The 136,363-nt window shown below is 50.3% G+C and overlaps 2 protein-coding genes across 2 annotated transcripts; one reads left to right on the top strand and one right to left on the bottom strand.

The window, feature by feature from the left end:
- Window positions 1-20,184: 20,184 nt before the first annotated feature.
- Window positions 20,185-22,714, top strand: CCL25 (C-C motif chemokine ligand 25). The gene is made up of 4 exons (XM_068534932.1): window positions 20,185-20,257; window positions 21,853-21,970; window positions 22,046-22,182; window positions 22,516-22,714. The coding sequence occupies exons 1-4, from the start codon at window positions 20,185-20,187 to the stop codon at window positions 22,647-22,649; spliced, it is 462 nt and encodes a 153-aa protein (XP_068391033.1). The 3' UTR covers window positions 22,650-22,714.
- A 2,691-nt stretch (window positions 22,715-25,405) lies between these two features.
- On the bottom strand, window positions 25,406-132,261 carry FBN3 (fibrillin 3). The gene is made up of 68 exons (XM_068534988.1): window positions 131,920-132,261; window positions 113,971-114,064; window positions 86,772-87,132; window positions 86,380-86,651; window positions 85,803-85,838; window positions 84,895-85,108; window positions 84,678-84,760; window positions 83,995-84,093; window positions 83,535-83,630; window positions 83,193-83,288; window positions 81,196-81,393; window positions 80,961-81,086; window positions 78,036-78,188; window positions 77,739-77,924; window positions 77,209-77,352; window positions 77,007-77,126; window positions 76,761-76,886; window positions 73,768-73,890; window positions 73,376-73,651; window positions 73,047-73,100; window positions 71,381-71,506; window positions 71,167-71,292; window positions 69,885-70,004; window positions 69,633-69,770; window positions 69,473-69,523; window positions 69,077-69,202; window positions 67,046-67,270; window positions 66,742-66,867; window positions 66,259-66,387; window positions 65,098-65,223; window positions 64,021-64,146; window positions 63,433-63,555; window positions 63,138-63,263; window positions 62,027-62,152; window positions 60,540-60,662; window positions 60,222-60,344; window positions 59,621-59,746; window positions 59,382-59,504; window positions 58,520-58,642; window positions 57,992-58,153; window positions 56,949-57,017; window positions 55,656-55,781; window positions 51,652-51,777; window positions 51,121-51,270; window positions 48,671-48,742; window positions 46,653-46,778; window positions 46,244-46,369; window positions 45,671-45,796; window positions 45,200-45,316; window positions 43,753-43,881; window positions 43,135-43,254; window positions 42,289-42,414; window positions 41,495-41,647; window positions 41,285-41,350; window positions 40,941-41,066; window positions 40,413-40,532; window positions 40,171-40,293; window positions 39,212-39,346; window positions 38,923-39,048; window positions 37,805-38,011; window positions 36,831-36,956; window positions 36,152-36,274; window positions 35,859-35,975; window positions 31,010-31,138; window positions 30,802-30,921; window positions 29,123-29,357; window positions 28,214-28,364; window positions 25,406-25,738 (listed from the first exon to the last, which is right to left on the bottom strand). The coding sequence occupies exons 1-68, from the start codon at window positions 132,259-132,261 to the stop codon at window positions 25,406-25,408; spliced, it is 9,576 nt and encodes a 3,191-aa protein (XP_068391089.1).
- Between the last annotated feature and the right edge of the window lie 4,102 nt (window positions 132,262-136,363).

The raw sequence follows: 136,363 nt of genomic DNA, 5'->3' as shown, positions 1-136,363 counted from the left end.
TCATGCCTTTGAAATCTGGTATGTCTTTTACACTCACAGCCCATCTGAAGTTAGACTGGCTACGTTTCAAGGGCTCAGCAGCCACAACTGATAGCGGCTACCGCATCGGACCATGCAGAGCTAGATGGGGAGGCAGGAAAGAAATCAAGTGGATTCCACACCAAGTGGTGAAAAGTGGTAAGACTGAAAAGTAAATTGGACATAGGGCAAGGGTGGGGGGCATGGAGGTTGCACTTTGAAAGAGGGCTGTCAGGAAGGTTGAGAAGATAGGATTTGCAGAAGGACCCCAAGGAGTCAAGAACACTGAACCAGTAATTATGCCATTTATTGTTTTGTGCAGTGTTTGTCCAATAGAACTCTCTGTGATGATGGGCATGTTTTTTTGTTTGTTTTTTTGTTTTTTGTTTTGTTTTGTTTTATCAGCACTGCCTAATTTAATAGCCACTAGCTCCATGTGGCTTTTGGGCCCTTGACATGTGGCTGGTGGCACTGAAGAACTGAGTTTTTAATGTACTTAACTTTTGCTTAATTTAAATTTGGTCACCTAGAGCTCGTGGCTCCCAGAGTGGATGGCATAGATTTAGTAGAATGTCGACGAGTCCAGTGCTCTGAGTTGAGCTTGTACTGTGTGCTAAATGCTTTATGTGGGTTCTATGGAGTCCTTACAATAGCTCTGTGAGAGGGCAGCTATAGTCACTGTCACCATGATGAATAATGTAGTCTTTCATTCATTCATCTGTGCTTTATCCTTGCTATCATTAATAGACTTTATTTCTTAGAAGAATTTCAGATTTGCAGAAATATTGCATAGAAGATACAGGGTTGCCATTTTCCCCATACCCAGTTTCCCCTATTTGTAACATCTTTCATTAGTATGATACATGTGTTACACTTAATGAACCAATATCGATACATTATTGTCAACCACAGTTCATGTTTGTTTAGATTTCCTTTGTTTTTACCTAATGTCCTTTTTCTCTTCCAGAATCTCATCTAGGATACCACATTACATTTAGTTGTCTTCTCTCTCTAAAAAGAGATATAATTGACATACAACATTGCATTAGTTTTATGTATACAACATAATGATTTGATACATGTATATATTGCAAAATGATCACAATAAGTTTGGTTAATGATTAACCTCCATCACCACACATAGTTACAATTTTTTTTTCCCTTGTGATGAGAACTTTTTAAGATCTATTCTTGGGACTTCCCTGGAGGTCCAGTGGTTAAGAATCCGGGCTTCCACTGCAGGGGGCATGGGTTTGATCCCTGGTCGGGGAACTAAAACCCCACATACCGCATGGTGCGGCCAAAAAAAAAAAAAAAAAATCCCCTTTTTTTAAAAAAAAATATTTATTTTTCTGGCTGCACTGGGTCTGAGTTGCGGCACGTGGGATCTTTGTTGCAGCTTGCAGCATGCGGGATCTAGTTCCCTGACCAGGGATTGAACCCAGACCGCCTGCATTGGGAGTGCGGAGTCTTAACTGCTGGACCACCAGGGAAGTCCCAAAATCTGTTCTCTTAGTTGTCCTGTCTCTTTAAGCTCCTCTTGGCTTTGGCAGGTTCTCCAACTTTCCTTGTTTTTGATGGTCTTGATGGTTCTGAGAAGGGCTGGTCAAATATTTGGTAGGATGTCCCTATATTGGCATTTGTCTGGTATTTTTCTCATGGTAATACTGGGATGATGGGTTTGGGGGAGGAAGACCAAAGAGGTAAAGTACCATCCTTCTTACATCATATCAAGGATACATACTATCAACTTTATTTATGCATGTTGATATTGGCTTTCATCACCTGGCAGAGTTAGTATTTGTCAGGTTTCTCCACTATAAAGTCACTTTTCCCCTCTTTCCTTTGGAAGGTAGTCACTATGTGCAGCCCACACGGAGAGTGGAGATGTCTGTTCCCCTCCTCAAGGGTGGATATCTACTTAAGTTATATGGAATTCTTCTGCATGAAAGACTTAGCTCTTCTTCCCCCCATTTATTAGTTTAATCAATCTTTTTTTTTTTTCTTTTGCCGCGCTGTGCAGCTTGTGGGATCCTAGTTCCCCAACCAGGGAACGAATTCCAGCCCTTGGCAGTAAAAGCACTGAGTGCCGAGTCCTAACCACCGGACTTCCAAGGAAGTCCCCAGGTTATCCTTGTTTTCTCTCTAAGCACATGCTCTGAGGGTCCGTGAGATCAGGAGACAGAAAGATGACTCAGCTTGGGTTCCTGCTCTTGAGCACATCACTGCTGCAAGGGAGAAGAGGACATGTAGACACATAAACCCAGTTAGTGTGACTAGGGCCAGGCACAGAGCACCACCTCTCATGAGGGCAGCGTCTGGGCCAGAGGACAGCAGGAGCAAGGGTCTACCAGCCAGAGGATGTGGGAAGTGGGGCTTCCAGATAGAGGGACCAGCCAGAGAAGAGGCACAGCTTTTGTTCCCGAGCGTGGTTCGGGAGCAGGGAGCGGTGGGACACGCGAAGTGCAGGTTATGAGGAAGGAGGACGGTGAGATGGGACTGGAGAGGTGTCTGTCTCCAGCTGCAAAGGGCCCTAGAGAGTCAGGCATGGAAGGTGGGATTTTATCCATCAGACCAGGAGCCGGCAGACTACAGCCCGATTCCACCCACGCCTTTTTTTTTGTACAGCCTGTGAGCTACAAACGATTTTTACATTTTTTTTAATTATTATTTTTTAAATAAATTTGTTTATTTTATTTATTTATTTTTGGCTGCGTTGGGTCTTTGTTGCCGCACCCAGGCTTTCTCTAGATGCGGAGAGCAGGGGCTACTCTTTGTTGTGGTGGGCGTGTTTCTCATTGCGGTGGCTTCTCTTGTTGCAGAGCACGGGCTCTAGGCGTGCGGGCTTCAGTAGTTGTGGCATGAGGGCTCAGTAGTTGTGGCTCACAGGCTCTAGACCACAGGCTCAGTAGTTGTGGTGCAGGGGCTTAGTTGCTCTGCGGCATATGGGATCTTCCCTGACCAGGGATCAAACCCGTGTCCCCTGCATTGGCAGGCAGATTCTTAACCACTGTGCCACCCGGGAAGTCCCTACATTTTTAAATGGCTGGAAAAAACCAAAAGAAGAATAGCATTTTGTGACATGGGAAAATTACATGAAGTGCAGTTTCAGCATCCATCAAGTTTGATGGTAACACGGCTGCACCTGTCGTCCACATGTTGCTGGTGGCTGCTTTCAGGCCACAGGAGCAGAGGTGGACTTGCTCAGGCAGGGCCCGCTTTCTGGCCACGTAAACGATGCAGTGACACAGGGCCCTGCACTTCTACTGTCACTGTTCTGAAATTCTTAATCTATGAATGAGGAGCCCCATGTCTCTATCTTGCACCAGGCTCTATAAATTGTGTAGCCAATCTTGGCAACAGAGATCAGATGGCCCACAAAGCCTAAAATATTTACCCTGGGGCCCTTTTCAGAAAAAGTAGGTTGGTCTTGCTGTGGTGGGCAGAATAACCGCCCCACAAGCGGTCCATGTCCTGGTCTCCTGGACCTGTGAAGATGTTCCCTGACCTGGCAAGAGGGACTTTGCAGATGGGATTAAGGATCTGGAGATGGGCAGGTGACCCTGGATTATCTGTATGAGACCAGTGTCATCACAAGGGTCCTTATCAGAGGGAGGCAGGAGGGGCAGAGAAGGAGATGCAACAGTACTATAAGCAGTGATGCCATTGACGTCTTTGAAGATGGAGGAAGTGGCCATGAGCCAAGGAATGCAGACAGCCTCTAGAGGCCAGGAAAGGCAGGGAAACAGATTCTCTCCTAGCACCTCCAGAAGGACCGCAGACCCGCCAGTACCTTGATTTTAGCCTGGTAAGACTTAACTTTGGACTTTTGACCTCCAGGACTGTAAGATAATAAATGTGTCTTGTTTTAAGCCACCAAGGTTGTGGTCATTTACTGTACCAGCCACAGGACCCTGATATTCCTGCCATAGGCAGTGGGCACCTAAAAGAATTTGTCTTTCAGCCAAAGAGAATTTTAAATGAGACACTTAACATGATTCTTTGCTTATTTGTTAGAAGGAAGGGACCCAGAGGCAAGTGGGGTGTGCACTCTTCAAAAGAGGAAGGCTGTCAAGAAAACCCCTCGGGAGAGCTGTCAAAGCAGGCATGGGGCGGGATATGGAGAGGAGGAGGAATCCAGATGTCTTAGAGGTGGGATCTCTGGGACTTAGTGACAGTCACGTGTGGAGAAGGTGGTGGCCCGAGTCATCAGGCATAGCGATGGGGAAGCCATGACCTCTGGACCACTTACAGGGCTCCAAATGTGTGTGGGGAGGTATCTTGGGGACATAAGAAATGGGTTTAGGGAACTTCCTGGTGGTCCAGTGGTTAGGACTCAGCGCTTCTACTGCAGGGGGCACAGTTTCAATCCCTGGTGGGGGAGCTGAGATCCCGCAGGCTGCGCAGCACGGCCAAAAACAATAGGTTTAAATGTCAGGGGTGCCGTTCACTGGTCAGCCCCCAAACAGAGCCGAGGCATTGAAGCAGAGCACCCATCCTGAGGACAGAATCCGGGCAGCCTGGTCGAGCCCAAAGAACCTTCCGGCACTTGAGCTCTTTGGGGCCCGGCTTCAACCTGATTCCATCGCAAGTGCTGAATAGGTGAGTTATTTAGAAAACCAGAAAGCTGTTATTGACTTTTCCCTGGACGGTTGAGTTTACTTTTGGGTGGGCAACCCTTTGGAGCTCACGGGCCTGATTACTTCAGTGTTGGAAGAGTGGGTAGGCACGGGTGCTGGCTCCTTCCGGGTGTGGGTCCCCCGTGCTTCCTACTTGTACACATTTCTCATCCGAAGAGCCTGGCCCTGGAGCGGGCACAGAAACACAGGGCTTTCATCCAGGAACTGCTGTGCTGATAACCTCCCCGAGCCTCCGTGTGCTTATTGGTAAAAAACAGGGGGCACCAGGGACACACGTAGAGCAGGCCCCAAGCAGAGCAGATGATGCCTAGGACAACCGTTGTGGCGCAGGCCCATAAAGGAAATTCTGTGCTTAGTGCCCGGGAGAGCAGGAAGGGCTCCCCAACTCATCTGAGAAGCGAGATCCCCAAATGCCCCAGCATGAGATCACATGGGTCACTGGCCTGAGTGAGCGTGGCAAGTGTTGGTTTCCAGAATTACCTTTCTGGATCTGACCCATGCCCCTTCCACTCGGGTGACCTTCCGGCAAGAGCAGCAGTGGCATTTTATCTCCCACTGGGTCAAAGGTTAGAACAGGCCCAACAGCTTTGATTCTGAGGGTCACTGTGTTATTGACGATGATCACTTTCACTTCCACCATTACGTCACCCTCCTCATTTCTGCCAGTGACCAGGTAGTAACCGCTGTGTCACTTTTTTTTTTTTTTTCCCTTTTTAAGATTTCTGGGTTTTTAAAAAAAATCCAACTGTTCTTTTTCATGCCATACAGGTTCTCCTTCTTGCTCTGTCTCTAAATGTTTTACATGTCTCTGCTGGGCTTTTTGCAGTGCTTCTTAAAAAAAAAAAAAAAATTAAGCAGAAATTCAGTGGTTTCTAGTATATTCACACTATCTCATTCCAGCACATTTTCATCACTCCAAGAAGGAACCCCATGCCCATTAGCAGCCCTTCCCCTAGCCCCTGGCAACCATTAATCTACTTTCTGACTCCATGGATTTGCCTGTTCTGATCACTTCATGTAAATGGAATCATACAATATGTGGCCTGTTGTGCCTGGCTTCTTTCCCTGAGCATCATGTCTTCAAAGTTCGTCTGTGCTGTAGTGTGATTTAGTACCTCATTCATTTTTAGGACTGTGTAGTAGTCCACTGTGTGGATGGACCACATTTTGTTGATCCATTCATCCATCAATGGACATTTTCTGGGCTGTTTCCACCTTTTGGCTTTAGTGAATCATGCTGCTGTGAACGTTTCTGGACAAGTGTTTGTATGAACATATGTTTTCATTTCTCTTGGGTGGATACCTAGGAGTGGAGTGGCTGGATGACAAAATAACTAACTTTTTGAGGAACTGCCAGGCTGTTTTCCCAAAGCTTTTCTTTGTAAATGAGATGGAGGCTGCGTGCCTCTCAGTCGTTGGCTCAACTGGCTGTGACCATTCTCCAGCCCTGTTCCTCGTCCAGCCTCCCATGGGAAGCAGGCCAGGGGCCCGTGGACTTGCCAGGGTGCCTCCCACCTGTCCTGATATGATGGGGCAAGTACAACCAGGGCCTGTCCTGATATGATGGGGCAAGTACAACCAGGGGTGGGTGTTCCCATTACGGGCCTCTGCCCCACCCTGGCAACTCCCACATTCCATGTAGTAGGAAACCCTCAAACCACCCAGCTCCCCAGACGAAAGGTCCAAAAGCACAGCCGGTGGCATGTCTCGGAGTGCTCCACGCGTGCTAACCTCTGATCGTGCATAGTTACGAGCAAGTTGCGCCAAAGGAAAAGCCAGGTGTGTTATCAGCTATTAAAAGCTCACGCAAATTGATAAGAACCCAAGGAGCAAAGATCAGAAACAGACATCTCACGGGGGGGAGAGAGAGTCAGCAAACCTCAGAGTGGCCCTCGGGTGCAGGCTGGTTAAGAAGATCATTCCAGGGCTGCCGGGACCCCCGGACACTGGCTTTCCTCAGGGTGGTGGCCGTGATAATCAGAAAATTCCAAAACCTTTGGAAGATACTTACCCAGCATCTTACGGGGGTCACAGTCTTACCCTTTGGTTAAACCACTGAAAAGTGTCCTGAGCCCCCAGTGGAAGGGCTATTCTTACAGCCTTTAATGAGCAGGGATTGAACCCAGGCCACGGCAGTGAAAGCCCAGAGTCCTAACCACTAGGCTACCGGGGAACTCCTTTCAATGAGTAAAAGGTTGGCAGTGATCTAGACGCCCAGCGACGCAGCTGGCTTGGGGAATTGCGCATCCTCTAGAAATGATGGGCAGGAGCCCCGCGACCACGTGGAGTAAGAGTGCCTCTCAGGCGTGGGCTGAGCACTGTGGGGGCGCAGTTTAATCCTCACCATAAGCCTGTGAGTTGGGTACTGTTGGATGGGCAGGGGGAACGACTGAGCAGGACGCAGATAACTCGGGGGTGGGCGTGGGAGCTGGGGAGAGGGGAGGGGCCGGGGGGATGGTTTTCATGGACCACTCTAGGGAAGGAGAACCCAGCTGGGGTGGAGGGTCGTGGGTTCGTGGTAGCGTCTGTGGGGTGTTATTTCCACTCCTCCACCCAGCCAGGGTCCAGCGGCTTAAGATGCTCGAGGGTGGAGGGAAGCGGGCATCCTCAGTGGTGCAGTTAAAGTGATGGCTTCAGGTTCACATGGGAGGAGGAAACCGAGGCCATGGAGAGAGGGTCCATCTTCATCTTCATTCCCCCACACACATCCCTAAGCACCCAATGGGCTGCCACCTTCCTCAGGTGCATCCTGGGTGTGTGAGGTCACTAGGGCTGCCAAAAGAAAGCACAGGCTGGGGGCTTAAGCAACAGAAACACATTTCCTCACAGTTCTGGAGGCGAGAAGTCCAGGGTCAAGGTTGGTTTCATTCTGAAGCCTTTCTCCTTGGCTTGCAGACGGCCGTCTTCTCCCTGTGTCCTCACGTGGTCTTCCCTCTGTGCGTCTGTCTGTGTCCTAATTTCCCCATTTTATAAGGACACCAGTCATATTGGATTAGGGCCCACCCTGTCCTCATTTTTAACTCCAAGACCTCTTTAAAGACCCTAAATGCAAAGACAGTCATATTCTGACGTCCTGGGGGCTAAAGCTTCAACATATGAATTTGGGGGAGGGGGACACAATCCAGCTCATAACACTGGGGGAGCATGTAATTCTGCCGCAGCCCACTGGGTGTGGGCGGGGGAGCTCAGGTGGCCCTCGTCACACACAGGCACCGCCCAGTCTTCCATAGGTCAAGGGGATTCTGGGGTTTGGGTACCGCATTCTCTGGTGGATGGAGCAGCCCTGGGGCTCCAGTGGGTGGACGGAGAGCCATACCTCAGGGGCTCTGACACAGCCAGGGGCCACATGGAAATGCCCAGAGGCTGGCCACAGCAGGGGCAGGAGCCAGTGGTGGTGGGAGAGGTGGGCCGTCACCCCAGACCAGCCCTCCCCTCCAGGAGCAGGAGTTTTCCTGGGCTCACCCCAGGGAAGTCCCACTGAATACATGCTCGCCTCCCCCTTTTCCCAGGACCACTGTGCAGTTGCGCAGGGGCTTTCTCTAGCCGGGGCTTTCTCTACTCAGATCACCGCAGCCCTCCTTCCTCCCACCCCGCCCCTTCTTCCCACCCCCTCGTCCCTTCCCCCAGAAATGCAGTCACTCTGCTCCCACGCCACCTTGGGAGATGGGGCGCCGTCACAGGGTTTGGCTCTCGGTTCAGCGGTCAGCAGAGTGAGAGCCCTGCCCTCCCCAGCCTCTGCGGGCTCTTTGAGGGAACTGCTGGCCTTATCACCCCCAGCGGCCAGCACGGAGCCTGGCACCCAATAGGTGTCAAAGGTCTGCTGACCTAATGAACCAGAAGCCAACTTGCTCTCAAGGGCCAACGGCAGTAAGACACCAGCCCGGTTTCACCATGTCGCGGCAGAGCCCACCCCGCTCTGTCCCCCCCACCCCATCAGGGCTCCCCTCCTCAGCGGGTGCGATGGGCACCCACTCCTGCCCAGACCCAAGGAAGACCCGTCGGACTCAAGGGGCCGGTATTTGAGGGACGTCATCGACCTGAGCCCTGTAGGGTGGCGGCAACAAGGAGCTGGAGGGGGGAACCCCCGCCCCAACTCACCCCTCCTCCTGTCACGAGCCCTGTCACCTGCTGTCTAGCGTCCCTTGGGTGAACTAGATTGTTCCCCGTCCAATGACGGATGCAGTGTCCTTAGCACACCGTCTGACTCCCTTCCCTTCCCGGTGCTGCAGAGACCCAGAGGTCAGAGTAGGTCAGGCCTGGGGTGGGGATGCGGAGCGGGGGGCAGGGAGAAAGCACTACTCCTCAGCTCTCTCTCCCTCCCAGGGCCTCACATTCCAGAGGTAGGAGCCTTCAGCCCACACACAGGCTTCAGTTCTGGGGCAGGCCAAGGGTCAGGAGGAAGTAGAAACAGCTTTTCCCCAGAAAGGTGGGGTAGGGGTAGACAGGCCACAGGTTGCTGAGCAGAAACCCTCCATGCGGAGAGAAGGGGAGAAGCCCCTCTGGGTTCTGAGAGACAGGGCCAGAAAGTGGCCGCAGTAGGGCTTCCCGCTGATGTTAGGGCCAGAGGATTCTTCCTGGTGGAGACAGAACCCCGTGCATTGCAGGATGTGTAGCAGCGTCTCTGGCCCCCCACCTCCCCACCCCAACTGTGACAACCAAATATCTCTCCAGACTTGGGCAGCTGTCCCCTCGACCAGGTTCCTGTGCTGATGTTAAGGGCCCTCAGGTCACATCCAGGTCAGGTGTTCAGGGAGCCTGCTGTTTTATGTGCCCTGTTCCCTCTACCTGGAACTCTCTGCCCCCATCCCCCTCCCTACCTGCCATCTTCCAGAACTGAGTCTATACATCACTTGCCCCTAGGAGTGTTCCCCGCCCCCCTTAGGAGGTTGACCCCCACGGGTGCTGTGGTAGGCCAAATAATGCCCTTCCCGCAAGATGTCTGCGTCCTGACCCCCAGAACCTGGGAATATGTGACCTTACACAGCAAAAGGGACTTTGCAGGTGTGATTAAGTTAATCACGCCTGGAGATGGGAGATGATCCTGGATTATCCAGCGGCCCCAGCGTCAATCATGGTGGTCCTTATGACAGGGAGGCAGGAGGGTCTGGGTCTGAGAAGGAGATGTGATAACAGAAGCAGAGGTCAGAGAGAGATTTGAAGATGCTATACTGCTGGCTTTGAAGATGGAGGAAGCGGCCAGGAGCCAAGGCTTGCAGGCGGCTGCTGGAAACTGGAAAAGGCAAGGAAGCCCATTCTCCCCTAGAGCCTCCAGAAGGAACCAGCCCTGCCGACACCTTGATTTTAGGACTTCGGCCCTCCGTGACTGTAAGAGAATACCAGGAGTCAGGGCTTGGGTGGACCAGACCTTCTCAGGCTTAGAACACTGAGATGGAGAAACAGACAAAATGATCACTTTTTCTGCCCAAATTAAAAAAAAAAAAAAGTTATGCACGTAAAGACCAAAAAGCCCTAATCCTTGCTTCACATAGTTGACTTTGAAAGGCTTCCCACATTCTCCAACATGTCCTGGACCAATTCTTTTCCCCTCCTCCCTAGGAGAAAACATCTCATTTTTATAGCCATACGTCTTGAGTTGGCAGAAGTTCACAGCCAAACAGACATATAGTCTACGAGGCATCTCAAACTCTTTCATCAACAGCTAAAATACCAAAGCAGGGTTTGTGCAGCCTCAGCCCTCCCAAAAAAGGACCAGGGACAGAACCTTGGGAAAATGCTCTTGTCACAGAGATGACAGACACAAAATGGGTTGTACATAAAATTCATCAGTACAGGACCTGGCAGTGGATATAGAATTCATCAGCACAGGACTTGACACGCAGCAGGCAGATTTACAGTTGTGGTTGCAGTATTCACTATTAACAGCTGAGGGATCACGGCCAAACAGCGTGGCACTTAAAACACACATACACACTCAGCAACACAGCACGTGAGACAGAAGTGAAACGTGGGTCTCCCGATTTCTCACTAGAGCGGTTGTTCTCAGCAGGGGGCGGGGGAGACAGGGACTTCTGTCTAGGGGCATTTTGGGTGGTCACAACCAGGAAACAATGCTTAGCGGCATCTAGTGGGTGGTGGCCAGGGATGCTGTTCAATATCCTATAATGCACAGGGCGGCCCTTGACAGCACAACGCAAAACATAACACAAGAGTATCCAGACCCACAGGTCAGTAGCACTGGTGGTTCTAGGCTTCCATTTTCTTGGCTATTGAGGGTCCCCTGCAATTCCGTATGAATTTTAGGATCCGCTTTTCCATTTTTGTGAAAAACCAAAATGGTCATTGATATTCTCATAGGGATTGCATCGAATCTCCTTCTATTCCTAGTTTGTTGAATTTTTTTTTTTATCATAAAAGGGTGTTAGATTTTGTCAAATACTTTTTCTACAACAATTGAGAGGATCATTTTTCCTTCATTTTATTAATGTGGTGTATTAATTGATGGATTTTCATTTATTGAACCATCCTTGCGTTCCTGTGATAAATCTACTTAGTCAAGTGTATAATCCTTTTAATATTCTCCTGGATTTGGTTTGCTAGTATTTTGTTGAGGATTTTTGCATCTATGTTCATTAGGGTTATTGGTCTGTAGTTTTCTTGTGATGACTTTGTCTGGCTTTCGTGTTAGGGTAATGCTGACCTCAGAGAATGAATGAGTTAGGAAATGTTCCCTCCTGTTTTTCCTGGGAAGAGTTTGAGAAGGACTGGTGTTAATTCTTCTTTAAATGTTTGGTAGAATGAACCAGTGAAGCCATCTGGTCCTGGACTTTTCTTTGTTGGGAGGTTTTTGATTACTGAGTCAATCTTCTTACTTGTTATAGGTCTTTTCAGATTTTCTATTTCTTCTTGAGTCCGTTTTGGTAGTTTGTTTTTAGCAGTTTGCCAGTTTCACTGAGGCTATCTAATTTGTTGGTGTACAGTTGTTCATAGTATTCTCTTATAATCCTTTTTTATTTATTTCTAAAGCTCAGTAGTTATGTCCCCACTTTTGTTTCTGACTTTATTTGGTTTTTTTCTCTCTTCTGGGTCCCTGTTTTGCATCATGTTAGCATTCCTCACATGCTATTGCAACCCCTTTGTTAGAAAAACAAAAATGAAAACTCTACACGACAGTAGGCACCAGTCTGTCTTGTCACCGCTCTAACTACCCAACCTGGCACATAGTAGACCTCGGTAAATATTTCCTGAGTTACTTCTTGCTAAGGTAGGGCATGAGAAGCATTGGGAAAGAGGCTTCCCCACAGCCCTCCTGGGAAGACAGCCTGGTGACTGTTGAGTCTTCTTGTGCCTGAGCTCATGCCCCTCCAGTGCATCTTCCACGTGACCTTGGCAGAGCTGTGACACAGGCCTGACCACAACCCTCCCTCTGGCTAAATCCCTCAGCAGCGCCCCAGCGCCCTCTGGATGAAGGTGGCCCTTCTTAGCTCAGCATGTGAGGCCCTGAATAGCCTGTCCCCTCCCACCTCATCTTCCACTATCCAACCCCCGCACCTCCGGTCCCCAGCCATCCTGAACTTGGCAGGTCTCTCTGGTGTCCTGCTCCATCTGGCCTCTAACACCTGCTTGTCTTCAGGTCTCCATTCAAGTTATTCCCTCTGGAGACCTGATAGGGTGCCCTCTGAACCCCTACAGCCTGCCTGTGAATGTTTCTCTAGAATGCTGACCATGTAGCCTTGCAGCATCCCACGAACATCTCCCCCACCAGCTGTGAGCCCCACGTGGGGAGTGATGCATCTGTTACCTGCCCTCTGTCTCCAACTCTCTGCATATCACTTGACACCTGTTTTATTTATTTTTATTTATTTTAGTTTTTGGCTGTGCCGCACAGCATGTGGGATCTTAGTTCCCAATCAGGGATCGAACCCACGCCCCCTGCATTGGAAGCGCAGAGTCTTAACCACTGGACCGCCAGGGAAGTCCCCCTTGACACCTTTTTTTTTTTTTTTTTTTTGACACCTGTTTTAAACTGTAGGTTTTATAATTATTCAGGTATGGTGAGGCCAACAGATCAGGAGACGATTGCCACTGAAAAGGCACTTTGTTACTCACAGAGCCCAGGAAGAGGGGGCACACACTGTGCCATGCAGGGCCACACAGGGAAGCACCAGGGCCAGTCAGGAGGCAGAGGGAGCGAGGGGGAAATGTGGGCAAGAGGCTTTATTGTGATTTCTGTGGGAAGGATTGAGTGAGGCAGGGTAAGCAGGCTTAGGACTGGCTAGTTTGAATAATTCCAGCAGGCTCTGGGGTACAGAGACTGTCCCTAGTTGTCTGGCACCTGGCCCTGGGGTGATCAGGGCTGGAGGATAGTGGCCCTGAGTGTGAGAGCCTGATAGACGAGGGGGTTAAGGTATGGGCTCTGGATTGTCTGGTTTGCATATGAAAGGTGCCCTTATTAGGAAGTCATTTACTATCTTTTGGAATCTGCTAGCCCTGGGAGGGGTAGTACTTCCACGATCAGCAAGGCCCAGGCTGTCAAAACATCAGAATAAAAAACACATGCTGGGAGCACAGAGGATTTTTCAAGCAGTGAAATACTCTGTATGGCACAATAATGGTGGGTACATGTCATTATACATTTGTCCAAACCCACAGAATATACAACAGCAGGAGTGAACCCAAATGCAGACTGTGGGCTTTGGATGATAATGATGTGTCAGTTCATTAATGGTAACAAACATACCTATGAGATGCGGCATGCCGATAATGGGGAAGGCAATGCATGTGTGGGAGCAGGGGGTATATGGTAAATCTCTGCACCTTCCCTTCAATTTTGCTGGGAAAATTAAACTGCTTTAAACAAAAGTGTCTTAATAAAAAATAAAAGGAAATGAAGCTAGAGGTAGAACATATATTAAGTTCAAGCACTGTAGTAACCACTCTACTCAATCCCAGCTCTACAACTTACTCGTTCTGTGCTGTTTCCTTATCTGTTAAAAGTGATAAGAGTACCTTGCTCATAGGAACGTTGAGGTTTAAATGAATTAATGTTTCATTTATAGTAGAATCCAACATATGCAAGCCTTACATGCACTGGCTATTTCTCCCAAAATATTACTGTTAGATGGTGTCCCACTTTGGTTACAGAAATAAATGTCTTGGGGGAGAAAGATGATACTTATAAGGTAAACTCTAAGCACATCAACACAAAAATAGGTTACTTTTTCCTCTTACAGATCATTTTTTTGATCACTTAACATTATATAAAGTTCTAGTAACAAGTTTCCTGCCATCTTTTGTAAAGAGAGAAAGAGGAGACAAGTTGTATGAGGGGGAGCTTACATACTACACCACTCTACTGGTAGAAGAGACAGGCTTAGGCTCTTATGGAAGACCACAGAACCATTAGCAAAACAGTCACGTGTTCATGTATCATATACAATGACTTAAGTTTGTATCAACTAGTGTTTTTCCTGAACCAACGTAACTAAAATTTTAAATGTAGAAATTTAATGTACCCAACTGTACAAACTGCCAGAAACTATAAACTACTTTTCATTTTTAACATTTTGAAATCCTCATTCTCCTACAAACACAAAATGAAGCCAACAAGGAGAACAAATTCTTCATCATTTAAATTTGTGAAACAGATCACATGCTTTGTGGGCATAACCAAAGGTAAAACCTTCAGTAGCTTACATTTTGTTCATGACGAGGCCAGTGTGTAAACACTACCTAAAAACATAGTAAATTTTCCCAAGAGTAATAATAAATATTAAACTAAAAAGAGTTAACAAGCATTCAACAATTCTCAAACAGATACTCATCAAAATGAGGTAAGTCTAATGTGTCATCTGCTAAAGAATTTTATGCTAAAGTAGAAAAAAACTCATCAAAATTATCAGTCTTCATAACAGCACCACTTCTATAGTGATTTGAATTAGTAGCTGAGTTACTAAGGTTTGAGGGTGGCAGTCCTGGGGGAGAATACTTTGCTAGAGACTCAGTACAGCAAAAAATGATTTGTCAAATTTACTCCCAAACCTCCCCCTCCCTTTTTTTCTGATTGCAAAAGTAACGCATGTTTATTGTAAGGAAAAACTAGGAAAATACAGGAAAACACCAAGAATATTTCGGAGCATTCATCTTAACACTTAGTGGTAATAACTACTGCAAACATTTTCATATTTTTATGCATTTAGACTTTAAGAAATAAATATGAGATTCTGTTGTACCTATTTGTTAATGATCTGTGTTAATGTTTAATGAGCATTTTTCCATCTTAGTTTTTGACAACTTTTGGATAGCTATATAATGTTACATTGTGTGTATTACCATTGTTTCACCAATTTATATTTTGAGGTGATTTGTATCGTTTTGGTATTGTTAATTATCCTTATTGATAAAAATTTTCACAGAAAAATAAATAAAAGGAAAAAGAAACAATGTAAAATTTCGAATTGACTGTTACCTGTGGCTGGAAATGCATTCTCCAGTAATGTAGACACCAGCCACATGTGGCTATTTAGCACTTGAAATGTACTGGAAGTGTACAGTAAGCCATGTTTTGAAGACTTAAAAGGGAAAATATCTCATAAATCATTTTGATTTGATTATATGTTAAAATGATATTATCTTGGATAGGGTTAAATAAAATACATCATTGGAAAAAAAAAAAAAAAAAAAGACACACTTAATACAGCACCCAAGCAGTATATGTGGAATGGAGTCAGACCTGGACTTGGAATCTGACCCCCTGCTTACTTGGTCAGGTAACTTAACCTCTCTGGACCTCAGCTGATTGTTTCTTTCCCTGTCAAGTGGGGATAAATATTAATCCCGTAGGGTTTGCTGTCACCTCAAGTCACTCTCTTTAGAGGAGCCCAACCCAACCCCAGGGTTTCCCTGTCACGCCTTGCTTCGCTATTTGCTACCTGTCTGTTCTGCACTGCTTACCCTGGTACCCAGCCCAGTGCCTGGCATACAGCAGGCACGCGCTACATGTCTGTTGAATGAACGAGATTAACAAATGGCCCCAAACAGGTGTCTGGTGAGGATCAGTGACATCACCGTCAACTTCCATGCCTGGGACACATCTCCTTGCTCACTGCGGTCACCCCAGGACTTAGCACGTGGCTGGTATGTAAGAGGTGCCCAGAATACCTGTGTGGAGGCTGTGAGTGGAGCTCAGTAGCTTCAAAGAGGGACTCACAACCCTATGGGACCCTCTCCTCAGGGCTCACCACCCTCGCTCCCCATGTCACCCTTGCCCCTGCCCCAGCCCCAGCTGGCTCAGCCCCCACGTGTCCAGTAGGAGCAGGAGAAGCACAAGGGCCGAGGCCAAGGCCACGACCAGTGCTGGTAGCCCAAGTTCCCCACCCAGGTCCCCTGGAACCCAGAGGCAGCTGGTAAGTCTGGGGAGGGAAGCCCCTCAAGGCCGGCCTTTCAGGAGGCAGCAGGGCCATCCACATCGGGAACACAGTGAAATGGGTCCCACAGGGCCAGTCTAGAAACCAAGTCCCTGAAAGTCAGGCCAGAGGCTTGCAAGGCATCCTTAAAAAAAAAAAAAACCCACCAATTTTCCCTCCTTCCTCCAGTTGCCTGGTAACCACTCTGCATCAGGACCAGAGTGAAAGGCAGCTGGGTACAACAGGAGTCCAGGCCTGGCAGACAGGGCACCCAGGGTCTGGTATGCTCCCCATGAGATGCACGACTATGTGGAGTTGTTGGGGGGGTGGGTTCCCAGCTGCTTCTCTCAGAGGCCACCCGAGCTGGGCCCTGAAGGCACCGTAGGTTCAGGAGGGTGGTAGGCAGCACTGGGGTGGGGGGGTGGGGGTCTGATGCAAAAGCAACTGCAGGAGGACCCCTACTTCAGCTGGTGGTGCTTCCTCAGCATCCTTTCTGATGAGCTCTGCTCAATGGCCTTCCCCCATTAGGGGGCTGTCCCCCTTTCCTTCACAATATTTAAGAAATAAAAGTCGGATTTTCCTGGCCAAGAATAAAAAGTTAGAAGGGGGAATGACTTGGCCTCTCCTTTTTTTTTTTCATTTTGGATGTGCCGCACGGCATGTGGGATCTTAGTTCCCTGACCAGGAATCGAACCCGCAACCCCTGCATTGGAAGTGTGGAGTCTTAACCACTGGACCGCCAGGGAAGTCCGACTTGGCCTCTCTGACCCTCGGTCTCCTTCTCTGTAAAAGTGGGTCAACCGTTGAGCACCTGGGAAGTTGCTCTAGCAGAGAAATGAGAGGGAGCCGGTATTCAGTCCGCCCCAGAGGAGCTCACTCTAAAGGCAGAGTGGTTGGAATTTCCCCTCACCAAGCCCACTGGCTGCCCCACTCTGCAGTACAGCCATTTGTGTGCACCCACTAGAGGCGCCCTGAGCTGAGCTGTGCCCTTGCCCACCCCTCCCCCACCCGGGGGCACTGCAGCGTGCCCTGCAGTCCTTGGGGTGTGGTCAGCCCCTGCGTCTGGCTCAGCTGCAGGCTGGAGGCCACGCACAACGGCCCCATGCTCTGAGCTGGTGACCAGGAGGAAGCTTCTGTCCTCTGTGCCCGGTTCACACGTGCGGAGAAGAGAGTCCCCTTGCTGGAAGCAGTTTACCCTTAATGCCTCCAGCAGCTGTAGGAATGGAGGCTTCCCCTCTCCCAATTTAGCCCTGACCGTGAAGCAACTGCGGTCCTCCGAACTCTGGGTTTCAACCCAGAGCCTTTAGTCCCTAAGCATCCCGTCCACTGCCGGGACACCTGGGTTCTGAGCCGGGTCCAAGAGCGCACAATCCCTGTCTGCCCCGCGCGCGTGCTGGTTCCTCTCACCCCTTCCTCCCCGTTAAGTCTGCCGGTGGGACAAACTGTGAGGTGCAGGGAGGTGGGCTCGCTCACGGGGGTCCTCAGCCAAGGTTTCGTAACGCCACATCTTGGCCGCTGACCGCTGGCGGGGCAGGCAGGGGCAGTGGGCCGCAGCGGGGAGGCTGGCCCCGGCCCGCCACGCCGCGTCCCCACGCCCTCAGCCACGCGGAGCCGCGTCCTGGCCCAGCCTCACCCACCCCGGGAGCAGCCACTGCCACCGGCACAGGACCGCTAGCCTGGCCGCGAGTCTCCGCGGCTCTGGAGGGGCGGGGCGGGGCCCCGTAAGCCCCGGCCTGGCCTAAGCCCCACAGAGAAAGCCCCGCCCCGGCGCCCAGTGCCTTTCACCAGGCCCCGCCCGCTGCGCTAAGCCCCACCCACCCGGCCAGACCCCAGGGAGTGGGTGGCGTGCCCCACCCCCTGCCAGGGCCTCCTGGTGGAGCGCGAGAGATGAGAAAGGGGTACAGAGTGTCATAAATACTCAGGGTGGTCCATAGCTAAGGATGCGGACAATAAAAAGTTAAAAGCAATCAGCTGCGAGCTCTCTGCAGAACCACCTTCCCCTTCCCCGACGCTCCCCACCCCGCCACCCAGATCCCCACACTCCTGTTCCGGGTGGGCCGCGCTAACCCAGGAGAAAAAGGAACTACTTCCAGATGGGTTTTGCTTTGCTTCCCGCCTGCGTGGTTACCTGGGGCTCCCGCTTTTCTTCCAAAACCGGAGCATTGCTTTATTGTTGTGGTCGTTAATAACAGTTTTATTGAGATTATTCTCAATGTAATATTAGGGAAAATTCATGTTGCATACATTGCACTGATAAAAGAAATTTTTACATATTGAGATATAGGGAAGCCATTCTGGCTTATACATGAGTTAACTTGCATTTTATGCTAACTAAAATAGCCTGTTTGTGGCCTATCAAACATACACTGCAGTCTGCTTTAATTATTAAAGAAAAGGGCACATTGACCAGAAGTAAAGAATGTCCATGTTAAAAATAAAGATTAAAACCCCTCTTCCTGGGATGCCACGACTGGTCCTCCTTTGGTAATAAGACTCCCTTCCAGGTGCCAAGGTCATACTGCCTTGCTGTGTACATGCTGGTCTGTTTTTCTGAAACCCTGAAGAAATGTCTCCCCGACTTGTTTAATATTCTTTGTTCTGACAAGATATAAAACTGCCCTGAAAACCCTGCTTCTCCAGAGCAGTTTCTCAGAGTACTCTGGGAAGCGGGCTTCTGGTCTAGTCCTCAGTTTGGCTCAAATAAAACTCCTTTCTATTCTTTCCTTTTTTTTTAAATTAATTAATTTGTTTTTTGTTGGGTCTTCGTTGCTCCGCGCGGGCTTTTTCTAGTTGCAGCGAGTGGGGGCTACTCTTCATTGTGGTGCACGGGCTTCTCATTGTGGTGGCTTCTCTTGCTGCAGAGCACGGGCTCTAGGGCGCGCAGGCCTCAGTAGTTGTGGCTCGCGGACCCTAGAGAGCAGTAGTTGTGGTGCATGGGCTCAGTTGCTCCGTGGCATGTGGGATCTTCCCAGACCAGGGATTGAACCCATGTCCCCTGCATTGGCAGGTGGACTCTTAACCACTGCGCCACCAGGGAAGTCCCCAAACTCCTTTCTAATCTGAATATTGATTATCTTCGCCGACATCACCCATTGAAAGTGTACCATTCCGTGGTGTTTACTATATTCACAGAGTCCCTTGACCATCACCACCATCTAATTTCAGAGCAAAAAGAAACCCATACCTTCCCTTTCGCCCTCACCCCCTCCCCCATTCTCCCCTCCTCCCAGCCCATGGCAACAACTGATTTTACTTTCTATTTCTATGTGTTTGCCTGTTCTCAAAAACAGGGCTTTTCTGTGACACGATAAGTCATCCCATTGTGTGGAAGGAGAGAAAAATGCAGTGAAGTCCGGGCCCCATGGCAACAGGCGGCTTGGGAGTGGGGAGCAAAGGCGGAGGCTGTCCCCCCCGCTCTAGGCTGCCTGGGTCCTGCCCCTGGGAAGCCAGTATCCACCTAGAGGTGCAGCAAGAGAGGGGCCAGGACAAGGAGGAGAAAGGACCCTTCAGGGAGAAAGCTGGCTGAGGGGCCTGGGATAGGGGGCACGTGAGCCTTCAAGGGGGCTGGTTGAGGTCAAGGCTGCGTCTGTCCACCTGCACCCGTCCACCCCTCATCACTGAAGGAGCCAAATCCCTGTCCGTCCCCCCCCCGTCCGAGTACTTAGTTGAAGGTGTCATTGTTTCCTGTCCAGCTCTTTGATTTGGGTCCTTTTGCCCCCTCGCACCCAACTTCCAACAGGTGCATCCTGACATTGGAGAGAGGAGCAAGAAAGAAATGGGGAGAACAGAGGAGGGCAGGGCGGGAGGGAGAAGCCAGGGGGTGGAGTGGGAGAGGAGGTGGGGAGGGAGCGGCAGGGCGGGGCTCCATCTATAAAGGGTGAAGCCTGCTGGCCTGGCAGGCAGGAGAGCTTGGGTCCACTTCAGCAGGTACCGGCTCCAAGGACCCCACTGGCTTTGGTGAGTCCTCCCCGCCCCGACCAGCAGCAGGTCCCTCCAGCACACTTGTCCCCATCCTATGCCACCTGCCTCCCTTGCAGAGGGCCCTGGCTTGAGATGGGGGTGCTCCCATGCCTGCCACTGCCCATGTTGGGTCCTCATCAACCACCTACCCCCCCTTCCTAGTTAACCCTCAAGGCGCCGGAGGAGGAGGACCAGCCTGCACTATGAATCCGTGGCTCCTGGTCTGCCTGGTGGCCTGCTTCGTGGGTGCCTGGGCTCCCACTGTCCACGCTCAAGGTACTGTCTCAGACAATACCTACCCTCCCCCCTGGAGTGCCCCTCTCCCCATCCTTCTCGTGCCTCCCCTAGCATGTGCCTGTCTCCTCCTCCAGAAGCCTCCCCCATCCCATCACCATTGAATTCATTCTCTGGTGGCCAGCTCCCCCCAGCAGGCATGCGAAAACTCCCAGCATTTGTGCAGCTCCTTAGGGGTGCATGGTCCTCAGCCCCTCCTTTCAGAGCCCCTGGGTGGCTCCTCCACAGTCCATGACCCAAGGCCTCCCTCTGGACTCCAGCCAGCCCAGGGACTGTGCAGAGCGGGGCCACTTACCCCCAGGGACACACTGCAGTGACCTGAACCTGCAGAGCCAGGGGTAGGGGTTGAGATCAGAACCTGGGAGACCAACAAACACGGGTCTCCATCTCAGCTTCCCCTACTCCGGCTATCTGTGCGGTCCGGCTGAGAGTTGCTACTCAGCGTTTATGAGCCCCAGTTTCCTCATCGGCAAAGTGGGGCTCCAAACTCCTGTTGCAGAGACGGGACATGAGGATCCGATGGGCTGATTCCTGCAAAACTCTTGGCCCAGTGCCTGGCAGCAACATTGATAACCATTACTGTTATCAATGGGGAATTCCTCTCCTCCTCTCCCTAGCGTAGGCATTTGAGGATATTGGTGACCAAAGGTTATTCTGGATGCCCCCAGTGTCCCCCAGCTCTGCCGCTGTGTTCTGCATCCAGGTGGGCCCGAGGAGGCAGCTGAGCCCCAGCAGCCGGCCAAGCAGGGCCCCTGGCCAGGTGGAAGCCCCATGGCCCCACCCACCTGCCCCTCATTAGGTCTGAGAGGCCCTAGCCCTGCCCCCAGCAGACCTTACCCTTTGCCCAGGAGGGGGCTGGGCTTCGTTCCCATTGTCCTGCTATTAGAGGCCCATTTCAGGCGCCAGGCCCAGCCTGGGCCCTTTGATCCTGAGGTCAGCGGGGGCCCCCAGCCCCGGGGAACTGCCTGCCTGGCACTGCAACACAGGGTCCATCTGACTCCACTGCCCCTTGCTCTCGGGGTCAAGGTGGCGGATGGAGGGAGCCTCCAAGCCCTCCCCACGGCCCTCCCAGAACTGAGATGTGGCCCCTGGAGGCACGGGTGGGCAGAGGGACGGATCCCAGAGGACCCTGAAGGCCCAGCACCGTCTCCACATTAATTCATCCTCTGCTCATTCCACCTGCTCATTCTTCCAGAACCTTCTGGCACCAGCACCTCCTCCAACCACGCCCCCCTCCCCTTCTCAGGGCGCTGCAGCCCCTCCTTGCCCTCCGACCCAGAGCAGGAATGGAAATGGCCTTGGTCCCCCATTTATTTCGTGGTCCTGGGCCCTACCCAGCGGGGGCCTGCGGGGCCCTCTCCAACTCCCGCTTCCTGTCCCCTTATCAAGGACCAAAGGTGAGCCGAACGGCCTCCTTACCGTCTGGGCTGTCCCCGGGCCTCCACAGGGCGTGGGACGGTTGTGGCGTGCGTGCGGGCTCGCGGGTGCCCAAGGCTGTGGGCGTTCCTGAAGAGCGCATGCGCAGTCCCACACGCACGCGTAGAGACGCGAGCCTGTGGGCGGCTGTGTGGTCGCAGGTGCTTTTGAGGACTGCTGCCTGGCCTACCACGGCCCAGCAAGACGGTCCATGCTCCGGTACGCCCAGAGTTACCATCGCCAGGACGTGAGCGGGAGCTGCAACCTGCCTGCGGTGATGTGAGTGGGACCATGGGGGAGGGGGTGGGGACTCTCACGCAACTTTGCTCCCCGCTTACACCCCCATCCCTGCAGATTCTTCTTCCCCCACAAAAACAAGATGGTGTGTGGGAAGCCAGGGACCAGGTGGGTGCAGATTGGGATGAAGATCCTGGATGCTCGGAGGAAGACCCAGTTAAAGCCCCACCACGGCACCCGGAGAAACTTCCAAGGTGGGTGAGACCCCAGCCCAAAATCTAAGGGGCCCACCCTCCCTGCTGCGGGCCCCTGAGCTTCTCAACCCCCAAAGGAGGGGATGGCAGGCCAGCATCTGACAGCTGCCTGCACCCCAAGAAGAGTCAGTGGCTTGTGAGTGGGAGGCTGAGTGAACGTGCAGCTCTTTTAGTCAAGACACCTGCAATTGCTAGAGATGGAAAATACAAGCAAATGGGAAACTCATTGGCTCAAATAACCACCCAACGGGCGGCATCAGGCTGGGCTGGATCCAGGTGTTCCAAAGGTATTGGTGGAGCTCTTATCTATTTCTCTTGCCTTCTCTCTGACAGTCCCTCATTCTGGGGTGAGGAAGTTGAGCTCTGGAACCTCCACGCTACCATTGTCGAAGTTTAGTGGTCCCACCAGAAGCAGCAAGAGGAAAACCTCCCTCCTGACAACAGCTAATCCAGGTCAGGACTCTTGAGCATGTGACCATTCCTCCCCTCATCACTGCTGAGGAATGAGGGCTCCTGATCAGTCCAGACTGGGTCAGAGGACTCACCTCCAGGACCACGGAGGGCTGGCTCTGTGGTCAGCCCCACAGATTCACACGGGAGGGTCCTAGAGGACTGTTCATTACCCTGCTCCGGCCCAGGGGGCTCCGGCAAGTGCTGAAATGAAACGCCAAGTGTGTGGACCGAAAACTTCAGGGCCCCTGACTCCACTCCAGCCCCCCTCCCGTCCCTCCTGCAGGACCATGAGCCCGCACTTCTCTAGGATCAGCCAGCATGAGATGGGCTGGACCTCTGTATGCCACAGTTATCACCCTGCAGCCTCGACTGCCCCAGCCCCTCTGTGCTTCAGGGCAAATCTCAATCCCCGCACCTGAGGCTGCATCAGTTCCCTCCCTGTCACCCTGCTACCTCCTGCTCCTCAGATAGCTGGAACAAGGGAGCTCTGTTATTTCAAGCCCCGTGCCTGCTCCAGGCACCAGAGTCATACCTGCCTGGGCAACGATTCTTGGAAAGAAACATCACTATAGTTGCCTACCTGTAGGGACACACCTGCCTGTGTCCCTCTGGGTCTTTGCAAAGCTTCAGTTCTCTCCCAGGATGTGCTTCTCTGTAACTTTTAAATAAACCATTGGTGGGACGTCATTCCTGTCTCTGTCACCTTTCATTGTGGGGTGCGAGTCCCCAGCCTGTGTTGAAACCCACATGATCCCCTCCCACCCCAGGATCTGTGCTCTCAGCCTGTGGTGCTGAGCACTGGGGCCTGGGGCCAGGGTGCAGACTCAAAGGAACTTCCAGGCCCCACTACACTGTGCGGGTACCCAGAGCAGATGCCATAAACTTTCTGAGCCTCGGTCTCCCCGCTGTAAAGCAGAGATGATAACACTGCCTGCCTCATACAAGTTTGTGGGGACTAAATACACTGCCGTTTGTGACATACAGCACACGCACAAGCTACATGTTAACACAGTGAGTATCCCATCCACTGAGCTCAGCCATCAAATTCAATAGATCCAGTCCAACCTGGAGCCAGGCAGGATGGAGCCAGGACACTGGCATGGCTGCCCACCTTTGAATCTGGTTCTTCTACCTGTAATCTGGTGTCACCTCGGCCAAGTCACTTAACCTCTCTCTGAGCCTCAGTTTTCCTATCTGTAAAATGGAGATGAGAATAACAGTATCGATTCCATGGGGTCATAGTGATGATGTAATAGGGAAGAACTTTTTATATTCTATTACAAGTTAATCACTAAAGGGATATTGCCTATAAGCTTAAATTATACATAATGGCCCATCTTGGGCCGGGAACCCTGCTTCCCAGGTAATGAGCACTAAGCTAAAATACCTTTGTTTAGCTCACAGGAAACATCCAGGCCAGGCCCACCTGTGAATGTCTGCAGGAAGGAAGAAATGAACACATCCCCTCCAGAAGCTGACCAGAACAAGGAAACTGGTTTGACTTTACTCCCTCCCCTTTTTGTATAAAAGAAGCCTGAATTCTAACTCAGGCAAGATGGTTCTTTGGGGCACGAGTCCAGCACCTTCTCGGTTTGCTGGCTTTCCGAATAAAGTCGCTATTCCTTGTCCCAACAACTCGTCTCTCGATTTACTGGCCTGTCGTGTGGCGAGTGGTATGAGCTTGGACTCAGTCACAAGGGCTGAATGGGTCAGTAATTGTACAGTACTTAGAATGGTGCCTGGTACATAGTATGGGGTCAGGGATCATGAGCCATTATTATCAGTAATGGTGAACCCACAAGGGATCCAACGGTTGCCACTTGCAGCCTGGCTTCGTGCCAAACTCCCAGGTCTGAAGTTGGCAGAACCTACCTGCACCCTGGGATGGTGTCCCCCACCCCCGGGTGCAGGATGGTCTTCACCCACCTCTCCCGTACACACTTTCTCTTCGGAACCCTAGGCAGAAGTACATCCTTTCCAAAGCTGCTGCCCTCCTGGGGCCTCCTGCTCCCCCGCCACGTGAGCCTTGCCCGGCCCTGCCAAGGGCAGCGTCTACTTACTGCCAGAACTTGCCAAGGGACAGACTTAACCCAAAATAACTTTATTGTTGTCTCTACTTCTGATAGAAAAGCATCCTCAGAACCCTAGCCCAGCTCCCCGTGGGGACGAACATGGCTGCGTGTCAGCAACTCTGGCTGGGGCCCCGTGGGCCCTTCTGCTGGGAGGGACGAGCCCTAGGCCCACCCTAGCCAGCTGTTCCCATGTCCCGCCAACCCCCAGGGCTGAGCCCCCATGCAGTGCAGAAGTTTAAGCCTGAGACTGACCAGATACAGTGAAACCCAGGGCCCTCCTTGACCCTGGCCGTTGAAGTGGAGGGGGCAGGCCACAGCAGCTGCCAGCTGTCTCTAGGAAACACCGAATGGTGGGGTCCCTCGGATAGAGGCTGGGCTAGCTTGAGGTCATAGGATAGCATTTCGCTCTTCCTGAGTTTTGGGGTTCCACCTGGTCGGCCACTGCCGCCAGGGATTGATCCCTCCCAGCTCTAGAATCTCCCGCTTCTGGAGAGGAGGACCACATAGGGACCCTGGGGCCCATCGACGCCAGGGCTTGTCAAGGGTCTCTTGGGGGCGGGGGGGTGGGGAAGGGGTATAGCAAACAGAGTGACATCCTGTGGAAGGAGGCAGGGGCGGGGCGGTGCCGAGGTGGTGAGTCTGGAAAGCGGGCTGCGGGAGGGGCCTGGGGCCAGGTGGGAGGCATGGGTGCCTCTGGACTACATGAGCTGCAGCTGCACCTTTAGCCGCAAGGCCCGGCCTGCCGTCCCCCACTCTGGCTGGGTGCCCCAGGCCCCAGCCACGCTCACCACCTCCAGCTGGTAGGTTCCAGGCCCCGGTCTCCGACGCCCCAGCTGCAGGGAGCTGAGGCCGCGGAGGTGATGCATGCGGAAGAAACCTTGCTCGTTGCCACGGGCAATGATGTAGCGGACGCGGCCCCCCAGACCCTCCAGCGCCGGCCGCAGCTCCAGGATGTGCTCGGCCCGGCCCAGGCCGGAGAGGTTCAGGCCCAAGGTCAGCGGAGCCTCCGAATCAAGGCTGGCCAGGCTCGCCTGGGGAGAAAGACCAGGTGGATGATGGCAGGGGCTGGGAGAAATCAGAATGCGGTGGGTAGGGGGCCAAGAGGAGAATTTTAGGCAATCTCTAAAATGGAGGAAAACACGGACCACTCCCTGCCCTTGACTCCTGTCTAGCCCTCCCCACCCACAAGGCCAATGGTCAGCTTGGGCTATAGTAGAGGATGGAGGTGGAGGCTAGTTCCCAGGTGGCAAGCAAACTTTTTCACAGGCTGACTCCAGACCCCTTGTTTCAACTGAGGGGCCTTAGTTAGATCCCTGCCAGCCTGGTGGAGGAAATGGAGAATTTTCTCTCAGATACCCAGACTGGGAGGCAGTCAGATGGCATCTGGCCCCAAAGCACCCAAGGTCACTCAAAGGTGGTCTGGGGTGGCTGGAATTATGACCAAGGGCCTTGCAGCACGAGCCAGCCCCAGACACAGCGAGAGAAACACAAGACCCTGCTGGGCCATACAGAGGAGCTGCTCAGTAGCTATCCGGTTCCTGGAGGCTGGCTGCACTTCCTGCATCTGGGCTCTCTGAGAGCCCCCCTGTGTGCAGATGACAAACCCCTCTTTATCTGAGCTCCTCAGAATGCTTCCTGGTCCTGGCAGCCGGACAGGGCCCTGAATAAGCCAGCAAACCTCAAAGGCAGGCTGATGGGGGCTGGGTGATGTATCCAATCCCACAGGAGGTTATCTGTGCTTTCTTATTCTTTGCTCTGGGCAGAGCTGTCTGTTCTGCCTAATTTACATGCTGATGGAGTGTTTTGCTGTTGCATGAAAGTGAAAACTATTCTTGTTTCCCAGACCTTCACCAGGACTGCTGCTCAGACATGTGCTCTTACTGACACCTGCTGGCAATCCGTGGGTATTGCAGGCAAAGCCACAGGACCCAGCCTGCCTCTGCCCAGATCTGCTTGTGTCCATGCCAGGAGCCCTGACAACCTCTCCACTCACTCTTACTGAGTACCAAGGGCTGGTGACACAGTGGCAAACCTGAAAGACACTGGGCCCTATCCCTGTGATGCTTACAAAAATAACAGTAACAATGGGAATAATATGTACACACACTCTTTTTCCCAGAAAGGGGAAACAACTAGAAGGAAAAGGAAAGCAAAGGAACATTCATATTTAGATAATCTACTATTGAGAGCCCCTCAGACCCAGCATTCCTGTCCCACTTCTGCCTTCATTTTTTTCCCCATAGCATTTATCATGTATCATATTTATCACGTTACAAAATAAGATGTGTTTTACATATTTCTTGTCTGTCTCTCTATTAGAATATCAGTCCTATGGGGACAGGGACTTTTTGTGTGTGTGTGTGTTTTATGTGTTGTTCACTGTTGCTCCATTTTTTTGGTTGTTCACTATGAGTCCAGCACACAGTAGGTGTTCAGTAAAATCTATGGAGTGAAGGAGTTTGGTTCCAGATGTGGGTAATGGCTTCTGTGCTCAGTGATTTTTTTTTTTGAAATAACAGAAAGTAATGAACTCAGAAGGTGGTGGGTGCAGAGGGGCCCGGGATGACTGCCATCCTGCTCTGCCAGTTTTTAGTTCTATAACTTGGGTATGTGACCTAACCTCTCTGAGCCTCAGTTTCCCCATCTGTAAAATGAGGATGATAGTGGTACCTACACCTCCCAGGGCTGTTGTAAACATTGAGAGGTTGTGAATGAATGCAGAATGCTTGGAGCAGCACGTGTATCCAGCAGGTGCTTAATAAATGTTTAGCTTTCAGATTCTTTGGGGGATAGTGGCAAGACCAGCCAGCAGTGGCCTCAAGGACTTTTCAGCTGAAGGACAAGCAAGCTGAATTTGTGACAAAATTGCCCTCCCTGCACAACCTGGTGGGGTCAGGGGTCATAGCTGGAGTGGCCGCAGGGGACAGAGGGACTAAATCACAGGACTGCTCTACTGTTCTTGAGAGCACGGCGGGTGGGGTGGGGGAGAGACAAGGAGCGTTCAGGAGGCCTGAGCATAGCTCCAGGAGCACTGTGGGTGCAGGAAAGAGGTGCAGAGGGTCTGAAGAAAGGAGATGATGGAAGGGGTTAAGCTAGCTGCTCTGAGCGCTATTGGTGCTAAATCCAGAGGGGCTCTGAGGGAGGGCTGTGCCAGCCAGGAGGTGACAGGTGACAAGTTCCAGGGTGCAGGCAGGGTTGGGGGGCCCAAGGCATTTTTCCTGCATTGAAGCTCCATGGAAGGGATCCACGGGAGGCATCACACCCAGGGCCTGTGTGGGAGGTGCCTGACTTCTCAGCTGGAGCAAGGTGGGGTGCTTGGGGGCCTGTGTCCCCCAGAGAGCTCCCAAGGGGAATCCTCAGGCTGAGGAACTACAGGAAGACCCAGAAAGGCACCATGATTTAGGGGACAAGCTGTGACATGGAGCCTGGTCCTCTTACCCCTGGCCGGTTCCCTGGCTGTCCCTGCCACTCACTGTGCCCCATGCCCAGTGCATTCCCCATGGCACCTGATAGTCCCCATGGGGGCTGCGCCGTGGCCGGTCACGAGGGGGCTGGCCGTTGATCTTGCATTCATAGCAGGCTTCGGGTGAGAGCGGCTCCTCCTCATCTGGGGCATCCTGAGGTCCAGGGCTGAAGCCCAGGCCAGAGACACAGTGCCTGGGCCAGGACAGGGGTGGGCAAGTCTTCAGGGGCAGGCTGACGGGACCTCCCCTCCCACCCTCCCACCCCCTACACTCCATTTGGAGCCACTCTGCCCGTGGGGGCAACTACGAGTGTACCAAGGTGCCAGTGCGGATTTGCATGTGCGTACACGTGTGTGTGTGCATCCCTTGGCTTTCCTGGGTGTAGGTGTGAACCTGCATGCATGCAGGGGTGTAGGATGTACCTGAGTGTACCCAGGGGCGTATGCGTGTATGAGCCTGCGTGCACCCTGGAAGCTGACATGCGCTTGCACGCATGTGCACATTGGGATATATGAATGAGGGTGCCCGGGCATGTTGGCACAGGTGTGAGCCTCACACACACTCATGTGTATTACAGGGAGGCGTGCATCCTGCACTAAGCACATACAGGACAATTACTCCACGTGGGGTGTGAGCTTGTGCATCCACAGGTACAGGTGCCACTGGGCCTCTGCACCCATTTCTCTGTTTTGTTTTGGTTTTGGTTTTGTTTTGGCCACGCAGCATGTGTAGCATGTGGGATCTTAGGATCTCCCCGACCAGGATCAAACCCACGCCCCCTGCAGTGGAAGCGCAGAGTCTTAACCACTGGACCACCGGGGAAGTCCACTGCACCCGTTTCTCCATGCACACGTATGTACGTGAACGTGTGCACAGGCCCGTGTGTGTGTGCGTGCACGCGTGCACGCCCAGGGTTCGGGTGTCTGTGTCCACCCCGCTCAAGCCCCTCACCCTTGCCCAGCCCGGAAGTAGCCTCGGGGGCAGCCGCACAGGAAGCCACCGGGGGTGTTGGCACAGCTGTAGCTACAGGGGCCGCCCCGCACCGCACACTCATCCACGTCCTGGCAGCCCCCGAGGGCCTGGTTGAAGTCAAAGCCGGAGGGGCAGACGCAGCGGAAGCCGCCCAGCATGTTGTGGCAGGAGGCGCTGCCACAGGCCGCGGGTGACAGGACACACTCGTTCTTGTCTGTGGAGGGGGAGGGGGAGGACGGGGGGAGAGGCAGGGGACAGCCTTCGCATCTCCAGATCCCTCCACCTGCATCCCTCCCGTCCTCACGTGGAAACTCTGGTTCCTCCTTCAGAGCCCAAGGCCAATGTCAATACCTCCATCAAGCTCCCGGTGAGCCTCTGGACCAGGTCTGCTGTCCCCTACACTCCTTTATCCGCACCCCCCATCCCCGCCCCCCCCATCCTGTAATTCTCCTTTGAAGCATTTCTCAGAACTTCCCAGGAATGTTCAACGGTGGATGGTCTAGAACAAGGTTTCCCCACCTCGGCACTGTTCTCATTAGGGGCCGTTTCAGTCTCTGTGATGGCGGCCGTCCTGCACCCTGCAGGGTGTTGAGCAGCGCCCCTGGTGCCCACCCACTAGATGCCAGGAGCACCCAGCGCCCAGTTGTGACCATCAAAAATGTCTCCAAGACACTTCAAAACGGTGCCCAGCTGAGAACCACTGGCCTAATTAATCCCTGTCTCCCCCGAAAGACTGGACAATGGGAGGGCAGGGATGGAGTCTGATCTCGGCTCACTTCCGTATCCACGGGTCCTGGGCAAACTGTCGCCGAAGGAATGAATCAGTGACTACGTGGAGTAGGCTGAGAAAGAGGGATTGGCAGCAGAGGCAATGGTCTGCAGGGTCCCCAAGGGACGAGTGCCGTGGGACAGAGGAAAAGACGGAGAACTTAGCTGAGGACCCACCAGGAGGGGCAGGAGGAGGAGCTGGAGAGAAGGCAGTGCCGAGGCAGTGGGAGGGAGGGGAAAGCCGAGTCACAGAGGCCGTGGGTGGAGAGTCCAGGAGGGGCAGGCAGTGGTGCCCAGAGCAGAGGAGGTGGAAGGCGAAATCTGAGGAGAGGTGATGGAGAGGATGCAGGAGAGTGGTCCCTACATGGGTACAGAGTGAAGGCCAGACTGCAGAGGAGGAACAAAGAGAGGTGGTGAGGACGAGGCTGTCACTGGGAGGCCCCAGAGCAGCAAACAGAAGGGTGCAGTGGGGAAGGTTGGAGGGAAGGCAGAAGGCTAGTCCCCCAAACCAAGGGCGTCTGCAACAGCTATGACAAAAGATGCAGCATGCATGCACCCATTTCCGTTGCCACATCCATGGCAGACGTCACTAATCAATCCCAGCACCCCTTTCCCAGTGATCACAGATACCATCTCAGAATCTTTCTCCACTGAGCCCTCCAGACCATCACTCCCTAAGAAACGGCCACCACTTTGCCAGGCTGACTCTGCAGACCCTTGACTCCCCAGCCTCCCCAGCAGCAGGGAACTAACTACCTTCCAGACCAGCCCATCGGACCTTGAGGTAGTTGTGCTTATCACAACATCCTGCCATGGGGGTAGTTCCCAGTCGCCCGCTTTGGACAGATTCTGCTTGGGGGGTCGGCTTCCTCCCAGCCCCCACCGCTCACCCACACACTGGCCCCACTGGGAGTGTGGGGTGAAGCCCTGGGGGCAGCCACAGCGGTAACCCCCCAGCTCGTTCTGGCAGCCGTGTTGGCAGCGATGAGGCCCGTCACATTCATCCACATCTGTGAGACGCCGAGAGGAGAGAAGGCTTGCCTGGCGGCCCTCAGGACCACCCCCAGGGCCTAGACACCACCCAACGCCCGGTTCTACCTTTGCAGCCATGGCCTGAGCTGTCCAGGGTGAAGCCTTGATAGCACTCACAGCTGAAGCTGCCTGGGGCATTGTGGCAGTGTCCACGGGTGCCACATGGGCCAGGCTGGGCCAAGCACTCGTCATTGTCTGCAGAGGACAGAGAATGGGCAGGGCCACCTGCTGGTTAGGGGGTTCATGTCGGGCACTACGATACCAGGCCTACCACCTGATCAACTGTTCCAGGCAAATCTCATATATATATATATATATATATATATATATATATATATATATATATATATATACACACACACACACATATTTTTTGGCTGCACCATGCAGCTTGCAGGATCTTAGTTCCCAGACCAGGGATCGAACACACAGCCCCTGCATTGGAAGCGCAGAGTCTCAACCACTGGACAGCCAGGGAAGTCCCCCAGGCAAATCTTAACTTCTCTGGGCCTCAGTTTCCCTCTCTGTGAAAGGAGATCCATAACAGTTCCCACTTCACAGAACTGTCACAAACACTTGAGATCACGCACATATAGGACTTTGAATCTCATCTCTACCACCTCAGTGCTGTGTGACGTAGGGCAACCGACTTACCCTCTCTGTGCCTCAGTTTCGTCAGCTGTAGCATGGAGATGATAATATCTACCTCATTGTGTTTTGTGAGAATTAAATTAACCTAATCACATGAAGCACTGGGACAGTGCTCACCCTAAGAGTAAAAGATTTAACAAAACCCCTTTTCCTTCTCTGTGGGAAAATGACCTGGGGTAACTGTTGCACTCTGTCCTCATGGAAACCTGACAATTGTGGGATATCAGCCAGAGTTATGGATTGAATGTGTGTGTCCCCCCCACCCCCAATGCCACCACTGCCAAATTCCCATGTTGAAACCCTAACCCCCAGAGTGATGGTATTAGGAGGCGAGACCTTTGGGAGGTGATTAGGGTTAGAAGAGGTCATGAGGGTGGGGCCCTCCTGATGTGATTGGTGCCCTTATAAGAAGAGACACCAAAGAGCTTTACTCTTGTTCTCTCCCTACCACGTGAGGACACAGGAGGAAGGTGGCCGTCTGCAAGCCAGGAAGAGGCCCTCATCAGAACCTGACCCTGTTAGCATGTTAATCTTGGACTTAGAGCCTCCAGACTGTGAGCAATGTCTGTTTTTTAAGCCACCCAGTCTATGATATTTTGTCATGGCAGCCCGAGCTAAGACAGGCCTGGTTATCAGGCAACATTGCTATGGTGGTCATGGCACATGGTGGTAAATTGCATTGGGATTGGAGTCATGGAGAATGAACCATACATTTTTAGGGGGAACCCTAATTTAGGATTCCTTGACTATAGAGAATTTTTTTTTTAAGTTTTAAAAATTTATTTTATTGAAGTATAGTTGATTTACAATGTTGTATTAGTTTCTGGTGTACAGCAAAGTGATTCAGTTATGCATAAATATATTCTTTTCCATTATGGTTTATTGAGTGATACTGAATATATCAATACTTCACTGTGCTATACAGTAGGACCTTGTTGTTTATCCATTCTATATATAATAGTTTGTATCTGCTAGTCCCAAACTCCCACTCCATCCCTCCCCTCCCCCTTGGCAACCACAGGTCTGTTCTCTATGTCTGTGAGTTCGTTTCTGTTTTGTAAATAAGTTCATTTGTATTATATTTTAGAGTCCACATATAAGTGATATCATATGGTATTTGTCTTTGTCTGACTAACTTCACTTAGTATGATAATCTCTTGGCCCATCCATGTTGCTGCAAATGGCATTATTTCATACTTTTTTATGGCTGAGTAGTATTCCACTGTATATATACACACCACATCTTCTTTACTGAGTATGGAGATTCTTGACACCAGGCACATCCCTGTGGGAACCTGGATTCTCTCTTGGGTACAAGAGGCATTGGGACATGGGGCTTCTAAGCCTCTGTGTGCACACGCATACAGCTGCACACACACAAATGCCATAGTAAGTGTGCTCACCTTAGGAAGGAGGGAAAATAACTTGACTGTACAGAAAAAGGAGAAATGCCAGTCATTTTGTGGCTAGGAATGCTCACTCCTCCCACAGATATGCACACGGCTCACTCCTTCACCTCCTTCAAATCTTTCCCCTTTCAGTGAGGCTTGCCATTATTCCTGCAGCACACCTAGCAATTCCACTTCTGGGCGTATTTATCCAAAGAAAATGAAAACACTAACTCGAAAAGATATCTGCACCCCTACGTTCACTGCAGCATTATTCAGAACAGCCAAGACCTGGGAACAATCTAAGTATCCAAAGATGGATGAATAAAGAAAATGTGTTGGGCTTCCCAGGTGGCGCAGTGGTTGAGAATCTGCCTGCCAATGCAAGGGACACGGGTTCGAGCCCTGGTCTGGGAAGATCCCACATGCCGTGGAGCAACTAGGCCCGTGAGCCACAGCTGCTGAGCCTGCGTGTCTGGAGCCCATGCTCTGCAACAAGAGAGGCCGCGATAGTGAGAGGCCCGCGCACCGCAATGAAGAGTGGCCCCCACTTGCCGCAACTAGATAAAGCCCTCGCACAGAAACGAAGACCCAACACTGCCAAAAATAAATAAATTAATTAATTAATTAAAAAAAAAAAAAGAAAATGTGTTATATACGTACAATGGAATATTATTCAGCTATAAAAAAGAAGGCGATCCTGCCATTTGTGATAACATGGCTGGACCTTGTGGGTATTTTGCTAAGATGAAATCAGTCAGACAGAGAAAGACAAATGCCGTGTGATCCCACTTATATGTGGAATCTAAAAACAAGACAAGAAAGCCAAGCTCACAGATACAGAGAACAGACTTGTGGTTGCCAGAGGAGGGTTTGGGGGGTGATTGAAAGGGGTGAAGGTGGTCAAAGGTACAAACTTCTAGTTATAAAATAAATAAGTCATGGGATGTAATGTACAGCATGGTGACTGTGGTTAATAATACTGCATTGAGGGCTTCCCTGGTGGCACAGTGGTTAAAAATCCGCCTGCCAATGCAGGGGACACGGGTTCAAGCCCTGGTCTGGGAAGATCCCACATGCCACGGAGCAACTAAGCCCGTGCGCCACAACTACTGAGCCTGAGCTCTAGAGCCCGCGAGCCACAACTACTGAGCCCGTGTGCCACAACTACTGAAGCCCGCGCGCCTAGAGCCCATGCTCCACAACAAGAGAAGCCACCACAGTGAGAAGCCCGCACACTGCAACAAAGAGTAGCCCCCGCTCGCCGCAACTAGGGAAAGCCTGTGCAGAGCAATGAAGACCCAACGCAGCCAAAAATAAAATAAAAATAAAATAATAATACTGCATTGAATGAGATAATGCCATTTGAAGCAACAAGGATGGACCTAGAGATTATCATACTAAGCAAAGTAAGTCAGAGAATGACAGATATTATATGATATCACTTATATGTGGAATCTAAAACGATGATACAAATGAACTTATTTACAAAACAGAAACAGACTCACAGACTTAGAAAACTAATTTATGGTTACCAAAGGGGAAAGGTGAGGGAGAGGGATGAATTAGGAGTTTGGGATTAACATATACACACAAAAAAATAGATAATCAACGAAGACCTACTGTATAGCACAGGGAACTCCACTCAATATTCTGTAATCACCCTATATGGGAAAAGAATCTGAAAAAGAATAAATATGTGTGTATGTATTACTGATTCACTTTGCTGTACACCTAAAACTAACACAACATGGTAAATCAACTATACCCCAATATAAAATAAAAATTAAATTAAAAAATCTGTTAAGAAAAAAAAATAATACTGTACTGTATGTTTGAAAGTTGCTAAGAGAGTATATATTGCGTTCTCATCACAAGAAAAAAATTTTGTGATTATGTGATGACGGCTGTTAACTAGCCTTATTGTGATCACTTTGCAATATACATAAATATCGAGTCATTATGTTGTACACCTAAAACTAATATAATGTTACATGTCAATTATATCTCACTTAAAAAATAGAATTATATTGCAGCCCTCCTGATTGCCTTCCCCTGCTTTCTACTTTTTCTTTCTTTCATGTCCCACATCACCTTCTAACACGCTACAGTGGTAATTTGTTATGTTTGTTTCTAGTCATTCCCTGACAGATGGGATGGTTCATGAGGCAGCAAGCTTGACCCTTGTGTTCAATTGCTGTGCCCTCAGGGTCTAGAACAGGACGAGGCAAACTGCTTCCGTAAAGGGCCAGGTAGGAAATATTTTTTACTCTGTTGCAACTACTTGGCTCTGCTGTTGTAGGAAAAGCAGCCACAGACAATACGTAAATGAATGGGCATGGCTGTGTGCCAATAAAACTTTACTGACAAAAGCAAGCAGGGGGCCGGGCTTGACCTGCGGGCTGGAGTCTGCTGAGCTCTGGTCTAGAGCACTGCCTGGTACACAGGTGTTCAGTAGGTGTTGGCTGAGTGGATTCGTGGGAGCCTGAATGAAGCCACCCGCTTCTAGGTTCAGCCCTTGAGGGAGGTCTGGTTCTCCCAGGTCACAAGACACTAAGAAGTGACGGTTGGATTGCGTGAGCCCCTTGGCTTTTGGGGGCACCCTGGGGAGGCCCTCTGGGAGAGACTTGGCAGGTCAAGGGCGAGGGTAGGTGTCCTGGGCCAAGGTCAGAGAGACTCCTGAGGGTGGCCTCCCAGGTCCCTAGGGCAAGGAAGGAGACCGAGGTCCCAGTTGCCACCAGGACGTAAGCAGCGACAGAGCAAGGGCTTTGTTCTAATCACCCTGTGTCCCCGATGTGTGGCACACACGGTGCATTTGCCACTTACTTGGTGAAGGCTGGGGCCAAGCACCAGCCGCGAGGGCCGAGGGGACTCACCGAAGCAGGCCTGGTGGCGCTGGGTGAAGCCAGGGGGACAGCGGCAGGTGAAGGCACCGATGGTGTTGACGCAGAAGAACTGGCAGTTGTGCTGCCTGGAGGAGCACTCGTCCACGTCTGCAGCACAGAGGGTCCCAGGGGGCTCAGGGCAGGGCCCGCCGGGACTGCGGGGTTCCCAAGGGAGACACCCTGGAGACGGCACCCGACCCCATGCAGTGGGAGCGTGTGAGATGCCCCTGGGGGGGACAGGGACAGAGCCCCATGGCGCGTGGGTGGGGAGAGAGGGACGTCACCTCTGCAGATCCTGCCGTTCTCCTCCAGCAGGTAGCCTCGGGGGCAGGCGCACAGGAAGCTGCCCTCGGTGTTTTTGCAGAGGAAGGGACATGGCGTGGGGGCCTGGCTGCACTCGTCCACATCTAGAGGAGACGCAGCACTCAGGAGGGTCAGTCAGACATTCCTGGGGGGCTCAGGGGCTGGGGTCCCTACCCCCACCCTGCTGAGGCCTCCTTCCCGGACCCCAGCTACCCAGAATCTGTGGGCTTACACAAGGAACTGGCTTTTTTTTTTTTCTTTTTCTGTATAAAGCCAGAGAGTAAATATATTTGGTTTTGCAGACCAGACAGTCTCAATCCCAGCTACTCAACCCTGCCTCTGTGGCAGGAAAACAGCCACAGAGGGTAAGGAAACAAATAGGCGTGGCCATGTGCCAATAAAACTTTATTAACAAAAATAAGCGGAGGGCTGGACTCAGCCCTCGGGCAGGAATTTGCCGACCCTGACTTAGATGAACACCTGCTACACAATGTGACTGAAAAATCTTAGGATGCAGCAGATAACAGGAGGAAAGTGGTCCATATGGGCTGGGGGTGGAGGGAAGAAACAAGGATGCTTTGCTTCTGGTCTCAGTTTTTTCACGGGAGTGTGCGCCAGGCGCTGCATGGAGAGGCTCGGGGGGTGGGGCAGGGGGCTCACCCACGCAGGCTGTGGCAGTGGTGTCAGGCGTGTACCCAGCCCAGCAGTGGCAGCGGAAGGAGCCAAGGCTATTGATGCACTCGCCGTGGGGGCACAGGTGAGCGAGCACACGGCACTCATCCACGTCTGAGGACAAGCAGGGCTCGGCTGGGGCCGTCCCCCCTGGGTCACCAGGGCATGCCGCCTCCCTCGGGCCCACCAGCCCTCTCCCGGGAGGCAAGGCCAGCCTCTGCTTCCCCTCCCGGCACCCCAGAGCTGGCGGCCTGGCCCCTGTGAACCCCACCCTGAGGCGAATGAAACTCCTTCCACTGGATGCTGAGGATCCCCGTGGTGGGGACACACCCACACCATAGCCTCATCAGCGACACCTTCTCAGGGCACCCCGTCCACATACATGGAAGCAGAGATGCACGCACAAGCATTGCACACCAGTCACACGCTCAGACGCTTCTGCAGAATCACAAGGACACACGCTCATGGGCTCCTCTGAATGAGACACGCTCACACAGAAATACACTCACACTCGCTCACACACGTACCCACCCTCACAGACCTTATCACTGAACCAGCTCACTCCTTCTCACCCACTTTCTGGCGTGTACTCCTCACTCAGCTCCCACCCTCACTAGCACATGCACACACGCACGTGCACACACGCAAGGACAAGCTCACACACAGAATGCACACCAGCTCACCTGCTCTTTAACCAGCTTGCACACACAGGGGGATGCACACCAGCTCACACGCTCACTAATGAGCCCGCACACACAGAACAAAGGACACACACACACACACACTGGCTCACACACCTGCTCCCCCATCCCACCCAAGTTCATGCACACATGCAGAGCGACGAACAGGCTCTGGTTCACGCTGGTCCACACACCTGCCAGCACAGAGGTGCACACACTGGCTCACGTACTCTAACACCGGCTGAGGCACAGACACACAACCGTGAACAGATCCCCACCCACCTCGGCCGTCGGCGGTGTAGCCCGAGCCATGGGGGCACAGCTTCTTGTGGGCGGCAGTGCCGGGCAGGGGACAGAGCTCGCAGTGGGGGCCCCAGCCGCGGCCACCCCCGCAACAGCACTCGGCCCTGGTGACCGCCTCGCCGCCACTGGACTGAGCCTGGCACGTGGCCTGCAGCACCTCGGAGAAGCAGGGCCCTTGCCGGGTGTCTGGAGAGAACGGGTGGGGATGGTGGGTGGGAGGAACGAGCTGTCTGGGTGCCCCTTCCCCGTGGCGTCCAGCGGTGTTGAGTCTACACGTGGGCTCCCAGCATCTCCGACGCATCTGTGCCAGTGCGTGGGGTGACATCTTGCAAGCTGTGGTTGCCTAGTGCTGTTAAACGCCCTCTCGGGGCTGGGGCCGGGCTGTGGCAGAAGCTGCAGACCCCAAATCGGAGAGGTACCCTGGGCTGCAGAGGATGGCTTCCTGAGGTCAGAGGGCAGCATCCCTCTGGCCGCAGAGAGAACAAGGGACAGCGTGGAGGCAAAAGGTGGTGGCGTCCAGGACAGACAGTAGGGACAGAGCGAGGGGTGACGTCCAGGGAAGTGGGGAGGAGGCCATTGGGTTACCCCAGGAGGCTGGCTTGGGGGTCCGGGTGGGAGGTAGGGCATCGCTGAGACGAGGCTTGGGGAGCAAAGATGCTGAGCTGAATCTGGGGTGCATGGGGGATGGGGGTGTCCAGGAGGCAGCTGGATACACACGCTTGGTCTGAAGCTGCGGGGTGGAGACTGCGCTCGGGGTAGGGGGAGAGTAAAAAGGGAGAAGCGTGGCAAGGACTGTGGGGACAGGGACAGACAAGTCGCCAGGACACACGGTACCACTGGGTCGCCCTCCAGGTTTAGCCCCTAGGAAGTGGTGAACCTGGGGAGGGCCGGTTCCTGGGTGTGATGATGGACAGGGCAGGGGGAAGATGCTCTAATCTTCCAGGGAAGAAAGGGGCGTGCGGTGGACACGTGTGTCTGGATTGGCTCAGTGACCCCCTCGGTGCCCCTGGCCCCGTCCCCGCCTTGGGGAGCTCCCAGGTGGCGATGCCACATGCTGGGTGGCTATGTCCCCCGTACCTGGGCCTGGCCACACTCACCGTGGCACTCAGTGAAGCCAGGGCTGGGCTGGAATCCCTCGTCACAGTCACAGCGGAAGCTGCCTGCGGTGTTGATGCAGCGGCCATTGGCACAGAGGCTGGGCTGGGCACGGCATTCATCGTCATCTGAGGCGGGAGGGATGCGGCAGGCCGGGGTGGGGGGAGGCCAGAGTCCCTTGAGCTGGCCTCCACCTCCAGGGTCGATGCCTGCCCGCCCACACCCTCTGGCTTTGAACTCTCCCGTCCGTCGGGGGCAGGGAGGCCCTGCATGCCTGAAGCCCTCCTGTACCTGTGCAGCCCTCCCCAGAGCCCAGCTGGGGCCGCATGCCCGGGGGGCAGATGCAGGTGAAGGTGCCAATGAGGTTCTCGCACATCATGCCCCGGGCGTGGCAGTCCTGCTTGCTGTCTGCACACTCGTCCACATCTGCGGGCAACCCCAGACCAATGGGGCTCAAGGCCAGACACACCATGGACCAGCTCCAGGATGTGAGGACCTGGACCCCACCCCTCGGTGGCCTTGGTGGGCCAGAGTGAGGTCCTTGAAGCACTGCCAGGTGCCCGTTCCTCCCCTGACCGTCCCAGACCTCCTGGGAAGCCAAGGGAGGGGGGGGTCACAACTGCCTCAAACACTCGCATCCCCTGCCTACATCAGGGTCTGTGAATCTGTCTGGCCTTCACTGTGGCCCCTGGAACACTGACTCTGAAATAGCCCTTGAGGGACCAAGTCGCAGGCCAGGGTTTCTACCCTCGACACTGTGGACATTTGGGACTAGAAAATTCTTTGTGGTGGGAGGCTCTTCTGCACACTGTAGGATATTGAATAGCATCCCCGGCCACTCGATGCCTGTAGCACCCACCCACCCACCCACCCGTGACAATAAAAAATGTCTCCAGGCATTGCCACATGTCCCTGGGTTGGGGGCACAATCGCTGTCCCCACTGTGCTAGCCCACTCAGAGCATGTCCAGCCCCAACTGGAGAGGCCCCCAAAGCCACACTCACTGTTCTGTTAGATTGGGGAGCCAAGGAGATGCTAGCACCCCCTTTCATAACTATAAAAACAGAACCACTACTCACAAAAGAGCACCCATTGCACCCTCACTTGCCTCAGCTCTCCCCTCACTTTATCACTTATTGCTCACTCCCACCCTTGGAGGCAGAGGTCTTATTTCTTCATTTTCTCTCGGGACTGAGGCATGGGGAGCCCCAGGGCCCTGTCCATAGCCCGCCTGCCCAGACGGGTCCTACCTCGGCACATGGCCCCATCCTCTCGCAGGGCATAGCCAGCTGGGCAGGTGCACACGTAGGAGCCCTCAGTGTTGTGGCAGCGGAAGGCGCAGAGCAGGGGATTCAGGGAGCACTCGTCAATGTCTGGGGAGGCCAGTGGAGGTGCCGGCTGGTCGGGGTCTGCCTGCGGGACCCCCTGTCCCTCTCTCAGGCCAGCCCCCCTCCCCATCACACAGCCCAGGTCTGGGCAGGCAGGGTCGTACCCTCACAGGTCATCATGGGACCAGGCTCAAAGCCATCAGCACAGGCACATTCGAAGCCTCCAATGATATTGGTGCAGGTGCCTTCCCCGCAGGGGTGTCCGACGGAGCACTCGTCTGTGTCTGGGTGGGGGTAAGGGGGTGGTCAGAGCCTGCCGAGGGCTCCCACCCTTGACATGATCCTGTCTGCCTCCTGCTGACTGCCTACAGACTGGATAGGGCCAGATCTGCTGCACCTTTAGGTTGGACGCAGGGCAGGCATGCAGTATGTGTTCAATGAATAAATGAATAAGTAAATGAGTGAGTGAATGAATGAGTGAAGAGCAAGTAAATGAATGAAAAGTGTGCGAATGCGTGAATGAATGAGTAAGTAAATGAATAAATGAATGAGTGAATAAACATCAGCAAGAAGGACGAGTGGGTGGGGGAGAGTGACAGTGGCTGAGCAGCAGGGTGCTGCCTTGGGTGGTGTCTGCCCTCCCCGGCTCCTTCCTCCCCTGGGAAGCAGGCTGGGGCGGGCTGGTCACTCACCCACGCAGCTGACACCTGTGAAGTCCAGGCTGTAGCCAAAAGGACACTCGCAGCGGAAAGAGCCATCAGTGTTGACACAAAGGCCGTTAGCACAGACGCCAGCGTTCTCCACACACTCGTTCACGTCTGCAGGTAGCGGAGGTTGCAGGCACGGCATCTGTCATGCCCTGGCCACACTCAGGGTCTCTTCCTTTCCTCCAGGGGGGTGGGGCCCAGGGCTACCCATGGGTCAAGGAGGGAGCCTGAGACTTGGAAACCAGGGTAGAGCCCAGACAGGGCTGGGCGGGAAAGGAGGAGACTGCGGTGGCCCAGGGGGGCTCTTAGCATGTGGGCGAGGGGCTCACCTTCCCGAGAATCATCCGGGCCTGGGACTGCCCCGTGACCAAAGGGGCACAGCTCCTGAAAGGCGGCTGGACACCGAGAGGGGAAGGGAGGTGAGGGTCTGGGGCCATGTGCAGCCCCCAGGATGCCCCTGTGTGTAGGGAAGGCTGAAGGAGAGCAGATGGGGGCAGGCAGGCAGGGTCAGGGGAGACTGGACAGGGGTGGGTGCTCACCACTGCCCTCCTGAGGACACAGCTCGCAGGGGTCATTCCAGCCCTCACCGGGCCTCTGGCTGCAACAGCACCGGGTCTTCGTGGTGTTGAAAGCTTTGGGTACCGAGCACTTTCCAGCCTCGAAATGGATGAAGCAGAAACTCTGCCGTGTGTCTGTGGGGTGATTCCCCAGAGAAACGCTAGGAGGGCTAGCCAACCCAGTCCTCATGAATAGGGTGGTCCTGACCCTACCAGCAACCAATCAGAACGCTCCAGAATCACTCCATGGTGATTGGTTCAGGGACGGACATGTGACCCACACCGGGCCAATGAGGGTCAGCCCCGGGGTTTTTGCTGAAAATCTGAGAATCCCTTCCAGCAACACCCCACATTCACATCTGTGGGGGTCATCCCAGGCTGGGAGAATAGTCAAACCTAGCCACGTTATTCTTGGATCAGAATTCCTTTCCTGGAGAGGCAAAGTGACTCATTCCAGAGCCAGAGGACCCAAGATTTCAGACTCCAAATCCTCGTTACTGACTCCCAGTCAGCCCTGGACCACCACCGGCCTGAGATGTCCTTACAGATAGGTTGGGGTTTGGTTCACCACTGGCCCCCATAAAAACAAATACTTGTTGAGTTGCCCTGCCCTCTGCCTTGTTGCCCTAACCTGGGAGAGAAGAGGCCAGCTCAGCCTGGGTGAGGCTAGCCCACACTGGACAAGGCTCCTGGAGATCCATACAAGAAACTGCAGCCCCCTTTCTGGGTGATCCAGCTCTTTCCTAACCCTGTGTGCTCCCTGGCCCCAGACTCACCAAAGCAACGGTGCCCGTTGTCAGACAGGACAAAGCCAGGCGGGCAGAGGCACTGGAAGCTCCCGGGGCTGTTGGTACAGGTGCCAAAGAGGCATAGGTTGGGCTCTTCCAAGCATTCGTTGATGTCTGGAGGGGCAGGGACATGAGGTGGGTGGGGTGCAGCAGGCCCTCCACTGGGGTGGGTGGTCTCAGCTGCTGGGAGGGGCAGATGGAGTGGGGGGCCCAGCCAGGGAGGGTCCAGGGACTGACGCAGGGTGGGGTCCCCAGGGCTCAGGATTAGCTGGAGCACCAGGTGGGCAGTGTGTGTGGGGGTCTTTCCTAGAAGGTGTCTCCAGGTTAGGGGTCATGGTCTGGAAAAGTTTATCTTTAGAGAGTAAATTTATACAGAGCTAACTAAGACTAGATAAAATTAGCCTACAGTGGTAGAAGTTAGCTTGCATTGTACTAGGCTAGCCCATCTGCTCAGGCCAGATTGGCCCACATTAGCCCAGGCTGTACAAGGCTAGTCCAAGTGGATGAATGGACCAGAGGTGTTCAGGCCAGACTGGTCCTTGACCACCACTCATCAGGTGAGAAGTTCCATGTTTGGTGCAGTGAGACCCACACCCATGCCCATCTTATAGGATTCATGAGGAAGCCTGGGGGCCCCAGAGAGAGAGAGCCCTGGGCCAAGAGAGCATCCTAATAACAATAACAGTATATGGAGCTGTATTGGGCGCTGTGCTAACTGCATCTCTTCACTCACCACCACCCCAGCTGGCATTCCCATTTTACAGATGGGGGAAGAACAGAGGCCTGGAGGTACCTCCCTGGCCCCAGAGCTGGGAGGTGAGGCCAGACACTCACCGACACAGTGGTCACTCTGAACCTGGAAGCCGGGGGGACAGATGCAGCGGAAGGAGCCCTCAAGGTTCTGGCAAGTGCCTGGCAGGCAGGTTCCCGCGAGGCTGAGACACTCGTTGGCGTCTGGGGAGAGGAGGAGGAGGGGTCCCAGCACCAGCTGGTGGCAGGGGCTTGCCAGGGGCTAGGGCCGGCACCTATGGTCACTGCACGATGGCCAAGGCCCCCAGACAAGCCTTTCTGGATCCAGAGGAAGGGCTGATACTCAGGAAAACAGGGACATCTGGAGAAGAATATTCTCGGTCTTGATGGGGGTTATAGGTGGAGCCAGGGGAAGGGGAAGCAAAGTTCCTAATCTCAAGCCACTTGCACACCCCTTTCATGGTTTCCATGGCATCCATTCAACACCTCTATTATACTATACTTCATAAAACTTAGAGCTTCAAGACAGCCTCACCCTAAACCACAAACCCTGTGAAAACATGGGTGTGATGTGCTGGTTTTATACCTTAAAATAAGTGCATGGTTATGAAATGGAACCATGCTCACTCGGAAGTACCAACTGCAGGTAAACTTGGAGTAGGGGCTGGCTGAGATGGCTTCCAGCACCATGGTGAGACTCACCTATGCAGTTCTTCCCATCACTCGTGAGCTCAAAGCCATCCTGGCAGAGGCAGTGGAAGGAGCCTGCTGTGTTGAGGCACTGGCCAAATCGGCACACCTGCCCCACGATGGTGCTGCATTCATCCATGTCTGCAGATGGAAGATGGGCCAGCGGGGTCACCCACATAGCCTAGGGCTCTGAGCCTCCCTTGCTCTTCTGTTCACAAAGTTGAGTTGATGGCAGTGACTTCAATTTATTGAGCACTTATATACCAGCTGTATATTAACCCTCCAACTATCCTATAAACTATCCTATAACTATCCTATAAAGCAGACACCAATATTTTCTAATATGAGCATTTAAGGCTATGAATTTGCCTGTACATACTACCTTAGCTGCGTCCCACAAATTTTGTTATGTTGTGTTTTCGTTTTCATTTAATTCAAAATGTTTTCTAATTTTCTTTATGATTTGTTCTTTTTTCTATGGATTCTTTAGGAGTATATTGTTTAACTTCCAAACATTTGGGGATTTTCTGGATATCCTTCTGTGACTGATTTCTAGTTTAATTCACTTACATTCCAAGGATCTACCTTGTGTAACCTCAATTTTTAAAATTTTGTTGTTTATCTTATGGCCCAGAATATGGTCTTTCCTGGTGAATGTCCACGTGCACCTGAGAAGAACGTATGTTCTGGGATGTTCTATAAATATCACTCAGGTCTAGGTGGTTCACATGATTGTTCAGGTGTTCTATATTCTTACTGATCTTCTACTTGATCCCTCTATTACTGAGGGAGGAGTGTTAAATCCTCTAACTGTAATTATGGATTTGTCTATTTCTTTTTCAGTTCTATCAATTTTTACTTCATGTGTTTTGAAGTTCTATTGCTAGCTGCATATGCATTTATGATTGTTATGTCTTCTCAGTGAAATGACCCCTTAATCAATATACATTGACTCTCTTTATTTCTGGTAATATTCCTTGTTCAGAAGTCAATTTGGTCTGATATTAAGATAGGTAGGTACTACTATTAACCTTCTTTTTACAGAGAAGGAAACTGAAGCACAGAGAGGTAAATGACTTGCCTAGGGTCACACAGCTGGCAGATGGCAAAGCTGGGATTTGAATTCACACCACCTGACCTTGGAATCCACTTTCAACCATTGCACTCAACTGCCAGCATCCCACCACCCAGGTCTTGTATTCACTGTTCACCTTTCTCTCTGTACTGTCCATCTCCTTCTTATCAACCTGAGTGTAAGCTCTAGTGAGGGACCCTCGGTACTTGACAATTGAAGGGGTTTGGAGAACTTTATGGTTAACTAGTTTTCAATCCCCTGAGGTTGTTTTTCTGAAGGCATCCCTGGGGCGAGATCCTTAATTTCAGAGGGGTGCCCTCAAGCCAAGAACCCACTTTTCAGTGGGGGTGCACTGAGGCTTGCCCACCAGCCCGGGCAGCTCACCCACGCAATGTCCGTTGTGTGTCGCCACAAAGCCAGGGAAGCAGAGGCAGCTGTAGGAGCCGACGATATTCTTGCAGGTCCCATTTCCGCATGGCTGCTGGTCACACTCGTCGACGTCTGCCAGAGCAAAGCCCCTGATCCCCGCCCAGCTCACCCAGGGCATCGGGCAGCTTGGGCAGTGAGGGCCTGGCTGGACCCAGCCCCCCCTCTCCTGCACTTCACCCTGCCCAGGTGGATGGGAAGTGATGGCTGAGAAATACCCCTATTTATCACTTCCATTCTACAGATGGGAAAACTGAGGTGCAGGGAGGTGAATAAGTCATTTACCTAAGGTCTCAGGTGCCAGGGCTCACAGCTGTCTGTGAATCAGGATGGGCAGAAGCACCATCCCCACCCCAGGGGAGGTGTAGACCCATGGCCCCTCGCCCTTGGCAGCCTGGCCTAAGAGGAAGGAGCAGAGGGGGCTCTCACCCATGCACAGGGTCTGGTCTGCTGAGGCCCGGAAGCCACGGTGACACAGGCACATGAAGCTATCAGCTGTGTCCACGCAGTCGCCATGGCTACAGACGTTTGGGATCTCCCGACACTCATTCCGTCCTGAGGGAGGGCAGGGAGTGTGGTGCCCCCGGAGTCCCCACCCCACAGTGTGTCCCGAGCCAGCACACGTGGCAGTGGGCGAGCCCAACCGCCTACCCATTCTAGCTGCTGTCCCAGGGGAAATGCTTCACCTCCCATTTCACCCTCATGACTCCCGTTAACAGATGCTCTCAGCACCCCCACCCCAAAGTACAGCCAAGGAGGGAATTCCCAGGAAGTCCAGAGGTTATAACTCCACGCTTCCACTGCAGGGGGGCACGGGTTCGATCCCTGGTCAGGGAACTAAGATCCTGCAAGCCGCGTGGCACAGCTCCCCCCCCAAAAGAAAGTACAGCCAAGGAACAAAGCCCGGACAGAGCTGTGCCCTACCCAAGTCACAGAGGGAGGCAGAATCTGGCTTTGTCCTACACCCCACTCCCTCACCTCCCGACTGGGGTCCCCACTTACCCACGCAAGCCCCCCCTGGCGACAGCTTGTACCCTCGGGTGCACTTGCAGCGGTAGCTGCCGGGGATGTTGATGCAGTTGGCATTCTGCTGGCAGGGGCTCTCCCCGCTGGCACACTCGTCCACGTCTGGGGAGTACAGCCAGCGGGGTGGGGTTGAAAGAGACTCTTCCCTGCAGAATCAAACCCTAAACCCAGCCCCCCCCCCACTTCAGGGCAGGTGGTCCCTCCAGAAGCAGCCAGAACCACATTGAGCGGGGTGATGTGGGATGGAGCCCCTCGGAAAGGCGTTAGCCCCATACGCAGAGGGGGAAACTGAGGTTCACGGGGTTTAAAAGACTTGCCCAGAGAGCACAGGCTGGGAGGGGGGACCAGCATCCCACCCGGGGCTGGGGAGGCAGGGGGGCGGCACCTTCGCAGACCAGCAGCACCCTGTTGTAGCTGAAGCCCGTGGGGCACTCGCAGCGGAAGCTCCCGATCTGGTTGATGCAGACGCCATTGGCACAGATGGCAGGGATCTCCCCACACTCGTCGATGTCTGGGGAGGGCGCCAGCCGTCAGGAGCAGCCCAGCCCCCGGCAACGTCTGGGGACCCTGACCTAAGAGATCATGCAGTCTAAGAGAAGATGTGTCCCCCAACCAGCACACACTTGAAAAATTCTGCAGTGGCCAAACTATATCTGTTCACACCGGAAAGAAATCAGGATGTGGGAGGGAAGGCAGGGGGAGAGAGCCTCTTTCTCAACAAAAATGCACATTTGCTGTGACCCAGCAAGCCTGCTTTGTGGGGTCTCCGGGAATGAAGCAGCCCTGTGTGTGAGCAGGAAGCTGCAGGGGAGGACCTGTGGTGACGTTTAGCAAGAAACTGGAAACATCACCAGAGGAGTGGATGACAAAATGTGGTCCCTCCCTACAAGGGAATACGATTCATCCTGAAAAAGGGGTGAAGCACTGACACGCACTACAACGTGGACGAACCTTGAAAACATGATGCTCAGTGAGAGAAGCCAGTCCCCAAAGGACAAATACCGTACGATTCCATTTATATGAAACGTCCAGAACAGGCAAATCCACAGAGATCGAAAGTGGAATAGTGATTGCCAGGGGCTGGGGGAAGGCAGAACGGGGAATGACTGTTCATGGGGACAGGGTTTCTTTTTGTGTGATGAAATTGTTCAAACTTAAATTGAAGTGATGGGGCACAGCTCTGTGAATATATGAAAACCCACTGAATTGTGCACTTTTGATGGGTGAAGTGAATTATATCTCAATAAAGCTGTTGTTTATATAAAAGAACCTGGAATCTGCCTATGTGTCCACCCATGGGGGACGGACTTATGACCTGGGATGTGTCCATATATGGAATACTACAAAGCAGGGCAAAGAGGGAGGCAGTGCTGAGTGTAGGAACCTGGCTGGTTCTTCACGACTCTTAGCTGGGTGAAAAAAATAAGTTGCAGACAAGACATAAGAAAGCACAGAATTTATGTCCAACTCCCCAGAAAACAATGCCATGCATTTTCAAAGGCGGATCTCTATGTGTGTTTAAATGCATGAAGAAAGAACTAGAAAGAAATACTCCAGGCGTAAAGCATGAATTATATATCAATAAACCTGTTGTTTATATAAAAGAACCTGGAATCAGCCTGTATCCATCCATGGGAGACTGACTTATGACCTTGGGAGAGTATGAAGGAGACTTAGATTTGAGGGGGTGACTGGAGGGGGAGTTGCTCTTATCTGCTCTGTTCCAATTGTTGAAAATAAGGAGAATACAACCATAGAATGAAAACAACTGAAAATAGGTTCATCAGTTAAACACCGCACAGCTGAAATTTGGCATGCGGGTATCAAATTGTACAAAACCTCATTTAACTTAAAAAGGGAGTGTTCTGCTCCACGCTGCAACACGGATGAACCTTGGGGGCATTATGCTGAGTGAAATAAGACAGACACAAAAGGACAAATACTATATGAATCTGTTTCTATGAGGTCAGATTTATAGACAGAAAGTAGAATGGCGGTTCCCAGGACCTGGGGGAGGGTGATCGGAGTTAGTATTTAATGGGGACAGAGTTTCAGTCTGGGAAGATGAAAAGTTCTGGAGATGGATGTTGGGGATGGTTGCACAACAGTGTGAATGTACTTAATGCCACTGAACTGGACACATAAAAATGGTTAAAATGGTAAATGTTATGTTATGTGTATTTTTACAGAATTTTAAAAAATGAGTAACAATTTAATAAAAATACTCTCATTGCTTTTTTTTAAAAAGGGGGCATGATTCCAGGCCTGGGGAGTTGGAAGAGTGAGGGTGTGGGGTGGGGGAGGGTGGAAGGGAAAGAGCTGTGGGGGGAGGGGAAGAGAGGGGGCAGGGCTCTGGGCACAGAGTGACCTGGGGCTACAGGCAGGAGGGTGGTGGTTACTCACCGAGGGGCTTCCCTGTGTGGATGTCAACGACGAACCCGGGAACCTGGTTTCCACACAGGATCTGGTAATCCACTGGGCAAAGGAGAATGGGGAAGGCAGGGCGCTGGGGCTGCAGCCTCCCTGGGTGGACACCTTCTCCTCCTCTGATCAGCTTGTCCATCCCTGTAGCCCAGTGCTCACCTGGCCTCTGATAACTAGTCCCTCTCCCTCCCACCACTCTGACCAGCACTGGGAGGGTTACGGGTGCCATACACCTGTGCGGTGTGATCTTCTAACACATAGACATGACCTCCCTCATCTCTTCCCTGCATCAGTGCCACCAGTCACACCCCACTGTCCTCACCATAAAATGCAGACTCTTCAGTCTGGACCTCAAGAACCTTCATCCTCAGCCCCACCTTTCCTCCAACAGCATCTCCTGCCCTCCTGTTATATGATTTCATTCCATGTCTGGATGTGTCCTGCTCTGTCATACTACGAGAACTTTGCATATGCTGTTCCCTTTGCTGTTCCCTAGCATAGTCCACTTCAACCTTGAGGACTCAGGGCAGCCCACCACTCTGGCCCTGGACAGCTGATGACGCCATCCTTTGGCTCTTCCAGGGCAATTCACTCTCTGACTGTATCCCACTGCTGACACCAAGATGCTGCTTGCCCGACCTCGATCCCCAGGTGGGTGGGTGTCCCTGGGCCCACCTGACAGACATGGGCAGGCATTTGGGTAGTGCCACCTTTCCCCAGGTCCCTACCTGCTCCTCACTCGCTCTTCTGCCTGTATCGTGATGAGAACAGACCAATCTCAGTGGCCCCTATGCCTAGTGTGGACTTCTGTCTCATCATATGCAACCTGCACCTCAGATTCAGGTGCATAAGATTCAGGTAGGTACCTAACTCCCAGCACATAATTTGTGAATGACATTTGATCTGTCTTGACAATCTCATAACCATACTTGGCTGTCTGCAGTTTCCTCCCAGACTGCACAGCTTGGGTCTACCTTATTCTTATTTCCTAGAACCCAGAACAGGGCCCGGCACTCAGAGACAGCCAGTAATGACCCCTTCTCATACCACTGCACTGGGTTGAACAATGACCCTCCACCCCCAAAGTTCATGTCCACCCAGACCCTCTGAATGTGACCTTTTTGGGAAATAGGGTCTTTGCAGATACAATCAAGTTAAAGTCATCCTGGATCAGAGTAGCCCTAATGCAATGATTGGTGTCCTTATAAGAAATGAAGAGACATGTGGAGACACAGGGAGAAGCCATATGAGTTGAAGGCAGAGATGGAGGAGATGCAGGTACAAGCCAAGCAACACCAAAGAATGCCTGGAGCCACCAGGAACCGGACGAAGCAAGTAAGAATTCATCCCTAGAGCCTCTGAAGGAAGCGTGACTCTGCCCACACCTTGATTTATGACGTCTAGCCTACAAGACTGTGAGAAAATACGTTTCTGGTGGTTTTTTTTTTTTAAGCCATCAAGTTTGTGGTATTTGTTGCCACAACCCTAGGAAACTAATTGTCTTAGTTCAGGCTGCTATAAGGAAATACCATGAACTGGATGGCTCCAATAACAAAGGTTTACTTCTCACAGTTCTGCAGGCTGGGAAGTCCAAGATCAAGGTGCCGGCAGATCTGGTGTCTGCTGAGAACTCTTCCTGTCTGTCTTCTTGCTGTGTCTTCACATGGCAAAGAGAGAACCTTTCTTGTGTCTCTTCTTATAAGGGCACTAATCCCATTTAGAGGGCTCCATCCACATGACCTAATTAACTCCCAAAGTCTCCACCTCCAAATGCCATCACACTGGGGGTTAGGGCTCCAACATATGAATTTTGGGGGAACTCAAACATTCAGTCCATAGCACTAATACACTTGTAACCCCCTAGTTATCCCCTCTACTCACCGCTCCATTCCTGCAGCTCTTTCTGATGCCTGGGCTGGTTGCTAGATCATCCTAATAGGTCTCATCCCCACTGCCAAAAAGGTCTTCTGCTCAGTCCTTCTTTCAGGACTTTGCTCCTGCTGTTCCTTGCCTGGAATACCCTTCTTCATCCTGACCGACATTTCTGTAATCCTCCCCAGAGCTTCTGCAAGCTTGCTCCGCCCGCAGCTCATGGGGCCCTGGTACCTCTAACCAGCTGTGCTTTTCTCTCTGGCCCTAGGCACGCACTCACTGACCCCCCCCAAGTAATCTGTGAGTGTTCAAGGTTCTTTAGCACAAATGAAAGCCTCACTGATCCATCCTGAATTCCTCGAGTCTGTGAAATAGAAGGATGCCTTGCCCTCCTTAAAAGTATTGATTTTTCCATATGTTGATTGGGATGGAACTTCAACTCTTCAGCTCTCATCAAAACAACACAGACTCACCTGGGAGTCCTAAGTGCGGTGTGCCTCATAAACACTGCATTAAAAAGGGCCAAGCTGGAATGAAGGCCAGGGAGGGGCACTTACGGCTGGCAGGGGTTGGGCAGGCCTCGCAGGGTCTATTCCAGGCCTGGCCAATGTTGTAAGAACAGCAGCACGTCCTCCGGGTCACGTTAAAGGTCAGCTCATTCCGACATGTACCGTTATAGTGCCGGAAGCAGACACTCTTCCTCATGTCTGCATTTGGGTTGGGGTGAAGGATGCAGGCAAGAGACACCAGAAGAAGAGAGCCAGAGAGATAGGAACTCATTCACAAATCCATTTGGAAATTACTGGCTTGACTTCTCTCCCCATCACACATGAGGGTGCCCTTCACATTTTAGCGTTTCTAGGGCAGTGCACAACCTGGACAACCATACATGGCAGCCCTGGGTCCCTGAGCCCTGCAGCCTTGTTTACTGTTGCATACCAGCATCTCAAATACACTCACCCTCCCTCTCTCCTCCCACAAACATGCCTCTCCACACTCTTCCAAAGCTTGGAGACTCCCAGAAGCCCCTCCCACACCCGAGTGTTTTTTCCACAACTGCTGGGCTCCCCCATCATCACACTTCATACCCATGCAGTTGTTGCCACCGTTGACTTGCAGGTATTCCGCTGGGCAGACACAAGTGTAGTTCCCCAGAGTGTTGTAACAGGTACCAGGGCCACAGATGCCTGAGTGTGCAGAGCATTCATCTATGTCTGCAGGGGGAGGGAGGAATTGTCTGCATCCAGGAATTGTCTGGATAACTCCCCACCCCAGGTCTGCCAGAGCCACTTCGCTATGCGGTTGAGTTTAGTTTCGAGATTAGGTTAAAATGCACAGACATCTTAGTGATGTGTAAAGATACGGCACAGTGTTAGGTGGGGAAAAAAGTTTACTATAATCCCACTTCTATTAAGAAAAAATATGACCTGAGCTCATGAATTAATGATATTATCACCAAGAGTGGGGCAATCATGTGCTTCCCAGTGTGATGCAATAGGAAGCGAGAGCCCTATGAATAAAATATTCTTGAAAGAAAAAAGTTGATTCTCAATCTGATCGATCCCTTAGTCCAGAGGCAGCACATATTTTCTGTAAAGGGCTGTCAGTAAATGTTTTTTTCAGTTTTGCGAGCCAAACAATGGTCTCTGATGAGCTATTCACTTTGCCATGGTAGCGTGAAGGCAGCCAACCATAGACAATGGGTAAACAAACTGTCATGCTGTGCCCCAATAAAACTTGATTTATGGCCACTGAAATGTGAATTCATGTCATTTTCACGCGGCACAAAGTATTATTCTCCTTTTGATTTTTTCCAATAACCTAAAAATGTGAAAAGCATTCTTAGTGGGCTATACAAAAACAGGTGGTGGAATATTAGCAAGCTAGGAGTGACATTTCCAAAAATGGCAGAATAGGGAATGTCAGAGCTTTATTCCTCCACAAAAACAACTATTGAGCTGAGCAAAAACTGACAAAATTAACTTTTGAGGAACTCAGGAATCCAGTCAAAAACTTACAAAACCAGGGGATCTGATATATAGAATATCCTAGAGAATCCACAGAATGAAAACTATTAGAGCTAATAAATGAAGCTGGCACAACTGCAGAATGCAAGATCAACACACTGACATAGAAATTTCAGTTGTATTTCTACAAACTACCAAAAAGCAATTGAAAAGGAAATTAAGAAAATAATTTCAATTATAATAGAATCCAAAAGATTAAATACTTAAGAATAAATTCAACCCAAGAGGTGAAAGACTTGTACACAGAAAACTATAAAACATTTCTGAAAAAAATTAGAGAAGACCTAAATAAATGGAAAGACATCCTGTGTACATGGATTAAAAGACTCATTATTGTTAAAATGGCAATATTCCCTAAAGTGATCTATAGATTCAATGTAATTCCCATCAAAATCCCAGTGACTTCTCTTTTCTTGGCAGAAATGGAAAAGCTGATCCTAACATTCATATGAAATTGTAAGGGACCCCAAACAGCCAAAACAATCTTGAGAAAAGAAAAAAAAGTTGGAGGAGTCACACTTCCCCATTTCAAAACCTACTTACAATGCTATAGTAATCAAAACAGAGTGGTACTGGCATAAGGATAGAACTATAAATCAGTGGAATAGAATTTAGAGACCAGAAACAAACCAAGACATCTACAGTCAATTGATTTTCAACAAGACCACTCAGTGCAGAAAGAAAAGTCTCTTCAGCAAATGGTGCTGGGACAATTAGATACCAACAGGCAAAAGAATGAAGTTGGATCCCTACCTCACACCATATACAAAAATTAACTCAAAATAGAAGACTTAAACATGAGAGCTAAAACTATAAAACTCGGGCTTCCCTGGTGGTGCAGTGGTTAAGAACCCGCCTGCCAATGCAGGGGACACGGGTTCAAGCCCTGGTCCGGGAAGATCCCACATGCCGTGGAGCAACTAAGCCTGTGAGCCACAACTACTGAGCCTGCGCTCTAGAGCCTGCGAGCCACAACTACTGAGCCTGCATGGCACACCTACCGAAGCCCATGCGCCTAGAGCCCGTGCTCCGCAATGAGAAGCCACCACAATGAGAAACCCGCGCACTGCAATGAAGAGTAGCCCCTGCTCGCCACAACTAGAGAAAGCCCACATGCAGCAATGAAGACTCAACGAAGCCAAAGATAAATAAAATAAATAAATAAATTAAAAAAAAAAAGATCTACCAAAAAAAATATATATATAAAACTATAAAACTCTTGGAAGAAAACATTGGGGTAAATCTTAATGACCCTGTGTTTAGCAATGGATTCTTAGATATGACACCAAAAGCACAAACCACAAAAGGAAAAAAAACCCAGATAAATTGGATTTCATCAAAATTTAAACCTGTTGTGCATCAGCAGGCACCATCGAGAAAGTGAAAAGACAACTCACAGAATTGGAGAAACTCTTTGCAAATCACATATCCGATGGGAGTCTTATATCCAGTATACATAAAGAACTCTCACAACTCAACAACAGAAAGGCAAACAATCCAATTTTAAAATGGGCAAAAGACCTAAATAGACATTTCTCCAAAGGTACGCAACCTCATTAGTCATTAGGAAAATACAAATCAAAACCACAATGAGATACCATTTCACACCCACTAGGGTAATATTTTAAACAATGGAAAATAACAAGTGTTGATAACGATGTGGAGAAACTAGAACCCTCTTATGTTGCTGGTGAAAATGCAAAATGGTGCAGCTGCTGTGGAAAACAGTTTGGCAGTTCCTCAAAAAGTCAAACATAGAATTACCATATGACTTAGTGATTCTAGGAGTTAGACAAAATGTTTGACAAGGACTGGCTACAGAATTTGTCCAGTGCAAAGTATGTGAAGAATTTCAAGATGGCGACAGCAGAGCATTAAACTAAGCGGGGGTGGGGGGGGTGGGGGAATGGCACCCTTTGGAGTACAGGGCCCTTGAGTCTGAAAGCTGGGAAATGCTGCAAGCCTGCAGCCCTCAAGGGCACAAACTGGCCCTGCGAGGCTCCACGGCCAAGGTTAACATTCAGGTTGAAGTCTCCCTGCCCTGGGACAGTCAAGAAATGCAGCACAGGGCCATATCTGATGACAGGACTTTTCCCTTTTTCCCTTGAGAGTCTACAGAATAGGGGAGGCAGGGAGGGATGAGATATTTTTCAAGCATTTTGGGTTCTGACTCTGGTTTGACAGCTCCCACCTCCATGTAGAAAGGAAATTGGGCTTTCAATCTTAGATCTCTCCCTTCTTTCACCATTTCCTTGAGTTTCTAAAGAGTGCTGATCAGAGTGAAAGATCTACTGTCCTTGTGTGCTGATGTCAGTGTCTGGTTGCATGCAGGTGCTCAGTTAATATTGTTGAAAAGAAGAAAAAGAATGGATTGGTGGACAGATGGATGGATGGATGGATGGATGGATGGATGAATGAAGGAAGGAAGGAATTTCATATATTGCATCAAAAGAGCTCAGACTCAAGGATAAGAATGGCTGGGCTCAAAGCCAGTTTCAATCACTTACTAGCTGGTATCTCAAGTGACTTAACCCCCTTGAGCCTTAGTTTCTGCATCTGAAAAATGGGGTCATAATAGGAACATCTTTCTCATGAGGCTGTTTTGGTGAATGAACAAATGACAAATGCAGATGCTCAGCACCGTGGTGACACGCAATCACAGACACCAGTTAACTGTTGATTGTTACTAAGATGCAAAAGAGGACAGTAAGGAGACAAGTGAAAAGGAAAGGTATGGCTGTTCCTTTGGTGTCTTTCCCTTCCCCCTCTTAGCTCTGGGCCTTGTTCAGCTTTTGCTCAAAGGAAGAAGGGCATGGCTGCTGAGATAAAGCCAGGTCATTTCTGAGTGGGAAGGAGGCTGGAGGTCAGGCAATGGGGAGACGGGGAGGGGGCAGCAGAGCAGAGGGTAGATTGGGACATTCCGAGGAAGCCTTCCCAACCCTTCCTACGGGCCCCAGGCAGCAAAGCAGGTGAGCAGACTCCAAGGGGCATGTGAGGCCCCAGTACCTGAAAAGGAGGTGAGGCTGGGCAGGAAGGCAGGGAGGATGGGGTGGGTTCAAACTCACCCTCACAGATGCGGGTGTCCTCATTGAGGTGGTAGCCAGGTGGACACTCGCACTGGAAGCTGCCGAAGGTGTTGACACAGTTGCCCCCCTGGCACAGCCCTGGCAGCTCCTGGCATTCGTCAATGTCTGTCAGGAAGTGAGGAAGCTGTGATTGGAAGGTAAATCCAAGCAGAGGACTTGGGGGACACCCATGCCTTGCCCTGGGCTCTCCAGGGTCCTGGAGAGTCAGTCCTGCTTCTTTAAGAATACTCAGAGACTTCCCTGGTGGCGCAGTGGTTAAGAATCCATCTGCCAATGCAGGGTACATGGGTTCGATCCCTGGGCCGGGAAGATCCCACATGCCATGGAGCAACTAAGCCCGCGCACCACAACTACTGAGCCTGTGCTCTAGAGCACGCAAGCCACAACCACTGAGCCCATGCGCTGCAAGCCCATGCTCCACAACAAGAGAAACCACCACAATGAGAAGCAAGCACACCGCAGTGAAGAGTAGCCCCCACTCGCCGCAACTAGAGAAAGCCCACGTGCAGCAATGAAGACCCAATGCAGCCAAAAATAAAATAAATTAAAAAAAAAAGAATACCCAAGAGCTGTTGGATATTTGGAGGCTGCACCCAGACTCTCCTGGGTCAATGTCACCTTGAATTCATCCTCTTTCCCTTCATTGGATAGAACATCCTTTCATCCATCCATCCATCAAAGTTCCGTCTTGATGGAATTCTCCAATCTCATTACCCCCATGGATAGAAGGATGGATGGATGGATGGAATGACGGATGGATGGGTGGGTGGATGGATGGAATGATGGATGGATGGAATAAAGGATGGATGGAATAAAGGATGAATGGATAGAATGATGGATGGATGGATGGATGAATGGATATGGGAGGATGGATGTGTGGATGGGTAGATGGGTGGATATGAAAAGTGCTAGATGGGTGAATAAGCAAATGGGTCAATGGACGAAAAGATAAATGAGTGGATGGATGGGTGGGTGGGTAGGTGAGTAGATGGATGAACGTACTTATATATATGGATGGATGGATGGCTGAATGGATGGAAGAAGGAAGGAAGAATGGATAAATAGGGAATGGATGTATGGGTGGGTAGATGAGAGATGAATGGATCGATGGGTGGATGGGGGTTGGATAGAAGGATGAATCAATAAACCAATAGGTGGAAGAGGAGATGGCTGAGAGGATCTGCCCTCAACCCCAAAGCTGCCCAACTCTGCTCCCTGCTGAGGGGGGAATGAGAGGAAGGTCAATCAGTGGATGGTCTACCAGGAACTCACCTTCCAGAATGACGGTGATGGGATTGGGCCGGAAGCCCTCACCCCCCGGGCACAGGGTTCTGTACTCAGCTGCAAGGGAAAGAGGTGCTTGTGAGGGGCTGTGGGATGGGGCATTTGGGCAAAGCTCAGGGGAATCAGGGGAGGGGAGGTCCCCTAGAAAGGGCTCAAGAGTGGGCCTTCCATCCCTTTACCACAGAAACTACATCCCCTTACCTCCTCAGCTTCTTGGGGCCAAGAGACATTGATCCAATCCTGGGGTATCCAGTGTGTGCGTGTGTGTGTGTGTGTGTGTGTGTAAACATGAGCTCACAATTCAACATGTGAGCAGATGGATCTTGTGGTAGTAGCTGGGGGTAGGGAGGGATTCTTTGTGATCCAAAACCAGACCCTAGTGTGACCACAAGTTTCCCCCATGAAAGGAAGACCCTGGATGTACACACACACACACCTGAATAGGTGGACAGCTGCCTCCTTACTTCACACCTGACGACTTTGCACATGCTCTTCCCACTGCACCCCACACCCTTTCCCCTACTCTGCCTGGAAAACTCCTACTCATCCTTCAAAACCTCATTTAAGTCCCTATGTTGGGAAGGCTTCCCTTACCCCTCTCCTCTCCATGGCTTCCTCCTGACCCATCACTATGCCTCAAACAGACCCTTAGGATAGTTCCACTCTCAACAGTCCAGGGACTGTTGGTTTACGGGTAAGGGGCAGTGTGCAGCGGTTGTGGTTCATCCTTCTCTAGGTCCCCACCCCTAGGAAAGGACACAGAGGAATGCTCAATGTTTGTTGATTGACTGAGTGAGCAAGTGAATATAAACACACAAAGAATTTGCAGGAAGAGATGGCAGAAGGAGACTTTGGGGAGAGACCTGGACGATGAACTGCTGAGAATATGCTGTGTGACCCAGGGCGAGCCCTCCTCCCTCTCTGGTTCCCAGTGTCCCTCCCTTAGCAGAGATGACCCCCTAAGCCCTGCGGGAGCCTGGACCAGGGCTAGGTCTCTGCCTTCCCCTGCCCCCACTCCCCCAGGGACTCACTGGTATTGACCAGCGGGCACAGCTCACAGGGGTTGCCCCAGGCCCGTCCCAGGGAGCAACAGCAGGATGCTCGGGTGACGCCAACCCCGATCTCCACACTGCAGGAAATGCCACCGTCCCCTCGGTCCTGTGTGTCCAGGAAACAGTTCCCGACCCGGGTGTCTGAACAGGCAGAAAGGGATGGTTAGCAAGTGGTGGGGGAGAAATGGGGTGTGTGTGTGTGTGTGTGTGTTTGCACTTCTGTGTATGTGTAACTGTGTGTTACTCTATGTGTGTCTGTGTGTGCATGGGTGTCTCTGTGTGTGACTGTGGAATTCTGTGTGTGCATATTTCTGTGTACATGTGTGACTCTATGCATGTGTCTGTCTGTCTGTCGAGAGCAGAAGGTTGTATCTCAACAGACAATCGAGATGATCACTCTGGCCAAGGGCCTGTTTGTCAGGAGCAGGTTGATCTGGGTGACCCAGGCTATGGCCCCATCCAGCCCACTAACCCCAAAACCCCACCCGGAGTGGAGTGCGTGCTCACCCACGCAGCCCACTCCGCTGGGGTTCAGCTCAAAATCCTGGGGGCAGTTGCAGAGGTAGCTGCCGGGGGTGTTGACACACAGGCCGTTGATGCAGTTCACGGGGTCTGCACACTCATTCACATCTGTGGGGTGGGGGCACCATCAGCAGGGAGCCCTCCCTTGACCCACTTCCCTCCTGCCTTCTTCCCAGGGAGTCAAGCCCTGGCTGTTGGGGGCCAGGCTTAGGGGCAAGGTCACATCCTCCCCCAGGAAGAAAGCCTGATGGGACAGCAGCCTCTGGGGTCTGCCCTGTCCCAGGCGACCCCACGCCCTCCCCTGCTCTGTTCTACTTGGCCTGGAGGTTTGCCCTTGACAGCTTTCCCTGCCCCAGATTCCACGAGCTAACCTACAAAAAGCAACATTCAGGACATGTTTTGAGCCAGGGGCTGGCAGACTACAACCTGTGGGCCAAATCCGGCCCCCTATCTGTTTGTGTGAATAAAGTTTTATTGGCACACAGGCACGCTCATTCATTCACTTATCGCCTGTGTCTGTTTCTGAGCAACAGGGCAGAGACTGTATGGCCGAAACCTGAAAATATTTACTGTCCGGCCCTTCATTGAAAACGTCTGCCGAACCCTGTTTGGGACACACAGGTGGGAGACCATTTTGATGGCTGTGGTGGAGGGAGCTCGACTTTGTTGATCCACTGCATTTATTCAGGGGATGATAAATGAGGATGATGAAGGTTAACGGGGCAGGAGCACTGCTGGAGACGGCGGTCACACAAGGCCCCCTCCATGAGAGGACATGTGAGAAGAGATCCGTGGGCAGTGAGGGAGTGAGCCGCACCGCCCCTCCCCAGCCCCATGGACCCCACACCTGTGCAGTTGCCGCCTCCGCGGTCCAGCTCGTAGCCCTCATCGCAGACGCAGCGGAACATGCCTGGCAGGTTCTCACAGCTCCCGAACACACAGAGGTTCCCGAGAACACACTCGTCCACATCTGGGGGGGCGGACCCCAGCTCAGCGCAGCCCAGCCCACCTGGCATCCTGCTCCTGCCACCCCCAGTGCCAGCGGCTCCAGGGACCCGCCCACACCCCGGCAGCCCCAGACCTCACCCTGGCAGGCGTGCTGGTCCTCTGTGGGGTTGAAGCCCATCTCGCATTCACAGCGGTACCCCCCGGGGGCATTGAGACACTGCCCGTTCTCGCAAAGGTCCACGTTCTCCGCACACTCGTCCCTGTCTAAGGGGAGCCAGAGACGGAGGGCTGGGGGTCGGCTGGCCAGGACCCACTCAGGGTGGGCAGGTGGCCCCTGTCACTCAAATCCTTCAGTCACCCAGGGTTCCAGGGAGCTGGCAAGTAGCCCGGGGAACTTGGAGGGCAGGTGACCAAGTCAGGGCCAGGGAGCAGACAGGGGACCTGGTCACTCAGGATCTGGGGTGGAGGGCTGCCAGGAAGTAAGCAAGTGTTCCTGCTCCCCACATCCAGAAGGCTCCATGCATTCTGAGTCCAGGGGAGAAGACTGCCCCCAGGGACTCAGGGTCTGGCCTGTGGCCCCAAATGCTGAAGGCACGTCCTCTCCGCCACCCATGGGGTGGGTGGCTGGATCAGTGCAAGTCGGGAAGCCAACTGACCACTGTGGCCACCTCGGAATCCAGCCCCCATGGCTGTCCCTCTCGGGCCCCTCCAGCCCTCCCATCCCAACCCCCGACCTCACCTTCGCAGAAGTAGCCGTCCCCAGCAAATCCTGGGGGGCAGGCACAGCGGTAGGAGCCGGGGGTGTTGAGGCAGTCAGCTTTCGGGCTGCACCCATGCTCCTGGAAGGCGCATTCATCCAGGTCTGCAGGAGATGGAACCCGGAGTCCCCCGGGTGTGTGCACTGAGGGGCTGCAGGGAGGCAGACCCTCCAATCCCAGCCCTGACCGGCCCCCCGGACATGCCTGAGCCCAGCCACCCCTCCCCGCCGCCTGCCTCCCCCCCACTGCCCCACCTACCTCTACAGCTCTGCCCGGACCTCCTGCCCTCAGGCACTCACCGTGGCATTCGAAGCCATCCCCCACCCAGCCTGGCTGGCACCTGCAGCTGAAACTCCCAGGGATGTTGTGGCAGGAGGCGTGACCATCACAGCTGTGTCCCCCAAGCTCACATTCGTCCACATCTGAGAGGAGAGGGAACCAGGCATAGGAGGGGCAGGACCAGGAGAGGGGGTGGAGGATGCAACACCCCCAGGAAACCTGGGCCCAGTAGAAATAGGGCTTCAGGTACAGAGTGGCAAGACTCAGTGCAGGAGCAAGGGAAAGAGCAAGGATCCTCCCCAGGGCAGGGCTGGCCCAGACACGTCCCCACACCACTGCGGGAGCTTCCACCTTCACCCAGAGCCCAAGAGGAAAACCCCCAAACCCAACAGGGCATGACTCCCAGCAGCCCCCAGCAATGGTCTGAAATGGCAGCATGAGAGACTTAGGGTAGACACTAAGAGTAACTGTCCTAATGCACACACTCCCTCTCTAAAGCAGGATTTCCTTCTAAACCACTGTGTCTAATCCTCAGCCAATTTTGCATCACCCTTATCTCGGCAATGTTCATACACCACCTAAATGAGCTGCTGTTCACTGAAAGTTTCTTTACACTGCCTCCCATTTTTACTCACGTGAACATATTTTAAAAGAAAAATAACAACGATCTCTGAGAAATCATGGGTTTGATGCTGTTTTCCAAGGTTTGTTTCTAGTATGCATTAAAATAACTATGTAATTATGGCAAGTAGAATTATGTTCTCCAAAAAAAGTGTGTTCCAATCCTAACTCCCAGAACCTCTGAATGTGCCCTTTTTTAGAAATAGGGTCTTTGTAGGTGTAACCAGAATCAGATGAGGTCATTCTGGATTACAGTGGGTTCGAAACCAATGACTGGTGTCCTCATAAGAAGAGGGAAATTTGGACACAGAGAGGAGAACACACTGTGATGATGGACGTGGAGATTGGAATGGTGTGTTCAAGGATGCCAAGGACCAATGGCCACCACCAGAAGTGAAGAGAGAGGGATGGGAGATTCTCCCTCTGGGTTCCCAAGAAGGAACCAACCCTGCCGACACTATGATTTCAGACTCTGGCCTCCAGAACTGTTAATTCTAGAGAGAGTAGATTTCTGTGGTTCTGAGGCACCAGGTTTGTGGTCAGGGGTTTCAGCAACCCTAGGAAGCTAAAACAGGGACTACGGAAGTGTTTAAATGTTCATCCCTATACCACTGCTTTGGGAACTGATGTGGATACTAAGGGATCCAGAGCTCCCCCCGCAGAGCTGTTAAGGGAGCCCCGGGGGCACGTGATCGGATCCTATTTTTTTGCTTTAACATGAGGCCCCACCAGTGGAAGTGTGTTAAGAATGAGGTCTGAAAAAAAAAAAAAAAAAAAAAAGAATGAGGTCTGGCTGTGCTCTGCTCCAAGGGATGAGGCAGACCCCATGAACCCTGAGCTGGCCCCTCGGGGTCCCCCTCGCCTGCTCCACTGACCGCCAGCTCACCGGAGCAGCCCGTGGCCCCCTTCCTGACGATGTAACCCAGCTGGCAGTGGCAGACAAAGGAACCCCTTGTGTTCTCGCAGACCCCATGGAGGCAGATGTAGGGGTTCAGGTCACACTCGTCCACGTCTGTGGGATGACAAGAGAGGAAGCAGGTGAGGGTGGGGACGCAGCAGCATTGCTAAGTGCCCTGCCACATGGGTCCCCTGCATCGGGGTTCTCTTTGCCCATCTTCAGGGGTGGGGAACTCCCCCAATTCCACCACTGGGCAGCCGCGAATATTCAGTTAACAGTCTACAGCACATATTCCGTGGAACGCACCGGACATGCATTCCCAAAAGGATTTTATACCAATACATTTAGACAACGCTGAGTTAAACAAAGCTAACTGGATTTTTTTCTCCTGCAGGCCTTTTCAGAGCCTTTATGCCAACGTGGATCTGCAAGAAGGGATGGAGGAAGCAGCATTTCCTATTTAACTTGGTCCTAAGCCCCCTTCTCTTCAGTGTTTCCTAAGACACCTGTGATCAGGAATGCTTTAAGCTGCCCTGGGCTGGACACATCTCCCTGGGAGGGTTATGTTTTTTACTTCCTGGTACTTCCTCACGCTGGCCCCAGCTCTGCCCTGATGGGGCACCCAGTAGACATCTGCTCCCTGGGCCCCGTGATGACCTGCAGCCAGGACAGGACGGTGATCACGGCCCAAACAGCCTGGGTCCCCAAGCAGAGCTCAGAGAATACAGTGTCTTTCCATCTAGCTCACCTTCCTCTGCAGAAAACCCCTTGGTCTGCAGTGATCTTATACATTGCTTTCAGAACAGGGCATGCACCTCTGTATGCACTGGGTACACGGTAAGTGTTCAATAACTGTTCATAAAATAACAAGGTTCAAGGGCCTCTGCTGCTGTGAATGAGATCCCACGGGTCTTGGTGCAGGGGCTTTAGGCACAGGTGGCCAGGAGCAGACCGCCAAGTGCAAAGCCTCATCTCCCCTGCCCGCGTGTGATGGGGACGGGACTGGCGTCTGTTTTGCCCACGTGGCCTCCTTGTGGAAGGTCTGGTGGGTGAATTGTGAAGCTGCCTCCTCCACCTGTATGTAGTCCCAGCTCCTCACCTACACACGTCCTCATGTCCAGCGTGGCCACAAAGCCGTCGTAGCAGAGGCAGCGGTGACCCCCCGGAACGTTGATGCACTGGCCCCCGTCACAGATGTCCGGGTTCTCCTCACACTCGTCCACGTCTGGGGGAGCAGGGTGGGGGGCTGGGCTGCAGGCAGGCAGGGATGGAGGGGGAGCCCCAGGGACCCTGCTGCAGGGTCAGCGGCCTGTCCCGGGTCTGGCCGGCTGCATCTGGGTCAGGAAAGGTGTGTTCCCCATCCCAGGCGGAGGGAGGGGGCCGCGCCCACCCACCTGCACACGCCCTCCCATCGGGCATCAGCGAGTAGCCGTGTCTGCAGCCACACCGGTAGCTGCCCTCGGTGTTAAGGCAGTGCACGTGGCACCCACCGTTCCCAGAGCGGCATTCGTCCACGTCTGCGGGAGGCAGAGCGAGGTAGGGGGCGTAGCGGGAGTGAGGTGGGGGTCGTGGCGGGGTGGGAGGCAGGGCGAGGTGGGGGCGTGGCGGGAGTGAGGCGGGTGGGCGTGGCAGGGCGGGAGGCAGGGCGAGGTGGGGGCGTGGCGGGAGGCAGGGCGAGGTGGGGGCGAGGCGGGAGCGAGGTGGGGGGCGTGGCGTGGCGGGAGGCAGGGCGAGGTGGAGGCGTGGCGGGAGTGAGGTGGGTGGGCGTGGCAGGGCGGGAGGCTGGGCGAGGTGGGGCGTGGCGGGAGCGAGGTGGGGGCGTGGTGGGACGGGAGGCAGGGGGAGGTGGGAGCGAGATGGGGGGCCGGGGGCGGGTCAAGCAGGGGTCTGACTAGGGGGCGGGGCCAGCAGAGGCAGGGACTTGGAGAGACTGCTGTGGTAGTGGGGGCCTCGGCTGGGGCTGGGGGCGGGCGCGGTCTCACCCACGCAGCCCTGGCGGTCAGGTGTGCTCTGGAAGCCGGTGTGGCAGGAGCACTGAAAGGCACCGATGACGTTGACGCACTGGCCGTGGGGACACAGGCCGTCACTCAGGGAGCACTCATCAACGTCTGCAGGGGGAGCACATGGCTGGTGGGGACAGCAGGTAGGGGAGGGGCCCCAAGGAAGGCCCGGCCTGTGTTCAGCCGCCATCTGCAGGACCCCAAGGCACTGGGACACGTGTGCACTCCGATGCATTCACGCTCCTGGCATCCACACGCCACCACAGGTGTGAGTCCACACCTCACCCTTGTACAAACACGCACCCACACCCAGATCCACGTGCCCACCCACGTGCACACCCACAAGACCACGTGCCCACCCACGTGCACACCCACAAGACTCACCCAAAACACACCCTTGAATACACACTCACCCTCAGCAGATAACACCCACACCCTGATCCATGCACCTACGTGCACACAGCTCACACACAAACACACCCTCACAGCCACTCACATGCAAACACAATCACCCTCAGTAGACACACCTTCACAGCCACATGCACACTCATAAGACTCACAAATACACCTCACACCCACTCATATGCAAACGCACTCACCCTCGACACCCACACCCACATGCACACATCCCCAGCCACAAACACACCCACCCGTGTGCAAACACACATCCACACCTAGACACACATTCTCTCACAAGCTCATGCAGATGCACAAACACCACATCCCCTCACATAAGAACACGCATCCTTGTGTAGACACTTACACACTCACAGACTCACACATAAACACCCATGCACACACTCACACTTGTACAGACACATTCCCAGATACACACCTGCATGCTCACACAGACACACAAATACACACTCCCTCTGCCTCACACCCACGCACAGTCATATCACACGGACGCACAATGACCTGCACCCATGCTACCTCATGCATGCGACCGCTCACATGCGTAGAGACTGACACACATGTGCACACATATACCTAAGTATGTACTCAGGGAGATGCACAAACACACACTCCCATCATGTCCCTCATGCAACCCACACTCACCCTCACAAGCAGTGCCCTTGGACACCAGCGCATGTCCAGCAGGGCACTGGCACTCATAGCTCCCATCCGTGTTGGTACAGGTGCCTCCCCGGCACAGCAGTGGGTCCCGGGCACACTCATCCACGTCTGGGCGTGTGGAGAGAGACAGAGGAGGTGTGAGGACGCTGACCTGGCAGGGTGTGATGTGGCTTGTGGAAGCTTCTCCCTGTGCCCCTCTCCCCCAACCCTGTCACCCTGGCTGAAGCTGAAAGTGCCTGGAGTTTTGGGACTTGGGTGACCCATGGGAGTCAGACTGGGAGGGAAGCTGGAATTCTCAGAATTATCAGGGACACAGGCTGACACTCCTGGAGCTGAAGGAGGCCCTGAGAAGCACCACCACCCCGGAGGACACAGAGGGAAGGCAAGGCCCAGCCCCTCCAGGCATCAGCACAGGGAGTGGGGGACCTCACCACCCACCCCCACTCTCCTCCCACTCCAGCCTCATGGGCCTCCTTCCACCCCTAAGGTGCTGTTCCCCCTCCCACCTGGCCCTCCACACAGCAGCTCCTTCTATCCTTCATGTCCACCCCAGGGCCTTTGCACGCACTGTTCTTTCTTCAAGCTGCTCTTCAACCCCTCTTCACCCCAATTACTCCCACTCTCCCAGCCCCACAGAATGGGATACATCCTAGGGGTCTATGCTCCCACTGCACCATATGGCCCTTTCAAGTGCTTATGACAGTGGCTATTTATTTTGCATTTGTCTGGGGATTTATTTTATTAAACATCTATCTCGCCATTAGGTCATGAGCTCCGAGAAAATGGCCCTCTGCTGCCGAGCTCTCTGTGGTTCCCCTGAGTAGATGCACATGAAATGTTCACTGAATGAAAAAGTGAATGAAAGGGGAAGAGGCTCCTCTGTCCCAGGCCCCCTCCTCTTCTCATGCTACAACCCCCTGGGAGACCTGCCCGAATCTTGGTTCCCAGGCTTCTCATCTGAATGCCAAACCCAATGTCCAGCAGCCTACAGGGATGACGCCCACACTTGCCGTGTCCCAGCTGGATCATGGCTTCTCCCCACTCCGGCCCCCTCCACCTACATCCATCACAGCAACGTCACCCCCATCCCTTGGCTCGGCCCCGAGACCCCCGAGCACCACCCTTCCCGGGGTGGCTGCCTACCCATGCAGTTCTTCATCATCATGAAGCCACTCTCGTAGCCATGGAAACACTCACACTCGAAGCTGCCCGGGGTGTTGACGCAGGTACCCTGGCCACAGAGGTCAGGGGAGATGCGGCACTCGTCAATGTCTGTGGAGAGAGTGGGCACGGGCTGGGCCTCCACATCTGCCAACACCCAGGGGTGCATGGGAGCCCCAAGCCGCTGAACTGAGCCAGGTTAACAGAGGTGCCGTGACTGCACCCCTGACGAGGGTAGGGAATTTCCTTTCAGCCTGGAGGCCCCTGGAGGCCACCTCTGCCAGCCCCTCCTTTTATAGCTGGGATCCCGAAGGCTCAGAGAGAGTGTTGAGCTGTCCTCGGTCACAGAGCAGGCAGGTAGACAGGCAGGAAAAGGCCAGTTCTTGTCTTTTAGGTGCCTCTAGTTCGTGGCCCCCATCCCTGTAGGCACCCCCCACCGCCCAGGAGGCAGATGCAGGCACATACCTGTGCAGTTCCTTTCCTGGGCGTCCAGGGCAAAGCCCCCAGCACAGGAGCAACGAAAGCTGCCCACGGTGTTGCGGCAGGTGCCGTGCGCACACAGCCCGGGGAAGGCTTTGCACTCGTTCACATCTGCAGCATGGGAGCACAAAACGTCACGCTGCCCCGACGTCTCTGGGTCCCCACCTCCTGAGCGTTCACCCCTCTGGCCACAGATGTTTGCTCTCTCCCAAACACACTTCCCATCTCCAGGCCTCTGCCCACGCTGTGTCGTCTCCCCATCCACCAGGCTCCCTGAGCCCAAACACACCTTTATAGAAGGGCTGGCCTGATAGGAAGTCCCGGCTGGCAAAGCCCAGCCCCCGGGGACACAGGCTGGCAAACGCTGGGGACTCAGGCTCAGGGCACGCCTCGCACGCGGCCCCCCACGCGGCCCCCAAGGAGCAGCAGCAGACGTCCATCCGGTACTTGCCGGGCAGGGCAGCCCCACATTCATCCTCATCCCAATGCAGGAAACAAAGCTCCAGGCGCACATCTGCAAGGAGGGGCCGTCACCAGTCCTGCCCCTGCCACACTGTGCCTGCCAGGACAGGCATTAGAGCCTCCTTCAGCAGCTTCTTCTGAAACTTCCTCCCCAACGGGAAGAGTGACTTCCTCATGCTGAGATTCGATATCATCCAATACTTCCTTTTGTTTTTTTTTTTTTTTTGGCAGTGCTGCACGGCTGGTGGGATCTTAGTTCCCTGACCAGGGATCGAACCTGGGGCCCCCAGCAGTGAGAGCACCGAGTCCTAACCACTGGACCACCAGGGAATTCCCAACAGTTACATTTTAAAAATGATATAATCCAACAGTTACATTTGAATAATTGTATAATCCAAAAGTTACACTATAATAATAACTTGCACTGCTAGGTGCTTGCTATGTGGTGGGCACTGTTCTAAGCTCATCAGTCCATTGAATCCTCAAAATAACACCAAGAGGAAAATATTATCATCATGCCCATTTTACAGGCAAGAAAACTGAGGCAGAGAAGGATTAGGTAGCTGACCTGAGGCCAAACAGTTAGTAAGAGGTAGAGTGGGGTTCAAACCAGGCCATCTGGCTCCAGAGTGTGTGTGTTTAACCTGTAAAACTCCCTTAGAATAATCTGGGAGTGGATAAGCCTTCCTCAGAACCAGACATGAGGGTCTAAGAATGAGGCTGGTTAACTACGGCCTGGGTGCCAGCCTCCTGTTTTTGTAAATAAAGTTTTATTGACACACAGACACATCCATTTGTTTCTGTACTGTCTGTGGCTGTTCTTACACTACACAGCAGAGCTGAGTAGCTGCAACAGACTGTGAGGCCCCAAAAGCTGAAAATATTTACTCTCTGGCCCTTTGCAGAAACAGTTGGCTAATCCCTGGTCTAAGACAACTTCTCACTCTTTACAAAAGGAACATACGTTTAAGTGGGTCTATTTGAGGATAAGACCCCGTTACAGAATCTTTAGGAAAAAATAAAGATAAGCAGAAGTGCCATGACACACAGGGATCTGTCTTAAGTTCCCGTGTACCCAGTGCCTTGGTCCAGGGCTGACCAGACTGAGCCATTTCACCTGGCCGTGAATTCAGCAATGGCTTTTTTCTCTTTACTCAGTTACTTTCTTTCCTTGCTCACCTTTTGGAATCAGCAAGAAGACCCGGTGCACACCTGAAGCTCAGTTTAGAAGGAAATCAAAGTTGAGAAGGGTCATCAGGGCCCACCTGCCTTATGTTGACCAGGGTCCAAGGTGACCCCGAGGAGGCCACCAATGGATTGACGGGACTACAGGAGGAAAAGCTGATAGAACTCGGAGCGCTACCTGCTGGCCGGCACATGCTTTTGGCCAAGAAATGTCCTGTTCAAGATGCTGATAGGGACAAAGCAAGAAGCCCTCATCGAGGGGGAAAATATCTCAGAGCCTTTGAGACTGAGGGTAAGCCATTCAGGGTGAGGGTTTGAGCCCTGGATGCTGAGGAAGGTTCACCAGCATCACTTAGCACTCATGCTAGAGGTGCCTCCTGCTCAAATCCCCCCGTGTAAACCTTACTCGGTAACAAGAAAGAATAAACAAAGGTTGCAAGTATTATTCCACGAGATTTTGCCATCTGCAATGACCTTCCTTAGAAGGGCAGTTAAGAAGATGCATCTGCCAAAACAAATGTCTTTGTAGACACGTGGGCAAGAGGTGGGCAGTGAGCAGAGGGTCCTGGAGGACCCCCGAGATCCCGCTTGTCCCTAGGAGGGGTCTCCAGCCGCTGGGAGTGGAGGCAATGAAGGGCAGGGGGCCCTGCATGGGGACCCAGCCCGCACTCACCCACGCACAGCCGGCCCGTGGCATCCAGCGTCAGACCCTCAAGACACTCGCAGCGGAAGGAGCCAGCGGTGTTGAGGCAGCGCCCATTGGGACAGACCCCCGGGAAGACCTCACACTCGTTCACATCTGGGCAGCGGCAGGCAAGGAGGAGAGGCAAGGGCTGGAGGCTCCCAGGAGCTGTTCCCCTGGGGCCTCAGGACACCACGTGGTCCTTGGGGAGGGGGAAGGGGCAGTGCCAGCCTCAGGGGCTGGCGGATCGCGGGGAAGACCCAGGTACCAAGGAGGGAGAATGTCTCGATCTCAAATGGCTTCAGGGAGGGGCCCCAGGCAGCCCCCATGACACTCGCCCACGTGTGGCTTGGAGGGCGAACCGCAGAGGTTGGGGATGGGGGTTACCTTCGCAGCTGAGCCCCTTCACGCGGGCGAAGCCACGGGCACAGGCGGGGTCTGTGGTTGGGGAGAGGAGTCACTCCCTCCACTCAAACACAGGGGATCTGTCCCACCCCAGTTGTCCCGATGGCGTGGGAGCCCCCGGAGCCCCCCCCCAGGGCATTACCCATGTCACAGCGTTCGCAGGGGCTCCCCCAGGCAGCCCCGAGCGTGGCGCAGCACTCGGACCGCAGGGTGGCTCCGTGCAGGTTCGCCTCGCAGCGGCCATCCTGGACCTTTAGCCAGCAGGTGCCTTTGGTGCTGTCTGCGGGGAGGGGCTTGCTGTCTCACCTGGCGGGCCCACACCTGCACGCCGACCCGCAGAGACCCAGCCTACTCAGGGGTGTCGGGGTCCCCGCTGCTCCGTAGGGCCTCTCACCTAAGCACACGGTGCCGGAGGGTCCCAGGCGGCTGCCGGGGGCGCACTCGCAGGCGTAGGAGCCGGCCAGGTTGCGGCACACGCCGTTCACACACGGATTGGACACGCACTCGTCGATGTCTGCAGGGACAGCCCCCCCCAGCCGCCCCACCCCCCAGCGAGTCCTGAGCTGCAGGAGGGGGAACCCCACCTGACCAGGGGCCCCTCCTCCCCACGGCTGCCAAAGTCCAGAGGCAGGGGGCGCAAGCGGTCAGAATACAAGGGAACGGACTGCGCAGGCTCAGACGCACGTGAGTTTGCACTGAATCGTCTTGTGCACCTGCACAAGCACACTGACGTGCAGGGTCCTGGGAGCGCACACACGTAAAAGTGCAGAGGGATAGGCATGGTGGGGAACCGTGGCCCTCAAAGGGTCGGTCATGGCACACGATAGGTGAGAGGCAGGAGGAAAACCCAGAGGGGATGGAGGCCTGGGTGTGGCCAGGGTGGGGGAGGGGTGTCAGCTGGAAAGAAGACAAAGGACCAGGGGAGGGGTGGGGCCAGACAGAAAGCTTGTGCGTGACTGTGTGTGTGTGCGCGCACGTGTGCAGGTGTCTGTGAGTGCCAAGGGATCTATGCGATGGGCAAGGTCATCACAACAAAGTGTGTGTGGGCAATGGCGAGCATGCACACTTGAACATGTGTATGTGTCAGTGAGTGCACGTGTGTGAGAGGGAGGATGGGCACGTATTCTTGTGTATAAGCGTGAGTGTGTACGAGCATGTGAGTGCACAACTGTGCAGGTATGTGAGGGTGTGTGACTGAACACATAAGTGTGTGTGGCTGTGAGCCTAAGTGTGTGAAAGGGTGAGTGAAAGAATGTGGGCACACACGTCTTTGAGAGTGTGCACGTGAAGGTGTGTGACTGTGGGAATGTCTGTGTGAATATGGGTATGTGAGTGTGTTTTGTGTGAGTACCGATGTGTGTAACTGAGTGATCATATGCACACATGTGTGAATGTCAGAGGGTCTGAGTGCATAAGGGTGTGCCTTTGAGGGTGTAACTGTGGCTGTGAGCATGTATGTAAAGCGTGAGAATAAGTGTGTGAATGTGGGTACTGTGTGTGTACCTACAAGTGTGTGTAACTGTGAGACTGAGTGAATACATGTATGCCTTTGAGCGTGTCTGTGTGTGTGAATGCAGGGATACATGTGTCTTTGAGCATGTGTGTACCCACAGCATGCAGCGTGCATAAGTATCTGCACGTATGTGTGCGTGGCTGTGTGCCCCGGGACCCTGTACCTTCGCAGGTCTCCGTGTCTTGCCGGAAGCTGAAGCCCTGGGGGCAGGAGCAGCTGTAGCTGCCAGGGCTGTTCCGGCACCGCCCGTTGTCACACAGGAGGCTGTTGAGTGCACACTCATCCACATCTGCAGGGTGAGGGGGGGAGAGCGGGGTGAGGGGTGTGCAGTGGGGGCGGCCCACCCACCTGCCCTTCCACTTGCCAGGCACACTCACCCATGCACTCCTTGCCGGCTGCGCCTGCCTCGTAGCCCAGGTTGCAGATGCAGCGGTAGCTGCCCCGCAGGTTCTCACACATACCGTTGGCACAGACATCAGGGTCGAGGGCACACTCGTTGATGTCTGCACCAGGAGGAGGGCGTCAGCAGCTGCCCTGGCTCCCTGGAGGCTCCAGAAGCCATGTCCCCCGGGGCCAGAGCTCCAGCCTAGACCCTGCCTCCTTCCCCTTGAAACCAGGGTTTCTCAGCACTGTGGATATTTGGGGCCAGATCATCCTTTGCTGTGACGGGGGGCGTCCTGTGCATTGTAGGATGTTGAGCAGCATTCCCAGCCTTACCCAGGAGATGCCAGTAGCACCCTCCCCAATATTTGTCCAGACATTGCCAAATGGCCCCTCGGGAGGGGGGGCAAAACTGTCCCCAGTTTGGAACTCATGGAACAGATGTTTATATGGCAGCAAAATAATTTTTTTTAAAAAGTGCAATCATAATCGCTACCATTATAGGATGTTTACTATTTTGTGCCAAGCATATTAACTCATTTGATCCTCACAACATCTCTGAAATGGGTCTTACCGTTATCTCCACTGTACAGACAAGGAGGCACAGAGATGGTAGGTAACTTGCCTGAGGTTATTCAATCAATAAATAGTAGGGCCAGGATTCGAACCCACGCATCTGGCTGCAGAATCTGTCCCTTTAACTGACAGGGGGGTGGGGGAGGGGTGGACATCTGTCCTGCCCTGATGGCCTAGCAGTGGATGGGAAAACTGACTCTTCTAAGTCCTTTTATTTCTTGCTCAGGCAGAAAGGCTGTTTCAGGAAGGGATGGTGTCATAGGTTGGAGTCCTAACCCCCAGGATCTCAGCATGTGACTCTATTTGGAGACAAGGACTTTACAGAGGTGATCCAGTTAAAACGAGGTCATTAGGGTGGACCCACAATCCATTCCAATATGACTGTATCCTTATAAAAGGGGGAAATTTGGGCACAGACACACAAGGAGAACCCCATGTCAAGAGGAAGGCAGAGGGGGAATTCCCTGGTGGTCCAGTGGTTAGGCCTCTGCATTTTCACTGCCGAGGGCACGGGTTCAATCCCTGGTCGGGGAACTAAGATCCTGCAAGCTGCACAGCGTGAAAAAACAAGATGAAGGCAGAGGGCCTGGGGATGAATTAGGAGTTTGGGAATAACATATACACAATACTATATATAAAACAGTTAACCAACAAGGATCTACGGTATAGCACAGGGAACTCAATATTTTTAATAACCTATAAGGGAAAAGAATCTGAAAAAGAATAGATATGTATGTATAACTGAATCACTTTGCTGTACACCTGAAACTAACACAACATTGTAAACTTAAAAAAAAAAAAAAGATGAAGGCAGAGATCAGGGTGATGCTTCTACCAGCTGAAGATTTAACAGTGAAGTGCCAGAAGCTGCGGGAGAGGCATGGGACAGACTCTCCCTCACAGCCTCGGAAAGAGCCATCCCTGCTCACACCCTGATCTCGGACTTTTAGCCTCTCCAGAGCTGTGGGAGAATAAACGTCTGTTGTTGAAGTCTCCCAGCCTGCGGTACTTTGTTACTGCAGCCCCAGCAACATGACAGTGCCCAACCACGACCCCACCCCTCTGTCCCAGCACTGCCCCGCTCACCTCTGCCATCCGTGGTGATACCGAGACCGCTACTGCACAGGGCCTGGAACTCGGCTGGGGTGGCGGGAGCAGAGCGAGAGGGGTCACTGGCCATTGCCGAACCCAAACCACGCCCAAGACGTGGCCCCTTGGAGCTGAGCGAGGGTCTGTGACTAAGATGCCCCCCCAATGGGAAAAGCAACTTCCTTCCATGTCTTCTTGGGGAAAGAAATCCCCCCCCACCCCATAGGAGCCAAGCCCCCCACCACTGTCCCCTCCTGCCCCCTGGGTGATAAACTAGAAGCAAGAACTAAAGGAAAGCGGGTGGAGGTGGGGCAGCCGACCCTCACCGGAGTTCTTGGCAGGACACAGCTGGCAGGGCTCCCCAAACCCGTGGTCGGGGCTCGCACAGCAGCACTCGGATTTGGTGACGGCACCGGGGAAGGGGCGGGCACAGGAGCCCTTGTCGAGCGTCCCGTAGCACGTGCTACGCACGTGGGTGTCCACGCACACGCGGCCATCCGCGCCCACCGCGAGCCCCCCCAGGCAGTGGCAGCGGAAGGAGCCCTCGGTGTTGGTACAGTGGCCGTTCATACAGATGCCCGGTGTCTGGCACTCGTCGATGTCTGCAGGGGGCCATGGGCGACTGCGACAGGTCCCAGTCCCCCGCCACCCGCCCTTGCCGCCTCCCCTCTTCCTCCCCATCCCCATCACTCCCCTGTGGTCCAGCCTCCAGCCTCACCCACGCAGTGCCGGCCGCCGGGCGCCAGCAGGAAGCCAGGTTTGCAGAGGCACGTGAAGCTGCCGTCCTCGTTCAGGCACACTCCGTTGGCACACATGGTGGTGGTGGCACACTCGTTGTGGTCTGGGGACACCGGGAGAGGCTGGTTTCCAGCAGGGTCCCAGCAGTCACCCCTCTTTGGGCCAGCCCTGCCAGGTAGACCAGCCCCGCCCTCTCACTTTTCCAGGGACCCTTCCCAGGGCAGTTCGAGCCCGACAGGACAAAATGTGACTGTCGGGGACTATGTCGACTTGGATATAGTGAACTGCTGGAGTGTGAACTCCCCTGGGGCAAGACTGGGGCCACTAGCTCGAGTCTGCATCTTCCATCCTGGCACACCGTAGGTGCCCCATAAATAGTTGTTCAAAGTCGAATAAGTGAGGTGTGGTGGTTACACAACATTGCACTAAATGCCACCAATTGTTCCTTTAAAAATGGTTAAAATGGTAAATATGATATGTATATTTCACCACAATAAAAAATGCAAAAAAAAAATGGAAAAAATGAGGTAGTGTTTGCATGACTTTATGTAATGTACTAAATGCCACCAAACTGTTCCCTTAAAAAAGGGTAGGAATGGAGCTGATACACACTACTGTACATAAAATAGATAAACAACGAGGTCCTACTGTATAGCCCAGGGAACTATATATTCAATATCTCGTAATAAACTATAATGGAACAGAAAAAAAAAAGGGTTAAATGGTAAATTGTACACTATGTATATTGTGCCACGATTTTTAAAAATGCAAAAAAGAATTGCATAAATGAGATGGTCGTTGCACGACCTTGGAAATATCCTAAGTGCCACCAAATTGTTCACTTAAAAATGCTACGTTTATTTTCCTGCAGAAAAAAATTGAGTAAATGTGGGTGCACAACATTGGGAACTACTAAATAAACGCCACAGAATTTTTCACTTTTAAATGATTAAATTTATCTTGTGTGAATCTCACTTGAATTTAAAAAGAAAAGGGCAAAAACCATCAGCTGAGAAGAAAACAGTCTAATTTAAAGGAAGGCGGTGGGTGCAGAAATGATTTGCTTACCAAAGTATCAGTTTTGAACAATAAAGGATTGTACCAAAAGGAAGGAAGGAAAGAAGGGAGGGAGGGAGGGAAGGAAAGAAAAGAATAAATGAATATAAGGTCCACACCAAAACTTGTACGTGAACATTCATAGCAGCATTAGCCACAACAGCAAAAAGTGGGAACAACCCAAATAGCCATTAACTCCTGATGGTATAAACAAAATGTGGTCTACTCGTATAATGGAATGTCATTTGACAATAAAGAGGAATGACGTTCTGACACCTGCTACAACACGGATGGACCTTGAAAACATGATACTCAGTGAAAGAAGCCAGTCACAAAAGGCCACGGAGTATGTGATTCCATTTATACGAAATGCCCCGAACAGACAAATCCATGGAGACAGAAAGTCAATTAGCCTAGTGCCGAGGGCTGGGGGGGAAGAGAGAGGATTCGGGAATGACTGCTAATGGACAGGAAGTGATAAAGAGGTTCTAAACTTAGATTGTGGTGATGCTTGTACTACAAGCCATTGAAGTGTACACTTTAAATGGCCACTTTTATGGTATGGAATGATGTATCAATAAAGATGCTAAAAAGGTTTTTAAAAAATGAAAGAATGCACAGGGAACTATACTCAGTACTTTGTAATAACCCATAAAGGAAAAGAATCCAGAAAAGAATAGATACATGTATATGTATAACTGAATCACTTTGCTGTACACCTGAAACTAACACAACATTGTAAATCAACTACACTTCAACTACAAAAAATAAATTAAAAAAATAAAATTTATATGTACCAAGAAAAACACTGATTAAGGATTTCAACTCTTACTGGTTACAGACTATGCAGAGATCGGAAGGAAATATTAAAAGACTTGAGGGTAGGGCTTCCCTGGTGGTGCAGTGGTTAAGAATCCGCCTATCAATGCAGGCGACACGGGTTCAAGCCCTGGTCCGGGAAGTTCCCACATGCCTCAGAGCAACTAAGCCCATGCACCACAACTACTGAGCCTGCGCTCTAGAGCCCACAAGCCACAACTACTGAGCCCACACGCCACAGCTACTGAAACCTGTGCGCCTAGAGCCTGTGCTCCGCAACAAGAGAAGCCACCACAATGAGAAGCCCGTGTGCAGCAACGAAGACCCAATGCGGCCAAAAATTAAAAAAAAAAAAAAAAAAAAGACATGATGGTAAAATTATAAAACAATGAATTAATCAAAATTACTTTCAGTAGGTGATATCTAACTAATAAAAAACAATGCAAATAAAAATAATAATGATTTATGCACAGACATAAATTACTATACCTAAAATTAATGCTAAGAAAATAGCTAATTTAATAATCAACTTTCTAAATGTATCTAAAAATCAATAGAAAGTAAATGCTCTGCAAAAAAGAAAAAAAAAGAATGAAAGGAAGAAAATCCTTCCTGATGAGGGAAGACTGCAAGGCAGGTCTCCTCAGAGAGCATGACAGAAAAGAATAAAGGGAGTCCCCGGTGGCCCCTACAAGCTGTGGGGAGCTTGGGTGGCACCCCCATACCCCCCAGGGAGCCTGAGATCGGGGCGCTCTCCACGGTCCTGACCCACCTCTCTCAGAGGCCAGACTCTCTCGAGGACAGGTGAGGGGCCATGAGTCAGGGGCAGGGGCAGGGGCAGACAGCTGATGGCATGGTCTTACCCCAAAGGCCCCTTCCTGGGATTCAGGGAATGAATTCAGGAAGGAGAGAATGAAGGAGTGAGTAGGGGGTGGACAGACCACAAGGAGGATCTCAGATGGGCTGGTTCGGCTCAGAAAGGGGAGGAGAGCACCCACTGTGAGGAGGGAGGTGGGGGATGGAACAGGAGTGGCAAGATGCAAAAGGCAGCTACTGGGGCCCAGAAGCCGCTTACCCACCCGCCCACCCTCAACTCACCCACACAGTTCTTGCCATCGGGGCCGAGCTCAAAGCCTGCATTGCAGACACACTGGAAGCTGCCTGCTGTGTTGACGCAGCGGCCGTGGTGGCAGAGGCCACTGCTGGCGATGCACTCGTCCATGTCTGGTGGGGAGGCAGGCGGGCAGTCAGCAGGCATCCTCCTAGCCCCCAGGCTCTAATTCAGATGCAGGTTCCATCAGCCAGGCTCCCGGTCACCCCCCACTCTCCGATGGACGGCCATACCCACGCACTCCTGCTTGGTGAGCGTCGCCTGAAAGCCCTCCCAGCACCGGCAGTGGTAGGAGCCGGGGGTGTTGACGCAGTCTCCGTGGTGGCAGGGGCTGCTGGCACATTCATCCACGTCTGCAGGCAGAGGACCCTGAGCCCCAGCCCGCCAGGGCGCTCCTCCTGCCCCCAGCCCACCTCTGCCCCAGCCGCTGCTCACCGATGCACTCCCCCCGAACGTCCTGGGTGTAGCCCACGTTACACTCGCAGCGGTAGCTGGAAGATGTGGGCAGGCAGCGGCCATTGAGACACAGGTTGGTGAAGTGTCGGCAGATGTCAATGGTCTGGTTCAGCGTGGCTGTGCCTGTGAGTAGGGCCGACATGGGGCACCTGAGCACGGGCTGGCCCCCTGGGTCTGGACCTCACCTCCGGGTTCAGACACCCACTCAAGAAGCTGGAACCCTACCCCTATGGCCAGGCTCTCCCACTTCAGCCCAGAGTCCTGCCCTAGATTCACACCTCCACCCTGGCTGAGACCCCCAGCCCCCACCCCAGCCCTAGACCCTCACCTAAAACCCAAACCCTGACCTGGAGGCCTGGATCCCCAATCTACCCCCAGCCCCAGACCACTGTCAGTACTTTCATCCCTACTGCCCAGGCCAGGACCCACACTCCAAAGCCCTGACTCTCTGTCTCTGAGGCCTGGACCCCCTTCCCCCAAGGGAGGAGCCTTGGATCCCAAGTCCTCACCAATGTTGGTGTCACCAAGGCCCAAGCTGGGAACCCCACGCCCACTGGAGCCGTGGGGCCTGTGCTGGGCCGGCCCCAGGCCAGGACCCACACTGCCACTCGATCCGAAGCCAGGGAGGCCGGGGAAGGGGCCTGGGTAGGAGGGCAGCAGCGGGAGGCCCAGGGCACACAGTCGCTGGAACTCATCTGCAAGGAAGCGGGGTTGGAAGCCAAGCCTTCGGTTGTGCCCCGGGATCCCAACCCGCAGGCCAAGCTCTGGGGGCAGAGGAAGGTGGGAGGTGGCTCCAGGCCACTCACCAGAGCCCCGCGGAGGACACAGCTCGGGGGCCGGGCCAACTGCCCAGCACCTGCCTGTATCACAGCAGCACTGCCTATGGGTATAGTGGCCAGCGAGGTCTCCGGCACAGCGGCCCACGATCAGCGCCGAGAAGCAAGTGCCAGCACGGTGGTCTGCAGGGGGGTGAGGGGTCGGGAGGATCCGTTACAGACTTCAAATCCCAGCTCTACCAGCACCATCTGCAGGACAGACCTCCTTGCCTCTCTGTGCCTCAGTTTCTCCATCCATGGATAGGAGATGCCCAGAGCACCCACCTCACCTCGGTAGAGTGTTGCAGAGTGCACCGTATCTGGCACGTGGCCGATCCTCACTGAGGATCTTATTACCAAGATTTCCAAATTACCCCAGGGAGGGAGACTTGGGCTCATGCTGAGCAAAAGTGTCCCAACATCTAAAGCTGGCATTGTTAGGAAGCTCCCTGTCACTGTGGGTATTCAACCACACTGAGGAAGACCCCTGGTTCAGGGGGTTGCCCCGGTGAGAAGTCATGCTGGGTGCCCAAGCAGAGATGCTGGGATCTGTATCTGTGTGTCCCCGCCTACCAGCCCTGGGCATTCTGGGGAAACCTAAGAGGCTGTGAATTTGAGGAGGGGCTGGGGGAGCAGACTGGTGGACTGATGGCTGCAACTCTTGGGGAGACTGAGGCAGAGACTCCCCAGGTACGAGAACCACAGACGCTTCCACTGTGCCCTCGAGCCTGATGGCGTTACACGGTGATCATATTTCTCAAGCTCTGACTCCAGAAGAGCTTATTTTTAGGTTTGAAAACCCACAAATGTTGGCCAGTGGCCCACAGCGGAAAAACCCCTCCCACCAGCTGGGAGGGCCCTTGCAGCTGTCCCTGAGCTGCCCGAGGCGGAGAAAACAGCAAGCGTTTCCACCTCCCCAAGCCATACCCCATGCACCTGGTGGGAGGGGGGGGGTCCCCAGGTGCATGTGTGGGAGTCGAGGCTCTGCACTCCCAGTACCACCCCTGGCCCATGAACAGGACTGGGCCTGCCCAGGAGAGAAGAGGTCAACAGACTTGTTCAAGGTCACACAGCTGCTGGAGAGCGAGGCGGGATGGAAACCCAAATCCCTGAACCCCAGGGGACCTGACCAAGCAGCTGCTTCTCAAGTAGGGAAGACGAGACAAAATGTAAGAATTTTGACGAAAATGATGCTGCCTTTGCTTATTAAGCGCCTACTGTGATCAGGACCTGCTAAGCAGTCACAACCCCAACTTCCCTGCTCCCCTGTCTTTGTGAATGTGTATTGAGTGCCCCCTACATCCAGCCCTGGGCAAATCTCTTCATAAATTGTTATTTAATCCTCCCCATGTGGTTTAGTACTGCCATTATCTCCATTTCACAGATGAGGCAGCTGAGGCCCAGAGAAGTTAAGTCACTCGCCCAAGGTCACAGAGTATGCAAGCAGCTTAAGTAGCAGTTGGAACCCAGGACTGAATTCCAAGCCCATGTTCAGAGGACACCTGACCTTGGTTCAAATCTAGGCTCTGCTATTTAGTAGTTGGGAAATGCCTCACAGTCCAGGGGACGTGCCCAGAGGTAGCCTCCATGCCAGCCAAGATGGCCCCCAGAGGTGGAGGAATAAATAGGTCTGGCGCTGGCCATGGCACACTGGCAGAACTCCAGACACAATATTCCGTGTCCTGGCTGGTAGAGACCCAGCCTGAGAGGTCCGAGTGGTGCTGGAGACCTGCCAAGCCCACCCCACCTCCCCAAACCAAGACGCTGCCCATGCCCCACCACAAGTGTTCCTGGCCGGCCCTGTTGGCCACTGGCAACCTCTGAAGTCTAATGACCAGCTCATCAAGACAGCAGGACAGGGAGTGAGAGCCCAAGGATCCCCCCCACCAGCCAGGAGGGTGAGCCCAGGGGGAGGCACAGCCCAGACGACCCCACCCTGGCTGGGGGTAGGGAGCGGGGTGGTCTGGGGAGTTGGGGTGGGTAGCTCTCTCTTCTGGACTTGTGGATTTGGCTTAAGCAAACCTCCCCCTCTCTGGGCCTCAGTTTATCTCAAACACAGTGTGGGGGAAGATGGGGTACTTTTAAAAAGTCTTCGGGAGCGGAAAGAGGGATACAGAGACGGGGCCAGAGAGGGTAATGGGCAGAAGAGCATAAAGACGGAGGCCAGATAACCAGATGGGCATCGAGATGGGGGCTAGAGGGGCAGAGGGGCATCGAGGTGGGGGCTAGAGGGGCATAGAGGTGGGGGCTAGAGGGACAGAGGGGGCATAGAGGCGGGGGCTAGAGGGGCACAGAGGCGGGAGCCAGAAAGGGAAGAAAGGCAACCAGCGAGCCAGAAGGGCATAGAGTCCGAGGGGCAGAGGGGCACAGGAGGCCCGTGAAGGCAAGACACCGAGACAGGGGACCAGAGAGCTAAAGGGCATCGAGATGGGGGCTAGAGGGCCTCTCAGACTGGGGTCCAGAGAGCACAAAGGCCAATGGGTAGGGAACCAGAATTAACGAAGGGATGGAAACCGGGGTCCAAAAATGACAAAAGGACATAGAAATCGAAGGGCTAGAGGAGCCCGAGGGCCAGAGGGTTGCAGAGATAGATGAGCAGGGTCTGTCTCCTACCCGCCCTCTGCCCCTCCAGCCCCCCTGGGCCCTGACTCACCCAGGCAACGGGTCCCGTCCAGGCTGCTGGCATAACCACGGGGACAGGTGCACACGTAGCTCCCGACCGTGTTGGTGCAGTCGCCCCCGGAGCAGAGGCCTGGCACGCTGAGACACTCATCCACATCTATGTAGATAGATGTCCGGTTAGGGTCCAGCCCCCCACCAGCCTTACCCCACCTCCACCTCCTCCTCCCTGCAGGGGAGCCTGAGCCGCCCAGAGCGGAGAGGAGGTCCCAGCTTGAACCTCTCCCTGTCGCGCACCTTCACACTTGGCGCTGTTCTCACTGAGCTGGTGTCCAGCTGGGCAGCGGCACTCAAAGGAACCCACAGAGTTGACACACCTGCCCCCCTGGCACAGGCCTGGGATAGCCTGGCACTCATCCACATCTGCAAGGGAATGAGAGGCACGTCAGAGGGAGAAACCAAGGCTGCTGAGGGCTCCAGCTCAGCCCTGGCTCCCAGGACCTCGGTCCTCACGCACTGGGCCCCCACTCACCTTGGCAGGCCCCCGTGTGTATATTGGGGATGAAGCCCCGGCGGCAGGGGTGTGGCTGAGCGGAGCAGAGCTCACATGGGAAGCCCCAGGCCCGGCCCACAGTGGCACAGCAGAGCGCCTTGGTGCAGACGAGGCCTGTCAGCTGGTGCTGGCACCCCTCCAGGCCCACTCGACCAAAGCAGGGCCCTGTCCGGTAGTCTGCAGGGCAGATGGATGTGGGCAGCTGGCCTCAGGCTGCCCCCACCCCATAGTCTTCTGCATTTCCATCCCAGCAAGCCCAACTCAGGCCTCTACCTCTCTCACCTGGATCACGGCGGTAGCCACCTTCCCAGCCTCCCTATACCAACACACCAGGTTTTTTTCCTGACCACAAGCCTTTACTCATACTGTTCCCCTTCCTTACCTGATGAACTCCTATTCACCCTTCAAAACCCTTTCTCTCCAAAGCATTCTCCAACCAACGTCCAACAGAGGCCAGGACCTCCAAGCCTACAAAGCCCAGGGCCTGTCTGGAGACCCCCACCACTCCCCCAGGCTCACCCTCCCTTCAAGCCCGGGCAGGGACCCATGGATGCCCCGCTGGAGAGCCTCTCTCATCCTTGAGCACACATCTGGCTCTGCCAAATCTCCCAGACCCAGCATCCGCCCAAATGCTCTGAACCCACAACTCTGCATCCCTGACACCCCCTCCCCACCCAGCTGAAGGTGGTCTCATTGGTCCCCCCACCGCCGTGCACGGGCCCAGATGTGACTTCCTGGCTCCATCCTCCAGATGGCTCCAATCAAGGGGCTGGCACTGGACCAAGGGAAGCCCCTTCCAGAAGGAGACGCCAAAGCCAGCCCCCAGGCCTGTATGAAGGAGGGGAGACCCGCGACAGTCCTGACTTCCTAAAGCAAAACACGGCCCCCAGAATCTCACCTCAGTCATCCAGGACCCTGGAACCCCACTCACTCCTGCCTAGGCGCCCAACCCTGCCTCTCTCTGGGGCCCCCACGCCCCACTCCAGGCCTCTCCTCTCCCACCCTCTCCACTAACCTTCATTTTCCCTCAGCCATCCCGACTGCTCCCCATGTCAGCCTGAATTCCAACTCTGTTTTCTTGCCAAATCCAGTTTCCAAATGCTCACTCTCAAACCCAGGTAACCCCCAGCCCCTCCAGCTTCTAATTCATGGCTATATCCTGTCCAACCCGGCTTCGGCCACAGATGGGCCTCCATCCCCAGCAGCACCCTTCACACTGGGGTGAGTCCCAGGGTCCTGCCCATTTTTGCCTTCCCGGGCTCCTTGGACACACAGGGCACTCTGATGGCTCCTACAGCTGAAAAGCTCGCCAGCTTGGGCATCCCCAACGTCACCTGCTCTTGTTCACTTTCTCATTCTCAGCCGCCCGTGGCCTCCATTTCTCTGGTGGACCCTTAAATCGCCCTCCCTTTTCTTCCCCAAGAACCTCAACTATCCTCTGGGCTTCAGCCCCGTGGACGGGGCAGCCCCAGGCGTGGGTATCCAGCTGCCTCCTGGGTGACCCACAGGCTCCTCGGCCAACACTGAGCCTCAGGGTCTTCCCCCTCCCTACCCCCAGCTGCACCACCTTCCCTCCAGTTTTCAGAGCAAACCTGGGATTTGTCCCTGCTTCCATCCCTCCCCTTGCCCACCCCACCCCCCAACATCCAACTTCTCACAAAACATTGTTGTTTCCACTGTGTTTGTCTTGGTAACAGCCTCCCAACAGGTGACCTCCACCCACCTCAGCCCGTGGGATCATTTCAACAGTGAGGATGCAACATGAGGGGGCGTGTCCATCTCATGAACTCCGACTTATCCCTCCTACAGGAAGCCCTCCGTGACTCCCTTCCCTGGAGCACAGTTTCTCTGCCCTTCACAGCAGCAGGGACAGCAGGAAGGAGGTCAGCTGGACCCTCCCAGGGCCTGGCCACGTCTCAGGGGCTGCCAGGAAGCCCTCCTCCTCCCAAACCCCTGCCCCGCGCTCAGCTTGGTACCTTTCTCACACTGAGGCCCCATGAAGCCGTACACACAGGCGCAGCGGTTCGGCCCGATGCAGCGGCCCCCGTTGTGGCAGCCGTGGTCACAGACGGCTGTGGAGGAAGTGGGGATGTGTGTGGCCTGAGGTCCCCCAGCAGCAGAGGGAGCTGGGGCTCTGGCGAGCCCTCCTTCACCCAGAAATCCCCACAATCCGGCCCAGATCAAGAGATAAGATTGTGACAATGAGTGTGTCCCCTCCAATCCTGGTCCCAGAGGAGTGACCCGTGGGCGGTGGGCAGGTGGCAGCAGAGACCTGACCTCTGGGGTCCCAAGCCCAGGTGTGCGTGGTGGGTACTCACGTTGCCCACACACAGTGCCCGTGTAGCCCCTCTGGCACAGGCAGGACTCCCCTCGACAGCTCCCCCCATTCATGCAGCTCACACTGCACCCCGACCCTGCGGGCGGGGAAGAGGGACACACAGGAAGGCCCCGAGATGCACGTACAAGGCGCTGGGACCAGGTGCGCCCAGCCTGGCTCTGGTCCTTCAGCAAAACCAGCCTGGGCTCCCAGAAGCTTCGGGAAGCCTCTCACCTTCTCTTCCCACCCCTGGGGGGGGAGGGGTCACTTTCTTTCTTTCTTTTTTTTTAAGCTTATAATTTTTTTTTTCATTTTTTACTTTTTTTTTTTGACCTCGCCACGCGGCATGCGGGATCTTCCCCGACCAGGGATCGAACCCAGGTCCCCTGCGTTGGGAGCGCAGAGTCTTACCCACTGGACCGCCAGGGAAGTCCTGGGGGGGGGGGTCACTTCCTGCTCACCTCGGCTTACCCCGCAGCTGGGGGCCAGCTTCCCATCAGCACAGGCACACAGGTTGGGTCGGGAGCAGAAGCCCTCGCCGCAGGCGTGCCTACAGACCGCTGGAGGGTAGCAGGCTACGGTCAAGGCCAGGACCCGAATCCTCCGCCATCCCCACCCCATGGGTGCCCCGGGGGCCAAGGCTCTGCTGGATCCATTGGGAGACAGAGGTGCTCTTTGGGCCAGAAACGCTGAGGAGTAAGGACAGAAGCTGGAGGTGCTGGGGCACTGGCTGTACTGTTGGGGAGGAGGCGAGGGGGCATCTCCTGGGAGCAGAGTTGGATTCTAGACACATTAGAATGGGGTGGGAGTGGGGAAACAGAGAGACTGAGAGACACACACACAGAGAAAAAGACAGACACAGAGAGACAGAGACTCAGAGAGAGACCAAGACAGAAAGAGACAGAGACTGAGACAGACAGACGGACCAACAAGCAGACAGACACAGGGAAGTTGTATGACAAAGAAACACGGGCGGGTGGCCTGGGAGCCTGCAGACAGAAGCAAGGGCCATTCCTGTGGCTTAGCCAGACGTCCCAGGCCAAGTCCACTTTTAAACAAGGCTGGACTTGCTGGCAGTAAGTAAGAGGACTGCCCCAGTGTCCCCTGCCTGCGCCCCCCACCTCCGGAAGGGGGCAACACTCACGCACAACACACTGGTTCCCACCGGGCAGCGTCCTCCAGCCGGGGCAGCAGTAGGCATGAAATCGGGAGCCACACACATTCGGCCTTCAGGAGAGCAGGCATGGCTGGTGAGTCCCTGCCCAGCTGGACATCCCCTGGGCCTCATCCCCCCCACCTAGCAGGACAGCCCAGCCCAGCCCACACCCCAGGGGCTTCTCAGCATCCCGGGTACCACACACCCCTGCAAGAAGCCTGGGCTGCCACGCCTGCGCACACGTCCGAGACCTGCAGGCTCCACGGCCCCATCCCAACGGCCTTGGACACCCGCCACACACGACAGGGCTGTCCAGGCCAGCAGGAGCCGAGCCAAGGGGTCCCGGGCCATGGTGTGGGTGCCGGCCCTTCTCCTTGTCAAGCACAGACCCTCCAGAACCATGACGTGTCCCTTGGAGGCTGCGGAGAGGAAGCAGAGTCAACCTCAGCAAGAAGCCCTTGGCCACGGGGCACCCAGGAGAACCAGAAGCAGTGGGACGGCTGCCGGGATGGAGAAACTGGGGGCTTGTGGGAGCCCAGGGAGGCATCCAACCCCGACCCGCAAGCAGGTGAACAGTCAGGGGAGGCTTCTCAGAGGAGGTGTGATGTCTCAGCAATGGAGTCATCCAAGAGAAGGGTGTCGGGGCAGACACAGCACACTGAGAGCAGAGGCAAGAAGATCGTGGACCGTTGAGTGGAGGGGAGGGGGTGGCAAGCAGCCAAGGTGTTTCAGGAGTGCATACCTGTGTAATGGAGCTTCTACTTGTAAGTCAAGGGCAATGGAGAGCCCTTGAAGGGCTCTAAGTGGGAGGAACAAGGGCAGAAATGGGTGTTTGATGGAGTGTGGAAGGACTTGCAGGGGCCCCAGAGGAAGCACGCAGTTGAAGAGGCTGGGGCAGGCATCCAGATGAGAGGAAAGGATTCCAGGAGCAGGGGGCACAGGCTGGAACTTCCCAAAGGACAGAACACCCCTCTGCCCAGCAGGGAAGGGACAGCTTTTGTGCCCACTTCACAGAGGAGCAAACAAAAGCCATCACACATTTAGTGAGGGGCTGAGTGGGAGCTGAAGCCCAGGCAGAGGGGAGGGAGGGGAAGAAGATCAAGGGTACCTTACCCTCCAGGAGAGGAGGTGGCTGGCTCTCTCCAGGACCTGGAAGGATGGGAGGGAGGCGATGGGGACACGTCCACTCCTGGCAGAGGAGATAACCAGGCAAAGGTTAGGAGGATGGAAGATGAACCCTCAGGGAACAAAAGGCAGACCAAGTGGCCTTCATGGGGGGCCCCTTTCAAGTACCACTTTCCGCACCAGGGAGAAGAATTGGGCCTGGGTGCAGAACAGACGGGGAGTCTGCTGTGTGCCCTTGGGCCAGTGGCTGCCCCTCTCTGGGCCTTGGGGTAACATGAGAGTCTGACCTGGTGGTCCCAAGGTCCTTGGAGAAAGAAAAGATCTTTGTCACCTTTGACGGGGAAGAGAGAAAGAATCGGCCCGGCTGGTGAGGGGCACCCCTTTCTTGCTCCCAGGCTGTCCCGGCTGGTTTGCACTCCGAGGACGCCTTCTCTAGGCAGCTCAGGGCCCACGGGGCCTCCATCTCCGGCCTGGCTTGATCCAACTCCTCCCTCACTCCCCACTTTGCCTCTGAGAACTGCGCCCGGGAGTTTGTGGAATGAATGAGTGGGGGGACGGCGCGCACTGCACGGGGTAACCGGGGGAGGCGGGGGCGGGAAGCGAGGAATCCCGGGCTCCGCCGACGAGGAGGGGGCACGCGTCCTCAGAGCCCGCCAGCCGCGTTTTCCACCGGGCAGGGCCGGGTACGCAGGCCCGGGAGCCGCGACCACGCTCGGCTCCGCCCTCACCTGCGGGTCAGAGCCCGGCTGTGCCCGCCGCCCGCGCCAGGTCCCCGCGCCCCACGCCGGCGCCGAGCGGAGCGCGGGGAGGGGAACGGGCTGGGTCCGGAGCTGCCGGCTGCAAACAAAGGAATCCCCTCCCCCTCCGTCGCCCCGGCCCCCTCCTCCCGCCCCTGCCTCACCCCCACCCGCTGCTCTCCGGTTCCTGCGCCCGCCGATGGTCCCGCGCTTCCCCTACCTGCCAGCCGGCGCGTGTGGAGGCAGGCGCGGCGAGCGGACGCGCGGGGCTCGGCTTTGGAGGGCCGGTTCGGCGCGGCGCCGGGGGCCCGGGGCGGGAACGCGAAACCGAGAGGCCGACCCCGCCGAGTTCCCAGCCCAGAGCTGCCACACGGGGGGAGTCGGGGGCGGGAGGAGTTGGGAGAGGGCGCGTTTGCACCTCTGAAGCTCCGGGGGCGGGGGCCGGGGGCTCCGATGCCGGGCGGAGGGAGGGGCTGGAGCTGGGGGAGGGCCTGGGGCTCCGGGAGAAACTCCGAGGGGCTGAAGAAATGGGATGGGGGGTATAGAGCCGTAGGCGTGGGCTGAGACGCGGCGTGGGGAGGCTGGGGGGACCACGTTTTCGGATAGAAATTGAGTGGCGGTGCCCTGAGATGGGGCTGCGATTTGGGGTGGCCTGGAAGAGAACCAGGCTTGAATGGTCCCGGGACTCACCTGGAGGCCCACTCCTACATCCTCCCGAGCCGCCGCCTCCTCGCTCGGGCAAGGAGAATTCCAAGGGTGACTTGGGAAACTTACCTGGCGCCTGGGGCCTGGATTCTTAACTAGACTGAGATCCGGAAGCCCCTAAAAATGTAGGCAAAACGTTGGCCAAAGATGCATTTTCTAGAGAGGAGGTCCACATTTTTCATTGGATTCTCAAAATGAGGAGTTTAAGAATCCAGAAGTTCTAGACTTTCTGAGCCTCAGTTTCTCCATCTGTCACAGGGGCTGAATTTCAGAATTTCTGCTCCCTAGCTGGAGCTTATATCCAAACAAAACTTTCTAGCTTTCCCCACTACTTTCCCACCTCTGAGAACAGACACCACCAGACCAGTGAGCCTGAATCTGCAGATTAGTCAGAAGCTGTTTGTTGAACCTGAGGCTGTTATTCCACTCAGCAAACTCCTATGCATCTGGCAAAGCCCAGTTCAAAAATCCATTCCCCACACTGAAATTGTTAGTTTACCCTATTGAATTCCCAAAGCTGATTGTGCTGATCATGCCTCCATCCAAGTACTTCTGGAATGTAATAAATAAATAGCAAATAATAATTTGAGGTGATATTTAGCAGGTGCTTATATTCCAGACTTGGTGTGAAGAGTTTTATACACATTATCACATTTAATCACCAAAAAAACTCTGCGAGAGAGATAACTTTTATAATCTCCCAATATGGGTCCCAAGACAGACCTGGACTCTATGACACTCCTGGGCCAGAGAGAAGGACCCCAGGAGGGGGGAAAGAAAGGAGCGTTCTATTTTTTTTTTTTTTTTTTACTTATTTATTTTTGGCGGCGTTGGGTCTTCATTGCTGCGGGCGGGCTTTCTCTAGCTGCAGCAAGCAGAGGCTACTCTTTGTTGCGGTGCATGGGCTTCTCATTGTGGTGGCTTCTCTTGTTGTGGAGCATGGGCTCTAGGCACGCGGGCTTCAGTAGCTGTGGCACGCGGGCTCAGTAGTTGTGGCTCGCGGGCTCTAGAGCACAGGCTCAGTAACTGTGGCGCACAGGCTTAGTTGCTCTGCAGCGTGTGGGATCTTCCCAGACCAGGGCTCAAACCCGTTTCCCCTGCCTTGGCAGGCCAATTCTTAACCACTACGCCATCAGGGAAGCCCAGAAAGGAGCATTCTGCCTGGGGATGGGAGCCTTGAAGGCTCAGTGGAAAAGAGCAAATATGAAAAGTTGGGGGCAAGACAGGCTAATGCCTAGAGACAGGAGAGTATGGAACATGTGCAAATTGAGCAAAACTGGAGCTTTTGGGGAGGGGAGAAAAGGGAAGGAGGGCAAGAGGGAAGCTGGAGGGGTAAGCAGAGGCCAGGAGCCCTCAGTAGTGTCCCCCCACCTCTGAGGGGAGCCATGGTGGGCTTCCAGGAAGAGGAGTCACTCTGAAGGCTGCTCTGTGGGGTCTAGAACTGGGTCTGGGGAGCAGTGAGGGCTCCAGGGCTGGGCTAAGGGGGCATGAGGCAGAGCGAAACTTTGAGGACAAGATTCAGGGCATCCTGGCTGAGGGAGAGGGGTTTCCGGGGCCAGTGAGGACGGTCAGGAGGGAAGGTGAGGTGTGGGGAGAGTGAGCTAGGAAAGGAACCCCAGGATCAAGTTGACAGAGGTGTGGAATTCCAGCGTGGGAAGGCCCGGGGGCTGTCGTAGATGAGCCAGCTTTCGGGGACGCCTGTGTCACCGCTTCTTAGGCTCCTTTGCCAAGGTCCACCCTGGTCTGCTCTTCAGCCGCCAAGTGTGCCTTACATGGGCACTGGGATAGGTTCCGGCTGCCCCAGAAGCAGCTCAGCATACGTGTGGAATGTGGGGAGGTACAGTCCCACGCCAGGGACACGGCATGACCAATACTTAGATGGCTAAACCCAGAGGTAGGCTGGTAGATCAGGCAGTGATTCCTTCTAGAATTCTCCCTACCCGCTCTCTGGAAGCCAGGGGAGAATGAATCCATCAGGTGTGGTGAGACAGAGGCGGTGTGGAGCTGTTGGAAGTCTCAGTGACACGTGGAAGTTCTTAATGACAGCAGGGAGTGAGTGTTTTTTGCCACTGCACCCTCCTCACTACTGTCACACCACCTTGCCTTCCACTGCCTGAGTCTGCTACACTGGTGTCCATTACCGATAGGATGACTGTTACATCACACTGTCATGAAGAGACATTTAGGCTCTCACTCCCCCTCCAGGATCCTCGTGCACCCCAACACTGTCATAAGGGTAGAGCATTCACACAGTCTCCCTGTCAATATTGCATGACCACCAAATTCCTATTACAGGGTCACCTGTCAGTGTCACCCACTGCTGTCGCCCTCTCACTGTCACCCGTCCATGGGACACCTTGCTGTTTTCTGGTTTGCTCCACTGCCTGGGACATTCATGTTGTCTCCTGTCACTGTTACACCCTTACCTTATTGCTGTGACATTGTCACCCATTAACAGTTGTACCGTCACCCAGGGTGTCAGGATTCTTAAACTGCAAGCAGCAGAAATCGGTCACGGCAGAAAGAACCCTTGGTCAGGTGCAGAATCCCTGGGAGGCTGGAGACCCAAGCCTGGGGGTTCTGCAGCCAGCAGAGTCACCACCAAATCGCCCACAGATCGGGTCCCACCAAGACACCATCCGTCCCCTCTCTGCTCCCCGGGCTCAAATGGTGCTTAATGATCCTGGACACTGGAAACCAGTGCCACCCTCAGCAAAACGGAGTCCAGGGGGCCCGGCTTCTGACGCCAGCGTCCATCAAAGTTTGGGGCAGAGTTACCTGGCTGGAGGACTGTGGGGGGCGTATGTCCCCATCTTGCTTCAAGGGAACTGGGAGAATGGGGATCCGGTGTCTTGTTTTGTCATGGGATCCGCCTCGTGAAGGGGGCACTTCCCAGACCCGGGGAAAGATCATCTGAGTCACCTGATGGCCAAGGAGATGGCAAAGGTCCTATATGTTGTGTTGTCCCCGTCTTGTCATCAGTCACTCTTCCTGCCCCACCATCTCCCTACTGTCACCCATTACCACGACAGTGTCTTAATATTGTCATCTCTCACTGCAGCACTCTCCTTACTGTCCCTTGTCACCGTCATATGGCTGCCCTACCAACATTACACCAATCCCTAGGGTATTTTCTTATTACCATGTCACCTGTTGCTGTCATGCTGTCTCCTCCTTGTCACCTGTTTCTGTCACACTGTCTCCATCACCCCCTGTTCTTGTTCATCGTCACCTGTCCCTGTCACATTGCCACACCATTCTTGCTACCCTGAGGACCTCCACACTGTTGTCATCCTGTAGGGTCAGTATGGAACGTCTAAGTCATTCCAGCTCTATACTTTCTCCCCACATCCCCCCGCCCCAACTTTCTGTGCTGTCCTGGAGTCGCCTCTTGCAGACAGAACTCAACTGTGTGCATCCAGGAGCAGAAGATTCCGAAATGCCCCATTAACATGGGCCTGAGGGAAGGACAGAGCCAGGGCTGGCAGAGCGTGTCCAGGGGCACAGGGCCAGGGCTGGGGACAGAGACACGGTGGAGGGGATGGGAGTGCAGTGTGTGCTGTGTGGGGTGCGCTGATCCTGCCCAGGCCTGGTGGTCTGGGGACAGAGTTCTCTTTGTCTGAGCACGGGAAGCAGCTGGGCTCAGGGAGGATGGAGCACATTGGCCGGGGATTTTGGCCGGATGCCTGGGAATGAGGCTGGGGAGGTGGCCAGTCCTGGAGTTCCCGGGAAGGTCAGGGGCAGGCTGGGAGGGGCAGAGACAGCAGCTGGACGCCGAGAGCTTCCCCATCTGGTTCTCCAGGAATGACAGTTCCCCCCCGCAACCATTCTCACAACAGACCCCCAAGGCAGACTCTGCTATCCCCATCACACAGATGGGAAAACAGAGGCACAGAGCCCCAAGTCACTCACCCTGTCCCCAGAGCCAGTAAAGATCACAGGCAGAACTGAATCCAGGTCACAAAGCCCCAAACCTCAATCTCCTGGGCAGAGGGAGACAGCAGAATCCTGTGTCTCTTTGATACAGAAACATATATATTCTTTTCTCTTTAACAATGAACACAAATGTTAACCCCCATATGCATTGTTCCATCCTTCCCTTTTTTCTTTTTGTAAACATTTATTTTACTTGTCAGCCAAATAAGTGCCTCTTAATGATTATCATTTTTATTGTTTTTTAAATTATATATGTATGTATATATATTTTAATTTTTTAAAATATTTTTTTGATGTGGACCATTTTAAAAGTCTGTATTGAATTTGATACAGTATTGCTTCAGTTTTATGTTTTTTGGTGTTTTGGCCATGAGGCATGTGGAATCTTAGCTCCTCGACCAGGGATCGAACCCGCACCCACTGTACTGGAAGGTGAAGTCTCAACCACTGGACCACCAGGGAAGTCCCTATCTATTTATTTATTTATTTATATATTTTAGGGACTGGGATAAAATTTTATTTTTTATTTTTTTAACTTACCTTGAATTTATTTTTTTTAATTGAAGTATAGTTGATTTACATTATAGTGTTAGTTTCAGGTGTATAGCACAGTGGTTCAGTTATACATATATATATATTCTTTTTAAAAAAATTTTTTGTTGAAATATCGTTGATTTACAATTTCAGGTGTACAGCAAAGTGATTCACATATATATATATATATATATATATATATATATATATATATATATACACATATTCTTTTTTTTTACATTCTCTTCCATTATAGGTTATTACAAGATATTAAGTATAGTTCCCTGTGGTATACAGTAGGTCCTTGTTGGTTATCTATTTTATATTTAGTAGTGTGTATATTTTAATCCCACATTCCTAATTTATCCCTCCCCCCCTTCCCTTTTGGTAATCATAAATCTGTTTTCTATGTCTGTGAGTCTATTTCTGTTTTGTAAGTTCATTTGTATCATTTTTTAGATTCCATATATAAGCGATATCATGATATTTGTCTTTGGCTTACTTCATTTAGTATGATAATCTCTAGGTCCATCCATGTTGCTGAAAATGGCATTATTTCACTCTTTTTCATGGCTGAGTAGTATTCCATTGTATATATGTACCACATCTTCTTTATCCATTCATCTGTTGATGGATATTTAGGTTGCTTCTATGTCTTGGCTATTTTAAATAGTGTTGCAATGAATATTGGGGTGCATGTATCTTTCCTATTGTTTTTTAAATTAAGATACAAATTTACATAACATCAAACTAACCAAAGTCCACAATTAGTGTTGTGCAACCATCACCTCTATCTAGTTCCAAGATATTTTCATCACCCCAAAATGAAATCAAGTACCCATTATCCCCTCCCCCCAGCCCCTGGCAACCAATAATCTACTTTCTGTCTCTATGGCTCTGCCTATTCTGGACTTTTCATATCAATGGAATCACACAATATGTAACCTTTCAATCTAGCTTTTTCTTACTATTAATAATGATTTCGAGGTTCATCCATGCTGTGGCATGTATAGGAATTTCCTTCCTTTTTATGGCTGAATAATATTCCATTGTATAGATGGACCATAGTTTGTGTATCCATTCACCAGCTGACACATATTTGGGTTGTTTCCACCTTTTGGCTCTTGTGAATAATCTGCTATGAATGTACTTGCTCTTTTCACTTATTAAGACATCTCGGTACTGCTTCTGTGTCAGTTCCGAGATAACTCGCTCCTTCTTTTTTATGTCTACAGAGGACTCTTTGGTGGGCTGAACTGCGATTTATTTACCTAGTCGCCTGCTGGTGGACTTACAGGGGCTAGACCTTCAGTCATTTCAGACAGTGCTTCAGGAAATAGCCTGGTACAGGGGTCATCCTACACTAGACATCATGCAGGGTTTCTAGAAATCTTTTTGTTATGGACAATGTCAAGCATATACAAAAGTAGAGCGAATATATAGACAGTGTGATGAGCCTCCATGGCGCCATCATTCAGCTTCAATACTTATCAATATATGGTCACCCTTGTCCCCTCCCACCCAACCAGCCTGTCTAATGAAGGAACAAGGGACAGAGTGGAGAAGCATGGGTAATGACAACCCTCGACAGGATCAGCCACTGGAGAGCAGGAGCCTGAGATGCACAGGGGACCACTTGTCCCCCGTGATCCCTCTGAAGCCAGAGTGATGGGGAGGATGGAAGCAGCACATCCACAAGAGCATGCAGGGAGCTCTGGGGGAGCGCTAAGAATCCTCTGGGGGTGGCAGATGTGACTTAGCTGTCATGTGGTCGAGTGGTCACTCAGCCCAGGGCAAGGAAGGATGGCCATTGCTGACAACAAAAGTGCTGGCCTGGAGGAGAGATGGAAGAAGTGCTGGTCAAAAAAACACTTGGAGATGGCCAACAGGCACATGAAAAGATGTTCAACATCACTAAATATTAGAGAAATGCAAATCAAAACTACAATGAGGTAGCACCTCACACCGGTCAGAATGACCATCATTTAAAAATCTACAGGGAATTCCCTGGCGGTCCAGTGGTTAGGACTCTGTGCTTCCACTGCAGGGGGCCCAAGTTTGATCCCTGGTTGGGGAACTAAGAACTAAGAACCTGCAAGCATGTTCACATGGCACAGCCAAAAATAAAAATAGTCTACAAATAACAAACGCTAGAGAGGATGTGGAGAAAAGGGAGCCCTCCTACACTGTTGGTGGGAATGTAAGTTGGTGCAGCCACTATGGAGAACAGTATGGAGGTTCCTCAAAAAGCTAAAAATAGAGTTGCCATATGATCCAGCAACCCACTCCTGGGTGTATATCCAGACAAAACTGTAGTTCAAAAAGATGCATGCACCCTATGTTCATAGCAGCACTATTCACAATAGCCAAGACATGGAAACAACCTAAATGTCCATCAACAGATGAATGGATAAAGAAGATGTGGTACGTATATGGAATACTACTCAGCCACAAAAAAGAATGAAATAATCCTATTTGGATGAACCTAGAGATTATCATACTAAGCGAAGTAAGTCAGAAAGAGAAAGACAAATACCATATGATATCACTTACATGTGGAATCTAAAATATGACACAAATGAACTTATCCACAAAACAGAAACAGACTCATAGACATAGAGAACAGACCTGTGGTTTCCAAGGTGGTGGGGGGAGGGATGGAGTGGGAACTTGGGGTTAGCAGAAGCAAACTATTATATATAGAATGGATAAACAACAAGGTCCCACTTATAGCACAGGGAACTATATTCAATTTCCTGTGATAAACCATAATGGAAAAGAATATTTTTTAAAAAAGAATGTTTATATATGTATAACTGAATCACTTTGATATATTGCAGAAATTAACACAACATTTTAAATCAACTGTACTTCAATTAAAAAATAAATTTAACAAAAAGGCACTTGGACGTCCAAGGCAGGAGCTCCCAAATGGGAGGGCTTCCTGACACTCTAGAAAGAGAAATTGGAAGTGACAGAGGGGACAGAGCCACAGAACCACAATGGGCAAACATTTCCTGAGCTGAAGGCAGGCTTGTGTCTCTGAAGGAAAGGGGTCCTGACTCTCAGACTCCCCCCATTACGCACCCCCAAGAAGAGACACATGCCTGCCACATCTGGAATGTCATGAATTGGAAAACCAAGAAGGACTCCAAGGAGAGCGTTCTCATCTAGAACCACCAGAAGCCAGAAGACAACAGAAAACCACTCTGTACTTTTGAGAGGCTTTTTAACTGTGATGCCAGTGAGAAGTTGCCTCGTATCCACTAGGATGACTATTATAAAAAATAAATTAAGTTAAATTAAAAACAGACAATAACTAGTGTTGGTGAGGATGAGGAGAAATTGGAACCCTTGTGCATTGCTGGTGGGAACGCAAAACGGTGCAACTGCTGTGGAAAACAGCATGGTGTTTCCATGAAAAGTTAAATCAAGAACTACCGTATGATCCTGTAATTCAGCTTCTGGGGATCTACCCAAAAGAAGTGAAATCAGGGTCTGGAAAAGATATTTGCACACTTATGTTCATAGCAGCATGATTCACACTAGCCAAAAGGTGGAAACAACCCAAGTGTCTATCAAAGGATGAATGGATACACAAAATGTGGTTGATCCGTACAATGGAATAGTATTCAGCCTTATTTTTATTCAAGAACAGAGAAATATTTATGTGATTATTACACAACTACCCTCTAGAAAGATTTTATATTAGTTTCCTAGGACCGCCGTAACAAAGTACCATAAACTTTGTGACTTAGAACAATGGAAATTTATTGTCTCCCAGTTCTGGAGGCCAGAAGTGTGAAATCAAGGTATCAATAGAGTTGGTTCCTTCTGAGGGACGAGAGAGAAGGATCTGTTCCAGGTCTCTCTCTAGCTTTTGGTAGCCTCAGGCTTCCCTTGACTTGTAGATGGCTGTCTTCTTCCCGTGTATCTCCATATTATCTTCCCTCTGTGTGTGTCTGTCTCCGTATTAAGCATGTCTCTTTGTTATCTGTATTTTTCATGTTTTGATACCCAAGGCCTTGCTGACTCAGGGACTGCCCCTCCCAGGACTAATTCCTAGGCTCACCTGCCAGTGAGCCTTTCAAATGCAAACCAACCAATCCAGAGCCCACACCCTTAACCACCTCCTTTATCAAGTTCTCCCCCACCATAATCACCCCAGGGCCAGGTGCCAGATAGCTAGAGCCAGTCCCTATGCCCAGAGCTTGCTGAAATTATTCAAATTGGCCAATCCCAAGTGTGCTTACCCTGCATTGCCTGGCCTTTCCCCGGGAAACCACAATAAAAGGCTTTTTCCTATCTTTCCCCCTTGCTCCATAGGCCTCCTGACAAACCCTGGTGCTTCTCCGTGTGGCCCTGCATGGCGTACTGTGCCCCCTCCTTTTAGCAACTGTGAGTAACAATGTACCGTTTCAATGGCAGTTGTCTCCTGATCTGTTGGCTTTGTCATACCTGCAGATTAAGACCTGTACTTTAAAACAGTCTCTGCATCCTAATTTCTCTCTTCTTAAAAGACACCAGTCATATTGGTTTAAGTCATACTCTAATGACCTCATTTTAACTTGATTGCCTCTGTAAAGACGCTATTTCCAAACAAAGTCACATTCTTTGTTAGGGTTAGGACTTCCTTTGGGGGTTAGGACTTCAATATGTCTTTTTTGGAGGAGGGGATGCAATTCAAACCATAGTTGGTTCTATCAGTTAACACTCACCCAAGCCCCTGAGAGAACCTGTTTGCTTGTTGACTGACACCAGGTGTGACACAAGAGTGTTTTCTTTTTTTTTTTTTTAATTAATTTATTTATTTATTTTTGGCTGTGTTGGGTCTTCGTTTCTGTGCGAGGGCTTTCTCTAGTTGCGGCAAGCGGGGGCCACTCTTCATCGTGGTGCGCGGGCCTCTCACTGTCGTGGCCTCTCTTGTTGCGGAGCACAGGCTCCAGACGCGCAGGCTCAGTAGTCGTGGCTCACGGGCCTAGTTGCTCCGCGGCATGTGGGATCTTCCCAGACCATGGCTCGAACCCGTGTCCCCTGCATTGGCAGGCAGATTCTCAACCACTGCACCACCAGGGAAGCCCAAGAGTGTTTTCAATCCCTCTGCATCCAGTGTGTCCTGAACCCTCCAGATTCCAATCTGGGGCAGCACACCAGCAGAGCCCACGTGGGCTTGCAGAGTTGAGGTCACCAAAGTGTATAAGCAGCTTGTGCCTGCTGAGGACCTGTTTCATTTCATCTTGAGGAGGCAGAGAAGGTGACCCCCTTCTCAGGGGACCCTAGGACCACACTCTCAGGGACCTCACCTGAGGACAGAGTCAGACACAAGGCATGGGCTCAGGGAAGTCCAGTGGGGGAGGTGGGTCAACCATTCCAGGTCAAAGTGTGGAGGCCACATTTGAAGAGATATTTGCACACCCATGTTGAAAACAGCATGATTCACAACAGCTAAGATGTAGAAGCAACGCCATTGTCCATTGACAGATGAATGGATAAACTAAATGTGGTATCCATATGATGGAATATTTTTAAAATTTTTTAATTGAAGTATAGTTGATTTACAATGTTGTGTTAGTTTCAGGTGTACAGCAAAGTGATTCATATATATATCTATATATGTATGTATATACATATATATATATATATTCTTTTTCAGATTCTTTTCCCTTATAGGTTATTACAAAATATTGAGTATAGTTCTCTGTGCTATACAGTAGGTCCTTACATATAGTAGTGTGTATATGCTAATCCCAAACTCCTTCCCCCCCTTTCCCCTTTGGTAACCATAAGTCTGTTTTCTAAGTCTGTGAGTCTATTTCTGGTTTGTAAATAAGTTCATCTTTATCTTATTTTTTTTTTTAGATTCTGCATATAAACGATATCATATGATATTTGTCTTTCTCTGTCTGACTTACTTCACTTAGTATGATAATCTCTAGGTCCATCCATGTTGCTGCTGATGGCTTTATTTCATTCTTTTTGATGGCTGAGTAGTATTTCATTGTACATACATATGTGCCACATCTTCTTTATCCAATCATCTGTCAATGGACATTTAGGTTGCTTCCATGTCTTGGCTATTGTAAATAGTGCTGCAATGAACATTGGGGTGCATGTATCTTTTTGAATTAGAGTTTTCCCTCGATATATGCCCAGGAATGGGATTGCTGGATCATATGGTAGCTCTATTTTTAGGTTTGTTTTGTTTTGTTTTGTTTTTTGGCAGCACCATGGGGCATGCAGGATCTTAGTTGCCCAACCATGGGTGGAACCTGCACCCCCTGCTGTGGAAGCATGGAGTCTTAACCACTGGACCACCAGGGAAGTCCCTATTTTTAGTTTTTTAAGGAACCTCCACACTGTTCTCCATAGTGGCTGTACCAATTTACATTCCCACTCACAGTGTAGGAGGGTTCCTTTTTCTCCCACCCGCTCCAGCTCCATATGATGGAATATTATTCAGCCTTAGAAAGGAAAGGAGGGCTTCCCTGGTGGCACAGTGGTTAAGAATCCGCCAGCCAGTGCAGGGGACACAAGTTCAAGCCCTGCTCCGGGAAGATCCCACATGCCGCGGAGCAGCTAAGCCCGTGAGCCACAACTACTGAGCCTGCGTGCCTAGAGCTCCACAACAAGAGAAGCCACTTCATTGAGAAGCCCGCGCACCGCAACGAAGAGTAGCCCCTGCTCGCCACAACTAGAGAAAGCCCGCGCGCAGCAACAAAGACCCAATGCAAGCAAAAATAAATAAATAATTTTTTTTAAAAAAGGGAGGGAATTCTGACACCTGCTGCAACATGATGAACCACGAGGACATGATGCTCAATGAAATAAGCCAGACACAGAAGGACAAATACTGTATGGTCCCACTCACATGAGGTCCCTAGAGGAGTCAGATCCATAGAGACAGGAAGTAGATGGTGGGGGCCAGGGGCTGGGGGAGGGGGTGGGGAGTCAGTGTTTCATGGGGACAGAGTTTCAGTTTGGGAAGATGAGAAAGTTCTGGAAATGGATGGTGAGGATGGTTGCCCAACAATGTGAATGTACTTAATAGCCCTAAACTGCACATTTAAAAATCATTCCACAATGTATATGTATATCAAATCATCACACAGTCCACTTATAATCAATACAATTATATTTGTCAATTATTCCTCAATAAAGTGGGAAAATTTTTTAAAATAATTTAAATAATGATTAGGATGGTAAAATATATTAAATTTATTTTATTGAAGTATAGTTGATTTACAATGTTGTGTTAATTTATGCTGTACAACAAAGTGACCCAGTTATGCGCATATATATATATATATATATATATATATATATATGTATATATTCTTTTCCATTGTGATTTATCACAGGATATTGAGTAGAGTTCCCTGTGCTGTACAGTAGGACCTTGTTGTTTATTGTTCTATATATGATAGTTTGCATCTGCTAATAGGATGGTAACTTTTATGTTATGTGTATTTTACACAATTTTTGAAAAAAATATGGAGGCCACAGTTTCACTGCTGAGCTCATCCAAGCCCGGCCTTTTGGCAGAATTCCTTCTCTACCTTCGCCCTCTGTCTCTGAAGGGATGGGGCTGGGTGAGTCTGATTCCTCTGCCATCATTGTTCCCCAGGGCAGCTCCAGAAACATGATATCATGTTAGTTTCATTGAGAGCTCAGAGTTTTTCTTGGTTTTTGTTTTCTCTCTTGATGGAGAGAAGTCTGGATGTTTAAGCAGCTGTAGGATGAATAATTGCTGGCGGCCATTTCATTTCACAAGCCATGCATTTCCTGTACCTCTGATGGTTCTGTCACATTTCTAAAGTCACAATCCTCTCTCTGTCACTAGGGAGGGCAGACCTGGCCACTGGTTTCTGGGAGACAATTAGGGCAGATGTGCTGGTTGTGTCCAAAACACGGGGCTTTGAACTTGAGGTAATGGTCATGCGGCATCTGTCAGATGCCTTCTGCCCTCTGATCGGCTGGAAACTTCCTCCCAGGTTGGAGGGTGTATGAGCTTCCTATGGCCGCTGTAACAAATTACCACAAACCTGGTGGTTTAAAAAGCGCCAATTTTTGGACCTCCCCGGTGGTGCAGTGGTTAAGAATCTGCCTGCCAATGCAGAGGACTCGGGTTTGAGCTCTAGGCTGAGAGGATCCCACATGCCCCGGAGCAACTAAGCCCCGTGCACCACAACTACTGAAGCCCACACGCCTAGAACCCTTGCTCTGCAAAAACAGAAGCCACACAGTGAGAAGCCTGTGCATTGCAACGAACAGTAGCCCCTGCTTGCTGCAACTAGAGAAAGCTCGCTCAGCAACAAAGACCCATGCAGCCAAAAATAAATAAATAAACGCATATTTTTTTAAATGCCAATTTCCTATCTTCTATCTTTCTACAGTTCTGGAGGTCAGGATCTGAAATGGCTTTCACTGGGCTAACATCAAGGTGCCCTCAGGGCTGCAGTCCTTCCAGAGGCTCTGGGGAGAGTCTGTTTCCTGGCCTTTTCCAGCTCCTGGGAGCCACCTGCATTCCTTGGACCGTGGCCCCTTCCTCCATCTTCAAAGGCAACAGTGTAGCATCCTCTTATCTCTCTCTGACCCTCCTGCCTCCCTCTTTTAAGGACCCCTGTGATTCCAGTGGGCACACCCATGTAACCCAAGAGCATCTCCCCATCTGCATATCCATAACTTAACCCCGTCTGCAAATATGTTTCCATGTTGGGTACCATCTTTCACAGGTCCTGGGGATTAGGATGTGGACATCTTTGGGATGCTCTATCTAGCCTGCCACAGAGAGTTTTCCTGATGGAGAAGAAACCTCATCAGCTCCAGAGGAGTAAACAAGATATGGAGTCTGAGCTCTCAACCTCCAGATCTTGTTTTCTTCATCTTCCAAATAGGAAAGAAAAATCTCTCTTTCGGTGATTTTCTGGGGAAAATCAAGTGGGATCAAGCTGATAGAAATGTGCAGTGGCCACGTGGTGGCCCAAGACCCAGGCGCCCAGTGACCTAGGCCTGAGGGCATCCTCCATGTCTGTAACAACCATTTATTGATCACCTACTGCATACCAGGCACGGGGGACAGGAAGGAAACAGAAACAGCTTCAGGCCCTGCCGTCCTGCAGTTTATCAGAGGCTGGGGAATGTTCACTCAACCATTTATTGAGTGCCTGCTGTATACCAGGCATTGTTCTAGGTGCTGGGGAGACACAGTAGCAAACAAAGCAAAGATCCCTGGAACTCACATTCTAGTGGTAGTAAGTGCCATGGAAGGGAGGTACTGGTGCCCCAGGGCCTGACTTTGGCCAAGGGTCAGGGGAGGCTTCTCCAAGGTGGTAACACTTGCTCTGAGATTGGCCAGGTAAGGAGGAGTTAAAAGTCAGGGAGGGCTTCCCTGGTGGCACAGTGGTTAAGAATCCACCTGCCAATGCAGGGGACATGGGTTCGAGCCCTGCTCCAGGAAGATCCCACATGCCACGGAATAACTAAGCCAATGCGCCACAGCTACTGAGCCTATGCGCCACAGCTACTGAATCCCATGTACCTAGAGCCTGTGCTCTGTAACAAGAGAAGCCACCGCAGTGAGAAGCCAACGCACTTCAACGAAGAATAGCCCCTGCTGGCCTCAACTAGAAAAAACCCACGTGCACAGCAACAAAGACCCAATGCAGCCAAAAATAAATAAAAATAAAATAAATTTTGAAAAAATACTGAGGGAAAGGAAGGGAAGAGCATCCCAAGGAGAGGGAACGGCATGTGCAAAGGCCCTGTGTGAATTGCGTGGCTGGAGCACCAGGAACTAAGGGAGAGGGGAATGAGAGGTGAGGCTGGGACAATCTACGGGGATTTTCTTGCTATTTTAAAATCAACAGGGAGCCATCGAGGGCTTTCATGCAGGGAGGTGATTACAAGTGGGTTCTGCAAAGATTGGGGCCACTGGGCCAGGTGTGGATTAGTCCTGCTGGGAGAGGGAGGACCTGGGTACCCACCCCCAGCCCCGCCATCTGCACCCATCTCTCTGGGGCTCCAGCCTAGCCTGTCTCCCGATGGACCCATCCATCCCCCAGCTGCTGTCAGAGTCTCTACTTGCAGCTTCCTGCCCTGCCCCCAAGCCTCAAGGATACCACTGGTTCAGTCAACATCTATTAAACACCCACTGTGTGCCAGGTGTGTGTTTACATTTGTTATCACATTGAGTTCCACCAATAATCCTACCAGGAAGGTGTGAAGTCCAAGATCAAACGCGAAGACCGAGGCCCAAGGAGGCAGTTGGTTAAGTGCAGACTGTTGGTCCCAGAGGCTCAAGCACCACTCACTCTCGGAAGACACCCATGATCCAAGGTAGCCCCTAGGTCCTCAGTGAACATTCACTGAATCAATCAATGGATGAGTGAATGAATGAATGGTGGGCAAGTCCACTGTGGCTGGGGGGAAGGAGTGGAAAACATCCTCTCCTTTGGAGAGAGGTGAGTTGGACTCAGATTGAGAGGGGCCTTGAAAGCTAAACCTGGGAGTGTGGACGTGACCTGGTGGCAGCAGGGAGCCTTAGAGGGTTCTAGGCAGGGAGCCACACAATCTGATTGATGTTTGAGTTGGACCAGATTGCCAAGAAGGGTGGAGTTAATGGAGCCTGCCACTAGGGGGCACTCAAGTCTTCCTATAGATTGTCTTCAGAGCTGTACTGTCCAGATGGTGGCCACTGGCCACAGGGAGTGGTTGTGTACTTGAAACATGGCCAGTCCGAATGGAGATTTAAGTTTAAAATACACACAGGATTCTGAAGACTTCGTAACAGAAAAAGAATGTCACATGCCTCACTGATGCTTTTAAAAATATCAATGATGTTGGTGATATTTGGGGCACACTGGGCTAAAAAAATTATTAAATTTCATCTGTTTCTTTTTTACTTTTTTGTAATGTGGTTAAGATTGTGCACATGGGTCGCATTTATATTTCTATTGAGCGGAACTGGTTTAGAGAAAACAGTTACTGTTTTCAACAGTTGCCAGGGGGCAAACTACCCTCTCTTTTTCTCTTATTTTCTCTTATATTGGTCATCTTTCAAGGTAACCATCCTACAGTGTTTTCTACCAGGTTATTCTTCTTGCTCATTGACTAAAAGTACATAATACAGGGACTTCCCTGGCGGTCCAGTGGTTAAGACTCCTTGCTTCCACTGCAGGGGGCATGAGTTCCATCCCTGGCTGGGGAGCTAAGATCCCACATGCTGCATGGCATGACCACAAAATAATAATAATAATAATAATATAATAGTACATAATAAATAGACCAAAAATAGAGAGTGAGGGTTATTGTTTTATAAATTGGAATCATATTGGATACACTATTTTTTTACCCAGGGTATCTTATGGAAACTGCTCAGACCACCTGCTAAGGTCCTAATTCACTCTTTGTAATTGTTTGATAATCTCCCATGGTGTGGATGAACCATAATTTGTTCAACCACATTCCCATTAACTGGTTTTCACTTGCTTTATAGGTTTTATTCCCTCTGCTACCTGAAAGAAAAAAAAAAAGCACTGCAGTAAATATTTTTATACCTATGTCCATATGTGCTGATTATTTTATTTCTAAAGGAAAGAGTTCTAGGAATGAGATTGCTGGGTGAAAGGCTTATGTATTTTTTTTTTTAGTAAATTTATTTTTTATTTATTTATTTATTTATTTATTTTTGGCTGCGTTGGGTCTTTGTTGCTGCGCATGGGCTTTCACTAGTTGCGAGAGCAGGGGTACTCTTCGTTGCGGTGTGCGGGCTTCTCATTGCAGTGGCTTCTCTTTGTTGCAGAGCACGGGCTCTAGACATGCAGACTTCAGTAGTTGTGGCTCGCAGGCTCAGTAGTTGTGGCGCACAGGCTTAGTTGCTCCGTGGCATGTGGGATCTTCCCAGACCAGGGCTCGAAACTGTGTCCCCTGCATTGGCAGGCGGATTCTTTTTTTTTTTTATAAATTTATTTATTTATTCTTGGCTGCATTGGGTCCTCATTGCTGCACGCGGGCTTTCTCTAGTTGTGGCGAGAGTGGGCTACTCTTTGTTGTGGTGTGTGGGCTTCTCATTGCGGTGGCTTCTCTTGTTGCAGAGCACAGCCTCTAGAGCGCAGGCTCAGTAGTTGTGGCACATGGGCTTAGTAACTCTGAGGCATGTGGGATCTTCCCGGACCAGGGCTCAAACCCGTGTCCCCTGCATTGGCAGGCGGATTCTTAACCACTGCACCACCAGGGAAGTCCCAGGCTTATGTATTTTTAATTTTAATAGATTTTGTCGGGCTGTAGATATCAATGAACTGATTCTAAAATTTCTATGGAAAGGCAAAGACCTAGAAGAGCCAACACAATACTGAAGAACAAAGTTGGAGGACTGACATTACCCAATGTCAGGACTTTCTATAAAGCTACAGTAATCAAGACAGCATGGAATTGGCAAAAGAATAAACACATAGATCAATAAAACAGAATAGAGAGCCCAGAAATAGACCCACACAAATATAGTCAATAGATCTTTGACAAAGGAACACAGGCAATCTAATGGAGAAAGGACAGTCTTCAATAGATGGTGCTGGAATAATTGGATGTCCATATGCCAAAAAAAAAAAAGAGAGAGAGAATCTAGACACAGACCTTACACCTTTCACAAAAATGAACTCAAAATGCATCGTAGTGAGTTACAATGGATAGGCAAATTCACAGAGACAAAAAGTCGAATAGTGGTTACTAGAAGCTGGGGGAATGTGGTATAGGAAGTTATCATTTAATGGGTACCATTTCCATTTGGGATGATGAAAAGTTCCTGAAATAGATAGTGGTATGACTGCACAACATTGCGACTGTAGTTAATGCCACCAAATCGTACACTTAAAAATGGTTAAAATGGTACTGTGTATTATGTATATTTTACCCCCGGCCCACACACATAGAATCACAGACCTGGATGTAAAACACAAAACTATAAAACTTCTAGAAGGAAACATAGGAAAAAATCTAGGTGATCTTGGGTTTGGCAATGGGTTTTTAGATACAACATCAAAAGCATAATCCATGGGGAAAAAAATTGATGTTGAACTTTAGTAAAATTAAAAACTTTTGCTCTGCAAAAAATGCTATTAAGAGAATGAAAAGACAAGTCGTAGACTAGAAGAAAATATTACAAAACACATCTGAAAAAGGATTTGTATCCAAAATAGCTGTTGCCAGGGCAAAGTGTTTAAACCCTTTTGGAGAGCACATTCCTGCCAGCCATGCCCGAGAACACTTTTCGCCACAGCCTTACCAGAAATGAGTGTTATCACTTTTTAAAATTTTTGCCAGTTTGAGAAAGTGGCATCTCACCACTGTCTCAATTTGCATGTCCTGACCCCCGGCCCATCTGAGCATCTTTTCATCTGATTTTGGTGACCTGGATTAGCTTTTTTGTGTACTGCTTATTCATATTGTTTAACCTTTATTTCCTTTTGGATTGTCTTCTTCTCAATTTGTACATGCTCTTTTTTTTTTTTATTTATTAATTTATTTTTGGCTGTGTTGGGTCTTCGTTTCTGTGCGAGGGCCTTCTCTAGTTGCGGCAAGTGGGGGCCACTCTTCATCGCGGTGCGCGGGCCTCTCACTATCGCGGCCTCTCTTGTTGCGGAGCACCGGCTCCAGACGTGCAGGCTCAGTAGTTGTGGCTCACGGGCCCAGTTGCTCCGCGGCATGTGGGATCCTCCCAGACCAGGGCTCGAACCCGTGTCCCCTGCATTGGCAGGCGGATTCTCAACCACTGCACCACTAGGGAAGCCTGTACATGCTCTTTGTCAGCTGAATTATTGATTTCAAAATTTTGTGGTATCTTTTGTCATCCAGAGTTTCCAGTCTTGCCTAGGGAAGTCTCTTTTGTCCTCAGATCGTATATATAGCTACTTAGATTTCCTAACCATGTTCTTATTTTTTGTATTTGAGTACTGAATCTATCTGGAACATATTTTTGTTTATTGTATCAGCTGAGGGTCTACCTGTTTTTTTCAGATGGTTTGATAGCAGTGTACCAAAGTGTATTCAAGATTGGACCAATACCATTTAAAAAATAAATCACGCTATTCCCTGGGAATTAAAATGCCACCTTTTTCATGTATGTTGGGACATCTTCCTGGATTTTTGTGATTTTTTTCCTACTCATCTATTTAATTAGTTCCATTTTAACTATTTCAATTGAAGTATCCCCCTATTCTTATTTACATTTGTGTTGGCTGGTCTTCCGTATTATTTTTATCCAATTCAGGAAAAATAACTATGCTTTCCACACTGGGATGCTGAATGTAATCGCATTAAATTTATAATTTTTGGATAACATATTTTATCGATATTGACCCATCAAAGAAATGCTATCTTTCCATTACTTCAGATCTTGCTTTATCTCCTTTAATGAGATTTTATGATTTTTTTATACAGTATCATATACACTAAATATAGTACAATATTTACGGTTGATTTTAGGGTAATTGCTTTTATTATATTTAAGCAATTTCTTTTTTAAAAATTTTACTTCACTTTCACTAAAAAAGACTGCTGAATTTTATCAAATGTTTCTTAGTACATATTAATAGGATCTTGTGGTTTTTCTTGTTTAATTTGATAGAGTGCTTTTTATTGGAACTCTCTGGAATTCTGGAGATAAAGCTGACTATATCAGACTGTAGCTTCTCTTTTGGACAAATGACAATGTTTGATAACATGTAGAATTTTTCTGTGTTCTTAGGTGAGATTGATCTGTATTTTTCCATCCTGTCATTATTGTTTTGGCACTGAAGCTGTGAAATGAATTCATAAAATGAGGTCATAGATTTACTGGGTGAGTTTTCTGTATTTTTCTATGGAATAGTTTGAATAATTTGGATTATGATTATGATGATTCAGTTTAGAGAAATTTTCTTAATATAGTTCTTTAATCACCTTTCTAATATCTTTTATGTTCATTGACCTAATCACATGTTCCACTTGGGTCAGTGATCAGAATGTGCATTTTTCTCAGAAATCATTGATTTCCTCTAGGTTTTCCAGAAAGTTCTCTGAGCGGCATATAGAATTCTCTTATTTAACTGTTTGCATCTGTGTTGACACCTTATCTCCTTAGAGGTCCCTAATCGTGTTTATTACCTCCCCCCACCCCCAGCTCTGATTTTTACAAATTAATCAGGCTTGTGAAAGGTTATCTATTTCATTGGTTTTTAAAGAATCCACTTCCTTTCTCACCCTGTTTGACCTTCCTCCCCATTTGATTCATTTCTGTTTTTTCTCTCTATCTATTCCATCTTCCTAGTTTCTTTTTGTTCTTAGTCTAATTTGTTAACACAGTTCCGTCATTTTTGTTTTCTTTTCCTCTCTCTCTCTTTTTTTTTTTTTTTTTTTTGGCTGATCTTAGTTCCCCGACCAGGGATCGAACCCCGGGCCAAAGTAGTGAAAGCGCCGAGTCCTAACCACTGGACCGCCAGGGAATTCCCACATCTTTGTTTTCTTTAACAATAGGATAATTAAGGCTCTGAGCATTTCTCCAAGATCAGTTTTATCTGTTTCAGGGATTTTGATATAAAATGTTACTTTCACTGTTTTCTGCATAGTTTACCAGTTCCCTTTAGGCTTCCTTTGTCATTCAAGTCATTGCCCTTTGTCACTGCTGATCTGTTTGGGGCAAGGAGGGTGACAGGAGGGTATGGGGTGGAAGGGTGGGCTTATGAGAGAGGTTATGGGGGGATCTTTGCCCACTTCTTTCTTTTATTCCCTTTTCCCTTCCATTCTAGAATGTTATCCATCCTAGAGAGTTTAGTGTGTGTCTTTTTCTTTGTTTCTGATTCTGCAAGATGTATACTGAGCTATGTGCCTGTGTTTTACATTTGCCCAAATGACGCTGTGCTCTCTCACTCACTCTCTCTCTTTCTCCCTCTCTCTCTCATTTCTTCCCTTCTCTACTGGCATTTTATTTTCTGATTAAATCAGAATCTGCATTTTTTTTCCTTGAGATATCTTTCACATACCATAAAATTCACCCCTTTTAAAGTGTACAATTCAGTGGTTTTTTATTATATTTGCAAGGTTGTGCAACCATCACCACAATCTAATTCTAGAACATTTTCATCACCCCAAAAAGAAACCTCATACCCCTTGGCAGTCACCCCTCATCCCCTCTTCCCATTGCCTAGGGCAACCACGAATCTACCTTCTGTCTCTGTGGATTTGCCTGTGTGGACATGTCATATAAATGGAATCACACAACATATGAATTTCGTATCTGGCTTCTTTTACTCACCATAATGTCCTCAGGTTCGTCCATATTGTACTGTGTATCAACACTTCATGGCTGGCTAATGTGCCATTGTATGGAAGGATGGATCACGTTTTATTACCCTTTCATATTTGATAGACTTTTGGGTCGTTCCCACTTTTTGGCTACTATGAGGCACTTTGTTAGGAAGGTTTATCCACGTTGCTTCATGTGAGGCGTGTCTGTTAACTCCAGCTACCCTCGGGACTTCTGGCTGTACATCTCCCAGTTTCACCATCCATCTACTCCCCCAGCAATGGACCCCAGACCCCTTCAAATCTCTACCAAGCAAAACAATTATGTGATGAACTTGATTATTCCTCTTTTTTATTTTTAAAACAGCAATCTGCTGTGTTATTGGTCTAATCAGTATATCTTCTGCTATTTCTCTGAAGATAATAATTCAGTGGGGTTATGTTGTGCTTTTTTTTCTCCTTCAATTGTTTTATTTTCCTGAGTTTGTTTGTTTATTTTTCCTGTTTATTCTGGTCTCCACCTTTCATTTTGGAGGTTTCCTTAAATCTTATATTTGAACGTGAGGTCCAGCAGCTGAAACGGTGGGGGGTTCATGTCAGTGGGGAGCTTCATTGAAGGCAAACTTTCCCAGAGGTCCCCCCGCAAACGTCAGCCGCTATAGGTCTTTTCTCTGAAGCCATTTGGTTTCTCCAGAGAAGACTTCCAGTCTCTTGTGTGTGTGGGTAGGAGGTGGGAGGGAGTACCCTTGGCTTTCTTGGGGCCCAGCAGGGAAGCACTGGTGATCTTCTCCAGTATGGAAGCTGTTAACCTAAAACAATAAAACAGCCAGTTATTTTACAAGCAAAATGGGTTTATTCAAGAGCAGCAAAGAATTGCAATTCGGGACATGCAACTATGATGAACCACATGCAAATCCAGTAAAACAAAGGACACTCTTTTATACAGGAGAAGGGGAAGTTGGGAGGGGATGTTGTAAATAAAAAGGCCATTGGAGGAAACTGGGATTAGAAGTATAGCGGCTTTTCATAGGCTGAGCTGTTGTCAGGCAAGGAGAAATCTTTCTTCTCCCTGTTGGGTAGTAAAGTAGTGTCACGTCCTGCCAGAGATGCAAAGTATCTCTTCCTGCTGGAATTTGTATTGATACATGTGCATGGGAGCTCCCCCTTCTGGCCTCCCACCTCTATTTTAGTGAAGTTTCCCATTATTAATTTTCACAAAGCTTTCACCCGATCCCTTGCTTAAACATGGTTCCTTTTCTTCCCTCCTCACACCTGGTACCTCCCATTCGGGAGCTAATTTCACAAGAGAATCAATTTCCTACCCCTCAGGAAATTCCTACCATTATTTCTTCAAATATTGTTCTTATTGATAACAGCTATTTATTGAGCACCATTCTAGGTCCTGGCAATATAACACTGAGCAAATCAGACAATTTATACCACTTGGAGCTTGCCCGTTCTAGTTCCTTGTGGAACCTTCTCTATTGGAATACCTGAGTTTATCCTCCATGCCCCTTAAAATTTTTTCCCGTGGTTCCCATTTCTCATTAACTAGCCTTATCTATAATTGGTTATTTTTCTAACCATCTGTTTTGTTTCATGATAATTGACATTTTTCCATGTCCATAAATTTAGACCTCATTTATAATTTTTCTCATTTTATTTTATTGATCGTATAGTATTCTATTATGTGGCCATAGCATTATATACTTAACCTATATTCTATTGATATTATTGGACATTTAGGTTGCTTCTAATTACTTACTCTTACGATAACATATATACTTATATACATATAACTATATTGCATAAGTATACATTATATATAGATATATATTACATACATCTATATTATATAACTATAAGTAATATATAATGTATAAATATAATTGTATATGTATATAATATATATTATATATATAACTATATGTTTATGTAATATACATATATTATATATATAGATAACTTTTATTAAGTCTGTAATAATTTTCTTAAGATTGAATCCTAAACGTTGAATTTCTGGGTCAAAGGCCATTTATTCAACTTTTGGATACGTGTGGTCACTCACCTTCTAGAAACGTCCGTCCGCCAAATGGGCAAAGTAGGGGCTCCAGTGAATGACCCCCCCCCCCCCCGCCAGATTCCTGGAAAACAAGCACCATTCTGGGGAGATAAATTAATGGAAAATTCATGTGCAGTGGCCAGAATGGCCATGAGAACAGCCCAGGCCCTGGAGACACTGTCTGCAGCTCCAGGCAGGAAGGATGGGGTTGGTGGGATTGGAAAACGTTTGTGCTCTGCCGGGTAAGGGACACAAGAAAGCATCTTCCTAGAACCCAGTAAAAGAGAAAAGAACTGTAGCTGGAATTAGGGGGCTTAGGCATGGCCGGAGAATCCGCTCTGGTGAACTCTGCCCTTCTTGTGCAATTCACAGACTGGATGCCTGGCTTCTCCTCCATGTCTGGGGCTTTAATCCGGGACAAGAAGGCCTCTGAGTCTGGGGCAATGGGCAGGCTGGATGAAATCCCCACTCATTACTCTATAGCTCTAGGCTCTCAGGTTCAATCTTCATGACTCTTTATCTCCCATCTGGAAGATGCAAATAATAATAATCCCTGCCTTCTAGGGTCCCCATGGGGATTCGAGGTTACATTTGAGTGTCGAACATCATACATCAACAATAACAATCATGAAGTAATACTTAGAGTCAGAATGTACTTTTCCTGTGCCAGGCACTGCCTTTCTTGTTTATGTATATTATCCAACTCACGCGACAGCCCCGCACAACTGGTGTTGCTGTCATGCCCATTTTGCACAAGAGTAAACTTTGCATTTCAAAGAGGTTGAATAATTCACTGGCAGAGCTGGAATTTGAACTCTGTCCTGCAACTCCACAGCCCACACTCTGATTCCTGTGTGCTCTTGCCTCTTAGAGGGCACACGTTTTTTTGCAATCTACACAGAGACAGCCTGTGCCCTGGCTGGGGCTTCCTGCCCCTTCCGTGGGGAAGCTTAGACACATTGTAACTAATTATAATCATGATCATCAACCGCTACTATGTCTAAACTTCAGTGGGCTCTGAGAAGATCCAGCTTGTGGGCGTGCAAAGCTGATGCCTTTCCTGATATCTAGGAACCTCTGGGAGGTTGGTCTTTCCACACTGCAGGCCCTGCCCTGCCCACCTGCTCACCTGTGCCTGCAGTTTGTGGTTCGGCATTGATTTCCCACTAAAAGTGCTCTTTAAAGATGTGGTACATATATACAATGGAATACTACTCAGCCATAAAAAAAACGAAATAATGCCATTTGCAGCAGCGTGGATGCAACTAGAGATTATCATACTAAGTGAAGTAAGTCAGAAAGAGAAAGACAAATACCATATGGTATCACTAACATGTGGACTGTAAAATACAACACAAATGAACCTATCTACGAAACAGAAACAGACCGACAGACATAGAGAACAGACTTGTGTTTGCCAAGGGGGAGGGGGGTGGGGGAGGGATGGAGTGGGAGGTTGGAGTTAGCAGATGTAAGCTTTCATATATAGAATGGATAAACAAGGTCCTACTGTACAGCACAGGGAACTATATTCAATATCCTGTGATAAACCATAATGGAAAAGAATATTTAAAAAGAATGTATACATATATGTGTAACTGAATCACTTTGCTGTACAGCAGAAATTAACACAATATTGTACATCAACTAGACTTCAATAAAAAAAAAATGTTTTTAAGTGCTCTTTAATCTGCCTGGGAAAAGATGAGGGGAGGGCGAGGATGGGAGAGGGGCCCTTGCAGGCAAAACTCCTCCCTTCCCTCCCTTCCCAGGTCCCCTGTCCTGAATCTGTTCTCTGACCAGGTAACCTTACACCCTCTTCTGGGAAAAACTATCTTCCTCCTCTTTACTCTGTTCCCAGCGGACCAGATACTGAGGTTTCTCTGACGTGGAGAGCCTCTGCGATCTGGGTGCCAGCCGAGTTGCATAAACTCAGGTATCTTGGAAATCAGCCCCAGCCATGCCCAGCCCCCTGCAGCCTCAGGCAACAACGCCCACACTCATTCCTTGCTACATACTGTCATTGGCAAATACTAACAGATGCTCCCGTGGACAGAGCTGGCACTAACACATAAACAAGGGCACTTTTAAAGTGTACATTTCAACAGCATTAAGTACATTCACACTGTTGTGCAACCATCACCATCCATCGTCAAAACTGTTTTCATCTTGTAAAACTGAAACTCCGTCCCCATGAAATGCTAACTCCCTCATCCCCTCCCCCAGCCCCTGCACCCACCGTTCTGCTTTCTGTCTCTATGAATCTGGCTCCTCTTGGGACCTCCTGTAAGTGGAACCACACAGAATTTGTCCTTTTGTGTCTGGCTTCTTTCACTGAGCGTCATGTCCTCAAGGTTCAGCCATGTTGCAGCAGGTGTCAGAATGTTCCTCCTTTTAAAGGCTTGAATAACATTCCATTGTATGGACGGACCACGTTCTGTTGATCCATTTGTCTGCCGATGGACACTCGGGTTGCTTCCACCTTTTCGGCTACTGTGGATAATGCTGCTATCAACATGGGTGTACAAAGATCTCTTGGAGGCGTGTTTCCTTTTAATTCTTCTCCTAAATACTAACATTTTACAAAACCGTTCCGTGCTTTTGAAATGAACGGTGGATGTTGGACACCTTTACAAATTCACCGAGGTGTGCTAACTCAGAGATTAGCATTGTGGACTGCCCGGATTCAGCTCCTGGTTCTGTCACTTCTTCTGTGACTCCAGACAGATCATTTAACCCTTCAATGCCACCTCAGCTTCCCTCCTCATCCATAAAATGGGGGAGAATTACAACACCTGGTTTCCAGATCTAAATGTGGTGTTTCAGTAGATGCAAAGAAAAGACGTAAACACAGGTAAAGCACCCATCACAGTGCATGCATCTAAGCCACTTCTATTAGCGTGTCCTGACCTGCTTCCTCCCATGTGGCAGCTACACAGGGTCCCGTATCGTGGTGGCACCCCTGTTTTTATTTAACTGGACCACAGTGGGCAGACATTCATGTTTTCCTACCACAAATTACGTAGCAAGGAATCTCTTCTTGAATTTCCTTGCACACGCAAGTTTATTTGCAGGATGCACTCCCAGAAATGGGATGGCTGAGCCGAAGGGCATGTGCCTTTCACAGTTTTATAGCTGGCCTCTAATTGCCCTCCTCTGAGGCTGTGCCTGGGGCTGGGTCACACCTGCAATGACTGCAGGGCTGGGTCCCCACAGTTCAGCCCACACCTTGTCATCTCAAACTTTGCTCTTTGACCATCTGATACCAGAGAGGCCTAAGAGGGAGGAACACAGAGGAAGAGGCTCTGGCCTGGGGACAAGTGAGGCTCTGATGTCCTGGGGGAGCAGGAGCCGTGTGTGTGTGTGTGTGTGTGTGTGTGTGTGTGTGGTGATCGGTGCCTAAGACCAAAAGGAAGGAATGAGTGAATCACCCTGAAGGCCAGTGAGTTCAGCTTGCAAGTGCTCTATGTCCCCAGCTAAGAAGCATGAGCTCTTTTCAGGGCTCTAGGACAGCTCTGGGGGATTCTAAGTGGGGATGAGGGATGCCATCCTGTCTCTTTCAAAGCCATCTCTCGAGCTGCTGGTGGCTGGTGGGCATGGGGCTGGGCTGAGTCAGGAGCACCAGGCAGGAAGCTGGTTCAAAAGTAGAAACAGAGGTCAAGTGTCTGGATCCCTGGGGACAAGGAATGAGCTCCCTGGGGCAGGGACCCTGTCTGTCCTGGCCATTGCAGTGGCTCCAGGAACCTAGGGCATGTTGCATGAAGGGGCTGATACGCATTTGTTGATGGAATGAAGGCATGCATCACTGGGGGAGTGAAGAGGGGACATCTCCAATAGAGCTGGATGGTAAACCGGCGGCAGGGGATGAGGGAGAAGTTGCCATTCAGGAGGATGCTTGGGCCCTTACCTGGGTGGGTGGGCAATGTTGAGATGAGTTCTGGGGACATATCTGGGAAGGCGATGGACATGTGGGTCTCAGGCTCCCTGAGAGACTTGTGCTGCTATGGAGATAGGAGAGAAACAGAAGGTACAGGACACACGTGCTAGCTCAGGACCAGGGAACAGGTGTAGCGATAAAGGGGTAAAGGTGAGTAGAGTCACAATGTGAAAGAGTATATTAATCATGTGTTTGCATGTTCTGTATTTTTTGATGCTTTGACATCCGGGGGCCCTGCTGATCCTGGAGACAGGCTCCTACCAAGATTAGCTAATTCCTAGAGATAGAGAACAGCTGCCTCGGAGAGCACACCTTTCTTTCCTTTGCAAACCAGCCACTGCAAAACTCATAAACACAGCCACCTCCTTACTGGGCTCTCCACTCTGAGCCAACATTCCCCTGCTCCAGTCACCCTGAGGCTTAGTACCAGGCGACTAGGGAGAGCCCCTACGCCACAGAGTTGGCTCAAATTATTCAAATAAGTCAATCCTGAATCTTACCTTGCTCTGCCTTGCCTTTCCCTTAGAAACCAAAATAAGAGGGGTGGGGAGGGGAATGGGAAGATGTTGGTCAAAGGGTACAAACTTCTAGTTATAAGATTAACAGGTTTGGGATCTAACGTCTGGCATGGTGATTATAGCTAATAATACCGTATCACATACTTGAAAGTTGCTAAGAGAGTAGATCTTAAATGTTCTCATCACAAAAAAGAAATGGTAACTATGTGACAGGATGGCTACGGTGGTAATGGTTTTGCAGTTTACAAGTGTATTGAATCAACATATCATATACCTTAAATGTACACGGTTACGTGCCAGTTGGATCTCAATAAAGCTGGGGAGGAAAAAAGTTCCCAGAGGGCAGCTGCAGAGCATAAAACGAAGTGCAAGTTTCTTCTTAGCATGGGGCTCTGGGCAACTGCACAGACAGAGCTGGTCTTGGAGCTGTATTTTACACACGGCAAAACAAGGAAGCAATTGGGCTTGAGCGTGCCCAGCTGGGAAGCAGCAGAATCACCAACACCTCCCTCTCGACACAGAATTGGGCTGCATCGTAGAGGCTTGAATGAGGTTCTGCAGTTCGGTCCTGGGCATCCGGGTCTCCACTGACAAATTCCATAATTACAGCTTGCTGTGCTACAACTTGGACTTTTTGTAAGTCACCTGGTCGGAATTGATAAAGAGACGCTGGATGTTGGGGTAACCCAGAAGCGTTTGTTCACGCGTGGTTTCTTTCCTAGCACTTTTTGTAAAGAGAAAGCCTTAACGACATAAATAAGAAAAATCTTATTTAAAAAGAAAAAACTGAAGAGCTACAAAAATGTCTCCCTTCAGGGTGAGTAGTTGCTCGGTTCCATGCCTGAGTTTTGTGGCTCGGTTTCATGTTAGGTTCTGTGGCTGGTTTTCATGGCTGTGTCCTGTGGCTTCATTCTATAGTGGGGGTTTGTGATTGGGTTCTGTGGTTGAATTCTGTGACTGAGTTTTCTGTTGGATTCTGTGGCTGGGTTCCATTGTTGAGTTTGTGGCTGGGTTCTGTGGCTGGTTTTATGTTGGGTTCTGTGGCTGGTTTTATGTTGGGTTCTGTGGCTTCATTCTATAGTGGGGTTTGTGACTGGCATGGTTGAATTCAGTGGCCGAGTTTTGTATTGGATTCTGTGGCTGGGTTCACGTTTGAGCTTTGTGGCTGGATTCCGTGGCTGGGTTTTGTGTTGGGTTCTATAGCCAGGTTTTACGGCTGGCTTTTATGTTGAGTTCCATGACTGCATTTCATGGTTGTGTTGTGTGTGTGTGTGGTTTTTTTTTTAATCTTACATTTGTTTATTCCTCTTTTATTTTTTTAAAATTTTATTTATTTATTTATTTATTTATGGCTGCGTTGGGTCTTCGTTTCTGTGCGAGGGCTTTCTCTAGTTGCGGCAATTGAGGTCCACTCTTCATCGCGGTGCGCGGGCCTCTCACCATCGCGGCCTCTCTTGTCGCGGGGCACAGGCTCCAGACGCGCAGGCTCAGCAACTGTGGCTCACGGGCCTAGTTGCTGCGCGGCATGTGGGATCTTCCCAGACCAGGGCTCGAACCCACGTCCCCTGCATTGGCAGGCAGATTCTCAACCACTGTGCCACCAGGGAAGCCCTCCTCTTTTATTTTTATTCATGGTTGTGTTTTGTTGCTGGGCTCTGTGGCTGATTTAGGGCCTCAAGAACCTCTACGGCTTCTGCTCTCTTACCTGGGAAAGTTTCAAGTTCAGGTGAAGACACTGCAAAGACGTCTTTCCCCTAGTTTGAAGAAATAAATTAATGAAGACATCCACAGGCTGAATCAGATTTGAACTAGGTTAAAAGTGACCTCTCTTAGGAGCAAATGCTTTCATCTCAAAGGAGAAGGCAGGTACCCTGAGTTTGAGGTCAGAGACTGGACACAGAAGCCAGGAGAGGTTTACCTGGGGTAGGGATTGGACCAGAATGACTACTGGCTTTTTTTTTTAATTAATTAATCAATTTATTTGGCTGCATTGGGTCTTTGTTGCTGCGCGTGGGCTTTCTCTAGTTGCGGTGAGTGGGGGCTATTCTTTGTTGCGGTGCGCGGGCTTCTCATTGCAGTGGAGCACAGGCTCTAGGTGTGCAGGCTTCAGTAGTTGTGGCTCACGGGTGCAGTAGTTGTGGCTCACGGCTCTAGAGCACAGGCTCTGTAGTTGTGGCGCACAGGCTAAGTTGCTCCGTGGCATGTGGGATCTTCCTGGACCAGGGCTCGAACCTGTGTCCCCTGCTTTGGCAGGCGGATTCTCAACCACTGCGCCACCAGGGAAGTCCTGACTAGTGGCTTTATTAGCACTCTGGGTACAAAGTGCTGTAGGTTTTGGTGTCCTGCCCTCAACCCTATTTTTCCCCAAATATTTTTATTATTAAATATAATATTTAACTTACATTTAATATATTATAATTAATATCCTAAAATAAACAATACATTATTTATATATTTTAATACCTAAATATATAAATAATACCCTGTTATTTTGAAGGTGTGATTTTTCAGAACATGGGATTTTTCAGAAAAAAATTCCTGATGTGTAAGCACCTACTGTGTGCCAGGCACTTTCTAGGCACAAGGACCCTGCCCTCCTGGATGTGACACTCCAGAGGGATGGGACAGATTGCATTCTCCAAAAACAGAAGTAACAATCTCTCCCATGCCACTTGCTCTTCTTTAGTGTAAACTTGACACCCCTGGACAAGAAGTGGGGTCCAGGTCTCCTCCTCTTGACCCTGGGCAGAACTCTGTGTCCATCTTAACCAATAGAGAATGGTGGAAGTGACACTACACCACAAGGCTAGGTCATACATGGCAACGCGGCTCCTTCCTGGGACGCCCCCTTTTTGAACCAGCCTCCATCATGTGAGGAAGCCCAAGCCACATGGAGAGGCCATGGGTAGGTGTTGCAGTTGACAACCCCAGCTGAGCTCCCAGCCAGCAGCCAGCATCAATCACCAGACAGGAGAGCCAGGAACCTGGAAGTGACCCCAATCCCAGCCTGCCTGTGACCCACTGAGAAACTTTGAGCAACAACCAGCCAGCTTGAACAATCATCTACAGGAAGACACTGGAACTCACCAAAAAAGATACCCCACATCCAAAGACAAAGGAGAAGCCACAATGAGATGGTAGGAGGGGCGCAATCACAATAAAATCAAATCCCATAACCACTGGGTGGGTGACTCACAAACTGGAGAACAATTATACCACAGAAGTCCACCCACTGGAGTGAAGGTTCTGAGCCCCATGTCAGGCTTCCCAACCTGGGGGTCCAGCAATGGGAGGAGGAACTCCGAGAGAATCAGATTTTGAAGGCTAGTGGGATTTGATTGCAGGACTTCGACAGGACTGGGGGAAACAGAGACTCCACTCTTAGAGGGCACACACAAAGTAGTGTGCGCATCAGGACACAGGGGGAAGGAGCAGTGGCCCCATAGGAGACTGAACCAGACCTACCTGCTAGTGTTGGAGGGTCTCCTGCAGAGGTGGGGGGCAGCTGTCACTCACCGTGGGAACAAGGACACTGGCAGCAGAAGTTCTGGGAAGTACTCCTTGGCGTGATCCCTCCCAGAATCTGCTATTAGTCCCACCAAAGAGCCTGTAGGTGCCAGTGCTGGGTCACCTCAGGCCAAACAAAAACTCCACACATCAGCAGACAAGAGGATTAAAGTTTTACTGATCTCTGCCCACCAGAGCAACACCCAGCTCTACCCACCACCATTCCCTCCCATCAGGAAGCTTGCACAAGCCTCTTAAATAGCCTCACCCACCAGAGGGCAGACAGCAGAAGGAAGAAGAACTACAATCCTGCAGCTTGTGGAATGAAAACCACATTCACAGAAAGACAGACAAAATAAAAAGGCAGAGGACTATGTACCAGATGAAGGAACAAGATAAAACCACAGAAAAACAACCAAATGAAGTAGAGATAGGCAACTTTCCAGAAAAAGAATTCAGAATAATGATAGTGAAGACAATCCAGGACCTCAGAAAAAGAATGGAGGCAAAGATTGAGAAGATAACAGAAGTGTTTAACAAAGACCTAGAAGAATTAAAGAACGAACACCTAGAAGAATTAAAGAACAAACAAAGAGATGAACAATACAATAACTGAAATGAAAAATACACTAGAAGGAATCAATAGCAGAATAACTGAGGCTGAAGAACGGATAAGTGACCTGGAACACAGAATGGTGGAATTCACTGCCATGGAACAGAATAAAGAAAAAAGAATGAAAAGAAATGAAGACAGCTTAAGAGACCTCTGGGACAACATTAAGCACACCAACATTCACAGTGTAGGGGTCCCAGAAGGAGAAGAGAGAGAGAAAGGACCTGAGAAAATATTTGAAGGGATTATAGTTGGAAACTTCCCTAACGTGGGAAAAGAAATAACCACCCAAGTCCAGGAAGCTCAGAGTCCCAGGCAGGATAAACCCAAGGAGAAACATGCCGAGACACATAGTAATCAAACTGACAAAAATTAAAGACAAAGAAAAATTATTAAAAGCAACAAGGGAAAAACGACAAATAACATACAAGGGAACTCCCATAAGGTTAACAGCTGATTTCTCAGCAGAAACTCTACAAGCCAGAAGGGAGTGGCACGATATATTTAAAGTGATGAAAGGGAAGAACGTACAACCAAGATTACTCTACCCAGCAAGGATCTCATTCAGATTCGATGGAGAAATCAAAAGCTTTACAGACAAGCAAAAGCTAAGAGAATTCAGCACCACCAAACCAGCTCTACAACAAATACTAAAGGAAATCCTTAAGTGGGAAACACGAGAGAAGAAAAGGACCTACAAAAACAAACCAGAACAATTAAGAAAATGATAATAGGAACATACATATCGATAATTACCTTAAATGTGAATGGATTAAATGCTCCAACCAAAAGACACAGGCTGGCTGAATGGATACAAAAACAAGACCCATATATATGCTGTCTACAAGAGACCCACTTCATACCTAAGGACGCATAGAGACTGAAAGTGAGGGGATGGAAAAAGACATTCCATGCAAATGGAAATCAAAAGAAAGCTGGAGTAGCAATACTCATATCAGATAAAATAGACTTTAAAACAAAGACTGTTACAAGAGACAAGGAAGGACACCACATAATGATCAAGGGATCAGTCCAAGAAGAAGATATAATAATTATAAATATATATGCACCCAACATAGGAGCACCTCAATACATAAGGCAAATGCTAACAGCTATAAAAGAGGAAATCGAGGGCTTCCCTGGTGGCACAGTGGTTAAGAATCCACCTGCCAATGCAGGGGACATGGGTTCAAGCCCTGGTCCAGGAAGATCCCACATGCCACAGAGCAACTAAGCCTATGAGCCACAACTACTGAGCCCACATGCCACAACTACTGAAGCTCGCACACCTAAAGCCCATGCTCTGCAACAAGAGAAGCCACTGCAATGAGAAGCCCATTCACCACAACAAAGAGTAGCCCCACTCGCTGCACCTGGAGAAAGCCCGTGCACAGCAACAAAGACTCAACACAGCCAAAAATTAAATAAATAAATAAATTTATTAAAAATAGAGGAAATCGATAGTAACACAATAATAGTGGGGGACTTTAACACCTCACTTACACCAATGGACAGATCATCCAGACAGAAAATTAATAAGGAAACACGAGCTTTAAATGACACAATAGACCAGATAGATTTAACTGATATTTATAGGACATTCCATCCAAAAACAGCAGATTACACTTTCTTCTCAAGTGCACATGGAACATTCTCCAGGATAGATCACATCTTGGGTCACAAATCAAGCCTCAGTAAATTTCAGAAAAGTGAAATCATATCAAGCATCTGTTCCGACCACAACGTTATGAAATTAGAAATCAATTACAGGAGAAAAAAAGTTTAAAAAAACCAAACACATGGAGGCTAAACAGTACATTACTAAATAACCAAGAGATCACTGAAGAAATCAAAGAGGAAATCAAAAAATACCTAGAGACAAATGACAATGAAAACACGATGATCCAAAACCTATGGGATGCAGCAAAAGCAGTTCTAAGAGGGAAGTTTATAGCAATACGAGCCTACCTCAAGAAACAAGAAAAATCTCAAATAAACAATCTAACCTTACATCTAAAGGAACTAGAGAAAGAAGAACAAACAAAACCCAAAGTTAGTAGGAGGAAAGAAATCATAAATATCAGAGCAGAAATAAATGAAATAGAAACAAAGAAAACAATAGCAAAGATCAATAAAACTAAAAGCTGGTTCTTTGAGAAGATAAACAAAATTGATAAACCTTTAGCCAGACTCATCAAGAAAAAGAGGGAGAGGACTCAAAACAATAAAATTAGAAATGATAAAGGAGAAGTTACAGTGGATACCACAGAAATACAAAGCATCCTAAGAGACTACTACAAGCAACTCTATGCCAATAAAATGGACAACCTGGAAGAAATGGAAAAATTCTTAGAAAGATATACCCTTCCAAGACTGAACCAGGAAGAAATAGAAAATATGAGCAGACCAATCACAAGTAATGAAATTGAAACTGTGATTAAAAATCTTCCAACAAACAAAAGTCCAGGACCAGATGGCTTCACAGGTGAATTCTATCAAACATTTAAAGAAGAGCTAACACCCATCCTTCTCAAACTCTTCCAAAAAATTGCAGAGGAAGGAACACTCTCAAACTCATTCTATGAGGCCACCATCACCCTGATACCAAAACCAGACAAAGATACGACAAAAAAGAAAATTACAGACCAATATCACTGATGAATATAGATGTAAAGATCCCCAACAAAATACTAGCAAACAGAATCCAACAACACATTAAAAGGATCATACACCGTGGTCAAGTGGGATTTATCCCAGGGATGCAAAGATTCTTCAATATATGCAAATCAATAAATGTGATACACCATATTAACAAATTGAAGAATAAAAACCATATGATCATCTCAATAGATGCAGAAAAAGCTTTTGACAAAATTCAACACCCATTTATGATAAAAACTCTCCAGAAAGTGGGCATAGAGGGAAACTACCTCAACATGATAAAGGCCATATACGAGAAACCTACAGCAAACATCATTCTCAATGGTGAAAAACTGAAAGCATTTCCTCTAAGATCAGGAACAAGACAAGGATGTCCACTCTCACCACTATTATTCAACATAGTTTTGGAAGTCCTAGCCATGGCAATCAGAGAAGAAAAAGAAATAAAAGGAATACAAATTGGAAAAGAAGAAATAAAACTGTCACTGTTTGCAGATGACATGATACTATACATAGAGAATCCTAAAGATGCCACCAGAAAACTACGAGAGCTAATCAATGAATTTGGTAGAGTTGCAGGATACAAAATTAATGCACAGAAATCTCCTGCATTCCTATACACTAACAATGAAAGATCAGAAAGAGAAATTAAGGAAACAATCCCATTCACCATTGCAACAAAAAGAATAAAATACCTAGGAATAAATCTACCTAAGGAGGTAGAAGACCTGTACTCAGAAAACTATAAGGCACTGATGAAAGAAATCAAAGATGACACAAGCAGATGGAGAGATATACCATGTTCTTGGATTGGAAGTCAATATTGTGAAAATGACTATACTACCCAAAGCAATCTACAGATTCAATGCAATCCCTATCCAATTACCAATGGCATTTTTCACAGAACTAGAACAAAAAATTTCACAATTTGTATGGAAACGCAAAAGACCCCAAATAGCCAAAGCAATCTTGAGAAAGAAAACCGGAGCTGGAGGAATCAGGCTCCCTGACTTCAGACTATACTACAAAGCTACAGTAATCAAGACAGTATGGTACTGGCACAAAAACAGAAATATAGATCAATGGAACAGGATAGAAAGCCCAGAGATAAACCCACGCACATATGGTCACCTTATTTTTTATAAAGGAGGCAAGAATATACAATGGAGAAAAGACAGCCTCTTCAATAAGTGGTGCTGGGAAAACTGGACAGCTACATGTAAAAGAATGAAATTAGAACACTCCCTAACACCACACAAAGATAAACTCAAAATGGGTTAATGACCTAAATGTAGGGCCAGACCCTATAAAACTCTTAGAGGAGGGCTTCCCTGGTGGCACAGTGGTTAAGAAACTGCCTGCCAATGCAGGGGACATAGGTTTGAGCCCTGGTCCGGGAAGATCCCACATGCCGTGGAGCAATTAAGCCCGTGTGCCACGACTACTGAGCCTGTGCTCTAGGGCCTGTGAGCCACAACTATGGAACCTGCGTGCCACAACTACTGAAGCCCACATGCCTAGAGCCCATGCTCCACAACAAGTGAAGCCATCGCTCCACGCAACTAAAGAAAGCCCACATGCAGCAGCAGAGACCCAATGCAGCCAAAAATACATAAATAAATAAATAAACACATAAATAAATAAATTTATTTTAAAAAAAACTCTTAGAGGAAAACATAGGAAGAACACTCTTTGACATAAATCACAGCAAGATCTTTTCTGACCCACCTCATACTAGAGTAATGGAAATAAAAACAAAAAGAAACAAATGGACCTAATGAAACTTAAAAGCTTTTGTACAGCAAAGGAAACTATAAACAAGACGAAAAGAAAACCCACAGAATGGTAGAAAATATTTGCAAACGAATCAACGGACAAAGGATTAATATCCAAAATATATAAACAGCTCATGCAGCTCAATATTAAAAAAACAAACAACCCAATCAAAAAATGGGCAGAAGACCTAAATAGACATTTCTCCAAAGAAGACATACAGATGGTCAACAAACACATGAAAAGCTGCTCAACATCACTAATTGTTAGAGAAATGCAAATCAAAACTACAATGAGGTATCACCTCATACCAGTTAGAATGGGCATCATCAGAAAATCTACAAAAACAAATGCTGGAGAGGGTGTGGAGGAAAGGGAACCCTCTTGCACTGTTGGTGGGAATGTAAATTGATACAGCCACTATGGAGAACAGTATAGAGGTTCCTTAAAAAACTAAAAATAGAATTACCATATGACCCAGCAATCCCACTACTGGGTATATACCCAGAGCAAACTATAATTCCAAAAGACACATGCACCCCAGTGTTCATTGCAGCACTATTTACAATAGCCAGGTCATGGAAGCAACCTAAATGCCCACTGACAGAAAAATGGATGAAGAAGATGTGGTACATATACACAATGGAATATTACTCAGCCATAAAAAGATAATGAAATTGGGTCATTTGTAGAGACGTGAATGGACCTAGAGACTGTCATACAGAGTGAAGTAAGTCAGAAAGAGAAAAACAAATATCATATATTGACCCATATATGTGGAATCTAGCAAAGTGGTACAGATGAACTGTTTTGCAAGGCAGAAATAGAGTAGTGCGAGAAATGGGAAAGGAATGTACTGGGTTATCTCTCTTTAAAATGTAAAGAGCTTGGGACTTCCCTGCTGGTCCAGTGGTTAAGAATTTGCCTTCCAGGGACTTCTCTGGTGGTACAGTGGTTAAGAATGTGCCTGCCAATGCAGGGGACACGGGTTCGATCCCTGGTCCGGAAAGATCCCACATGCCTCAGAGCAACTAAGCCTGTGTGCCGCACCTACTGAGCCCGCATGCCACAACTACTGAAGCCCATGTGCCTAGAGCCTGTGCTCCGCAGCAAGAGAAGCCACTGCAATGAGAAGCCCACACACCGCAACAAAGACTAGCCCCTGCTCACTGCAACTAGAGAAAGCCCGCGCACAGCAACGAAGACCCAACGCAGCCAAAATTAAATAAATAAATACATTTATAAAAAAAGAAAAGAGAGGATTTGCCTTCCAGTGCAGGGGACACGGGTTTGATCCCTGGTCGGGGAACTAAGATCCCACATGCCACAGGGCAACTAAGCCCCCACGCCGCAACTACTGAGCCCACGCACTCTGGAGCCTGTGTGCCACAACTAGAGAGCCCGCGCACCACAACTACTGAGCCTGCACGCCACAACTAGAGAGAGGCCCACACGCCACAAAGAAGAGCCCGCGCCACAACGAAAGATCCCACATGCCGCAACTAAGACCCGACACAGCCAAATAAATAAATAAAAGAAAAAAATATTTAGTATATAACCAAACATATTAAAAAATAAAATAAAATAAAATGTAAAGAGCTTATACGAATCGATTTTGATGAATCGTCCAACCAAGAGATGGAGAAGATGAACAGAGAAATCACAAGTATCCTGGTGAAACAAGCCAACCAGCAGTGCTGATACACCAGGGGAAAGACAGTCAACTTTGGGAATTCTCAAAGATACTCATTGCTGATTAAAAATGCAACATCTTAAAAAAAAAAAAAAAAAAAGCAACATCTTTTTGTCTGTTTAAACCATGACTTTTTTAAAAAGTTGCAGAATATTGCTTTGGCTTGCAGCTTTCAGTATAAATGACAGCCTTCTGGAGAGCATTTGGCAACATGAACCAAGAATCATAAAGTGTTTGTCTTTTTCAAGCCAGTGTTTCCACTTCTGAGAATTCATCCTGAAGAAATACGAGAAGTAGGCAAATATTTACACATAACCATACTCATGGTAGCGTTTTTTTTTTAATTTATTTTATTGAAGTACAGTTGATTTACAATGTTGTGTTAATTTGTGCTATACAGCAAAGTGATTCAGATATATATATATATATATAAATATATATTCTTTTTCATATTCTTTTCCATTATGGTTTATTACAGGATACTGAATGTAGTTCCCTGTGCTATACAGTACAATCTTGTTGTTTATCCATTCTCTATGTATTAGTTTGCATCTGCTAATCCCAAACTCCCAACTCATTCCTCCCCAACCCTCTGGTAGCATTATTTTAATATTCACTTAGCACAAAGCTTACAGAGCACAGTTAAGTAAACTGCAGTATAATAACGTGATCAAATCGGCTAGGCAGTCATTAAAAATGTGTTTAATGCTTTTAAGTATACGGAAAGATTATTCTAATGACAGATTTTTTTTAACAATATGGAAAGTGTTTTCATACAGTATTCTAAGAAAAAACGATGCATGCAGGTGGAACCCAGTATTTTTTTCTAGATTTTTCTGTGATTAAAAATCCCCTTGCCAGGACTTTCCTGGCAGTCCAGTGGTTAAGACTGTGCTTCCACTGCAAGGCGGCACGGGTTGGATCCCTGGTCGGGGAACTAAGATCCCACGTGCCGAACAGCACGGCCAAAAAGAAAAAAAATAATCCCAATCCCTGTGAAGCACCAGGAATTCTCACTCAGTGCTGGTGGGAAGTCAAAATGGTCCAGCCACTTTGGAAGATGGTTTGGCAGGTCTTTATAAAACTAAACATACTCTTACTATATGATTTAACAGTCACCATCCTTGATATTTACCCAAGTGAGTTGAAAGCTCTGTCCACACAAAACCTGCACACGGATGTTTGCAGGCTTATTCATAATTGCCAAAATGTAGAAGCAACCAAGATGTCCTTCAGTAGGTGAGTGGATAAATAAACTGTGGTATATCCAGACAAGGAAATATTGTTCATCGTGAAAAAGAAATGAACTACCAAGCTATGAAAAGACATGGAAGGATTAATTATATTTATAGGAGAAAGAAATTTTTTAAATAATTCGATTTACAATATAATGGAAAAAATAAAATATTTAGGAGTAAATTTAACAAAAGAAGTACAAAACTTACATTCTGAAAACTGCAAAATATTGTTGAAAAAATTAAAGAAGAGACATACCATGGGGAAAAAAAAAAGACAAGACATGGAGGAAACTTAAAAGTAAAAGAAGCCAATCTGAAAAGGCTACATTCTGCACGATTCTAAATCTATGACGTAGAAAAGGCAAAACAATAGAAAGAGTGAAAAGATCAGTGGTTACCAGAGGTTGAGGGGTAAGGAGGGAATGAATAAGCGGAGTGCAGGGGATTTTTAGGGCAGTGGAACTATTCTGTATGATGCTATAATGGTGGGTGCATGTCATTATACATTTGTACCCATAGAATGAACAATGCCAAGAGTGAACCCTAAAGTCAACTAGGGACTTGGGATGGTTATGATGTATCAATGTAGGTTCATTGATCGTAGCAAAGGCACTTCTTCAGTGCCATGTTGATAGTGGGGGAGGCTGGTCGTGTGGGGCTGGGTACAGGGAGTATATGGGAACTACCTGTACTTCCTACTCAGTTTTGCTGTGAACCTACGATTGCTCTAATAAATAAAGTCTATTAAAAAAAATAAAATCCTAGGGGGCTTCCCTGGTGGCGCAGTGGTTAAGAACCCACCTGCCAATGCAGGGGACACAGGTTCGAGCCCTGGTCCGGGAAGATCCCACATGCCCTGGAACAACTAGGCCCATGCGCCACAACTGCTGAGCCCGCGTGCCACAACTACTGAAGCCCGTGCGCCTACAGCCCGTGCTCCACAACAGGAGAAGCCACCACAATGAGAAGCCTGCGCACCACAATGAAGAGCAGCCCCCACTCACAGCAACTAAAGAAAGCTCGTGCAGCAAGGAAGACCCAACGCGGCCAAAAATAAACAAACAAACAAATAAATAAATAAATAAAATCCTGGAAACTATATTCAGTAACTTGTAATAAACTACAAGGGAAAAGAACCTGAAAAAGAATATATATGTGTATATACATGTACAACTGAATCACTTTGCTGTACACCTGAAACTAACATGACATTGTAAATCAATTATGCTTCAATAAAATATATATAAATAAAATAAAATCCTGTCGCCCTTATACCAGTCTCGAAAAGCTACACACTGTGTGATTCCATTTATACAACAGTCTCAGAAAGACTAAACTCTAGTGCCAGAGAACAGATCAGAGGTTGCCAGGGAAACAGGGGAGAGAGGAAGGGTGAGGTTACAAAGGAGCAGTGCAGGACTTCCCTGGTGGTGCAGTGGTTAAGAATCTGCCTGCCAATGCAGGGGACATGGGTTCGAGCTCTGGTCTGGGAAGATCCCACATGCCGCAGAGCAAGTGAGCCTGTGTGCCACAACTACTGAGTCTGTGTCTAGAGCCCTTGAGTCACAACTACTGAAGCCTGCACACCTAGAGCCCATGCTCCACAACAAGAGAAGCCACTGCAATGAGAAGCCTGCACACCGCAATGAAGAGTGGCCCCGGCTTGCCACAACTAGAGAAAGCCCGTGTGCAGCAACAAAGACCCAATGCAGCCAAAAATTAATTAATTAATTAATTTTTTAAAAAAGGGGGCAGTGCAAGGGAGTTTTGTCAAGTGATGGAACTGTTCTATATCCTGACTGTGGTGATGGTTATACACATGTTAATATGCACAGAGCTACATAACAAAGGAAAAAGTCAATTCTGCTTTACAATAATTAAAAAAATTTTAATGCAAAGAAAGAAAATCCTGTTGCCAGATCCTCAGCTGTCCTCAGTTGGCCCATAAGACCCTGTTGTGTTTGGGGCTCTGAATCAAGGTGTTATGTCTGGACCTGCTCCAAGCTAGAGATTCTCAGAAAAATGCACAAGGCTGCATATCTTGCAAATGATTTCTGAGGTCTGCAGCCCACCCAGGGGCCCTTCCTTTTGGAGCCCCACTTTGTCCATGGGACCCCAGGTCAAAATCTAGTGACTCTTCAGATCCACCAGCACCTTATTCACCTGTGGCTCTTCCCATGATTCCACCTCAGCAACGGCCCCCTCAGTCACCCTGACACTTAGCCAGAAATTGGCACATCTTCCTCTACTCCTTCCTCTCCCTTCCTCCAATCAGTCACCTAGATCTGTTGACCTTACCTCCTGAATGCCTCCCAAAACTTCCTCCAAAATATCTGCCCCAGAAATATAGCTGACAAAGGACCCATGGTCCAGCGTATATAAAGAGCTCCTACAAATCAACAAGAAAAAGGCAGAAACCCCAAGGGGGAAATGGGCCCCTCACAAAAGGTCATTTCCAAATGGCCAATCAATGGAACCATTTCTTGTGGAGGTAGCAAGAAAAGTGGAGAGTGGGTTTTAAAAGGAAATAACTTTCTGAGAAGTACCAAGGAACCAGCTATAAGGACTTCGTTGAAATTCATAAGAGTGAAAAGTTAGAAGCCACTGGAATGTCCATCTGTGGGGGAGTAGAGAAATGGAAAGGAAAATAGTCCTGTGATGGAATATTATGCACAAGTGAAAAGGGAAAAATATCTCCTCTCATCTCTGTCTCTACATAAATGGATCTCAAAAAGATACTGCTGAGAGACTTCCCTGGTGGCACAGTGGTTAAGAATCCACCTGCCAATGCAGGGGACATGGGTTCAAACCCTGGTCCGGGAAGATCCCACGTGCTGCGGAGCAACTAAGCCCATGCTCCATGACTACTGAGCCTGTGTGCCACAACTACTGAAGCCCACATGCCTAGAGCCCATGCTCTGCAGCAAGAGAAGCCACGGCAATGAGAAGCCCGCGCACTGCAACGAAGAGTAACCCCCGCTCGCCACAACTAGAGAAAGCCTGCGTGCAGCAACAAAGACCCAACACAGCCTAATTAATTAATTAATTATTTTAAAATTAAAAGAAAATACTCCTGAGTGAAAAACAAAAAATAAGTTGTGTGATGATAGTACAGTGTGATACTATTTATATAAATTAAACACACACGTGTGTTGTTTCCGGATACATCTCTGTCTGTGGAAGTAAATACAGATTATGGAAGTGGTTGTCCCTGCTGGGAGTGCAGTGATTTTATTCTAGGTACTTGTGTCTTTCAAGTGTGTCTCCCCCACAGTGGTCAGAGAGATCATGTCACTGTAGATCCAGAGTAGAATGTAACCTGATGATCAATGCAGCCAGGCACATCAGTGTGATGGAGGTGGCCAAAGGGACCAGAGGGACTAGAGTGAAGATGGCCCTGATGCCACTATATGTCCAGCATATATAAAGAGCTCTTACAAATCAACAAGAAAAAGGCAGAAACGTCATAGGAAAAATGGGCCTTTCACAAAAGGTAATCTCCAAATGGCCAATAAATAAAAAGATGCTTGACGTCATGAGTCATCAGGGAAATGCAAGTTAAAACCAAAATGTCATGACACCTACTAGAATGGCTAAGTAGAGAAAGACCATACCAAGTGACGCTTCTACACTGCTGGTGGGAGAGTAAAACGACACAACCACTTTGGAAAACTGTTTGGCAGGATCCACAAAGCTGAATCAACATCTACTCTATGGCTTCTAGGGATAAAGTCAAAGGAATGTGGACTTACTTTCACTGAAAAACCTATGAGAATATTCCTAACACCTCTGCTTGTAATAACCCCAAACTGGAAACCATCTAAATGCCCAACAAAAGGATATGTCAATTAATTGTGATGATTTCACAAAATGGAATACTCTATCGCAGTGATTCTCAACCCGGGGTGATTTTTACCCCTAATGGGACATTTGGCCACATCTAGAGACATTTTTGGTAGTCAGAACTTGGGGGGAGGGGCACGTGTTACAGTCATCTCGTGTATAGAAGCCAGGGATGCTGGTCAACATCCTAAAATGCATGGGACACAACAAGAAGCATTCAGACTCAAATGTTAGTAGTGGTTGAGAAACTCTACAACAATGAACAAGAATTATCACCCAGAACAAGGGAGAGAAAACTCACCAACCCAGTGCTGCCTGAAAGAAGCCATAAAGTCCAGCCTCTATGGGAAAAGAATCTAAAAGAAGAGTGGATATATGTGTATGTATAACTGATTCACTTTGCCTTACACCTGAAACTAACACAACATTGTAATTCAACTATACTCCCATAAAAAAAATTTTAAATAAATAAATAAAATAAAATTGAACACCCAACCTCAAAAAAAAAAAAAGTCCAAATGACAAGCAAAGTGATTCTATGCTATTCAAAGTCAAGTTAGGGGTTACCCTAGGGGTGGGGGGAGGGCAGCGGGCAGAGGGAGTGACAGAAGAAGACACAGCAGAGACTTCAGAAGGCTGGTAATGTTCTGTCCTCGATCAGGGTGCTATACAAACATGTTCATGTTGTGAAAACTTTGCAACGTACATTTGTGACCTGTGCATTTCTTTTTGGCATGTGTGCAATATTTGAATAAAAGGTTCTAAAAGTTAAAAATCCCCTCCTTCCTTCCATCCCTCTGCCCTATTCAGGTCTTATCAACTTTGTACTGGGTGATTACCCCTACCTCTCCCCCTCTTCCCCAGCCCGTCCTCCAGACAGCAGCCAGTGGAGTTCCTAGGACACACTTATAAGACCATGTCCCTCCCTGCTTTAAACCCTTCCATGACTCCCTATTGCTCCCAAGACTAGATCCAAGCCTTTAAGGACTTTCTTGGCACCAGCTCTGCTTCTTTTGCAGTCTCATATCTACCTGCCCTCTCTGCTCCTTGCACCAGTAACGAGCATCTCAGAGCATGCTGCTTCAAACCTCCAAGTGTTTGCACGCACTGTCCTCTGCCTGACAGGCTGACTGCCCCGACACACTCTTGCCCTCCAAGGTTCAGCTCTGATGCCCCTGCTCCAGAAGGCTCCCCCTGCTCATAACTAGGGGTCAGGAGGCTTTTGGATCAGAGATGATTTTCGGATTTTTTTTTTAACATCTTTATTGGAGTATAATTGCTTTACAATGATGTGTTAGTTTCTGCTTTATAACAAAGTGAATCAGCTATACATATACATATATCCCCATATCTCCTCCCTCTTGCGTCTCCCTCCCACCCTCCCTATTCCACCCCTATTTTTTTTTTTTTCCTTCAAAAAGAACCTTTATTCTCTTTATAACAGCCTCTTATGCTCTCATGCTTTCTTGCCAGATGCCTTTGGAGCAGGTGCTTTCTGGGCTGGAGCTTTCTTTTTTTTTTTAAAGGATTTTTTTTTTAAATTTATTTATTTTTGGCTGTGTTGGGTCTTCGTTTCTGTGCGAGGGCTTTCTCCAGTTCCGGCGAGTGGGGACCACTCTTCATCGCGGTGCGCGGGGCTCTCACTGTCGCGGCCTCTCCCGTTGCGGAGCACAGGCTCCAGATGCGCAGGCTCAGTAGTTGTGGCTCACGGGTCCAGCCGCTCCGCGGCATGTGGGATCCTCCCAGACCAGGGCTCGAACCCGTGTCCCCTGCATTGGCAGGCAGATTCCCAACCACTGTGCCACCGGGGAAGCTCCATGGGCTGGAGCTTTCTGACCCTTCTGAGATTTTGGAGGAGGTGCTGCTTCCTGGCCTACAGCTTTCTGGGCAGGAACCTTCTGGGCTGGAGCCTTCTTACCCGTAGTGGTCATCTTTTTTTGCTGGAACCTTTGCAGTAGCTGCCGTAGCTGCCTCCTTAGCAGCACGTGCTTTCTTAGGAGAAGCCTTCAGGAGAGCTGCCTTTTGAAGTTTCTTAACTTCAAGCTTGATTAGTCTGTTCCTCATTTTCCTTGCCTTCATGACTTTATAACGATCAAAATCTGTCATCTTGGCTTTCTCTTCTCTGGCTTCAATCTTCTTGGCCCACCTTGTGGCTGCGCACTTTGCCTTGATATCTGCCTTCTCCCAGGCTTCTCGGACATACTTCTGGCGGGCACTGTGTGGGAACTTGAGGATGAAGTCAGTGAGTTGCATACATTTGAAAGGCATAGCCTGTCTCCTTACTTGAGTGCAAGGTCCATCCACCAAAGCCCTGTTCTGATCAATAACATCTATAATCGCGACCAGCCTCCCGGCATGAGGCCCAAAGGAGACGTAGGCCACCCGGCCAACCTCCACGAAGCGCCTGAACACCATACTGGCAGCATACGGCGAAAAGGAAAGACCACCCCATAATTTTGTTTTGTTTGTTTGTTTGTTTTGGTTTTTTTGGCCGCACTTTTTTGCCAGGTTTTCGGGATCCTACTTCCCTGACCAGGGATCGAATCCGTGCCTCCTGAAGTGGAAGCACGGAATCCTAACCACTGGACCACCAGGGAAGTCCCCAGAGATGATTTTCTTCTAGTCCACACACACACACACACACACACACACACACACGATTTGTAAAATACAAGAGAAGGCATTGAGTACTACACAAAAGCTTGGCCTCTCACCCCAGGACCTTTTCCTCCAGGGAGGTCCCTACCCTCTGGGACAGCCCAGGGCACTCCTGGACTGGGAAGAACTGAGAAATCCTGGGCTTTGAAAAACGACTGCCCCTCCCCCAGTGGGGAAGGGTGAGGCAGGGACCCCAAAGGTCCCGAGCTTGAACCCTGCCCCCCTTCTTTACCTGCAGCCCCAGTCCCCTCCCCTCCTCTGCCCAGCCAGCCCTCAGCTCCCTCCTCCCATCACCATTTCCGGAGGATTCCCCACCTCCACTCTGTAGCGCAGCAAAAGGGGAAGTGGGGTTGGGTGGGGAAGTTTCCAGGGAGGTAAATTTAGGTCAGTCTCACCAGCAGGTCACACCACCAGTGCTCCCACAGACCCCTGGGAGACTCAACCCAGCCTGTCTCCTGCTACCCCTGCCTCTCAGCCCATAGTCTCACCAGAAGAGACACCAGGCAGGCTCACTGCCAGCAGAGTGGAAGCACATCACCCAGGTTCCAGCCCCAGCTCAGCCATTCACAGGCTGTGTGACCTTGGGCAAGTGCCCTAACCTCTCTGTGCCTCAGGTTCCTCACTTGCAAAAGCATAGGAGTACCCATCTCACAGGGTTGTTGAGGGATCAGATGAGTTCATTTAAAATAACGACTGGAGCTTCCCTTGTGGCACGGTGGTTCAGAATCCATCTGCCAATGCAGGGGACACGGGTTCGAACCCTGGTCCAGGAAGATCCCACATGCCGCAGAGCAACAAAGCCCGTGCACCGCAACTACTGAGCCTGCGCTCTAGAGCCGGCGAGCCACAACTACTGAGCCCATGCGCCACAACTACTGAGCCCGCGCGCCTAGAGCCCGTGCTCCGCAACAGGAGAAGCCACCGCAGTGAGAAGCCTGTGCACAGCAATGCAGCCAAAAATAAATAAATAAATTTATTTTAAAAAATAAAATAATGTCTGGCATGTAAATGCCCCGTGATGGTTTCTGGCTAATGTTATTATTATTTTTTTTTTAATTTTTATTTATTTATGGCTGTGTTGGGTCTTCGTTTCTGTGCGAGGGCTTTCTCTAGTTGTAGCAAGCGGGGGCCACTCTTCATCGCGGTGCGCGGGCCTCTCACTATCGCGGCCTCTCTTGTTGCGGAGCACAAGCTCCAGACGCGCAGGCTCAATAATTGTGGCTTACGGGCCCAGTTGCTCTGCGGCATGTGGGATCTTCCCAGACCAGGGCTCGAACCCACGTCCCCTGCATTGGCAGGCAGATTCTCAACCACTGCGCCACCAGGGAAGCCCTAATGTTATTATTTTGAATAAGCGAGAAACGGAGGACAAGCCCTGCATTTGAGAAGTAATCAGTAAATGCCATTTTCCCCTCCCCAGTCCTCCTCTCTTTCCTCTCGCTGCTCCTGCCCCAGGAAGCTCTGGAGGCCAAGCTCAAGGTCTGAATTGATCCTTCACCTGCTGACCTTCAGCCCCGTCTGTCCAGCAAAGTTGCTCAGCGGCCTCCCTTGCCTGGGTGCTGAGGGTGGTCCCTGCCGTTTGGGGGCCCATCTCCCCTCCTCTTGCCCTCGCGCACAGAGGCAGGCAGCCACGGGGCCTCCTACCACCCCACACCTCTACCCTGGGCTGACACCAGGGACACGCAGACAGACACAAGGAATCTCCAGTGCATGCCTCCCACGGATACCTGGACATCTCCTGTCCAATCCAGCCCCTTCCCTCCCAACCTGCTGGTGCCCTGCGCTCCCCACTCAGGGACACCCAGCTAGCTACCAGGCCACAGAGGGACATCGTGCTAGGTGCACAGTCAAGGCCTGTCCTGCAATCTCCCTCCCACCCCTCTCTCCTTCCTTTCCCCAGTCCCTCCAGCATCCAGATACCCTCATCTCAGAAAACAGGCCCCTTTCACTCTGTTCTCTCCGTGCACTGCCCATGCTGAGCTCCGTGACCCTCCAGATTGCTAATCAGAGCATGATGCCCTTCTATGAAAACCGACTGTGTTTGCAGGAAGTCTGAGCCCCAGGGCCCCCAAGCCTGAGTGGACAGCCTCCCCCAGGCTGTCCCCTTGGGTCACACTGGGCTTTTGTTTTCAGTGGAACCCCCTCTTGCCCAGCCCTCTGCATCCCTGCCCACCTGCCCCTTCAGCTGAGGGACATTCAGTCCTTGGGAAGTTTATCCCGACCTCCTAGCCACGTCCTGGACATCCTGTTCTCACCCACACCCCACACACACACCCACCACGTTGACCTGGAATTACCAAGGGGCCTCATGAGCTTCAGCTCACAGGTCCCAGAGAAAAGCCCCTGCAATTAACACTGGCACCAAAACCCCAGAGCGAGGAAATAAAAAGGTTGATTGGAATGAACCATAACTTTCAAAACAGAGTCCAAATTATGACAAGGAATTCTTTCACTTTATAGTGAACAAGATGTGGGTTATAACTGAAACTACAGCTAATTCTTGAAACAAATTCATTGGGTGCTTTTTTTTTGGAGGGTGGGGCATTCCCCCCCGTGAATTTGTATTTAATATTTCACATGTAATCTTCCAATAGCATTCTGGAAAGAGTCATTTTGGGGGAGACAGACACACACACACACATACAAAGAAAACAAAACAAAAAAACACTTGGGGGCTTCCCTGGTGACGCAGTGGTTGAGAATCTGCCTGCCAACGCAGGGGACACGGGTTCGAGTCCTGGTCTGGGAAGATCCCACATGCCACGGAGCAATTAGGCCCGTGAGCCACAACTACTGAGCCTGCGCATCTGGAGCCTGTGCTCTGCAACTGGAGAGGCCGCGATAGCGAGAGGCCCGCGCACCGCGATGAAGAGTGGCCCCCGCTTGCCGCAGCTGGAGAAAGCCCTCGCACAGAAACGAAGACCCAACACAGCCAAAAATAAATAAATAAATTAAAAAAAAAAAAAATTGGGCTTTAAAAAAAAAAAACAAAAAAACACTTGGAGGGTATGGTGAGTTGAATTGTGTCCCCCCCCAAAAGATAGGTTGAAATCCTAACCTCCAGTACCTGTGAATGTGACCTTATTTGGAAATAGGGTCTTTTAAAAAAATTTTTATTTATTTATTTGGTTGTGCCGGGTCTTAGTTGCAGCTCGTGGGCTCCTTAGTTGCAGCTTGTGGGCTCCTTAGTTGTGGCATGCAAACTCTTAGTTGTGGCACGCATGTGAGGTCTAGTTCCCTGACCAGGGATCAAACCTGGGCCCCCTGCATCAGGAGCGCGGAGTCCTGACTACTGCACCACCAGGGAAGTCCGTGGAAATAAGAGTCTTTGCAGATGTAATCAAGGTACGATGAGGTCATCCTGGGGTAGAGTGGGCCCTGAATCCAATGACTGGTGTTCTTATAAGAGAAATTTGGGTACAGCAAAACACACACACAGAGAAGTGAAGACAGGCAGAAACTGGAGCGACACTGCTGCAAGCCTAGGAGTGCCGGCAGCCACCAGAAACCTGGCAGAGGCAGGAAAGATTCTTCCCTAGAGCCTTCGGAGGTAGCGTGTCCCTGCCAACACCTTGATTTTGTTTGTCTGTTTGTTTGTTTTGGCCGCACTGTGAGGCTTGCAGGATCTTAGTTCCCTGACCGGGGATTGAACCCGTGCCCCCTGCAGTGGAAGCACAGAGTCCTAACCACTGGACCGCCAGGGAAGTCCCTTGATTTTTGGATTTTGAACTTTCAGAACGATGAGAGAATATGTTTCTGTCTTTAAGCCAACCAGTTCATGATAGTGTGTTACCGCAGCCCCAGGAAAACCACACACAGGTCTCAGGGTCTGATTCATTTGGCGTTTGAGTCATTCTCC

This window comes from Eschrichtius robustus, chromosome 2 (genome assembly GCF_028021215.1).
Source record: "Eschrichtius robustus isolate mEscRob2 chromosome 2, mEscRob2.pri, whole genome shotgun sequence".
In the NCBI taxonomy this organism is placed as follows: domain Eukaryota; kingdom Metazoa; phylum Chordata; class Mammalia; order Artiodactyla; family Eschrichtiidae; genus Eschrichtius; species Eschrichtius robustus.
Note: the sequence above shows the minus strand (reverse complement) of the source record. Positions and strands in the feature narration are given on the sequence as shown.

Excerpts from the sequence above, each read along its gene's own strand:
- FBN3 (XM_068534988.1), bottom strand. The coding sequence starts at position 132,261 with ATGGTGTTCAGGCGCTTCGTGGAGGTTGGCCGGGTGGCCTACGTCTCC. Across the intron at positions 77,127-77,208 it reads CGTTCGGGGGGAGTGCATCG|ACGTGGATGAATGTGCCAGC; the intron begins GTGAGCAGCGGC and ends CTCTGCCTGCAG. Across the intron at positions 69,771-69,884 it reads CTCCGGCACCGTGTGCTTAG|ACAGCACCAAAGGCACCTGC; the intron begins GTGAGAGGCCCT and ends CCCTCCCCGCAG.
- CCL25 (XM_068534932.1), top strand. The coding sequence starts at position 20,185 with ATGAATCCGTGGCTCCTGGTCTGCCTGGTGGCCTGCTTCGTGGGTGCC. Across the intron at positions 20,258-21,852 it reads TCCCACTGTCCACGCTCAAG|GTGCTTTTGAGGACTGCTGC; the intron begins GTACTGTCTCAG and ends GTGTGGTCGCAG. Across the intron at positions 21,971-22,045 it reads TGCAACCTGCCTGCGGTGAT|ATTCTTCTTCCCCCACAAAA; the intron begins GTGAGTGGGACC and ends CCATCCCTGCAG.